Source organism: Arvicanthis niloticus, chromosome 8 (genome assembly GCF_011762505.2).
Source record: "Arvicanthis niloticus isolate mArvNil1 chromosome 8, mArvNil1.pat.X, whole genome shotgun sequence".
NCBI classification, from domain to species: domain Eukaryota; kingdom Metazoa; phylum Chordata; class Mammalia; order Rodentia; family Muridae; genus Arvicanthis; species Arvicanthis niloticus.
In genome coordinates this window covers 9,616,926-9,761,104 of record NC_047665.1, presented here as the reverse complement: position 1 = coordinate 9,761,104, position 144,179 = coordinate 9,616,926, and the positions used below count along the sequence as shown (strand labels likewise).

The window sequence follows — 144,179 nt, the reverse complement described above, 5'->3', positions numbered from 1 at the left end:
GGGAACAAAGAGGCCAGGTGGGAAAGCCCAGGGTTCCACTGCAGGAGCCAGCATCAGTCCTTGCTACAGCTTTGGACTCTCTGGTTCTTCACAGCCTCAGGGGACCTTTGAAGGATGGCAGCCTCAGGTGGGTTCAGGGGGTGAGTGGCTGCTAGGAGAGTGGCTCTCGGTAAAAGGCTGACAGTGGTCGCAAGGAGGAAACGGAGCTCTGAACACCTACTGGGAGCCAGGCCCTGTACCATCTCCTCGAGACAGAGCTGTTGCTCTGTTTTGAGAAGGAAGATGACCTGGACAGTGTCTAAGAGTCAGTGGGTACCAGAGCAGGGATTGCAGCCCTGGCCATCACACTCTGTATCTCTCAGGCCTTTCTCCTCAGCACTGTTAGGCTCCCAAAGAAGGCAAATACAGTGACCACACCTGCTTTACAGGAGAGAGAGAGATGGGCAGGAAACTCAGGCTGAAAGGCAGTGTCTCACTTCCCCCAGACCCGATGAGCCAGCTGCTTCTTGGAGCCAGGGGATCAAGGTTCCTGCCTTGTTCTACTCTAGAAGCCACGCCCAGCCTGGGTGTCCAGAGCCCTTCATAGCCAGTCGTGTCTCAGTCACCTATGTTGTGCAGGCAGCTGGGGCTGTGCTGGAGAGGAGGCTAGGTGGTCCTTCCGCATAGCTGCTCCCTGCGCATTGGTTGGTACTATGACCACCACTTACAGGTTTCCACCATGTGTGCTGTAGATTCCAGCAGTATAGCTTCCGGCGGCAACCCGGAGTCTCCGTTTCATATGCATAAAATGATGAATCTAGTGTCAGCCTTGAAAGACAGTTTGCAAATGAGCAAGTCCTCATTTGCCAAATAGTGCTCACTGTCCTCAGTCACCGACTGCAAGCCTCACAGCAGCACATCGGAGAAAGGTACCGCTGGTCCCATTTCACAGAATTCAAAACTGAGGCTAAGGAGCTTCAGGATCGTGCCCAAGGTCCAGGGCCAAACTTGATGGGGGCAAAAGCATCCTCAGCAGGACATGACATCAGGGGGTACCATCTTCACTTCCACTATGTCAGGGCTAAGGAGGAGGACACACACCAATGGACTCCAGGCCGGTGAAGGAAGATGGACACAAACACAGAATTACGACACCGGGTAACTGGAATTAGAATTGAGGGCCAACTAGAGGACTAGAGATGAACAGATGGGGTTTGGCTCTGGCTTAAACGTGCCCCGATCCCTGTCAACCACATGTTGGAAACCTAATCCCCAAATCCAAAATGTCAGTGTATTTGGAGATGAGTGCATTGAGAAGTGATAGGGGTGAAATAAGACCATGAGATCACGCCCACAAGATAGCCCTAGTGGCTCTTCAACGGAAAGAAGAGAGACCTGAGCTAGACACTCTTGCTTTCCCACTGAGCTCCCTCACCAGAGTTAGCTCCAAGCTCATTGGCACCATGGTTTCCTGGGACATTGTGTCAAATACCCTTATGTTCTTTGCAGATCACCCGTTTCTAGATACTTTGTTACAGCCACATAAAACAGACTGAGACAGCTTTGATTCAATCTAGAGTGCCAGGGGACAGCCTTCTAGCCATGCCATAAGGGACAAAGTGTATTCGAAAAGTAGCTGCCTGATTCCTGAAAGCAACCAGGACTGGGGGCTTGTAAGCTCAGTGCCAGTCTCTGCCCTTAGCCATGTGGTCCTGGAGGAGGTTTGCTTCTCAGAGTACCATTTTCCTCATCTAAACAGCACAGTGCTTAGTAAGATAACAGTGAGAACAGAAAGGGGCCCTGGTGAGATAAGATGCTTGTCTTCTCTATCCACACCTACTGGGTGCCCCTGCATGCCTCACCACCGGTGCAGAGTCAGTATCTCATTACATACCAAGATGCCTGGTTCCGAAGTGCAGACGAGACTTTGCCATATCCACTGAGCACTTTTCTATGTTCATCTCCTCATCAAACTCTCCAAACAATCTCCATGGACTTACCTACCTCACTTGCAGATGAGGAAATGAAGGGAACCTTTTCAGACCAAGTGGTAATGCCAGAGTCTTCGTGAGCAGCTGGAGGTCCAGAAGTCAAGACAAGATACTTTGTTCCAAAGGGCTTCTTGGCCAACGAGGTACCCAGGCTCTACTGTTCAAAACAAGCACTTGTGAGAAAAAGGTGTGTTATCTGCTAATTGAAAAGTTGGGGGGGGGGAGGGAGGGAGGTGGCTTTGTCACCCATACAGACATCACCCATCTTCTTTCTGGTCCTCTTACTTAGGAACAAAGTTTCCTGTGGATTCACTCTGGGATCTTCCTCGTACCCAAGGGACTGTCAGTGGAAATGAAGGCCCCAGCTCCGGGCACAGAGTTTAGCAAGTTGGTGAGAATGTCACATCCTGCCTCTGTGGGATTCGTGACCAAGTCCCAAAGCCTTGCTGTCTCCTTTTGTGGGACTACAAAGAGGATGAAGAGACTGAAGCAAAGGTCAGCTGTGTCCATCCCAAAGTAAAGACAGCACAGCGGGTGTGTGTGTGTGTGTGTGTGTGTGTGTGTGTGTGTGTGTGTGTGTGTGACCGGACAGGGCTGGAGACCAAAAGATCACGGCTATCCTTCAACTCTCTGCAGCAGCCTCAGGTTTGGCTAAAGCAACACCATAGAAGACTTAGAGAAGTAAGTAACTTTCCTCTTTTCCCTGAGCCAGTTTGAATCTGGGTTCTGATCCTCGATACAGCCTTGACAACTGCCTCACCCCCCCCCCCCAAAAAAAAAACGGAGCCAAACTATCACATGCCACAAAAATACTTGGAGACAGTTATTAGCATTTTAATGGTAGTAATTAAACAAACAGGAAAACAGTCCAATTAAATAAGAATGTTTTTCTTATCTTGAAGGCACTACTTAAAGAGGGAATTATTTACTTCAGGAAAACCAGTCAAACTTAAATGCAAAGAGTAGAAGGGTGGCTGCCAGGGGCTGGGGGAGAAGACACCCTGATCAATAGCTATGAAAGCAAGACGGATGAAGCTGAGGCGACTCTGAGGCAGAGCGGGCACTTGTCTGCTCTGCCTGAGGCCCTGCCTTCTACAGTTCAGCCTTCTGCAGTCCAGCACCATGGCTTTTAAACAGATCAGCAGGTTCTAGTGATTTGTTGTGCACCTCGGAGAGCACAGGTAACCACGTGGTATTTCACACTCAAAATCCTGTTCAGGCAGATAAAGTTTTTGCTGTGTTCTTACTGCAACAAAAGTTAAATATCTTTAAAGAAACTGAAAATAGCGGAATAGACTGTGCCAGAGGATAAGGAATCTTCTGAAATAGCTGAGTCCCGAGAGGTGGCACCCACTCTGAGTTAAGGGTTGACTGTGTGCAGGAAACACCCACTGTGAGTTGAGTGCTGACTATGTGCAAGATGCTGCCTACTGTGTATATGTTTGACCCTCAAACACCCCCACACACTCAGGAATGTGACCTGCAGTTACATAAGTGAGGATATTGCTGTTCAGACTTAGTAAAGTGCCCTCTCTCTCTCACACACATACACACATACACAATACACAAGAGAGAGAGAGAGAGAGACACCCAGGCCCTGTGGGGAGCCAACAGAAGGCGGCTATCATGTGTGCAGCCATCTTGAGCCATATACCCTGAGAAGAGACTTGATTACAATAGCCTACAACAGCTGAGCACACTCTGATAACATCTTGTTTTAGATACCCAGGATCTTCCCTTGGGTGTGTGAGACTTAAAGGTGTGATTTAGAGCCAAGACTGAAGGGCATGACTTAAGGTTTAATTTAGAGATAAGGCCTAAGGGCATAACTTAAAGGTGTGACTTAAAGGCGTGGCTTAGAAGTGAGACATATAAAAGGCAAGAGGCAGACAGAAGAAATTATTATTAGGTATTAGGCACTAGGCACTTGAAGGAAGAACTTGGAATTAGACATTAGGCACTTAGCACTTGGAAGAAGTAACTTGGAATTTGGAGGCACTAGGGACTAGGAACTAAGGACTAGGAACTAGAGACTAGAAACTCAAGACTTGGGACTTGGACTAGGAAGAGAGACTGAAGAATAAACCGAATTGAATCACACTCTGTCTGGTCTCCATTCTTTGTGTCCGTCCTCACTCTCTCTCTTACTGAACCCAGTCCCACAGACCAGAGCAGCCTGGGGGCAGTGCGGGCTCTAACAATTTAGCTCCGAAGGCTTTCGGCAGTTTGGGTCCCAACATTGACAGCTCGGGCTGCAACATTTTTGGCGCCCAAAGTGGGGCAGCTCGGGCGGCAACAAGGCCCCACGATCATCATAAAACAGCACAGGAGGTATCTCAAATGAGCAAGCAGCTCTGCAACTAAAGACAGCACCCGTGGAGACATCAAATGCCACGCCATTTTCAACCATTCTAGGGTGTTCAAGCCAAAGGTGAAAATCCAAGACTTGCCTGGCACAGACCCTGTTACTACCCTGGGGTCGGTGAAAGCTCTGTCTGCAGGCCTGAAATACTCTCCGCCATAGATCCATGTATTCTTTGTCTGCCTAGAAGGCCAGCACACCCTCTGTGCCCAAGGTCAATGTCAAACCCTCTGTGTACCAGCTCTAGGGCATCCTGTCTCTGCTCTTAAGTGTGAACAGTCTCTACCCCAACCTAGACAAACCAGCACTTCCAGCATCCTCAGGACCAGTATGCCCTCCATCCATAGGACACTACATACTCTGTCCTAGGACCACCATCATCCGTCACCAGGATCAGTCCACCCCTCATCACAAGCAGCACACCCTTCATCTGCAGGACAGCATATTCTTCTTCCTAGGATCAATGCACCCAGACCTGAAACCAGCACTCCCCTCACCTGATGCCAGCACTGCTCCTGCTCCTAGGGTTGACACCACCTCTGCTCTTACGACAAGCCCCAAGTGCTGCCTGAAAACCCTCCCACTCTTCCTTACTAAATAAGAAGAAACCCCTTTGCAGACACATATGCAGCCTCTTCCCACTGGTTTGGGTAAAACCAAATCCTTTGGAAACTATGATAGTGCCATCCAGATATCTGACTTTTGATTCTAAATGCCAAGAACTCAGAATCACATAGGGCCAACCAGATCCAGCTGACCTAGAGCAGAGTGTAGGGCAGCCACTGTGTATATATAAAGGTTGACTTCTACTCTTCTGGCCCTATGACAGTGCTAGTGCTGGCTTGCCTCCATCAAACCGATGAGAAAATGGTACCCAGTGAGAAGGACAAAAAAAAAAAAAAAAAAAAAAAAAAAAAAAAAAAAAAAAAGAGCAAAGAAGATATTTAACCCAGACTTCCCCAGCTCCAGAGGACTGACAGCTTCATCCCCACCCTTGCCAACACACTGAGGACCATACACAGGCAGGAGCAGAACTGAGCTCCATCCAGTTTTTTATTGATCCAAAAAATAAATAAATAATCTAACGCCTCTTCCCAGGATGCACAGAGAGGGTCAACAGGGGCTCTGAGGAACAAAGCTGCTCACACTCTGCCCTGGCATCCTCGGAATACATCACAGAGCTGTAGGAACAGGCTCCCTCAGTGCCATAAATAATGGAGAACCCGTGCGCTCCGTGGCTTTCTACTGAAGTCATCGCTCACCCACACACCCTGTGCTGCCTGCATAGCTAAAGACATTTCTTCATGATTTTTTTTTTTTTTTTTTTTTTTTTTTTTAGTAATGCAGCCTTTTATTGAAGCGAGTGTTTGAATTTAGCATCCACTGAGCATGTACTTTGGTGCCACAAACTGTTGTAGCAGTGGAGGCCTAGGGATGACCTGGTAGTTTCTTGCTCAGGAGAGAAGGGGGTAGGGAAAGAAGAAGGAGATGAAGAGAGAGGAGGGGATGAGCAGAGAAGGAGAGGGAGAGAGGATGAGTTAGAATTGCTACCCTGTAAATTATTCACCATCGTTACCATCAGGTGGGAGGAGGGAGGTACTGGGGGAAGGTGGTCCAGGAGTACAGACAGATCAGGCAAGTCTGGGCTTTGCAAGAGGAGGAGACCAAAGGAAGAAGAGAGAGGGGCATTCCCCCAAGACTGGGTCCAATGGGAGTTTCTGGATGGTCTTTAAATGGGTGAGGGACAGTGGGGAGGAGCCTAATGATGGAAAAGCCTGCTATAGCCCTGAGGTTCCTCAGTGTACATAGCACCCCGAGACAACAGACAATACACAGGGACTGAGCCTCCAGAGCAGGCAGCTCCAGGCCCTGTAGACATGGAGAAAGCCCTGAAAGCCAAGTGCACAGGCTCTGAACCTGAGAGGTTAGCCAAGTTCACCGATATCTTATGAAGGCGAGTGCCCCAACAGGCAAGTATGGTGTGGTAGAGTAGAGCCATGGAGAAAGGAGCCACTCACTGTGGGGTGGCATGTGGGATCTGTAAAGTAGGGTGATGCTAGAGGTGGGACCGAGAGATGGAGTGGACATTTCTACACAGAGAAGAAGGCATTTCAGACAATGGAACCCTCGAGAGTGGGGGCCATCTGTCCTCTTACTTCCCGGCTGCTGTTCCACAATATATTTGATAACCAGGCCGTGATTTGATGGGGGCGGGGGGAATCTCTACTCCCGGTCCTTATGGTTTAAGCAATGTGGATGCCCTCAAAATGAAAGGATCAATTCCACTTAGCCAATCAACATGCTCCACTTCCAACACCCATAGACACGTGACCTGAATCTGCTAATGACCCGCTGCCTTAGAAGTTTTGCCGGAAAACCTAGGAAACAGGCTAAGTTAGGGTTTCCATTGCTGTGAAGAGACACCATGACCAAGGCAACTCTTATAAGGACAACACTTAATTGGGGCTGGCTTACAGGTTCCAAGGTTCAATTCATTATCAAGGCAAGAAGCACAACAGTGTCCAGGAAGGCATGGTGCAGGAAGAGTTCTACAATTTGTTCTGAGGGCAGACAGAAAACTGTCTCTTCCAGGCAGCTAGGAGAAGCATCTCAAAGTCCACCCCACAGTGACACACTTCCTCCAACAAGGCCACACCCACTCCAACAAGGCCACACCCACTCCAACAAGGCCACACCTTCTTAGGCCAAGCATATTCAAACCACCACACAACCTTTCTCTCTTTTTCCTGCAGTTGCTTGTTATGTAAGGGAGTGTCCGACTGAGAAGGGAGCTGAAATGGAAAGACATTTCTTCAGCACCTTTCATGCTTAGCGCCGCCCTCTCTGCCTTTGGATATTTCATTACATAGGTCAGCAATCTCCCCTTTCTGCTCAGCAACATTTGAGCTGGTTTAATCATCACACTTACGACCTCTGGGACCATGAATGATGAGTGAATACCTGTGTGTGGATGATGGTGTGTGTGTGTGTGTGTGTGTGTGTGTGTGTGTGTGTGTGTGTGATGTTCAGAGTGAGTGGGATGTGGCAGGAAATGAAGATGCAAGGGCACCATGTGACCGGTACTCACAGGGCCAAAGGTAAGTACAGGTGCATTACTCTGCATCACTGTGACCAAAATGCCCCCATGGGAGCAGTAGGCAGAAGTAAAGGCTTTGGGGGTTTACAGATTCAGGGAGGTTTCTACCCATCATTAGCAGGGAGGCACAGAGGGGTTCACGGTGGAGGAAGTAAGTACTCGGGGCTCCTCACACGATGGCAATTTAGGAAACAGAGAAAGCAATCAGCCTCAAAGACGGCAATAATCTTCAATGGGTCTCTTCCCTCATAGTGACCTATGGCCTCCAGCTGGACCCCATGTCCCAACACCTCCAAAATAGTTCCTCAAACTTAGCCCTCACCAATCAGGACACTTCTGAATCACACCCACGCCAGGCATAGGCTGTCAGAGCCTGGCAAGGACTGCAAAGCAGAGGAAAGGCACCTTGTATTATATGTATGTGGAATCGCTCTGTTTATTCAAATGTGTTTAAAACCTAGAAAGAATTCCCAAGCGTGAGCCAGACGTCTTTCTTCTCAGGCGGTGCGGAACGAAGGTGCTATCCAAGGTACTGAGAGACCCAAGGGGCTGTTCCAAGAAAGGGAGCAGGCTGAGCCCAGTGGGTGGAGATTGGCATGCTGGCTGGCACATTGAAATGCCACCAAGCTCTACTCCCTTTGCCTCTACGCAAGTGTCACCCATCCTGTGCTGTGTCCCTACTCCCACAGAAGGTGCAGAAAGAGTTTTTGCTCCATCTTCCCTGAAACCAAAAATAGCATACCAGTAAATCTTTTTATAGCAATGACCAATGCACTTGTTTAGGGTCAGCTGGCAGGTAGCATTATTGGGCCCAGTATGAGTTCTTATATTCTTTGTGGTGTGATTGTAGAGTTCTGCTTATCAAGTGACTAGGGCAAGTCTAGCCTTCCCTTGATCTCAGTCACAGTCATGTGACTTGCTTTGGCTGACAGAATGTTCCTGGCCTAGACCTTTAGAGGATAGCTATTCAGTCTTGCCTCCTTAAGTTCCGCCATCACTGTGAAGATAGTGGCAGGGGGCATTATTACTGGAAGGTTGTTCCCCTGCCTCTACCCACCTTGTAAGCAAAGCTTAAAGGTGGTTATATAACTTGTAGGCTCTTCTGAAAAATTCTGGAAAACCTATAGCAGATCACTAAACCCAGTGAAGACCCTTCTTTATGCAGGGCCTGTGAAGCTGCTGGGGTTGAACACCCATAAAACCTACCGTGGTGGAGATATTGGGAGCTCTTGTCTTAATTGGGTCTCTAGCAAACACTGGTCCTAAAGTAAAGCCCTGATCACCACCTGGCTTTGGATAGATGACCATGGAGCTACCAGTGGTTTCTATTTTCAAATAGCTATAGCAAAAGAAGAGTGTTATTTGGTGACATTTCTTAATAATGTAAAATTTGAATTTTAGTGTTAAACTTTCTGGAAACCTGGTCATGCTTGGTCATTGATAGAGTCCCTTTTGGCAGCTGCAACAACCCCAAGACAACACTGCACTAGAGCAGCTGAGCTGAGCTGTCACGGCAACACCTATATAGCTTACATCTGAAATATTTACTTTCTGACAATGTACAGAAACGGCTGACTATACAGGAGTCACCAGGGAATCCCAGCTCGGGGCAGCAGTGCCAGCCAACACCAAGACGTCTTAGGCAGAGTGTTTATTAGAATGCTGAGCTCCTAAGGTCACATGGTACAGAACACACCAGGACCAGCCTCACCCAGAGCAGCCTAAGGTAATGGTTCACGAAGATCTGCATATAGCGGATCTCAAACGAGGGTGGCAGGGCTGCAAGGATGCTGAGTCACACCATGAGGAGCTAGCACACACATTGTCTTCAGTTCCTCTCTCTTTTCACCACGAGGGAAGCATCCTCGGTGCTAGCCAGCCTTCGACACTTTTATCCTTATTAATGATTCTCAAAAACCACCCTTGAACCCTTCATTCATTAAGATGAATTCTTTTAAAAATGCCCTTGGTACCTCTGTTGCGCAGGATGAGTGCATACTTTCATTGTTCTTGATGGGATTCACTTCCTATTTCTGGAAATGTTATAGCCCTTCTGCTTATGTTAATGCCTTAATGTCCTTTTAAGATGTAATTGTTTATGTAAAGTTTGTTTGTGGAAACTTAAATCTTATTCATTTATTTAGTATGTGTGTATATGTGTGTGATTATTTATTTAGTGTGTGTGTGTGTGTGTGTGTGTGTAAGTATGGAGGTCAAAGGACAACATCCAGGAGCCTGTTCTCTCCTTCCACCAGGAGAATCCTAGGGATCAAATACAGGTTGTCAGGGTTATTGACAGGAGCCATCTTGCCAGTGCCACAATATATTTACTTTAATAATAATATTGAGCTGATCACTGTGCAGATGCAAGAAAATTTTGAAAAAAATCACTGTGACAGTAAACAAGATGTGACACCTGACAAACACTGAATGGTGACATCTAAACCCTTCCCTTCTGTGACGGCAACACTAAGTACATTAACTGTGGGACAAAATGATTCTTCTTCCTCTGCCTGTTCCAGGCTGTGTGGCCCCAGTCAAGTCACCTGTCCTCTCTGGGCCTCAGTTTCTTTGCTGCAAACTGGAGATAACCTTTGTGTCCACAGCTATGACATGCAGTGTGGTCGGGCTGCCTGTACTCTCCTCTTTCTGGTCTCCACACGCCCTGGTTTCATTTGTGTCTACTTCTCCACGTGGAGCCCCAAGCTTCTCAGAAAAATGATCTAGAAGCTATTCATTGTCCAGGGGTGGAGGTGTGATCTAATACTGCCCAAAGGTATGAGAGACGTGGAGAAAATCACTTTGCACCTAAGAGCGGGTTACCGGTAATAACATTCTCTCTTTACTGCGGTATTGCTGTGTCTCTGTGTGGTTCCTGGGACCAAGTGACCATTCACCTTCAGTCTGAGGATGATGCCACACTGTGTCTGAGAGAGTAACAGGTTGGGAGCCTGGGCTAGGCAAGGCTGTGGCGCTTCAGTAAGCCAGCCTGACTCACCTTCCTAGAGACATCAAGTCTGAGGAACAGCTGCAGACAATATTCATCTGTTGGGTTCAGCAAGCATCCCTTATCAGGAATGCTTCAGACCATGAACATTTAGAATTGTGGATTTTTTTTTCCAGATTTGTGAATATGTTAATCTATGTAATGAGACACCTTGTGTAGGACCCAGGTCTAAACATGATTCGTTCCTATTTCATGTGTACCTTTCACCCAACCCATAATTTCATAGGGAATTTTTAACAATGTGTGTATTGAGTTTCATGGTGTGGAATTTTCCTCCTCTTGGAGCTTCTAGAGTTCTGGATTTTGGAATATTTTGTAGTTGGGATTTCCAGGGTAGGGGCTCTCGGCCAACATTTGCAGCTAAAAGAGTCCTGCAGATGCTGCACAGTGGCTGTGTCCCTCCCTGCACGTGTTGTGGTCCTTCTGCTGTTCTCCGTGGGATGATACAGCACAAAGCTGAAAATACCGACCTACAGAACTGTAGGACTAAACCTCCATTTTTGATAACCCACCCAGTCTTGGGCATTCCGTTACAGCAGCACCAAACAGTCTAACATGGTGTTTATCACTCACTTCCTTCTCTTTTTGTGTTCTCTGCATGTCTTCCTTCCAATTTCCCTGCCTCTTGTACTTCAGGGTGGCCGACACAGCCCTGAAGGGTGTTTTAAGATGTATCCTCTCAAGGACCAACGTAGGAGGCTGATTGGAAGTCTGCATGTAGGGTTTTGTCAGTTTCCAGTCCTGGCATGAAGGCAGCCAGCTTGCCCACAGCTGATGAATTTTAAAAGAAGCATAAAATAATTTTTAATAACCTTGAAGCTGGAAGAGTAATAAATGTTTCAAAGCTTGGCTCGTCTGAAGCCTCTCTCTGCAGCGGATTAGCTCATTCACCGATGACAGATTTGGCAGCAGGGAAGGGGAGGGTGAAAGATTGATTAGCAGATTCCAAAAGCCATGTTGGACATGAAAATGCTCCTGACCATTTAACTCTTAGAGACCCCATGTGAGGCAGGAACTGTTATCATACTCCCCAAAACCCAGACAGATCTAGGGTCTCAGACTCAAGCCTGACTCATCCTCTGGGCCCTGTCATGACCTCACCCCTGGTTCACTCCAAGACTCAATCCAATCCAGACTTAAACTCCCATGTGTGCTTGTCAAGTGTCCGCCCTCCCCTCCCCCAGCCTAGCCAACACACAGTGAGGTTTGTGAGGTAAAGGCATGCATTTCCTATCCATGCCAGTTCTCAGTAAGCTAGAGGAGAGGCAAACCTGGCACACCACTAGAATACACAAGGTACATTGTGACTCTGGGGACCCTAAGACTGTACAAGAGACCCCAGAGAAACCACAGGAAGACAAACTTAAAATCCATGGACCAGTCTCTTAACAGCTACCCAATTGGGCAAGAGTGAACTTTCTTTTCCTAGGGGTATACAAAGAGGCCAAACTGTCACCTCCTGGAATATGGTGTGGGGACCTTTTGCCTTGGTTGATAATGGGTTAGTGGGACTGGAATGGCATTTGCTCTTGAAGAATTTCTCTGATACAGCAGGTAGTGTTTTGTGCTCTAAGTGCTTGTTTTGACCAACCCTGCTTTTTCCCCACAGCTCTGAGATATGGAGTTACTAGTCTGATTTTATGGGTGCTCAGGGAAGGTATGTGGCTTCTTCAGGGTTACAAAGCTTTGCCCTGGGACCTCCTGTATCCCACACCAGTGTGCTTGTGGTCCCTCATGCTCCCGGCCGCCAGTGCCACCCAAAAAGCAAGCCCCTGTTGTCTTGTTCCTAATGGCTACATAGAGTTTCACCAGGCTCCTTCCAGCACGTCACTGTATTATATACTCTAATCCATTCAAATCGTTGTTCTCGCTAATGAAGGAGCTGATCTTCAAAGCCAATGTAGCTTGCCTAAGGCCACACAGCTAGTCTGGCAGAGCTAGCCTGGCACAGCCAGAGAGCTATGAGACTGACCCTATCTCTGAAAGGGCAAACTTGGCCAGAAGGCCCGGGAAACAAGGAGACAATGAGAAACTGAGTGGAACCGGAGTGATTGGAGCCTTAAAGAACTCAGGAGGATTATGGGAGGCTGAGGAAAGCCTTTTCGAGGAGCTCGGCTACAAAAACGGGGAGATCGGCGCCTGACCCAGTGGTTTGTGTGGGTGGCTCTGGTGGCTTGATCCCCTCCCTAAGCTTGAGATAACCCACGGTTTAAAGCAAAGCCTTAAGCCTAGCAGTACAAGAGGACACACAGTTTGGGAAACTAATCAGCAGAATCAGAAAAAACCCACAACTCCATGAAGCCAGAGCTGCCTGGTCTGCTCACTGGTTCCCAGCTGGGAGCATGGTCATTTACCCTCTCTGTCCCACGTGGGGATTTGCATTCCCAATATTTGCTAAGAATGAGGTCCCAACTCCTCAGAGAAGGACCTGAGGTGCCAGGACATGAGGGGTCCCTTCCTTTTCCGTGTCCCCATGGCTTTTGTCCTGTCTCTCTATCTTGCCCCATGAGCACCTTCAAGGCAGTTGATGTCCCAGGCCCCCTGATCCAAGTGTTGGCTTACCCTGCTCATGCTCTTCTGTGGAGCCCCATGCGCACACCCCGCCAGATCTCATTCATACATTTTGCCTTTCCCATCTAGATGGTTCAACTATGACGTTGGAGTTCCACAACTGTGGACGTTCCAGCTTCCAACTATGTGCAGTGACAGAAAGAGGCTGTACCGCCCATCGTAGCCTGAGACACTCCTTAGCTTCCAAGTGCCTCCACGCAGGTAAAGTTGGATGCTCGGCTTCTCCATGGGAAACAACCTCAAGGCATGCCAATCTGAAGCAGAGCTGGAGTTTATCGCTTTATTTTAATTTAACACAGATCTTAAACACTGGGAGATGCTCAGGAAGTGAGGGACAAACCCACCTGTAGATATGAGCTTCCCAAGGGAGAGTCACATTGAAGTGTCTGGGTGACAACTGTAAATGGGATTTGGTATGTTCTTGAAACCTCATCGTTTAATGGGTTTCTGAGGGGATAACCCCCCCCCCCCCCCGTCTATAATCCTCTCTTCAATGACTGAGTGCAGGATGGCTCTGGAGGTGTCTTAGACAGGATTACAACCAGATAACGTAAAGCCAGAAGCCACTAAGGTTGTTCAGGGGATTCAGAACATGTCCTGTGATGTTGGGATCCTTGACTGGCAAGAGGCTTCAGTCAGACTCTAGGATGGAGGTTCTTGTTCCTTCTCCTGTCACCATAACTTTCTTTACCTCATGACCACCTTCCAGGCAGTTGATGCCCCAGTCCCCTTTGTCCTGTGAGGTCACTCACCCCACCTGTAGTGTTTTGGGGAATACCATGTACTCATCTCCAAAACAGGCACTTCCAAGTCCATAACCCTTTCTGCTCTGGGTAGTCTATAAGTCTCTTGAACCTGGAGCAAGGGAGCAATTCAGTCATGGTCACACAGCTAGAAAGACACAGGGCAGTCCTCAAGCCTGAGTCCTTGATGTCACGCCGTGCCTGAGCCATGTGTGCCTGTGTGTCTGCAGGTCCTGGTTTCCAACCGTCCTGGCACCTGTCACAGTTTAGCAGGTTACCATGGTTTCGCTCCCCAGCACCGGGGCAGCAGGGACCACCATCTGTTTACACTGCTGTCAGAGGAATTGATGTCATATGAAACTGTCAGCTCGGCGGGAGGAAGGAGGAAGAGTGGGCGGCTAGAGAGGCTTCCAAGCCATCTAAACTCATCTCCATCAAGAGCCTCTGCTCCCTGAGAAAAATGGAGAAGGGGGGAGCCTAGAGAGCACTTCCCAGGGGGGAGGGGAGTGGCTATTGTATTATTCTTTCCATTTGATGTAGCCACAATCCACAAATACACATCTGCCCCCATAGCCCCAGGGTGGCCATCACTGCATCCTCTCTACAGATGTTCTAATGGATGAAGCTGGAAGATAAGAAGAGCCTCTGCAAGGGCAGAGGAGGTTGGGTCCACTAGGAATAACTCCCCAGTCCTCAGGCAGCAAGGCTGGGAGCTTGCTCTAGGCCAAGAGGGACTCTCAGGCTGGGCCCAGGGAAGCTGGGTCCAGGCAACTTAGTGTTGGCCACACATGTAGGAAATAGGAGAGAAAGGCCATCAGGAAGACAGGCCATGAGCCATGATGCTGGGTTCCACAGTTCAGCCATGACCAATGCTTCAGTAAGGAGAGAGCAGCTGCCCTGGACACCACTTCTAAGAGACTTTGGTCTGTTCTAGAAGTATAACCAGAGGGACAGTGAGACTTGTCACTTTCTTACTCAGCATCTATCCACTCCTCTCAGATATAGCCCCTATTCTTCTGTGGAAAACCAGACTCTGCTGGTCGAATCCACTGGGGTTTAGCCAGGCTGATAATCCAGATCCAACTGATATATCTCAGTCTCTGTCCCTGATAGCTGGCTCAGGCAGAGTTATGTGATCTGAAACAAAACAATAACAATCAGGAATCGGGAAAGGGAACTTCTCCTCTGCTGGACAGCTAGCAGGACAACCCACAGGCTAGGAGCATGCAGCCATCTTGGCAAAGTTAGCCTGAGGAGGCAACCAGCAGCATCATGAAAGCAAGGTCAGAAAGCAGAGGACAGAAGAGTTTTCTCTCTGGACCCAGTCAACCTGAAAGAATAGTCTTTTGTTTGTTTGTTTGTTTGTTTGTTTGTTTGTTTTTGAGACAGGGTTTCTCTGTGTAGTCCTGGCTGTCCTAGAACTCACTCTGTAGACCAGGCTGGCCTCGAACTCAGAAATCCGCCTGCCTCTGCCTCCCAAGTGCTGGGATTAAAGGCATGCGCCACCACTGCAGAGAAAGTATAGTCTTATCCTGAAGCAATGCAGCTGGGTTTGGGGCAGTTCCTCCTAAGGTGGTCTTGGTAGACTGACATCACTCATTTCAGGTACAGAGCCCTGTGGAGTTGAGAAGAGCTGGGGGAAAATCCTGGTGGGGCCAGGTTGCGAGCCCCAATAGCAAGTTCAGGACTGAGAGTGGACTCTGCCAAAGAGAGAGAAGAAGAGGAGGCCGGGTTAGTGGAGGCGGGGCTAGTTAAACAGGAAGAGACCAGAAGTAGTTGCTAGAGGAGGAGACCGGCTCAGGCTGCCTCTGGAATTCCCCCACCCCCACCCCCCTTCACCCTCATCAACCAGCACCAGCTTCACTTCTACAAACAAGTTCATCAGGTGTTCAGAAAAGGTTGCTCAGAAACTCTGGCCTGCCCAAGTGACCCTCTGGTCCCCAGCCAGCCCAAACACTTTGAGAAAATCCTTTGCTTTCCCTGGGCCCGTGTTGTCTCCTATAAAGTGGGAATGCTTTCTTGCATTGTGCTGGAGATGAAGAAAGCAGAGAAGACAGGCACATCCTCCAGGCCAGGAGGGGCTTAACATCCCGCATCTCTTGCTGGGATGCCAGTCTTTTGTCAAATAAGTAAAGATTGCAGGTAGAGAGCTCTTCCTTCACAAGCATGTCTGCCATTGGTTTTTAAAGCCACAGGTTGTCAGCCTTACGGGTCAGACCCGTCAGACGTCTGGAATTTGCTTCAACGTGATATGGAAGGGCAAAGCAGGGGAGGGGGACACAGAGGCCAAGGAAGCTGCAGCGAGAAGTCAGGAAGCTTCACTGCTGTCCACTCTAATAGTGTATCATTTGTAGTTTTAAAAATGAAATGTTGAAAAACAAATAAATAAAGGTTCTGCCAGATCCCAGGGTGGGCTACTGCAGTGCACTTCAGTGTAATACCAGCACCTATCTGTGCAAAGGAAAACAAAACAAAATAAACAAACAAACAAAACGGAGACCCGAATAACCATGGGGAAGACTACTTAGAGTCTAGAGTCTACACTTCCTGCAATGTCTCTTTCCTCTCTCTCAATCAAGATTCCTAACTTGTTCTTTCTGATTCCCAGGGAGCCTAAGGCAAGCAGGAACCAGCAGCCACTTGAGTCCTCACCGAAGCGAATGAAGAACAATATAGAACTTAACAAAAGACAAGAGTAGAGGTTTCCCCACAGCTGGGAAGGACCTCATCATAAGAAAGTTCCCTGGGTCCCAAGAACAGCACAGAAGCCACTGAACCACCAGCATTGCAGCATCCCAGAGTTATTGGCTTGAGACTGGAAACATCACCATGGCAACCAATGGGTACCACTGTCCAGAGACAAGGTGACTCTCTGGAGAGGATTTGATAAGGTCTAAGAATACAAAAGCCTGAGCCTTAAACCAGGGGTGAGATGTTCCCACAAGGACTGGCACTGACCTTCTGGTCTGTCAGATGTGATGAGTTTTAAATTGATGTAAAGAAAGTAAGAACTGTCAGCCAGTGACCATGTGGCAGGACAGGATGGTAATGCTGGTCACTGTGGCATCCAAAGAGGAGGATTAGAGCTGGAGAATGAGACCCTGGATATATCATTTGTATCCTCAATACACAGCTGCTTCATCTATAAAATAAAAATAACAGGACCTGGGCGGGAGGGGCCTGCTGGAAAAATGCCAGCAGCAGGGGGCCCTGCCTAGTAAGAGGCACAGGGCAATCCTCCCACCTCAAAAAAGGCACAGGGCAATCCTGGCTTTTTCCTTCTCCTCTTCCTCCTCCTCTTCCACACAGGGCAATCCTGGCTTTGACTCGTTCCTCCTCTGTTCTGCCTGCATCTAGGAAAAAGCCATGTAAATGGAACTGTAATTAATATGCAGTCAGCAAAGGCTAATTAAGAATTTATTTTTGCTCCTTGACTAATGACAGTTTGAAGTCTGTTCTCTCGTTTTCTTGGTTGGCTACACAGAGTCCCCTGAGTCCTCTGTGGAGAGTCGGGAGGCCCTCGTTAGATCAGCTAACAGGAATTAGTCATCACAAGAGGCAACTGCACATCTCCGGGTCATTTGTGTCCACCTGCAGCGAAGACAAACTCACCCAGGCAGCTCTCTGTTTGTTCCTTCTCTGGCCTACTCCATCTCGAGCACTAAAGCACCATTTTCCAGAACTAGGCGAATCACCTCCCCTGCACACACCTCCCCATCCCACCCTGAGCCAAGGCTGCAGGCTGCAGGCTGCTTCCTACTCTTACCATCTGCCCCTTCCAGCCGCATCCCCACCTTCTCCCAGTTTCAAGCTGCCATGTTCTCTTAGCCAGGGCCTCCATGCCCATCTCCTTGATCCATTCTCCCTACACACGACAGTGGGTTTTTCCAAATGTAAAGCAGAACACTTAAAATATTAATCAAAACCCTCTACTGTCTTCACATGGGGCTAAGAATAGTGACCCACTCCACCACCGGTGGCTAATCCAACCCCCCTCGTCTCATTAAACACTGCTCCATCTTTTGCCTGTATAGTGTCACGACTTCTGGACCTTCTGTTTCTCTATGAGACTTTTTCTCACTATTAAGTTCTTTAAATTTTCCCACAGTTGCCTCTGTCTTCCTCAGGTACCAGCTCTGGTGTCTCTTTCCTCCGGAGATCCGCTCCCTGACTGTAGCATCTGAAGCAAGCTTCTCTGTCCCATGGCTCTTTGTTGTATAAATGTGCCAAAGATAGTCCTGTGTATTGGTCCCAAGGTTATTTCTGCACAGTAGGCTGAGACTAGTTAAAAGCCCACAGCAGGGGAAAAAATCAAATTATTATACATAGAGTTTTAAGAATAGCTCAATAAAGCAAAGTTTTTACTTACTCTGGACCTGAAGATTTGCATACTCTATAAAACTATACCTTCCTCTGTTGGGTATTAATAAAAATAACTTATAAGTCTCAGGGTTCTGCTGCCTTTGGGGAAAACTGTCACAGAGTCCCTGATGTCATTCTGAGCAACATCACCTGGATATGTCAACAAAGTCTTCTGCCTCTCATACCACATTCGTGTGGTGGCTCCTTGAACAAAACTTCTTTAATCAACACCTGGGCATGCCCATCCCCACCCCACCTGATGCCCCCACCCCACCCTATGCCCCTTATCAGCTACACTGTACACTTCTCTTCATGATACTCTTACTTTCTGAGACTGCTCAGTTATTGTGTTTGCTTGCTCTTTGTCTCTCTCCCTCACTGAAATACAAAGTCCATATAAGCAACCAAGAAGTCTATGAAAAATAAATTTGTATATTGTCTAGTTACTTTCTCATTGCTGTGCAGAGACACTATGATAAAGGCAACTTATAGAAGAGTTTCAGATTGCTGCTGCACAAGGAGACTCTACCATGGTGGCATACTACACAGGGGCCGCTGAGGGACCTTCCACCATGGTGGTAGACGCAGGGCCCTATAAGGGACATTCCACCATGGTGGCATAATACACAGGGGCCTCTGAGGGACATTCCACCATAGTGGCATACACAGGGGCTTCTGAGGGACATTCCACCATAGTGGCATACACAGGGGCCTCTGAGGGAGACTCTACCATGATGGACCTACGATAAAACCGTTGCACTTCTTAGTCTCTACCCCAGAGATGCATCCCCAATCCTTCCAAGGAAGACTGTTTAAGATGTTCTGGGCATTTACAACCTTAACTTTGCCACTCAGGAGGCAGAGCCAGGTGTATTTCTGTGAGTTCAAGGCTAGTCTGGTCTACAAAGTGAGTTTCAGGACAGCCAAGGCTATGTAGAAAGACCTTGTCTCAAAAAGAAAAAAAAGTTGTTTAAAAACTTAAAATAAGGATTTGAACCACCAGGAAGACAGAGTAGACTTGACCTCCATCCCACCTGGCTATAAGCTTCCCACACCTCAAACTTAGATACCATCAACAATGGCTAAGTAAGGTGCAATAGTAAGCCTCTCTCACCTGAAGCATCAGGGAAGTCCACCTGAGGAAAGATTATCCCTTCCAACCAGGAGATATAAATGGAAATGTGTGGAACTGGATAAAACGGGTCCAGTTCCCTGAAAAATATAACTACTCTCATCTTTCCAAATAAGAAGTAGATCACTTGGGCAGCCCCATTAAGGACATCCAATTCATAATTTTAAACCTTCTAAAAAAAAAAATCTTCAGACCCAGATGGCCTCACTGAAGAATTCTACCAAATGTTTAAAGTAACACCAGTTCTGTAAATCTCTTCCCAGGGGACAGTAAACGGAACATGTCTAAGTGCTTCTTGTGAAGTTAGTACCGCTGCGATGACGCTAAAACCAGAGATAAACACAGGCTCCAAGAGGGGAAGAACCACAGGCCACAGACCAGTATTCTTCATGAATATAGACATGATTTTCCTCACAAAATGCTAGCAGACAGAATTTGTAATATTTCACCATGAACTGTAGTGGGTTGGCCTAATGCTACTTGTATTTGAATGCTAATATTGGGTCTCCAAGATTAGTTGCCCCAGAGACAAGAGAGTCCACACATAGGATGCTGAGTGACCCCGCCCCCAAGTTATTTCTGATTGGTGAATAAAGATGCCAACAGCCAATAGCTGGGCAGAAGAGACATAGGCGGGGTTTAGGTTTTCTCAGGCTTGGGGTGAGAGGAGAACACAAGGAGAAGAATAAGGTGTAGATGGAGGAAAGGCAAGCTGCCACGGGTTAGGAGCCAAGAGAGGGTGGCCCTGAGTGCTGTCCGATTGGAGTTAAGAGCAGCCCACATGAACATAGTAAGTAATAACTCAGTGTTATCGGTAGGAAAGTAGATTCTAAGAACACGGAGAGTAGATAGATGGCCAGTAATTGTACTGTTTAAGGCCTATTGTAAATATAAAGCTGTATTGTATGTGTCTTTCATCCGGGAACTTAAATAGTCTAAGGCAGGGTAGAAACCTCGGGCCAGGATTAAATAATTTCTACAACAATGAACTGCAATCAGTATCTAAAGCCCCATCAATGTAAACTTCCTTATTGACAAACTAAAGAAGAAAAATAATATGACATGTAACTGACGTCAAAAAATTCAACAACACACTCGTGATCAAAACCTGGAGGGAAAAATAGGCCTAGGAAGGACTTCTTTAACTTGAGCAAAATGTCTACACAAAATCTACAGCCAACACTATAGTTACCGTGAATGGTCACGGGTTGTTTGCTCCACAGATTCAGGAATGGCAAGCAGGTCAAATCTTTGTGCTCTTAGTCCTCACGGGTACTAGAAGCTGTGGCCACTGCTCTAGTAGAAAAAAAAAAAAAAAAAAAAGGAAGGAAGAAAGAAAGGAAGGAAGGGAAGAAGGAAGAAAAAGGAGAAAGAGAAAAGAAAATATTTTTAAAGGTAAAGAAATTTGGCTTGGAGTGATGGCTAAGGGATTAAGAGCACAGAATGCTCTTCCAGAGGACCTAGGTTCAATTCCCAGCACCTACAAGGCATCTCCCAACCATCTATAACTCCAGTTCCAAGGGATCCAACGCCCTCTTCTGGCCTTTACAGGCTCCAGGCACAAACATGGTACAGACATATGTGCAGGAAAAGACTTGTACATGTAAAATAACAAAATGATTTTTTTAAAAATTAAATGCAACAAAGGAAATTAAAGGCATGCAGACTAAGGCTGGGGAGGTGGCTTGGTGAGGACAGAAGTCCAGATCTCTAGACACCTTGTAATAGTCAGGTCTGAGTGGCCCACCTCTATCCCAGCACTCTGGGGTGAAACAGGATAGTATAGAGCAAGCTGGCTAGCCAATGGAGCCAAAACTGAGCCCCAGGTTCAACAAGAGACCCTGTGTGCACATGTGTGCACACACACACATTGCACATACATGTGCACATACATGCACACTCACACACACATGCACATGTACACTCACATGCATAGTCACACGCACACACTCACAGACACACTTTCACACACATATGCACACTGACACACACATGCAAACACGCGTACCCACACACATATGAACATAAATACATGTATGCACAGACACTGCTTTCACATCATACATGCATTCATATGCCAACCCCCAGAAGCATGCAGAACATACAGGAACAAATGAAAGTATCAGTATTTTCAGACATTATAATTACATATGCATAACAATCTAAGGAATTTAAAAATAAAACCAAAGCCTGGAACTGTGAGCGAATTTGGCCAGACTGAGGAGTAAGACAAGCATGCAAAAATCAAGTGTGCTTCTGGTTGCTAGTGTTGAGACACTGCCAGCTCCGATTCAATGCCACTTACAATCACTTGGAGAAGAGAGTGTTACGCATCAAACTGGACATGAGCAGGACTGATGTGCTACAAAGGCAGAGTGCTGGTGGAAGAGATTAAACCCTAAATCAAGTGATGCTAAGTCAGCCACGCTCATGGAGCAGAAGACTTGACGTAGCAAAAATGCCAATCCCCGCCCCTCCCCCCATCCAAGAAATGTTTCCATAGCTATAGAAAAGATTGTTCTAAAAATTCATGTAGGAGAAGAAAAGTAACTAGAATAGCTGACATAATTTTTAAAATCAAGCATGGTGTGAGAGTCCTCGGGCTACTTAACCTTAAAATTTAGGCTGTCCTCGCTGTATAGAAGCTCGCTGAGATTTACGGACTTTGTGTCCGGATGAGATTGGCGTATAATGTTTATTTTACTTGCAGTTTTCCATAATAAAGTTTATAAAATTAAAAGAAATAATATTTCAAGACTAAACAGTTGCAGGAACCCAGGCTATGAAGTTGGTGCATGGATAGACACACAGATTAATGGAACAGAATAGAATATCCAGAAGGAAACTCATATAAAAACACTCAAGAGATTTCTGACAGAGGTGCAGAAGCTGCTGAACAGACCCAGATGATCACTGCTAAAGCGCCTGGATGTTCACTGCCAAAAAGAAAGAAAAAAAAAACTCAAACTAAAGCTCAGATCTTATACAAAATTTAAAATGGATCATAGACTTACATAGAAAATGTTAAGCTATAAAACATTTTTTAAAAATAGAAGATCTTCAGGGTCCAGAGCTAGGCAAAGAATCTCTAGGCTCAACATCAGAACTCTAATTTGCAAAAGGAAAAATTGAAAATGGATCTCATTAAAATTTTAAAGTTCCTCCTCTGTGAACAATATCGTTGCGAGGATTAAAAGGTGAGCGGCTGACAGGGAGGAGGCCCAGGAAACGCTTACCAACAAAGAGCCGGTGTAGTGGGTTCAAGCAGCGATTCTAGACCTGAGCTTAATTATTAAATTATATCGAATAGTAAGTGATAGAAAGAGCATTTTAAATTCATCATATCAAGCCTGGCCTAGTAGCACCTTCCTGTAATCCCAGCTACTCAGGAGGCTGAAGCAAGAGGATGACAAATTCAAGGCCAGCCTGGGCTGCAAAATGAGTTTGAAGTAAGTCTCTGTCTCAAAATATAAAAAGGAAATAAAAGGTTCTGGGGACCTAGTTCCCAGTATGGGGAGCCCAGAGTTCAAATCCTAGAATCCCCAAAGCTACAAATGATGCCATTCCACTTATATTACATTATGTTCTTGTTAGTTTTATGACAACCTGACATGTTAGTCATAATTTCTCCATCAGAGTGATCTGTGGGCAAGCCTGTGCTACAGCTTCTTGATTGGTGACAGATATGGAAGGGTCCAGTCCATGGTGGGTGATACCATGTCTGGGCAGGTAATCCTGAATTATATAAGAAAGCAGGCTGAACCCCACAGGAAAACCAATAGTGTCAACTAACCTGGACCCCTGGGAGCTCCCAGAGACTGAGTTACCAACCAGAGGTGCTGGTCCAAGGCCCTTGGCACATACGTAGCAGTGGGCTGCCAAGTCTGGCCTCAATGGGAAAGGATAGACCTAATCCTACAGAGACTTGATGCATGGGGGGGGGGGTATGGGAGGTATTGCCCCCTCAGAGGTGAAGGAGAGGGGGCATGGGGGGAGTAGCATTGCAATGTAAATAAATAAATAAGTAAATAAATAATAAAGCAGAAAGAAAGGAAGAAAGAAAGAAGGGAGGGAGGGAGGACAGGACAGAGAGAGAGAGAGAGAGAGAGAGAGAGAGAGAGAGAGAGAGAGAGAGAGAGAGAGACTTATCAAGCCCGTGGGGAGCATATCAGTATGCAGTGTTTCTCCATGGTCTCTGTTTCAGTCCCTGCCCTGACTTTCCCTCAGTGATGAGGCATGACCTGAGATTTGTAAGATGAAATCAACTCTTTCCTTCCCAAGTTGCCTTAGGCCATGGTGTTTCATCACTATTGTAGAAACCCTAATTGAGACGAGCTGCTTTCTACAAAAGGTGAGACTATCAACTTGTAAGAAAGGACAGAAAGCAGATCTGTGTTGCTGGACATGGGGTTGACTAAAAAGAGGAGCGAGGGAATTCAGGAAGACGTGGTAGAGACACTTTATATATTCTTTAGGGTTATAGTTACATGGTTGTGTGCATTTATCAAAATTAATAGCGCCAGGTACTTAAAATACACCACCCGATCATGTATAAACTTTACAATAATACACAAAATTTCAAAGATAACTCTAAGGACTTAGCAGCAAAATGATAAAACAGCCCAACTAGAAAAGGAGCAAAGCTATGAAGACAGGCTTCAGCAAAGAGGGAACAGAACGGTGAGCAAGCACAAGAAACTGGTCGGCAGCACCAGTCAGCAACACTGGCCGTCAGGAAGTGAGTGTTGCTACACACCACAGGGATGGCTACAACAGCACTGAACAGGGATGAGGACTCAGAGTCTGTACCATCCCTCCGTGGCTGGTATAGGTGTGAAAAGGGAGCTGCTCTTGTAACCAGTTTAGTGGGTCCTTAAAAGAACAAAATACATACCTCCCAGACAGCTGATCATCAACCCCGCTCCTGGAACTTCCTGTGGAGGAGTTAAACTTACATTTACACAAATAACCCATGCAGAGATGTTTCAGGGACTCACAGAAACAAGGTTGGCATCTGACAAACCAACCTTGGCAATGGCTGAGGAAAAAAGGTCACCAAGTACAAAAAGCCAATGGGAAAGATGGCACATCAGATGACTCTATCTGCAGGGTTATTACAATGACAAAGCTTTGTGGTAGGCAGGGGTCAGGGGGAGAATATCTTAGTGACCTCCAAAAGTGAGTGGAGAGTGGAGTCCCTGAGAGACCCTGAGAGATCCTGGGCAGTGACTTGATATAGTCATGTCAACATCCTGATTTGTATATTTTCCTACAACTTTGCAAGAAACTGGCTAAAGGGATATAAGACTTTTCTATTCTGTACAACTACCTCAAAGTAAAAGGTTTAACTAAAGAATAGCAATACTTGGAGCTAGGGAGACAACTCCATAGCTGAGAGCGTGTGCTGCTCCTGCAGTAAACCTAAGTTCAGTTTCCAGCATCCATGCTAGGAAGCTCACAACCATCTGTAATTCCTGTTTCAGGGAACCCCGCGCCCTCTGCTGGCCTCCAGGGGTAACTGCACTTTTATATGCACATACTCAGCATAGACACACACCTACTACATACACAAAGGAAAAATAATAAAAATGAATTGTTTTTTAAAAATAATAATAATACAATTGTCGGTAGTGTTGCTTGTATTCAAGGGAGAAATTTTTGGAAACCACCTAAACGTCCTTCTGTAGAGAAATAGTCAACCACAACAGAATGTTGAACAGAGTATCTAAAGTAACATTTCTCTCTCTCTCTCTCTCTCTCTCTCTCTGTGTGTGTGTGTGTGTGTGTGTGTGTGTGTGTGTAAACCTAAGTTTTAATTCCTTAGTAGCAAATGTCCAGGAGGGTATTTGCCGCATTGAATGATAAATAGATAGATGATAAATAGCTAATAGATAGATGGTAGATACATAGATATAGATAGAGAAATGATAAAATATAGATAGATAGGTAGATAGATGATAAATATATAGATGATAGATAAATGATAGATGATAGACACATAGATATAGATAGATGATATATAGATGATAGATGATAGATAAATGACATATAGATAGATAGATAGATAGATAGATAGATAGATAGATAGATAAATAGACAGACCACTTCATACAACATGGTATATAAGAAAACATGTACATACAAGCACAGGCTCGCACATACAGTATGGTTCCTGTGTAAATACATATGCCTTGGATTCTTGGTAATTGATTGCCTCCTAAGGGGTCAATGGCTACTAACTGGGAACCTAAAACACTCTTGCCATTCTTGTGTCTAATGCAGATCTAAACAGACCTTATCTACAGTATTAAAACACTTCATGGAGGGAGGTAGGAAAGACTGGAGAAGTGTCTAAAAAGCATCTGGAGAGCAGGAACACAAAGAAAGACTAACTGCCCCCACCACCCCTACCACCACCCCTGCCTGGATCAGCGCCGGTGGCCTCAGCTCTGCTGGCATTTACTGGTTGTAATTTTGTGTGACCTGGCCGTTGTGTTTGCTTCAACAGCTTCTGCTCTCTTAGACACCAGAAACACCACCCCTGCCTGACACCCCCACACCCCCAGATATAAAGACAAAAATGCCCTCCTGACATTGTCATGAGCCCCAGAGGGGGATGAGAAGAGAGGTGAAAACTGCTAAGGCCAGGAGTCACAGAGCAACCCCAGCAATGGAGCGGGCTTGCATGGGGGAGGGGCACCCACAGTGATGGATCCCTTCACTTTCATTTCTGACAGGGAGAATATATGCAGGTCTGACTAAGGTCATTAAAAATTAATTTTTCAAAAGCAGCCTTGACTGGGAAAGATGGTCCTGGAGTGGGGAAGAGGCCTGGCAGCCCCGAGACTGATAGCTTGGCCAGCCCTCTCCTCACTGAGTCTGCAGGGGGACCTAAGCAAGAGCTACAGCTGATTTACATCCCCTGAACCTGCCCCTTAACCCTGAACACAGCCCTATAAACACCATGTCCACCTTCTCCCTCAGTCTCCACGCTCAGGCCAGTGTGAGGAAGACTGTCTGCTCGTCCTCACTACTAACCTATCCCTTCGTTCCCATAAGCCACCCCTTGGAAAGGTCGCTATCAACCTTCCAAGAGTTAAACATCATGGGGCTGTGATGCCCCAGGATCTCACTGCCCTGCACATCCCATGCTACACCTCTGCATTGTTCACTAAGCATGCCGGACATCACCATCATCAATGGCCCCTCTCCTGTACCTAGGACATCACCATCAACGGCCCCTCTCCTGTACCTATCCATCTGTCTAGGCCCCAGCTCTGTTCTCTGGATTCCTCTTGGCTCAAGGAACACTGGCACCAGGGAAAGATGGCAGAGAAGTAGGCAATTAGTTTCCACATCCTTCCCTCCAGATCACCCTTTGGAAGTGCCAGGCTCTCCCTGGAGGCTTTCCCCCCTCAGCCTGAGCTTCCAGCATGCCAGTAATCACCCTTCCTTCTCGAGCTTTGAAACTGGCTTCCCTGTGGACATTATCTTCTGAATCCACGATGTGGAAATAAATACTTCCTTTACTGGACCATTTGTCTCTTTACCCTGGTCAGTTACACACATCCCCACTCACAAGCCCCTGGAACAAGAGCAACAAGTGTGCACTCCAGAGCTGTGCCCTGTCTCATTCTCAGAAATCCCACGAGTTGGGGCTGAAGAGATGGCTCTGCAGAAAGGGAACCAGCTTTGGTTCCCTGTGACGCGCCGAGCTCCCGACCAGCGGGAAGAAAGACACGCACAACAGTTCCTTCCAACAGCAATTTACTCAGGCCTTGAAAGAAATGGGTGAGCCCCGGGGCGATCTGATGGCTCCCTCCTCCTAGGGTAAGCCTTATATCCCTGAAATGACGTCCCAGCACGCCACATCATGCCACTGCAAGCCATAGGCTCTGGCCTAGCAACGTCAGGTCAGGCGATTGCTAAGTCCTCCCATCTCTCCACCCAGCCAGGAGTTGTACTGCTCTGGCGCATCCGACAGGCGCCATCTTTAGGGCGTGCGGTGTCTGTGTGGCTCTCCACAGTTCCCAGCATCCAACGGGGCAGCTCACAGCCACCTGTAAGTGCAGCTCCAGATCATCACATGACTTCTTTTGTCCTCCATGGACACCAGGAACACATGTGGTCCACATACATACATGAAGGCAAAACATTCATATGCATAAAATTAAATATTTAAACAAAAGAGGCTGCAATGGTGTGGTGGTTTGAATATGCTTGCCCCAAGGAGTAGCACTATTAGGAGGTGTGGCCATGTTGGAGTAGGTGTGGCCTTGTTGGAGGAAGTGTGTCACTGTGGGCATGGGATTTGAAACCCTCATCCTAGCCGCCTAGAATATAGTAGTCTTCTCCTGTTTGCCTTTGGAACAAGATGTAGAACTCTCAGCTCCTCCAGCGCCATGCCTGCCTAGACTCTGCCATGCTTCCTGCCATGACGATAATGGACTGAACCTCAGAACATGTAAGCCAGCCCCAATTATAAAGGTTGTCCTTTATAAGGGTTGCCTTGGTCATGGTGTCTCTTCACAGCAATGGAAACACTAAGACAAATGGTGCATGCCTTTCATCTCAGCACTCTAATGGCAGAGGCAGAAACAGAGTCAGGGAGATCCCTGTGAGTTCAGACCAGCCTGGTCTACAGAGAAGAGTACCACATCAGTCAGAGCTACATAGTGGGGCCCTGTCAAGAAAGAAAAACAGAATGGAAGGGAGGAAGAAACAAAGATCCCACAGGCTGCCTCTGGTAGGTCCTAAGTAATGGGCATGGTTTCATAATGGCTGGATATATAAGTAAGTAAACAGCAACTGATAGCCAGACATATGGATGGACAAAATGGCAGGTAGACACAGGCCTGGATGGGTAAATGGGCTGTGGACATCCAGACCTCCTTTTCACAGACATCAGTCACAGCCGGGACCCCTTGGGTCCTCACCACTCACCAGGTACCATGTGGGATCCTGTATGCTCTGTAAACAAAAGAAGACCTTCCCTTCCACCCACTCACACCCAGGGCAGTAATACTCCACCCTGTGGTCTGACTCTCCAAAGTTTCAGTTGCCTATAATCAACCATAGTCTTCAATGTGAAATGGAAAATTCCAGAAATACATGCATGGTCTGTGAGTTTTGATTTGTGCACCATTCTGACTTCCACAGTTCCTTGATCTTGCCGGGCTGTGAGTCATCCTGTGGCCAACATTTCCAGACTGGATGTGCTACCAGCTGTGCGGTCACAGTAGGGCTGTCAGATCCACCACCGCAGTAACTCCGCATTTGTGTTCAAGTAATTCCCCATTTTGCTTATTTATAGCCCAAAGCGCAAGAGCGGTGATGTTAGTAACTCGGATGTGCCCAAGGGAAGCCAAGAAGTGTTTGAAGTGAAAATGTGTATCATGGATGCATACTGTACATATAAGAATGTTCTAGTTAGCTTCAGTTCTCAGTTTAACAAGCCCAGAGTATCGGAGACAATCCCAGTTGGGGATAACCTCCATCAGATTGGCCTCTGGGCATGTCTGAGGGCATTTTCTTATTCTTGATTATTGACTGATAGGAGAGGGCTCGGCCTACTGCGGGCAGTGCCACCTGGGCAGGCGCTCCTGGGTTGTATGACAAAGCTGTCTGAGCAAGAGCTAGGTAAGCAAGCCCATCAGCAGTACGTCTTTGCGGTCTCTGCTTCAAGATCCTCTCATGAGCTCCTGCCTTGGATGTCCCGGGTGATGGACTAAGCTGTAAGATAAATAAACCCTTTCTTCCCCAAAGCTGCCTTTGGTCATGGTATTCATCAAAGCAACAGGAAAGCAGCTAGGACAAGGAAAGACACAGTGTGCATGGTTCAGAACTACCTGAGCTTTCTGGCATCCCCGGGGTATTGGAACACATTCCTTGGCCACCTGATAGAGAGGACACCTCACCATATGCACCAAGACACAGAGCACGCTGCCTCTGGTCACTGAAATGCTTATGAGTCTCCACACTAATGGGCAGCTCTCCAGCCAACACTATCTGGGTCCTATGACTTAATCCATCTTGCCATGGTCTGCCTGGATTTACACATTCTGTGTGGTGAGGCCTTTTATCAGAAAGATCTCCCAACATCTGAGATGCATATCAAAGTCACAGCATGACATCTATGCCTCTGACTTGCAGCGATGTGAACCAGGGTTCCCATTTCCCCTCCTGAGGATCCAGGTGTCTGCTAGAGCATCTCCCACAACTTAGGGCCCCCTACCCATTTGTTATTGAAGAATTGATTAAGGTTACAGATAAAGAGAGGCATGGAAAATCTGCAAGGAGTGGGTTATGCAAGAAAAATGGGAGGCTCCTAGGCTCATCACCTTCTCATTCTGCCACTTGTTCAGGAAGGAGCGGGTGGCTCCCTGGAGCTCGCCTTCTGAGGCATTTACGGAAGTATCCTCACATAGGCACAGCTGATAAAAAATCACTGGCCCCTCTGGAGATCAGGCAGCTTTACCGCTGGTCTCCCTGGCAACTGGTTCCCACCTGGATTCTCTTCAGGAGCCCCCTAAGTATGCCTCAGGAGAACAAAAGGTGTTTCCATCACTTTCAGAAATTGGGGGAGGTCTTAGGTACTTACTCTTGTGTGAGGAACCAGGGCCAAAGACTATTAAAAGGCACAGTTCTCCTAGTACCCCGTCTACAGTGGCCTCGAGAGCACTGTCAGGAATGGAGGGATGCAGAGACCAATGTCTTTGGCTTCACAGTGCCTCACAATAGCATAATTATCCAATGCCCAGAACAGAACTGGAAAGAAGCAGAAGCAGCAGGTCCTTTGCTCAAGGTCACAGGTGTGGCAAGGGAAAGACTGACTCAATGTGCACAAGTTCAGTCTTCTGGCCTTGCAATCCTGATGGTGTGGGAGGACTCTAGGACCCCAAGGTGTATGGCAGGGACTCACCTGGGCCCTTTCTTGACTCCCAACAGCCCTCACTCCCAGCCCCTTCCTGGATCCTGTTCTTTCAGTCCCTGCCTGGCTCCCACACACTGTGTGCTGCCTTCCATTCGGGTTTCTGAGGATGTCTGGGCTGTGCGAGAGGCTCAGGGCAGCAGGAAGTCCACCCACGCCTGCCTGAGAACCCTGTTTACCTCTCCAGCCTGCAGGAGCTTTGTAAATCTGAAGATTTCTGTTCAAAAGAAAACTGCTAGCTTGTGAGGAACCGCCTCAGGCAACAGCTCTCCTTGACTTGCCACCACCGGCTTAGGAGATAGGGAGCATGGCCACCCCACTCCACTGGACATTATTCCCTGATCCTCAGACGTGGCTGGTATCTTAGGGCTTCCCTGTCACAAGACAGAGCTGAATCAATGAACTATCGCTGGGGAACACATACCTTACTGAGACCCTCCCCACTCCCCACCCCCGACCCACGACCCACGACCCACGACCTTTAGCTTCTCTTGCTCTCCTGACCTTTCTGCATTGTCTGGTTTGGCTGTGAGGACTAATGACCAGGGTTTCCTCCTGTTTGGCTACCGGAAAACTAAGGCTTGCAAGCTTACGAGCTGGCGAGAAGCCACGCCCACCTCCCAGGACAAGCAAAGCTGGATCCCACTACAAGGTGCGAGGTTTGGAGCAGCTCAGCTCAGCCTGGCAGCTTCCCCATGGAAGCAGCAGACGTCATTTATTTCCTTCATTATTTATGCACAGCACGTTGGAACAGGGCCCTTGGTGATTAAAGCGCCTCGGGACAGAAATGCGGGCTGAAACATTAGCGACAATACAGAGAGGGAAACAAAACAACAGCATCAACGGGGACAACTCAAGACCAAAGCGAGGAGTACAGCTAAGGACATCACCTCACCACTTCGCACTTGGGAGATGACCCTTTACCAGGGGCCCTGCCATATTCTAGATCTCAGTCACGCCAAAGCTGGTCATCATTATCATTATTAACTAGGACCATCATCCCTGAGTCACATCCTACCTCCGTCAGTTCTGGCTGTGTGGCCTAGGATAGGTAATTAACCTCTCTGAGTCACAGTGTACTGGGCCATTTACTCCTTGGGGAGTATATGGAATGCATAAGAACTTATGAATTGAAGGCCTGGCATATTACAAACTTCTGTTTTTTTGCATGTTAAACTGCTTTTTACATACAATTGTGGGTAGGAGCTCAAGCAGAATCAGGCAAAGTTTTATTGAAAGTACAGCCTGGCTTCAGCTCGGACTCTGCTTGGAAAGACATGTCTGTGATGCACACTTTTTGATAGGTCAACAGCACACACACATACACACATGGGCCCCAATCCCTTCCTTCTGTCTTGGAGGGAAGCTCCCTAAGACTCAGAAAGTTCTAAAGGAAGGCTTGTAAAGACCCCAGAAGCAAACAACTCACAAGTCTCAGAAATCCCTGAAATCGACCATATCCACAAGGCCCCTCCTTCCCCCAAGTGCTGACTGCTAAGGAGACTCAGTCCAACCAATCTGCTTGGAGAAGACTCTGACTTCTTAAACCACCTGAAAGTGATACAGAGAGCTCACACCCCCACACTGGGCCGGGCTTTCAATTGTCCTTTGAATGGCCTGAAATGTGCCTGCTCCTCTAAGTAACCTCCCAGCCAAACTCCCAACAGTAACTACAGTAAACTCATTGGTCAACCAAGCTGGTCTTGAGTGTTACAATTTGAACTGTGGTCAGTCCCCATCTGGGGTCAGTAGATATATGTGTCATATGTTCCCAGGGAAAGTGCCATGTAGGTCCCCTGCCTCCTAGAGTTGAGTCCTGCCTTACATGGAATAATACAAGCAAGGGGTTCATCCATGTACCTGTCCCAAAGGCTCTGTCAGATGGACGGAATGTATCCCTCCTGATGTGCAGGCCTTGCCAATGGGATGAGACGTGATCCAGTAAGGGGCAGATTCTTTCCTTGAGAACAGGACCAGCGGCCACCCTCGGGAAGAGAGCCTACAGAGGGAGTCTCCCTTGTTTTCCTCTTCACGTTCTACCACATGAGGGCATGGCATTTTTGCCCTCCCAGAAACACAGCACTGAGACACCATGGTGGAAGCAGAGCAGTCTCATCAAACAACACAAACCATTTCTGTTCTTTCTGCACCACCCTAGTCCTGGATATTAAGTTACATCGGCACAAAAGCCTCTGATAGCTCTTGCACCTCAAGCCGGTACTTTTACAAGGGGACTCCCAAGGCGGCCATTCAGCACAGTGTGTATCCTTCCAACAGAACAGGCTGGGAATCCAATACCTGTGGAACAGGCCACAGCGTCAGACTGAGCGGGTTCAAAGCCTCCTCTTAGGTTTGTGGCGTCGGGTAGAACACTTAGCCTCTCTTGGCTTCAATTTCTCATCTCTGATTCATGAGTGGTAACTGGGCTTCCTCCAGGTCAGTGTGAGGAAGAATGGTGGATGGGCATTAAAGTGCCCAGCACCCTGCGCTAAACAACAAGGACTTGAGAATCACTACCTCCTTCCTGTCAGGATATCTGCTGTCACTTCCCTGAGGCGTCTCCAACCAGTTAAGTTCCCAACCAAGGAAGGACATAAGTGACCTACCCAATTGACATCCAGTTGACAGAGCGGCTTTGCCTCCCTCAGGCCCCTGCAGCCTCCCAGGCTCCAGCCCCTATGCTCCAGTCCTGCTTTCTTCTCTGTTTTTTTTTTTTTTCTTCTACAGCACTCCCCTCCCAACCCTGATGCCTCCCTCTTTCCTCTCGTACCTGTTGAGGAAGCATTACCATGTCTGAAAGAAACAAGATGACTGACTTCATTTAGACTCGAAGCATCCTGATCAAGAAGCCCCGACAGGATGTTAGAATAAGACATCGTCCTTCTTTGGGGACTCTCCAGTAAAACAACCATGCAGCCACAGAGGTGCAAACAGTAGGGCAAAGACCCTCCATCGGATGTGAGAAATGGGAAGGAAAAGGCCTCTGCTAAGGACAAGCTTCTGTCTTATCCAATGGGCCACGCCCACTGAGATGGGGAAAGGCCACGCCCACTGAGGGGGGAAGGGCCATGCACACCCACTGAGATGAGGAAGGAGAAAGTAGGAGCCTTGGGATGGAGATAAGGGCTTCTGTACTGGCCACACCCTTTGAAGCATCTATCGGAGACATTCCATGGAACCAAAGACGCCCATGCCCACTGGGAAGATACCTTATTAACAGAACTGTCATCGCTTTAATTGAGTAAGACCTCTCTGCGATTTCTGACCGCTCCTCCTCCATAATGAGCATCTGGACAGGCAGAGTGGAGGGAGAGGCCATGGTCTCGAGGCTGTCTGATCTGCCTGGAAATGTCTTACTATGCTGGCCTGCTTTCTGTGTGGCTTTGGGTATGTGAGTTCATTCATTCTTCTGTACCTATGTTCCTTCATGTACAAGGGAGGAATGAGGCAGCAATACATTCTTCTTGGACCAAATGAACAGCCAAGAAGCTCACAGATAGAAAGCCACTGCCTGTCAAAGAGTAGGACCCATCAGACGCCAACTAGTAGTGAGAGATATTTTATCTGTAATCTGTAAGAGCCATCTATAGTTTTATTAATGCCACATCAAAGAGATATATCTTGAAAGTCTAATGATTTGAAGAGATTTGAGAAGATGTTTGTTTTCCTAGTTTAACAAGTCTTTACTCTGACACACACACACACACACACATCCAAGTAACAATCATAACCACTAAAGTGGAGTGGGGTTCTTGTCAGCTGTGCACCAGTTCTCAAGAGCTCCATGCTGGGTCCCAGCACACAAAGAGAAGTTACACCAAACCTGGACTCCCAGGGCTGAGAGCTCAGTGCCCCAGGGAATCGGTGAATCCTGAATGAGCCTTTTCACAGGAACTAGTGCCCGCCCCCGCCTCAGGCTCCCTGCCCACGCCCAAGGCTGCCAACCCATCTGTGTCCTTGAGAGCATGCTGGGCTCCTGACCCAGGCAGCAGCTGGTCCACTACCTGCTGCCCCTGATCTGGCACCTGGCCAATGCTGAGACAGCAAGGACAGAGAGAGGGAGAGCAAATCTGAGGGCTGGGAAAGAACAGGGAAGGTGCTCAGAATGCGGGGCGTGCAACTCCTTGAGCCTGGAGTGAAGAGAGACCTAGATTTTGACAAACTTGGCCCTATACCAGCTGAGGTGGCCATTTTTAAATCTTAGACTGAGGTTCCTTATCTGTGAAACAAGGGTAGCAAGTGTCCACAGTGGGGATATTCTATGGATTGATGCTGCCAGGATTCCTGATTGGGATGACAGTCACCACCAAAACTGAACGAGGAGTGACTAATGTTTTTAAAGTGTTGCTGAAAAGTTAAACCGGATTCTAACTTTAGAAAGCTGGCACACGAACAGCAACATACATCACCTCCCCCTCTGTTCTAATGTCCTCCACACTGGCTACGGTTTCCTTCTAAGTGACAAGCTGGCCACCGGTGCCTCTATGTTCCCTTTCCACCAGCGGAGAGAGAGGAGAAAGAGAGTGTTTCTTTCCCAGCAGTCTTAAGGCTGGCCCTCATCATCTCTGATTAGACCACTTCCTGTTTCCCGGTTTACTCCCTCAAGCAACCATTGCACCTGGGGAGATGCCATATTTCCATCGGCCATCCCTGGGTGACAGACATGACCCTACCCAGAGTCCTGGATTCCAGACCAACTCGACTCTAACCGGGTAACAGTGGAGAAACACGTAAACAAGTGTGGCAAGGAGTGTTGGGACCTGGAAGGCCAAAAGAAGAGACGTTAATAAACATATGCACAGACCATTTCAGCAAATGCTGCAATCTTCATCATCATCATCACCACCACCACCACCATCAGCAGCAGCAGCAGCCACACATATTACACTGTGTCTTCCAGTGACTTGGTGCTTCTCCTTAATACCACTCTCTTCATAGAAGTCTTTTGTCACTGGAGTGGATGTTTCTAAGCACCTACGCTCTCCTGCTTGCCTGCTCCCTAAAATCGTCCAGCCTTAAGGTCACTCCTCTTGTGTTCCAAGGTGACCTCGTACAGCGTGGTCTCTGCCCTCTCCAGCATCAGGCCTGTATCAGTCACTTTTCTGCGGCTGTGATAAAACATCCTGACTGAAGGTGACTTACGGAAGAGAGAGTTGATTTTAGCTTGTGGTTTCAGAGGGACTTCGAGTCATCACGGTTGGGCAGGACATGACATCAGAGCAAGAAGCTGAGAGTTCACATGTTCAACCATGAGGTCAAAGAGAGAATGAACTTGAAGTGGCTTGCAGGGCCTTTCATCTCAAAGCCCAGCCCCAGTGAAGCACACCCTCCACCAACACCGCACACTTCCTCTCTCCTGACAGCACCAAGTATTCAACTACAGGAGCAAATGAGGGACATTCTTGTTCAGACCACCACAGGCCACAGTGTTTACTTTGTTCATCTCCCACTTGGGGCCTCTTGACCTCTGCTCTTTACAGACCTAGCTATGTGCCAGTTTGGGACAGATGCAGGGAGTTTCAAGAATACCATCCATGTTCTCTAAGGCTCACCACACATGGTGCCATACTTCTGGCTTCAGCTTTAGGACTTTTTCCATCCGTCAGCTTTATCCTCGACCCCTAACAACCACCATCATGGAATAAGTATATTAGAAAGCTTGTTGCTCGAACCAGCTTCTGGAAGACAAAAGGAGTTTGCTGGTTGATGAACATTAAAAAAAAAATAAAAATAAAATCAAAAGTGGTCTAGGCTTCACAGCCCTGAACCAGCAGCTCCCCCAGAGAACCTTGTCTTCTCCAATCTGATTTGTCTCAAATTGTGTCCTTGGGATTCTTAAAATAATTTCAAGTAGATCCAGGAGTGCATGCTTCCAATTGTCCATCAGACAAGCACAAATCATATCACCAGAATTCCTGGCTTAATTCTTACAAAACTCCTGCTGGTTGAGCCCATTTAGGTCCCATCTTGTTGTGTTTAAGAGAACCATAGTGCGGTCAGTCCCAAGCAAGTCGCCTGTCAGAGAGAGAGAGAGAGAGAGAGAGAGAGAGAGAGAGAGAGAGAGAGAGATATGCAATGATTTCCCAGGGGAAATATGGGACCCTGTTACCATTAAGGAGAAGCCCCTGACATGCAGACAAAAGATGCCCATTATCAGTCATTTTTAAGTGTGCCTAGACGCAGGTCTGAGGCTTGCCTGTGTCCCCCAGGGAACCCTGTCTTTTTTCCCTCCACTTAAGATCTAGTTTGGAATTAGAAAGTAATTTGTTAAAACTCTACTTCTTGGATGAGGAATACATACGAGGGTTTGTTTTTGGGTTTGTTTGTTTGGTTCCCCCCCCCCCCCACTGGTCTTTTTTTTTCTTTCTGTGAGCTTGAAATTATTTCCAAATAAGAAGTTTAAAGTAATCGTAGCAAATGATGCCCATTAATTGGTGAATGATGCCCACCCGTTGGCACCATTAGCAGGATTCCTGTATCCTTATATACTTTTCTTATTCTTGCACAGAGATGGCGGAAAGGATAGAAACTTGGCTGAACAAACATTAGGCAGAGCTAGGGAACCCTGTAGAGGAGGAGGAAGGATTGTAAGAGCCAGAGGGGTTGACGATGTCAGGAGAACACAGGCTCACAAGGACTCACAAAGACTGAACTGGCAATCACAGAGCCTGCATGGGTCTGCATATATGTTATGGTTGTGTAGCTTAGGGGTCTTGTGGGACTCCTACAGCAGGAGTGGGGGCTGTCTCTGACTCTTTCACTCACTCTTGAGACCCCTTTCCTCCTACTGGATTGTCTCATCTCGCCTTGATATGAGGGCTTGTGACTAGTCTTAATGAGTCTTGTTAGGCCCAGCTGATGTCACTGGAGGGGGGGGGGGCTGCTCTTTTCTGAAGGGAAACAGAGGAGCTGTGGATCTGGAGGGGAGAAGGGAAGAAGGAATGAATTGAATGGGGTGGAGGGAGGGGAAACTGGGGTCACCAGTTGGGATGTATTGTATGAGAGATAAAGACAAAAAACAAAAGAAAAAATTTGGCTGAGATATCAGGAATGGTGGCCTGGAAAAAAAAAATTTTTTTTTTTGAGGTTTGACCGGTTAGATGTACCAGCATACCAACCCTTCCAAACACATAGTAAGATCAATGCCCAAACTTGGGACAGGTCTTCTGTTGTCAGGATCATAGCTCCACTTTCAACGGCTCTACTGTTCAATACAAGCTATGAGTTTTCAGGGGCTGACCCGGAAGTGTTTCCAACAGCGCAGTTACCCTGGATCATGTAAGTGTTCAGGACACTGGTCTTCAGACCCAAGGGAATAACACTCAAAGAATTATACCCACGGCACCGCACCCACCAAGCCCTGTTAGAAGCTAAGATGCTAGATCATGAGCCCACTCCACAGGTGACAGAGAGGTGAGCTCTGGGGAAGTATTACAAAGAGTCTGTTTTGCACATGAGATAAATAAAAATGACCCCATGGGTCCCTCAGCTCAGAAGTCAGACTTTAGCGCTTTTAGAAGATGGTCCTGAAACTAAAATAATCCCTCCATGTCAGGGTAACTGTGATCATCGTTGTTGGCACTGGTTAGTTTTTGTCAACTTGACATGAATCCGGGGTTGTATAAAAAGGCACTGAGGGAAAGCCAGTAGGCAGCACTCCACTGTGGTTCGTTAAGTTCATGCCGTCGCGTTCCTGCCTTGCCTTCTCTTCACGATGAACTGTAAGGTGTAAACTGTCATACATCCTTCCCGCCCCGCCAGGCTTTTGGTCATGATGTTTATCACAGCAAACAGGAACATCTCTCTTTTAGTTCAAATGTAGTGATTAGTCAGTCCGTATGGCAAGAGTTAGTTTGGGCTCTTAAGGCTAAATTATACACGGTCTGTAGTTCCAGCCTGGTCCTCTGAAGACGCTTATTCGTGAGATTCAGACCAGAAGAAGAAGCTGTGGAGACCTTCCCACAGAGAAGTCTAAGCAGGCAGGGTAGGGGCACCCTCTGTTCTCAGCCCCAAACAAACTCCACTAACCGTGAGCAGGAGCGTGCCCTCCCTGCGAGCGAGCGGCCTTGTGGGTTTTCCGGTCAAGCCTCGTCATATACGGCAGAGACCAGCTTTTCTGCCAGCTCCACCCAGACCACATGTTTGTGAGTGAAGGCAGTGATGGTTTTCTCAAGGCACAGACTCTTTGGAGAGGCATATCCTGAAGCTACCTGATGCACAGGCTCGTGGGTGGAAAAGCACTGGAGCAGAAACCACTCTGATCGTGGAAGACTAAGGAGATCGATTCCATAGAGGAAAATGTTCGAGACCAGGAAAACTTAGTGCGGAAACGGTCTTCTGATTAGGCATACTTCAAACATCAACTGAGAAGAGATGGCAACAATAATAACTTATCCAACAAATTTACTGGGAAAAAAATTACATCTTCAAAAAAATTCTCTTTTAGAATGGTTTCTCTCTAGTTTGTGTATGTGAGTGTTTTCCCTACATGTATGTATGTATACCATAGGCATGTCTGGTGTCCATGAAGACAAAGAGAGGACATCAGAGCCCTGGGAACTGGAATTACAGGCAGTTGTGGGCCACCAAGGGAATCGAGCCCAAGTCCTCTGTAGGAGCACCAGGTTCTTAACCACTGAGCCATCTCCCTGGCACCCCCTTGTAACTGGTTGGCCTTTTATGTCCACTGGGGTTTCCAAATAAATTCACAGAAGCTTATTTGTTTGTTTGTTTGTTTATGAATAAGTGCCTAGGCCTTCTAGCTAGGCTTTCTCCCCAGCTAGCTTATAACTCAACTAACCTGTTTACACTAGTCTATGTCTGCCATGGGGCTACATCTCGGTGGAATCCTCCACACCTGACTCTTTCCCAGAGTTTCTCTCTCTCTCTTTCTCTTTTTCTCCCAGATGTCCCACCTTCTTCTAACCCTGCCTCAGCTTGTTGGCCATCAGGTATTTATTGGCAGGAGGTATTTATATATCCCTATATCCCTCTTCCAATAATTCTTATTTATCCTTAAAATCAGACATTATTTCACTTTTTAATCCATGTCCCACGTTTTTGCTAAATGTAAGACATTTAATTTTATCTCATTTCAAACTCTTGACAGTCCAAGTTAAATCTTCTAACTTGCCTGCACGTCAAACTTTTTACTCCTATTTGAATAATTCACATTGAGTAGAATTCTTTTCCTAGTCCCTGGTTATTTATAGAAAATTCTACCAAGCTTCTGCAGAAAAGCTCTTATCTGTATGTTTGTATGTCTCTGTATGTATATGTGTGTATGTGCACATCTGTGTATATATTCACATATATATGTGTGTATATGTATATATATACGTGTGTGTATATATATATATGAAAGTGTATATACATATACAGGCCCTGTTTCTCAGCAATGTATATATGAAAAGATTTATTATAAGGAATTGGCTCACACCATTCTGGAGGCTGAGAAACCCCACAGTCAGCTACTGTTAGCAAGCTGGAAACCTAGGAAAACCAGCAGTGTGGTTTGAAAGCATGAGAGCCCAAAAGCTGACAAAAAAGATCCAGTCTGCATCTAAAAGTCTGTGAACCTAAGGTCCAGGCTGGAGAGAAGACGTCAGGCCTTGGCCAGCACAGAGAATGTGCCCTTCTTCAACCCCCTTATTCTGCTGGGGCCCTCAGTGAACTTTGTGATGCCCGCTCACACTGGGAGGGCCATGTACATTACAGGCTCCATAATTCCAAGGCTAAGCTCTTCCAGAAACTCCTTCACAGACACACTCAAATATTCAAACATCTGTCTGGGCATCCCCATCCCAAGGCCCAGCATAATGGACATAAATGTAAAGAAACCAGCAACCACTGTGTACCTGGACCATACTGCTGCATCTTTTGGGTCCAAGGCTCTGTCTGTTACTCCTCTTTTTCCTTAGCATCAAGAGAAGAGGATTACCCATGCCCTAACCTCTCAGTACCACCTTCACCCAGAGCCTACACATCATAAATGCATGTCCCTTCTTTGCACCCACTCAGGAAGATCTCAGACAGCCAAGAGTCTCATCATGTTCTGCCCTACCACACTTTTACAGCTGTACCACGCCCTTGGTGCGGCATTATTGTTCATCCCAGTGCCCTGTGCTGACCTTAGCGTGCCTCTGCCCTCCTTGTGGGTGCTTGCATATGCATCTCTGAATGCACCCAAGTCTGGATTCTTGGTTATGCATGAGTATCCCAGACAGATGCTTGGGTGTGAACTCTCATTGCATATGCATGCTTCGTTCCATATGTGCCAGTCTCCTTCTTAGAGGAACCCAAACCCAACCCCAAATACCAGATAGCGATGCAGACATTTATGTATATTGGTCTCCAGCAAGTGTCAATGCCATGCTCATGAAAATCTTTGGAATGGGCCTTGAAGCAGGAAGTCACACAGGAAACAAAATCTAACCTTTTTCTCTCTCTCACACACATACTTATCAAGCTTTGGAAGCTTGAAATCCACTATATATCAGCTAGAATTCTCTGCATTGAAAATATAAGAAAAATCTATTTAAATTGGTTTGAGCAATAAAAGGAATGTGTTGTCTGGTAAGACAGAAAAGGATGGTAGCAGACCTGGCTTCAGGTAAGGCTTGATCCAGACATCAGGTGATTTGTGGGAGAACTCTGTTCCCTTCTCTTTGGGTGAGTCTCTTCCTTCTGCGACAGTGTACTCATCTCGAGGCTTCATCACAAGGCTGGCCCTTTGCTTGACCAGTAGACATTTTTCAGTACCTCCATGGGTTACCCATTCATACCCCAACAGCTCAATGCAAGGTCCATCACTGAAGCTGTTTGGTTCTAGTTGGGTGTCTTGAACTTTGTGTCACTAACTGATCTTCATACAAAGTCTTAGTCAGGGTTTCTATTCCTGCACAAAACATCATGACCAAGAAGCAAGATGGGGAGGAAAGGGTTTATTCACTTCCACATTGCTGTTCATCACCAAAGGAAGTCAGGACTGGAACTCACAGGCAGGAACTTGGAGGCAGGAGCTGATGCAGAGGCCCTGAAGGGGTGCTGCTTACTGGCTTGCTTCCCTTGGTTTGTTCAGCCTGATTTCTTATAGAACCCAGGACCACCAGCCCAGGGATGGCACCACCCACAATGGTCCCTCCCCCTTGATCACTAGTTGAGAAAATACCTTACAGCTGAATCTCATGGAGGCATTTCCTCAAGGGAGGCTCCTTTCTCTGAGATTACTCTCAGCTTGTGTCAAGTTGACACACAAAACTAGCCAGTACATGCAACCTTTGTGGTCCAGAGGATGTGACACACTGGTTAGCCTAAACAAATGAGTTAACCCCCTGGAGACTCAACCCATATGAGAAACACAATACACTTAGGAAAAGAGAAATTGGACATTTAAAAGCTAGACTCTAGCCTGTAAGTTCCACTCGCCTCCTGGATGGAGGACATGTTGCCCATCCCAGAGATGGTTTACTGGTGTGTGTTTACCAGCTTTCCCAAAATAGCCTTTCCTCTAGAGCGGTTTTGTGTTCACAGCAGAACTCAGCAGGAGGAATCTGGGTTTCCCTTCACCTCCCCTCCCCCAGAGTGCGTGCACAGTCACCAACAGGAGTAACATGTTAGTTACATCTGACAGACTACAGTGACACATAATAACCATGTAAAGTCCATAGTTTTCTTTGAGTTCTCATGTAGAGACAATTCCCAGGGTGGGCCTGGGAATATTCAGTGACATGTACCCGTCACTGAGGTGCTGTTTGAAACGCTTCACAAAACCCATTGAGCTATTTTGCCTGTCTCCATACTTTTGACTCCTCTAGAACGCTATAGAGTTGGAGAGATGTGCTAAGTAGCCTGTGTGGTGGCCCGCCTTCTTCCACTCAGTCACAAGCATTTAAATTCTCTCTGTGCCTATTCAAGTCTTGATAGTGCTTTTCCTTGGAACACTGAAAATGCTCCATTATCTTCTGTCCCGTGTTTGTCTATTCACCAACTGAAGGGCATCTCTGGCTGCTTGCAGGTTTTGCAAAGCTAATGTTTAAAGACACAGTAAACATCTGTGTCTAAGATTTTTGTAGACATAAGCTTTCACAATGTGTGTGTGTGTGTCTGTGTGTGTCTATGTATGTGTATCTTTGAGTATGTGTATGTATGTGTGTATATGTGTGTATGTGTGCCTGTGTGTGTGTCTATTCCAGTGTCTGTGTGTGTGTCTATGTGTGTGTGTCTTTGTGTATGTATGTGTGTGTCTATGTGTCTGTGTATATGTGTGTGTGTGTGTGCCTGTGTGTGTCTATGTGTTGTGACCCGTACTCTTGGGGGCCAAAATGTTGGGGCCTGCTCTGCCTCAACGCTTTGGGGCTAAATGCTCTGATCAAGAGAGAGAGTGGGGCTGCAGGGGAAGAGACGTGAAGAATGGAGACAAGACAGAGGTTCTGTCAGTCCACTGGTTCTCCAGCGCAGGGTGTCTTCCACTGTATCCCGCTTACTGGAGTTCAAACATTGAGGCTCTGTCAGTCTACTGGTTCTCCAGCACAGGGTGTCTTCCACTGTATCCCGCTTATTCGAGCCCCACGTTGGGTGCCACAATGTTGTGAACCTGCACTGTGCCTCAATGCTTTGGGGGCTAAGTGCTCTGGTCAAGAGAGAGAGTGGGGCTCTTGGGGCAGGAGACACAAAGAATGGAGACAAGACAGAGGTTTGATCAAGTCTCAAGTCTCTAGTCTCTTTTATTAAAGGGAATTCTGAGGTATTTATATGCTTTTGCCACATGCCTGGTATCCACGTGCCTTGTAGGTGTTGATATGACATAAGCCTTACAGGCGTCTATAGCGTGGATAGCACATGCACTGTGTGCCTTGCAGGCTTGGATAGCACGTGCGCCTTACACGCATACATGGCTTGGATAGCATGCCTTGCAGGCATGGCTACCACATGCGCCTTGCAGCTGGGGGCAATAAACAGCAACACAAAATATGTGGGATATCAGAGTGTGCTTCAGCTGTTGTAGGCTATTGAAAACCAAATCTCTTATCAGGGTATATGGTTCCAGATGGCTGCAAAGATAATCTAGCCGCTTTCTGCTAAAAGTTGGCTCCCAACATCTACGCTAGTGTCTCTGTGTGTGTCTATGTGTGTGTGTCTTTGTGTACATATGTGTGTATGCCTGTGTATGTATGTCAGTATCCCTGTGTGTGTCTATGTGTGTGTGTGTCTTTGTGTATGTATGTGTGTGTCTATGTGTCTGTGTATGTGTGTGTGTGTCTGTCTATGCTAGTGTCTCTGTGTGTGTCTATGTGTGTGTGTCTTTGTGTACATATGTGTGTGTATGTCAGTATCCCTGTGTGTGTCTATGTGTGTGTGTGTTGTGTATATATATATATGTGTGTATGTGTGTATGTATCTGTGTGTCTGTGCCTGTGTGTGTCTGTGTGTGTCTTTGTGTATGTATGTGTGTGTCTATGTGTCTGTGTATATGTGTGTGTCTGTGCCTGTGTGTGTCTATGCCAGTGTCTGTGTGTGTGTCTTTGTGTACATATGTGTGTGTGCCTACGTGTGTATGTGTCTATGCCAGTGTCCCTGAGTGTCTGTGTGTGTGTATCTTTGTGTATGTATGTGTGTGTCTATTTTGTTTGTACAAAAGCACATTTATGTGAGGTACAGGCACATGTGTGAGCACATGACTGAGGAAATCAGAAGACAACTGTGAGTATCATTCCTTGGGCATTGGCCACCTTGCTCTTTCGAGACAGTATCTCTCCCTCTGGGGAACTCCGAATTCAAGCTAGACTCCCATGAGTCTGGCACACAGTCAGGTCCTGACAGCACCTTCATGACCCGTTAGACAGATGCTCTGGGTCTACACAAACTGGCTCCAACTAGCTAGCCCTCTCCACCTTCCTCTCTTCCTGCCTTTCATCATCCAGTGTTTGTTTTACGCCTGCCAGACCCTGTGTCCTCACCCTGCTATTGAAGCCTCTCATGATGAGTCCTCTGGCCTCCGCTCAGTCACCTTCCCCTCCTTCACACCACTCCACCCAACTGCCTCTTCACAGTCACTCAGATAAGGCGAGCGGCTGCCCCATGCCTTCTGCAGTCTCTGCTCTCTGCCAGCGTGACACTCCCTGAAGTTTCTGTACAACAACCACCCTGTATGTGAGGTCTTCACTGACCCTTAAGCAAGCAAGTACACACCCTCAGTTCAGCTGGACCCCCTCAATTTCCGTTTTCCCATAACAGTTACTGTAAAGAAACACCTCACACAGTGACATGTTTATTGTCTCCCCTCCATCCCAGGGGACAGTGAACACCATTGAATACGGAGCCCTTCGCCCTATTTTGTTGGATAATCAATTTTTAAGTATCTGGAATTATACATGGCGCATAGTAGGAACTGGCACACAGTAGGGGTCAAATGAATCTTTGTTGAACACAGTCATGCTAGTTCATGCTTGTAATCCAAGCACCCAGGAAGCTGAGGTATAAGGATTGCTGACTTCAGGGCAAGCCGGGACCCAGTCTCCCACCAGTGAAACCCTTAAAAGAAAAACACAGAATGCACGTGTACATATTACTGAGATAATGAAATAATGTAGTCAGCCAGTTGCCTCTTCCCGTTCACTTTGATTTGATTTGGTTTTGGTTTGAGATAAGGTCTCACTATGTAGGTAGTTCTGGCTGTCCTGAAACTCACTATATAGACCAGGTTGGCCTTGAACTTAGAGATCCACCTGCTTCTGCCTCCCAGGTCCTGGGATGAAAGGAGTGCACCCACCACCTCTATTTTATATCTATTAAAACTCTTATTTGTAGAGCTTTGCAGACATGATGAAAACAGTTTAAGCGTCCTCAAAGCCAGCAGATCCAGATGAGCCTCTGGGGATCACCCCACTCAGGAGGTGCTCAGAGGGCACTCTGCTCTGTTTCTCATGGCAGCAGTAGGTGGGGTATCACCTGCAAAAAAAAAAAAAAAAAAAAAAAAAAAAAAAAAAAAAAAAAAAAATCCTTCTCTTCTCTCTTTAACATCAAGCCAGATGAACTTGTCTCAAAATCCACGAATGTGCCTTTTGAGAGTAGGCTGGCCCCACACTTTGCCTGAGAGTGCTCAGTATCTAAACTTCCCACAGGCTGCTGTGAACAGCTGGCAGGGAGACAGAAACAGCTCAGGACCACAGCCCTGCACACAACATCTCAGGGGGTTTCAAGGGCTCTGCATCACATAGGCACTTGTTTCTATTTTACAGATAGGGAAACTGAGGCTCAGAGAGCTCTGCATCTCAGGAAACATTCCACAGCTCTTGTGTCTCTGCTCCCCAGAGGGCATTGAGGAATGCTGTTCCCAGCTCTGGAGACACCGTCCTGGACGATGAGTCAGGGTGGCTGGCTGCTGTCCTCACTGTGGGCTCAACCTCCCAAGAGTCATTAGAGATGCCCTGCTTGTAGGCAGCCAGAGCTGAGAGAAGCTGCAAGCCCTGCTGGCTGGGCCTCTTGTCCACCTTGCACTAAGCAGCTTTATGGGGAGATAAATGGGTGTGATTATTGGCTCAAATGAGGGTTAGAGATTATCTGTGGATTTCTCTCTCCCCTTGCAGCAGACACAACAGAGAGGGGATTAGTTGTAATGTCAGAGCCCAGGGGAGGGGACCAAGTACTTTGACAATGCACATTTTTCTAAAGCTTCAGAGTCAGATGTGTTGAGGCTTGAAGTCAAGTTCTGCCCTTGACCAAGTCCCTTCGCCCTGGGCCTGTTACTTTCTTCTATACAAGAAACTGACAGAATAAATTTTATATATATATATATATATATATATGCTATTTACTAGACCTGCTTATGAAGTGTGATTCAGGTAGTCTAAGAATGGCTGTCTCATGTCTAAAAGGCCAAGAATCTGGTAGTTGTTCAGTCCTTGAAACCAGATCATATTAGCAGTCCCAACCTAGTGCTGGAATTCCTGGCCATCAGTCTACTTTGGGAATCCTGAAAAGGTTGGATTTAATACTGGCTGCAGCCACAGGATAGGTGAACTACAGACTAGAGTGAAGGCAAGCAGATAGAAAGCATAGCTTCTGTCTTCCATATCCTTCTATCTGGATTGCCATCAGAAGGTGAGGCCCAGACTTAGGGTGGGTGTTCCTGCTTCAAATCATCTGATTAAGAAAAATCCCTCGAAGGAGTGCCCAGCATCCTGGGTTCTAGATGATTCCTGATGTAGTCGACTTGACAACCAAGGCTGATCATCACACAAGCTCAGATGTGCTTGTTCTTTCCCTCAGAAAAGAATCATTGCCCAAGGTCCTGCTTTGAAGACATTGACATACAACCATAAAGCACTACACTGATTAACTCATCAAATACACATCTTACCGCATTGTGTCTCTCCTCCAAGGTCTTGAAATAGCGAAGTGAATGTTACCAGTCTCTTCCTATGTGAGCACTTCACAGGCATGTTACCATTTGTCCTTCTCCACAAATAATCCTAAGAAATAAAGTCTATATTACTCTTGCTAGGCATATAAGGAAACTTAGCTTCATGTGGCTTACCCAACGTCAGAAGTCAGTGAGAGGTAAGACCTACCTAGAACACAAGTCAAGGCTCCTCGAGGCAGTATTTAATTCTTCGCTAAATTGCATGTCACAATTGCATATGGCATTCTGACCTGGATTTGCACAAGCATCACCAGCTATCTTTATGCAATCCGAATGAATAGTCACCATATTGGTTCCTGAGTCTGCTTCTTCATCTGTGAACTAAGCCTGAAAGTTCTGCCTTCAAATTCCCATTTCAGAATTTAAATGAGATATACTATACATGTTAAAGAATTACATTTCTGTGTTTCTTTCTCAAAAATGAGTATCTGTTGAGTCAATACAACAATGGCAACAGTAAAGGCCAGAAAGGTGGCTCAGTCATTAGAAGCACTTGCTGCTCTTCCAGAGGGCCTGAATTCAGCTCCCAGAACCCACATGGGGCAGCTCATGACTGCATGTAACCCCAGAGGCTCTGATACCTACCTCTAGCCTCCAGCACCCATACACATATTGCCCACACAACCACATATACATGAATAAAATATAAAATACTTGTTAAAAAAAAACATGTCAAGAGTGAAATGGATAAAGGTGAAAAGTCTGTCACTTAGGACTGGTATGTCCCGTGCTGGACTTTCTGAGGTGCCGTGCATTGCTCTGATGGTGACGACCTAATGGGAAGTTGCCAAGGGCAGGGCTCGTCCTACCTGACCCAGTACTACAGTGGCTGCTAGCTACAGGTGTCCCCTGAAACTCCAGTGCAGCAGTACTGGGAAGTGGTACCTTGCAGCAGGGCAGTGTTCTGGATGGATTCACACTGGCTAGGCCAGGGCTCGTGGGATAAGTTCATAGTCTTAGTTCCTCCTATGGGGACATGGTGTTTGTCCCTACGTGTGCTAGCTTCACTGATCTCAGACTCGCCAGCCTCCAGAATTCAGAAAATCAATTTCTACACGTTTATGAATTCCCCAGTCAAGGGAACCATAGCAACATAAAGCAGACTGAAAGAACAAGTCCAGGGGTAGCACAGCAGACTCGGTTCCCGTGGAGATGGGATTCGGTGAAAGGAAGAGATGATGAATAAGTGACCAGACATTTCAAAGAGCAGAAACTGTCATCAGAAATAAAATGAACGGTAATTGTACTATGTATCGGGGGTGAGGAGAAACCACCTCAGAGAATGCGGGCAGGTCTGCCTTCTCGTAGGAGACATCTTACCACCGTCTGCACACTGAGGGACGATCTTCCTCTATGACCCCACACTGAGAATGAGAGACATGCAAGGCAAGACACTGAACAGCAGCTCTGCTGCAGAGTGAACAGAACTGAGCCCAGCCAGCCTTGCAAGTCAGCCATTCCCAAAGCGCAGAACACTTCCCAGAGGGGTGGAGGGAGAGAAGGCAGATCTCTGAACCTGAGCCAAGAGTGCCATTAGCACAGCAGTCACCGTCTCAGAACATAAACTCCAAGGATGACATATGATGCGATTGCCACACAGCAGAGAACACCACCAATACTAAAATCCAGGAGCCAAAGGATATAACACAGCAGAGAAGCCCAGGCCTGGTTGGGTACTGGGAGCCTGGTGCCCATGATGTTCAGAAGCCATTTTGGAAAGCTGAATCCTAACCTCCCCCCAGTGGCTTGGAGGTAGGAAGCAGTAGCTTCTTGCTTTCTAAAGCATATATTCTAAAGACCTGTGTGTTCTTTCCCATTTATCTGCCACTTGAAGCAGTTGCCTCTAGACTAGATTCCTTGCCTGTAGTTCTTCATTCTCGGCCAATGCTTACTGGGCACCTGCACAGGTCCGGGTCTGCTCCCAACTTTTGCTGACCATTCAGAACCACAGGCACGCATGGCACCCTCATGGAGGTTCAGATCTGTATCACTGCAGAGTGATGTGTGGCACCTCTGGAAAGCTCTTTGAAAATTGGAGAGGACAACGCAGTTCCTGTGGGTTAACCGAGGCTATCACAGGCCCTTGTTAAACGTGGAGTCCTCACCCATCAATGGAACTCGCTGCTTGGGACATGAAATCATGATATCTGAGTCCAAGCCTGTTTCAGGGTGACGTCCCATCCTACAGCCTCTTCATGAGCAAGCAACATGAAACATATAACTCTGTGCCCACAAACATATAATGATACCTCCATTCTTACATCTCAAGGCCCTAGGATATGTGGTCTCTATCTGAAGCACTCTCTTTTTGTCTGCTTGTTCTTAAAAGTTCAATTTGAGCCTCTGTAACCTTTAGCATTACTTTGCATCCCTTCCACTGTGTGGCAGCCCTTCCTACAGGACGGTTTCCCAGCAGGAGCAAAGGCATCCAGACACCCCATGCACAGGCTTTATAGGGTCTAATCGCCCAGTGCAGACCTTGAGCCATTCCTGATCACCAGAAATTCAGATTCAGTGGGTCAGAATTAAGGTCTCAAGCTTTGAGCCAAATAAATACAGGTTAAGCCTCATCCTGCAGTCCACCAGCTTCGTGACTTCAGTTTGCTTTGTAAAACAGGGAAGGATAAGCCAGAATGATTACTAGCTAAGACACAGCATATAAAACTCTTACCATAGTATTTCATATCTGGATAGTGCTCCACCATTTGCAATTGGTATTCAAGTTCCATGGTATCCTGATTTGAGTGTCTGTCCGTTTATGCTGCTCACCCCTCTCCCCGTTGAAAGTAACTCTTGGGCTACAGTATACTGTTTATTTAGTCTGTGTCTCGTAGTGATATGAACTCCTAGATGCAAAGAGTTGTGCCCTAGCTCTAGATCCTAGCATGCATCATGGTATAGTATCACGGTTTACAAGCTGTTAGATTTGGTCAAGTCAATCTGTTTCTGTTGCCCTCGATCGTTAGAGATATAAAATGGGCAGAATAATACCCACTGGATAAGGCTGTCACATACTGTACCCAAGTGAGAGTGTTAGTGAGAACTGGCCTGGGTGGGGAGGGGAAGGCCTTTGTTAGTCTAATTTTATTGCCCAGGATAGGAAAGGGCCATCTTGAAGCCGTGACTCAGTCACATACCTGTGAGTTCTCCATGACTGACCACGTCTCTCAAAGTTCATGTCTTAGAAGCAGTTCTTAAGACACTGAAGTAGGCAATATCTTATGGAAGGCATGAGCTCAGGTTGGCTCTATAACTCATAAGGGATAAATGTCCACTGTAAAAGAGCTTGACATTAGAAGTTTCTCTCTTTTTCCCTGTCTCTCTTTCCTTCTCTCTCCTTCCTTCTCCCTCCCCCTCCTTTCCTCTTTCATTCTTTCTCTCAATAACATAGTCAAAATGCCTTTGCCGACTCCTCTGTGTTGGACTTTCCAGCCACACAAACTGTGACCCTGTTCATGATGAGTTGCCTAGCCTGTGGTATGTCCCATTATTGCCTGACAAAGTGGCCTAAGTGCCTCTCGAGGCTATGTTTTCCCTCCTGAGGAGCTCTATGTGCCCCTCTTCTTGAGCCTTCTCTGGTGACTTTTGAAATGACTTCACAGTCACCCACACAGCAGCCCCGGCCTCCCCGAAGATGAGTCTGTGGTGTGCAGATTAAGAGAAATTCTGCTCAGAATGCTCACAGCTGATCACACCGCAGTCCTCTAAAGACGGCTGGAGGCATAGAAGAAGGCCGGGCACGGTGGCACATACCTGCCATCCCAACACTTAGAAGGTGGAGGCAGGAGGAGAGACCAGCTGTGCTACATGAGACCCTGCCTCCAAAAGAAAGCATAAGGGAAGACGGGGCAGGCCTTATGCAAAGTCAATGCATTTTTAAGGGAGAAATCTGAGCATCTTCAGGGTTTTGTATCAAGTTCCTAGAACCAGTCCCCCATGGATAACAAGAGATGGCTGTCAATTTATTCCAGACAGTCATAACTACTGAAGAACTGAAATTCGATCGCCTGTACAGCGAAGGAAAATTGTAAAGTAAATTGTATTGTGATGTGATGCTATCATCTACAAATATGTTGAACACACTTTGCTTAAACACATGGTCAGAGATGGCCTCCTTGAAGAGTGGTATTTGAGCATTTGAGCTAAATCCAAATGAAAGATTCATCCCTGTGAGAGACGACGATGAGGGTGATGAGCAAAGAAAATAGCAACTTAGGGTTTTTTGTTTTTTTTTGTTTTTTTTGTTTTTTTTTGTTTTTTGCCACTCAGGGTGGAAATTGAGGTCACTGGAAGGGAAGTCGGTGACTCAGAGGACAAGTGTTGGTGTTAAAGCTGCCAAATGGGGCCTTGGAGGCTGCGAGGGAAATATGGAAATCAAATGAGCAGTCCCACGAAGAAAAGGGAGTTCCCTGGTTTTAACAGTTACAAGTGAACAGCTATTGTGTGCTAGGTGGTAGAGACCCGAGAAAAATATGGATTCAGCTTTAACAAGACCCGTAGCTGGGGTGGAAATAAATAAATATAGTATACGACCAAACAAACATCTAGTAAAGGGACTTACAGGCTGACCCCGCAGCACGGGAGATATCACTGACACTAAGGTCACTTCACTTTGTGGATTAAACCTAAGTAGTAAGGTTGCTACCAAAAGGTAAGGGACACGGGTCGGGATGAGTCTACTCAGAACGTGTCATGTCGCACCTTGAGAACCAGGGAAGAGATTCGGCCTTTTGCTAGTGAATGACCTTAAATAGCCTGTCTTCAGAAAGATCCCACTGGGGGGACAGTTAATGACATATTCGAGATACCAAAAACAGAGCTGAATGAAATCTACAGTTGAACAGGTAGGTGTACTGGCCACAGATATGGAGAGAGCGGTGTGGGGGCGGGGGAGGAGATTTTCAAGTTGGGATGTTCTAGCAACAGACACCCCCATCCCGTGTCCCCAAACTTCAAGGCAGAGCTATGAGTCTAGGGAACTCCCCCGTCTCCCTCTTGCCTTCCCAGCCTTTTCTTCTGCCTCTCGCTGTTGTCCCAGCAGCCAGCCCCCGCCTCCCTTCTCAGGAAGCTCGGGTCTCCCTGGGAGCCCGGCTGCCCTTGGGGGAGGCCTCTGAGCTGTGTGTGCCCTGCAACTCCGCCAGCTTTCGGGGCGACAGTAGAGGGGCCCTGCGCCCCCCGCGTGGTTCGCACTAAGCCCGGCAGGAGGGAGCGTCTCAGCGGAGGAGTGAGGAGGACGGGAGGGAGAGGCACGCTAGAGCCTCGGTCCCGGGCGCCCTTGTCGGCCGCGGAGGAACTGCAGCTTCCAACAGGTTCGTAAACCGCGCTCCCTTCGCATCGCCAGCCGAGTAGCCCGGGGAGACCCTGGCCGAGGGCCGGCGCTGCCCGGAGCCCTGCGCGCCGCCGCTCCGGCCTCTGCCTCTCCAGCGCTTTCCCTCGCTCCCTTCCACAGCGCCCCGGGGACAGCTCCAGGTTCCGGGGAAGCTCGGCGCACAGCGGGTCCGAGCCGCCCCCGGGGCTCTGCGCGCTCGCACCCGGACTCGCCGGGACTCGACATCCCGGCCGCGACCCACGGAGCGCAGCGCCAGGGCCTGAGCGCTCCCGGGGCGGAAGGCTGCCCTATCGGGGACTCCTGATCCTCCCCGAGCGGTGGCGCGGGCGCGCTGGACCCAGGCCTAGTCACCGCCGCGGCCCCAGCCTGGGTCTGCAGTCCCCGAGGCCTGGCGGAGCAATGGCGGGGCTCAGCTAGGAGTCGGAGAGAGGGTGCAGGGGACCGGCACAGGAGGGTTCCCGGCTCCAGCGGGGCGAGCTGGGCCTAGTCTGCACTGGGAGGACGGAGTGCGCCGCCCCCACTTTCCTGCAAACGTCCACCCCACCTCCGGGTGGCGGACTTGGGAGAGACCAACCCAGAAGCCTGCGGCTGCTGGCTGCAACCGCTGGCTCCGGCTGTGCTCGGAACATCCCTAGAAAGTGTGAGGCTGAGTTTCCGTCGGGGTAGAGGGAGGGAGAAGGGGCTGAGAAACAACAGGGAAGCCGCTGGAAGGAGCCGGGCCGCGGCAGGCTCCCCTCCTTCTTGATCAGGGCTCCACCCCCACCTAAAGAAAAATCCGAGCTTGCCAGGGAGGGAGGAAACAGAAGCGACCCGGGCAGCAGGTTGCAAAGGCGGTTTTGCTCTGAGAGAGACTACAATTAACGAGAAAAGAGGCTGAGCATGAGATGCTGGGAGGTTCCCAGGCAGGGAAGCCAGCTCCTGGGCAGAAAACCAACCCGAGAAGAAAAATCTCCTCTCGGGAGTTGAAGCTGGGAGGGCCCTCATACCACGTGACCCTCTAGTTCTCTCAAAGACTCTCGCAGGCAGACAGGGCCTAGGGAGCAGAGGTGTCCCCTAAAATCACTCAGCAATTTGTTAGTAGAATTGAGCTGAGGACCCAGGCTCCTCCACTCCTGCAACCATACGGACCCATACCAGGAAGAACAGGTGAGCTCTATTCTGAACCCAGCCTCAGCTTTAGCACCTGGTAGCACACAGCGACAGGTAAATAACCTCCTGAAACCTCCTTGACTATTCGGGAGGGCACCTTGACTAGCATTAACAGTACACACTGGGTTAAGGTTTAATGTCATCGCTATGCAGTGAGTTTAGTGCGGTGCCTTGGCACATCAATACTGAGAATGTATAAATAAGTGAGTTAGCTGTCATCGTGAATTGTTCTTTCTGAAAACATGTTCGGGGACACATTTTGGGAGGATAAAGAAGTGCTCCAAGGATGCCACAGGCCAGCAGAGGAAACAAAAAGTAAAATTAAAATATGATGTGTTAAGTACTCAGGCTATTAAACAAGGCTGTGAGATTTCCGAAGCAGGAGTATTGGATTGTGGGAGAAAAGAGATGGCAGACAGATGGAGCTGTGTATAAAGGCCTGGAGGTGTGAAATCACAGCCGATGGGGTGATGTCACCATGCCAGAAGGTCCCCAGGATGGAAGGCTGAGGCCAGTCCCCAGAGTGCCTTTCAGGATGAAAGGTTTCAAGTATATTTATACTAGAGGGGGACAATAGGGGTTAGGGTTGTGGCTCAATCTTTAGGGCAGCAGCCCAGCATGTGCCAAGCCCTGGGTTTGATCCCCAGCACCACATAAACCTGGCAAAGTAACACACAACTGTAATCCCAGATGGGGCCAGGAAGATCAGGAGTTCAAGGCCAGTCTGTACTTCAGGAGACCCTGGAGAGGGAGGAGTAGGGTAGGGAGATAAGACCATCCAGCTTTGGTGGTTGACCAGTTTAACTTCCCCTATACCCATATTCACTTTCATCTCACACACACAGAGACACACAGACACATCACATACACCACACACATACACACATACCACATCACACCACATATACACCACATACATATACACATCATACACACACACCACATATATACTCACATACCACATACATATACCACACCACATATAGACACCATACTTACACATGACATATATACATACCACACCTGCACCAGGTACACACACACACACACACGCATGTGCACACACCACATACACACATATACACACCATACACACACATACCACATATACACTCACATACCACATACATACACTATACCACATATAGACACCATACTCACACACGACATATACACATACCACACATACACCAGGTACACACACACACGCACACATACAGGTGCACACACACCATATACACACACCATACACACACACAGCACACACACCCCCACATACACATACCATACGCACACACACAACACCCACCACACCATACACACCACACACACATCACCATCACCACCGTATATACCACATACACACACAACATACACACACATCACACGCATACACACCAACACACACAGAAAGAAACATACACCACATACACACACACATACACACACACTGACTTATTTTTTTAAAAAGCCTAAGACATCATTTAAGACTTCATATCATAGTGTGTAGAGATACTGTCAGCATCAGTAACCCCTCTGTCACCCAGATGCTGTGCCTCCTTAGATGTCATTAAATCTTGACCTCCCTGTTTCCTCCGGTTCTCTCCCATTCTCAGCAGGAAGTTTCGAGGAATAAGCCATATTGTGCTGACACATACATTAGAAGAAGCTACTTTGGGAAGAGTAGGGAGACGACAAATGTTACGCAGCCAGAATTGTACGATGATAAAATCAAAACACAAATCGAGTCCTGTAAGAAAAAACTTGAGTTTCCCCTCCAAGTGACCTTCATCATGAATTCATACAATGGAGGCATGATGATCAATAAGTCACATTTTACTGAAAGATGGGCGTCCCCAGTACTGAGAGCAGAGCCAGGCTCTTTGAATGGATCATACATACAGCTTTTCAGTTCACTATTTGCTTAGAAGATTTGGCCTTTGGGTTTCCTGGTACATGCAGCAATATGCTATTTCCTTCCTAGAAGTAGGGCAGGGAATGTTTGTTTACCTGGTCTCCAGGATGAAGGTCATTCATGTGTGGCAGCTAGTCTTTGGGACCTGACAAGCTTCCTTTATAGGCTTTAGAAGTGACTTGAAGGTAGGTTAGTGGCACCAAGCCTCTGGCCACTGTGCTTACTTCCCAGGTGGCTCCCTGGCTCTTGTTAGAAAAGGGCTCTGAAGTTAGACACCCATACTTCATCTCTGTGGAGTTCTGCTCAGTTTCTTTTAGCCCTGATAGGATTACCCTGATGAACATGAAGGGTTTTTCTCCATTTGCTCTGAATTTGGCCACACCTCCCTCTGGGCTACAGACTGCAGCTCCTTTGATGGAGTCAGTGAGTAGTGTTTGGCCCAGGCTCTGGCAGAACTCGGAATTCTGTGTCTCTTTATAGCATAAAGTCTCTCCAGTGACTACTGCAACGTGACAGCCATGTTGAGAGGCTGTGTCTTGATTGAGCTCTGGTGTTCTGACTCAGAAGTTAGTATTTTCCCTTTTCAGGGGAGCTGCTGGCCTGTGCAATACTGTGAATGATAATATCTCATAAGTTACCCTAAGTTAAAGGAAGACAAATGAGGCAACAGGCAAGGTGCTCTTAACATCCCCAATGAAGGGAAATCAGCAGAAAGTAGCCAATGAACTTGCCTCATGCCTGGGCTTAAGACTGTGGCAGGCGAAGCTAGCGTCAGACAGTTAGCGTGAGCCTATGAAGTTAGCCTGAACTACCAGATCCAGATGTGCTAACAGAGCCAGATTTGTCATGCAAAGCGCCCCAGAGGGACTCTACTCTTCCTTTAAGACACGTAGTCACTGACCAGGTCTTCCACATCAAGCACTGCAGGTGCTGGTGACACCTGCTTTCCTGGGGCTCACACACTCAAAGTAGACACCGTCATTGAAAACAATATGGAAATGGTGACATTGAACTGGTGTCCAAATAACAGAGTCACAACTGCAGAGAAGCACACTACGCACACTCTGAAAACAGCACAGGGCTAAATATAAGCTTGGACTGTTTGGAGACAGGTAGAAAGCCAGTATGTCTGCAATAGAGTGAGTGTGCAGAGAACCAGCCATTGATGAGGTCATGGTAGGGCAGGCCAGGCCAGGCCAGGGCAGGCCAGGCCAAGCCAGGCCAGGCCAGGGCTAAACAGAGCAGAACCTTCTTTCTGAGCCATGGTCACAAGGTAAAGTTTTATTCAAAATACATTAAAAAATGATAAAAATGGGTTTGCTTTTCAAATAAGTCTCTGTTGGCCGTACAGAAAGTGGATGGCCCAGGATGCTGAGTTAGGAGCACAGAAGGGGGGGGGGGATGAGGTACTGACTTCCTGCTTTGAGGTGCTCAGCACACAGTCAAACAGACAAGGGAAGCATCACCCCCATAGCGAGGGCCAGCATGAGCTGTATCACTGAGGCAAAGGGCCTGCTCAAAGGGGCCTCTGGGAGGCAGACTAAGGTTTCTTGGTCTTTTCCCACTCTTTGACTAAGCAATTGCCTTCCTAGCCAGGAGTTTTCTAGGCTTGGAGTATATGTCCCATGTTGGGCGCCATATATTGAAATAATTTTATGGGGGAAGGGGTTCTGCCCCACTCATTCCTGTTTAGCTCCCAAGTAAGCAACACAAAAACATCAGAATGTATTCACATGCTACAAACCTAAACTGAGCAGGTTCTGAGACTATTATAAGCTGGCTTGGCTATTAATAACCAGATAAATGCCTCATTACTTGCCAAGTGACACTTGCTCTGTTTCAATATGAGCTTCTCTTGGTCATATGCTCATGGTCCATCCTCATGGTCCATCCTCATGGTCCATCCTCATGGTCCATCCTCATAGTCCATCCTCATGGTCCATCCTACCTCACAGCTACCTTCTTCCACTATCTTTTTCCTTCTCCTCCTGGTTCCTACCTGAGACCCCCCCCTACTGGATCTCAAGTTCCACCTGCCTCTCTTTCCTGCTCAGTCACGGGCTCCAGCCTTTTATTGTCCAATCAGAGATTGGGGAGCATTCCTTACAGTGCATGGTCAATACAATGTCCATGTCCAGACTGCAACGTGATCTTGGAATACAGAATTCAGCATCTCAATATTCAGTGTATAAAACCAACTCCAACACAGGCAGTGGGTATCAGTTTGTCTTGGGGAAGGAGAGGAGCAGAGCTGATGGACAGGCAGAGGCGACAGTGGCAGTGAAGGATGCATGGCCTGAGACCTAGACAGCCTAACATAGATCCCAGCCCTCCACAGAAGGCTCCACCTCCTCGTTCTTATGAATCCAAGTCCCTCCTTCAAGGGGGTTCTGTAAGGTTTAAACAATGAGACATTCTGGGAGCCCTGGCACTCAGAGAGTAAATTTGAGGGCTGGGGGATGGTTCATTCACAAGGCGCTTGCTGTGCAAGTGTGCACACCTGAGGTAGAGACACGAAGTTTCCTGGGGCTTTCTGGCCAGATAATCTTCCCAAATCAGTGAGGGGCTCTGTCTCAAAAAAAAAAAAAAAAAGTAGAAAAACAAGTGAGGAAGACACCTGACATTGATCTCTGATGATCGTGCACGTGCGCACACGTACATAAACATACACACCCAACACACACATCTGACACATACCCCTGACACACACACCTGATACATACACACCTGACACACACCCCTAACACAAATATACACACACACCTGATACATACACACCTGACACACACCCATCACACAAATATATACACACCCCTGACACACACATACCACACACACATACACACACACACATGAGAGAGAGAGAGAGAGAGGTACATATGCACAAACACAATCATATGCACCATACATGCAGAATAAATAAAAACAAAAAAGAAAGAGCAGTGTGGCTACTGCTAAATAAAAAGGGGGCAAAAGAGATCAGGCTAGCCTAGCAAAAAGCACAGTGCCGAGTGACAGCAGCTGGAGCCCAGCTCTGAGGATCTACAGACAGGGCTGCAGATGGCTATCATGTTCTATAGTAAGTGAGGGCTATCAGAAGGTTTCAAGAGGGAGCCAGTAATGAAGAGCAAGAAAACCCTAAGGCCCAGAGAGGGAAGGGAATTTGCCCACACTCACACAGCCAGTTACCAGCAGAACTCTGCCATCTGTCTCCCCATGTCTGTAGGATGCCCTGGCAACGGCAGGTTATATTTTGTTCCTCCATGACATCCTCAGAGCCTATAAGAATTCCTAGTATATTCTCAGTAAATATTTATATAATACATTGCTGAGTCAGAGACCAAATGGACAGGAAACATCAGGAACCTCGAATCCATGAGACGATTAATGAGTTTAAGGCAATGAGCAAACACCCTCCGTAAAAATAGATCAAACAGCTAGAAAGGTTTGTCCTGAGCCCCTCCAAACCCCAGGTTCTCTCTTATGATAAAAGACACTGATGTATGCACGTCCCTTGCTGCCCCCTCAGTCCGCAACAAGCAACACTTCATAGTGTTCAGAAGTTAATATTGGTAATGTGCCTACAAGATGAAAATGGTTGCCTAGACTTCAGTGTGGTAATTGCCAATGCAGAGAAAATGCATTTCTCCATTTGCAAGAGGCAGGCCTTTGTGTTTCGTTAAAAAAAAAAAAAAAAAAAAAAAAAAAAAAAAAAACCCACCATTAGAATTCCTGTGGCTGACTGATTGGGCAACTGTGACAGCCAGGCAAGCAAGTAGGGTCTTTCAGTTCAAGCAGCAGATGGCTAGAGAAGTCCAGAGCCAGCTCTCCATGCTGAACGCCTACTCAGAGCAGGGTACAGGGCCAGGCACCTTTCCAACAGCAGAGAAGCCCATCCCTCCACCCTTAGCTGGTTCATGTGACCTGTCCCATCCTTCTCTGAACTTCAACGGCATAATCTATAAAGAGGAGAAAGGCTGGTGGGGTCTCTGGTGTCATTTTGATTTTGGCAGGCCATGTATGAAGAATGTCTTTTCATGCTGTCAGTAACAGTGTATAGTAAATGTATCCTCCTGTTTTCCAATTGTGTAAACACAAAGCCAGAAGTGCCTTCCTAAGCCATCCTTATTGACCCAGGGCAAGGGCCTGGCCTTCAAAGAGCTCAGGTCTAATAAGGAGAAAGAAAACAAACACATAAAATTATTTTCTAGGTTCTATACATTCTAAAAGAATTTAAAAAGTGGGTATGTAGCATAGAGTGGGTCTGTATAACAAAAACATCTGGGGAAGAATCCAAGAAGAGGTAGTGAAGCTAGCATCTCAAGTGTGTGTGTGTGTGTGTGTGTGTGTGTGTGTGTGTGTGTGTGTGTGTGTGTGTGTGTGTGTAAAGCTGGCCATGGGACAAGCATGCAGCACCAGGCAGAAGAAACAGAAAGGGTGTGAGAAACCCAGCAAGGTGGCAGGATGAGAATGAGTGAGCAGTGAGAGCAGGGGTGGTGGCAGCCCTTAAAAGCTGGTGTTGCCGAGGTCAGCACTGTGAGATTGCCACCGGGGAACAGTCTAGCAGCTGCTGAGGCTGGGACAGGAGCTGGGCTGAGTCCCTTCTCCCCAACCCCATACCTCTTCAAGCACAGAGCCTGCTTCTGCTCCTCCCATCTCCATACTCCAAGTGTCTGCCTCTCATTGCCCATAACCTGGCAAGACTACGCCAAGCTCCCACCTTCCCCTGCACTCAAATCCCATCCCCACTACCCAGAGGCACACCTCTGAGGCCCCTCAATGGTTCTCTCCATGGCTGCTCTAAGGCTCCTTACCAGTGGGTCCTGAGTTCTCTGCCTCAAGGCAAGCCACATGCTTCCACATTCCCCTACTGGACCACACTCTCTCCATGACTTTGCAGATGATGGTCCCTCTATCTGGCAAACCCTTTCCATTCCTGTCTTCTTGGTCTTTCTAAGTTTCAGCCCGCAGCTCATTTTCTCAGAGAAGCCCCTGCCCCTCCTGGAGAGGGCTAGCTTTGGCAAGCCTGCAGTAGAGTGGGACTCAAGCTGTATTTCAGTTGGCTGCTTTCTTGGCAGCTCTTCACATCTCACTTCTAGAGAAGGCCAGGGGGACCTGTGAGACAGGTCCTTATTGAGCCTCTTTGTCATCCTCTGCAGAAAGAAGCTATGCCACTGGACGGGTCAGATCGTGAGATGGTCAAGAGAGTTCTGAAACAGACCCTCCCCTGTGCAGTTAGGGTAGCTATCCTGTGAAAGGAGCTAGTCAGAGAGTTGACCTACTCTCTGCCTACTCTCCCATTCATTCAATAGTTGACTAAGTACCTACTATGTACCAGCACCTACTATGCGCTAGCACCTAACTTACTAGCTGTTTGGGACTCAGTAGGAGGTTGAAACCAAGCCGCTAACTCTACCACCCATTTCTTCTTTGTTGACTTCTCAAAGGTCAGGAACTTGACCCTGTACCCAGGTGGTCCAGCCCAAAGACACACAAGTCATCATTTGCACTTAGATCCAGTTCCTGGAAAGAATGTAGTCCCTTCATCCCTCTGTCACCCCCAAACACACACACAGCCCCCACTCTCCACCCCAGCCAATCAGAAAACTTGGCCATGGATCTAGTCCAGTGGCCGATTTTCCGCTAAGAGTAGGAATCACAACCATCCCTTTTACTGCTGTATCTCAGCCTTAGAACATAGCCTGGTATGTGACAGGTTGCGTTGGGAGGATCTGGGTAAGCAGATGTTACAGGCCCCTCAAGAGCCTACATCTGGTGCTCAGCCAGGAAGAAGCCCCCAGGCCCTGAGTTCAGCAGTCGGACAGACAGATGGAGGACTGTGGGTTGGGATCCCAGCTCCATGCAGACTTCCATGTGAACTGGACCATCACATTAACTGCCTTCCCACTTCTGCTCTCAGTTAAATTGGACCTCTCTAATCCTCAGTGTGTAAAGACAGGTCTACCAGACCATGGGAGCAGGCTCAGTCAACAAACACTGGCTGGATGCTAACATTGCCAGACCTTGGGAAAGGCCTGGAAACAGACACAGATGGGCCAATGCTGGCATTTTACTGCAAGATTGGCACCACCAGGACTAAAGTGAGGAAAGTAATTAGGATTTGAGGGGCTCTAATCTATGTGCCTTTGCAGGCAGGATCCAGCTGGCACACAGGAGGTAGGTATTGTTAAAGCCCCATTATACAGAAGAGGAAGCAGACTCAGGGAGATGCAGTAGATATCCCCAAAGCCAGAACTGGAAATCAGACATGACTGACAACAGAATGTATCCGTTGACACCAGATACCCTGATGCCACCATCTGAGCCTTTCCTGAGCCAGTAAACAAGATGAACAACTGCTAGCAGGTTAAGTAGAGAAGGAGCCAGGAGTTTAATCTGATGCCAGACAGAGGCCCATCCTACTCAGCCCTTTGCTAGAACCAAAAAAAAAAAAAAAAAAAAAAAAAAAAAAAGCAGTGATAGCCTTGTCTGGAGACCACAGTGACTGAGGACACTGGATGTCATGTTCACTTAGGAAGCCCAGCCCCTGGCTGTATTCTCAGCTCCAAATCCTCTCTCCTTCTCTAGGAAGCATCTCTGACATGCTATCTACCCTGCTTGGTGTCTGAGGCTCCTGCATCCCAGCTCACCCAGGAAGCACAGGTAAGGGCACTGCCCAAGGTCATAACCATGGGTAGCATCCAGGGAGCCTCTTGCCCAGGCCTAAGATGAAATGGGTTATTCTTCCTCTCCTAAGTCGGAGTGAGATGATTGGGTGGGAACGGTGCGATGGTTCAGGCTTCATCTTTGGTGCATTATCTTATCAAATGCTTCCTCTCAAAGCTCAAGGTGGGCGTTCTCCTCCCTGGTTCCAGATGAGAAAACTGAAGCTCAGAGAGTAGTCCAGTGCACAGGACTGGCAGGTGGCTAAGGCTGAGTTCCAGTCTACTCTTCTTGTCTGTGGTTCAGGAGCCCGTGCACATGGGGACTTGGTCAGTTTTTAACTGATGAATGAGGCAATTAATGAATCCTGTGTGGTAAAATGAGGGTGGGGCTGGGTCACGACGGGCTTTTTGCTCTTTCTGCTGAATCACAGCACCCTCCTCCTCTCCCTCCTCTTCTGCCTCCTCCTCTCTGTCCCCATGGCCACATCTCAGTAGTGGTGTCCATTACCCACTTCTGCAAAGACAGAAGAACCATGGATGGAGCAGCCAACCTCAGCTCTCCTGCAGGTTAGCAGGCCAAGCTTAATCAGCCCCACCCCCAGCATCCTTCCATCCCCAGTGTCTCTTCCCCACCACCCACCGCCCACCACCAGTAATCCAATGTGCATAGTTGTAAACTTGTTTCTTTAAATAAACAGCCTTGAGTTTCATAGCAAATAGTCTTTTAAGAGGAGGAGCGTCTCCAGGCCACCTCATATTTAGCATACAGTGATCCACATATTTGCACAGAAAGAGTGTGTGCTTACAGGGATCGCTTGAACGCTATAGATACCATGGCTCATCCAGATGGGAGTTATTTATGACACTGAGTCATTCACAGACAACTGAGGAATCCCAGGCTGGGCTCTGAGCCCCAGCACCACAGCCTCGTGGCTCTCTGCCTCATGGTTGGGGGAGGGGCAAGGAGTAGAAATCCCATCGCAGAACAGAGACAGAGGGGGCATTTCGGTTATGAGAAACGGGAACTTTTCCTTTGGTGTTTCTTGTTTCAAGCCAGTGTTCTCTATCCAGAGCATTCCACCTTCCCAGACCATGTCATTGTACAAACAAACAAACAAACCAACAAACAAACAAACCGAGACGGAGGAGGGTTAGAGATGTGCCCAGTGTTCCTCAGAGAGTCTGACTGAACTGATACTATCTCCAACCTGCTGACCACAGCCTGGAGGTCTTTCCCTCCCTAGCCACCTTCTGTGGCTCCCCAGAGCAGCATCCTGTCCCTGCAACGTGAGGGCCTCTCAGCACTGCCTTCCTTGGAGCCTCTAAGTACTAAGCAGAGTCTCCCTTACTTGAGCTGCCCTGTGTTTGGATCAGGGCTCACACACACTGTGTGTGCTCGATGCCTGTGGACTGAGCTATAGTCAAACCTAACTCAATAGCAATTCCTGGAGCACCCTGGTTCCCCGTTATCTCCACGCTCCTTCTTGTCTCTACGCCAGCTCTCTATCCATATAAAAATAGGCTCCCTCCTACTTGCCACCCACTTCTGCCCAATTCTATAATGAATCAATTTTATTAATAGGCTTTGGGATGGAAACTTAACAAAGGCTTTTTGTGAAAGTCACCATTTATCTCCCTATATAGCACTTCTCAAAGAATTCTAATAAACTAGTCAGGTAGGATTCAGCCCTCCCATAAAACACCATTAATCCTCCTCTCTTTCCTTCCATATACAATGTGTCTCTTTAAGCACTGGGGACCGCAATGTATCCAGTTGTTCTAATGGACACCAGACAGAGACACAAAGAGCACGGTTTGGTTACATTCTAGCTGGCCACTTAAATGTCTCTAGATTTATGTTGATTACCCAGAGACCTAGACAATATAATTGTCACGGGAGATTAAATGAAATAATGTCTGTATAGTACCAAGCAGGTCTGCTGGGTGCTTCACGAAGGCTTGTGGGTACATAAACAATTGTTGGAGGCTGAGGGACTCAAGACCCTAAAGGGGAAGGGGCTGGTTGGCTCTGCCTCCAAGGTGCTCAGTCATATAGGCGGCTGAGAAGCATAATAGTCACTACAATAGAACCCCTGCCAGCCACTTCAGGAGGGGCAGATTATTTTGGCTCCTGGTCTTAGAGATTCCAGTCCCCCATGATATGAAAGGTGCTGTGGTAGGAGCTGCCCTGTCTTCAGAAGCAGGCTTCTGAGATAACAGCTATGCACCGGGTAAGGGCTGGGAGTTGGAGGGGGACCCATGACACACACAGGGACCTTCCATCAGGCAGGCCCCACCTCCTAAAGACTCTACAGCTTGTCACCAGCATTCAGACCTCTGCAGCAAACCTTAGGAAGAAGGTCAGAAGCGTAGAATCCCCTCTCCAGCCCTTCACGTGTGGGAAGAGTTGCACTCGGGATGTTGTGACTGGAATCTTGATGCAAAGCAAAAACACTCCTGGCGAGTCGCGAACACATCCTGTTCACTGCTGGACTCTCTCTTTCTTAATAACAGTCTGGCTTAGTACAAATAAGCAGAGGTACACAGCAAGTGTCCCCCAGCTAGAGACGGATGGCTTGCTTTGATTTGAGCAGAGTTATGTAATCGACTTGGCATCCATTGACGTGTAGTTTTAAACTTAATGATGTGCATGGGCCTACCAAGACAAACCTTTCTAGAACTTGGGCTGAGCTGAGATCTGGCCTCATAGCATGAGAAAGACAACCCCCACCCCGCCCCAAAGACGATGTTCTAAGGTATTTCAGGGTATCTCAGAGAGGACCAGGACCATACTAAGACTAAGAGAAGTGTATAGTAGTATTGTATGGTTGAGCGTTCAGTGAGGTAGACTACCAATAGAAATATTTATAACTTATTGAAATTCTGTCCAGATCTTCCCTTGTTTTTGAGCCAACAGGCTCCTCTCTTGCTGGGCCAAGTTCCCTTTAGGAGCTCCCACTTCATAGGGATCAGGACCTCTAAGTTAGGGGATCCAGCAAGCTCAGCAATGAGAGAGAAAGCAGGCCGAGGTCAGGAGCCAGGCAATCGCTGGGATATTTATCAACAGCCCATGTGGGGATTACGATGTGGGCTTTGAGTGAGCAGTGACTCTGACTCCAGAGTACATGAGACACTGCTGAAAGGAACAGTGTCTCAGGACCACGGGAGGGATGGGCTAAGACTTCTGGCATCAGAGTGATGATAGCAGCCAGCATCCTAGAGGCACATTAACTGACTCAGTCACTACCCAGAATGCAACCACGCCCTGAGAAAGACAGACATCTGGGTAATAAATGAATGTTGGGTGAGCAGGGGACTCCCATTGCATTCTGGGCATGTCTGTGTCTGTCTCCCACACCAGTGAAACCCCAAGACAGGAATGATCTTCTATTTTTCCCTGTCCCCTTTGTGCCCTCTCAGACACTGGGCAGTTATATCAGTGGCTGATGGATGAGCGATGAGGTCAGAGCAAAGCTTAGAAAGCCAGCAGGATATTTCAAGATGGCAAGACGAAACATTTCAAAATACCAAGGTGGCCAAAGTCCAGAAGCAGAGAGGCCCACCCAGGAAGAACAGCACCAATCCTCAGGAGAAAGCTGAACTAAATAGGACCAAGGGACAGCAACAGACTGGGGTTTGTTGATGTCCCTATGAGTCACAGACTTCTGGAAAAGTCTCATAAAACATTAATAGGACAACGTTGGTGGAAGGAAAGCCCCCCCCCCCCCCCCCAAAAAAAAAACAGCCCAGGATTCCCAGCCCCCTTTTAATCACAAATCTCTGCTTTCATTGTTTTATATACTGGACTCTCATCCAGAGTTTTATTTTTAAAGGAGTCTTTGGACTTAAAAAGATATATATTTGAAAAGCACTGGAGTTGAAAAGCCTTAAACACCCAGAGGTAGACATCCCTCGCCCACCCTACCCCTGGGGCTTCAGGAAGGAAACTTTGGAGCCTCCTTATTCTCTCTGCAGAGCATCCTCCCAAGAGTGTGTGCTGCCTTAGCTGAGATGCAGCTTCCCAAAGGCTGGCGTGCACAGGATTGATGCTGTGCCAGACGATTTTGGGTGGTATACAGATGCATGTTTGTTGTTATATCAGTTCACAATCGATGCATATTGGAAATATGGAAGCCATATATCAAACTCCGATTTTTGGAGATAAAATTTTATCTTTGAGGATAAAATTGTGCATTTTTTTAAAAAGGCAAATCAGTGTAAAGAGAACTGCCAAGGAAATGAATAGCACTCATAGGGCAGAAACCATTGAGGTAGGGAATGAATAAAGCCGGGGCAGGGGAGGAGGGGATAGTCTAAGTAAAACACCAATCGTGGTCAAAACTTTGAGTTCCTATTTCTTTCTCTTCACTCTAACTTTTTCATGTATGTGGACCTGGAGCTAAGCTCACTTGCTGAGAAAAAGCAAGTGCCCAGGCCTAGGCTAAAGAAAAAAAGACATTAAAAAAAAAAATAGCTAATTGGGGTGACACGCACCAGTAGAACATGGTAATAGAGCAGGGGCCAGAGGAACATGAATTTGAGGTCAGCCTAGGCTACATCTTTAGGGCCAGGGAGCTGGCTCAGTGAGAGACGAGGCATGCTCCATGCCTGAGTTTAGTCTCCAAAACCTATGTGGTAGGAAGAGAGAACCAACTCCTAAAGGTGTCCCTATGACCTCTACGCAAGCACACGAACAAACAAATAAGAAAATGAATGAATGAATGAATGAATGAATAAATAAATAAATAAATAAATAAATAAATAAATGCAATTCTTTAAAATGTGGACAGTATCTAAGGAGCCACACTAAAGTTGTCCTCTGGCACACACACACACACAAGAACACGCACATGCATACATACAAGAACACACACATGTACACACACAAAATAATACTTGGGATCTTGAACTGTGATCTTTTTCTGGGCTATCAATATGCTGTGTGAGCCTGTCTCCAGCAATGCCCAACAGTGGCAGAAAGCCCAGGTCCCAGTCAGCCACCCAGTTATAAAGAGAAACACAATACCCTACCATGATCTGCAGTGCTAAGCTGGGGCATTCCATCAAGAAGGTGTTTATATGTGATTCTACTTCCAATATTCTCAATTTATAATAAATTTATCAGGATATGACCCCATCATAAATCAAGAAGGGATTGTACTGTACTGTTGCTTAAAATGAATCTCATGTTCCTTTTTTAAAAGCATCTATATTAAAGATGATATGGTGAGACAAATCTTCTTGATAGGCACAGATTGCAGAGCAAATATATACAAATATATTGCAAAGCAAAATATACAGGAGTCAGAAAAATCAAGATAGTCTTGACTAAGGAAGCACTGATGGAGCAGAAACACTGTAGGGGTCCCTTAGCTTAGAGCCCAGGCTAGTCCATAGGCAGGGATGTCTCTCACTACCACACTGTCATCCTTTCAGGACATCTCCTGGAGGGAGTCACGGAGGCTCTGAGAAGGAGGGATATTGCTGGGAAAGTAAGCTCCTGGGGTTTCCTAATTGAGCCAGAGGTCCAAAGACCAAGACAGCAGCTTGGCTAAAAGTCAGTAGGGCCTGGATCATGGCTAGAAGTTAGGGCTGGAACAGATCTCAGGTCGCTGGTATCTAGCAAGGCTGATCTTAAAATGAATGACTAGGAGGTTCCCCTAGGAGGGAGCTGGGGGTCAGGAAGAGGTTGCCTGAGCCAGCTTAGCATTCTGAAGGATGAGGTATGACCCCCAAACTGTTCACATCAGCCCTCAAAGGGTCTTGTATAAACTCAGCTATGTTGATACTAAGCATCAGACGCAAGGGGTACTGGTGTCTGTAAAGGGGGTTCCCGGATGTTGTTAGATGTCCACAGCCCCAGGGAAGACCAGCTGCCAGGTGCAGCAAGATTAGAAGTCAAAGAAACAGCAGTGCTCTGGAAGAGGAGCGGAGGTGGCAACTTTGAGGCCTCCTGTGGGATACATCAGTCACAGCTGAGCTTGGGGGTCACAGTCTCAGGAGAGCCCAGGAGGCCTGGCTATGTAGAAAGCATGAAAGCTAGACCAGACAACATGCAAGCACTTCACACCAAGAAAGAGCTGAGACCAGAGGAAGGAAGGGGACAGACGCTCTAGAAAACCCGAGCTTTCTGAGGAGCCCTTCTGAGGAACCCAGGGAGCCCCAACAATGAGAATCTCTCAGCCTGACTCTCAGGGACAGTCCCTGGGGTCTCGTTTCACTCACTTTGGATTGGACCATGGTCACCACCCCAATCAGGGGCCAGTGCATAAGCTTCTGACACCCTCAGGCTTCCAGAATCTTCTAGATTGGAGCTCTAGGGAAGAGAAGGAAGTTGAACCAGTGGCTCTTGACCTCCCTGCTGAAGGTCTAAGATGCACATAACTGAGGGAATCCAAATGGCGTAGCCAGTCTTTTGACGTTGTCATATTCAAAGATGACACTTGAGAACCAGGGAATCAAGTTTTGTTTTGGCTTGGTCTTACTCGTCTTGTTATATTCATTTTTAAAGCAAAATGTCAAACCCAGACTTCTACAAGAAACTCATTCTTAAATATTATAAATTAGCAAAAAATATTAATATTGTGCTGACTGAACAATAGATACCAGCTGGTTGCTGCTAAATTCACTTGTTTGTCCACTATAACTCACCTGACATATCACTTCCTGCAGAAAGTCTTCTATGATCTCCCACTCCCTCTCTCTTATCATTCTTTTTTGGACATCCACAGGTCCCTTTCCCCCTCCTGTCACAATACTGACCCGCTCTGTTCTAAACACTCATTGGTTCTAGTCTGCTTCCCTTGGAGTCACTGCTGGCTTACAGAGAAACTAGCAAGCTATGTTTGACATGGTATTCTGGCAGTGACAGAGGAGGGGCTTCTTGTGAATGATGGCTAGGTCCCATTGTGGTGACCAGTAAAGGCCAGCTGTGTCGCTCATACTTCTCCTCTAGGACGGGTGCCCCCCATCCTGCCCAGTCCAGCGTCAGGGCTCACTCATCTCTAAGTAGTGACATTAGCATCCTTTTGCCTTTATAGCAGACAGCCAGCCCCTAGCGGCTTTCCTCTCTGCCGGAGAGCAGGTGTCCCGGGGGTTGGGTTTGCATCCCTCCCTCAGGACCTCCCTGTCTCTGGTCTCCCGGCAGCTGCTGTGCTTCAGCTCACAGCACACAATTAGCCCCAGAAGGAAGGGCCTTTCTCTTCTCAAGGGTTCTCGTCTCACAGCTCGGATCCCTTTATTTTTGGAGCCCTGCTTGGTGAAATGCTTCAACTCCACCTCCCAGCACAGACCATTCCCGCCCCACCCATCCACCCGTACTCCCATTCACTAATCCGCCCAAGCATTCTATGAGCGTCTCCAGGTGCCGGGCTACACACCCGAGAGACCCACAGAGTCCCTGCCATCGAGTCTCTCACAGTGGGAGAGACAGACAATAAACAAGCAGATGGACAGAATAAATAGGGTTACTTTGGACGGTGCTCAGGACCATAGAGGACAAAGACAAAAGCTGGGGTAGACAGTGATTGTCGGTCAGCCATCTGGTTCCAGAGCAGAGGGGGAGAATTCGCAGACCGGCAGCCTGTGATGGTGGGTCCTTTCCGGGGTTAGAATCCAAACTCAGTTACTGAAGGATAGGGTCACACACACACCACAGACTCTCTCGTTAAGTCCCAGGATGCAGCGGTGCCAAGGAACCTGCTCGTGGCTGGGGCCCTTTCCCACCTTGGGTGATTGCATCATCCTTCACCTGTCTTGCGTCTCATGCCCCCAGTGGCAAGGATAGGAACTGCAGAACTCTTGTTGCACTGGCTTCTCCCCGACCTATCCTATAGGATTATTTTTCTCAATTCTATGAGACTCTAGGCATCCTTTCCAGATGGTTCTACCACAAAATAGGATGAAGCATTTTCCAAGACCCAAGGCCAGATGAACCCCAGAAGTCCAGTGGACTCTAAGCTTGCCCCTCGGCCGCACTCTAGGTCTCTCCTCAGCCCTCTCTTCCGGGTCCACATTCCTGGCTGACTTGGTCTCTGTCTGTGTCGCTTGCTTTCCTGCCTCTATCTTCTGTCAGACTCATATCCTGACTTTATGCCTTATCTGGAATTCATTTCCTTCAAATAAACCATTTTTTAAAAATATACATTCAGCCCTGACTGGGTGCCAGACATGGGGTTAGGAGCTTGGGTCTAATGAGAGTCAAGCAAGACGTAGACTTCCTCAGGAGTGGATGAGTCGTACTGTGTGAACCAAAGAGACCAATGTGACCCATATTACAAAGGAGACACTGGAGGACTGGGGAGTCTCCAGAAAGGAGACTGGGCTCAAGGGATGCTTCCTGGAGGAGGTCAGATCTTGATGTGGTCAAGCAACAAAATACAGGCTGACTGTGGGGAGTAAGGCCCTCCTGGATACCAGTTGCTCGGATGTCAACTCATTTAGCTAGAATGTAGCAAACCTCCATGTCGCTACCTCCCCTCGGGTGTATAGTTCTCACTGACTCACTCCCTCACAAACCCACCTTCTTCTTCTCAGTTCTTGGTTCTTTCAAAGACTGGTACTTTGGTACTTCAGCGCCGTCTTCAGTTCTCTTCCACCCATCCTTTCCTCTCAAACCTAAGAACTTCTTTGGCATCCCTTCTGCTTCTCCTCAGCAATCACAGTCAGGGCTGTAAGGAGTAGGACTTACAGGCCCGGGTGGGTCTAGGTTGGCTGACTGGATGTCTAAGCCTTTATCTCAGCACCTGTAAACAGCCTCCTGAGGCTGTTCTGAAATCAAATAAGACAAAGGACAGGGAAATGTGTCCTGCTGCTGCTGAAGACCTTGGCTTGTTAATGAGGGCTCTTTTGACTGCAAATGTAGGAATTGTACTACAAAAGGCTTAAAGGGAAGGAAGTCTGGCATTGCTGGGAGCAGACAGGTCTGGCGAAGATTTTAGGACTGCCCTCCTGTCTCCATCTGGTCTCTACTGTGCTCCTCACTCTTTGGCCAGCGGTCTAACCGCCTTAGTACCAGCCAGGAACCTCAGTGGACATGGGCACTGTGCTCCCCATGGCACCAGCAGTATTCTGGATGGAATGTCAGCAGACTAAGCCCTGACCCCATTGCCACAGCCAAGCCCAGGGCACTCTGTCACCCAAGGCTGGTGACAATGTGACCTTCCTACCCAGGCCAAAAAAGACCATGAGGAAGAAAGGAAGGAAGGGAAAGTGTTCCAGATGAACCCCAGAAGTCCAATGGACTCCGAGCTTGCCCCTCAGCCGCACTCTGGGTCTTTCCTCAGCCCTCTATCTTCCCTGTCCACATTCCTCGCTGACTTGGTCTCTGTCTGTGTCGCTTGTTTTCCTGCCTCTATCCTTTGTCAGACTCATATCCTGACTTTATGCCCTATCTGGAATAAAAAGAGAGATGTTGTCACAGGAGGTAGAGCCAAGGGACCCTGGGGAGAGAAGCAGGTGCCCTCCTTCACTGTCAGAGTTCTGCTTAGGTATCATCACATCAAATATAGTGTTTGAGCAGGGCTGTTGGTGGCACACACCTATAATCCCAGCACTCCGGAGGCAGAAGCAAGTGGATTTCTGAGTTCCAAGCCAGCCTGGTCTACAGAGTGAGTTCCAGGACAGCCAGGGCTATGCAGAGAAACCCTGTCTCAAAACAAGTGTTTATCCACCAAGACTCCCAAGTGCCAGAGTGCCTCTCCTCTGCTTCTGCAGTGCCTCACCCCCCCCTCCTGTTGAGTCCAACAGTCTACTCACCTGCATGCTGTCTTCATAAGATTTTAAGTACAGAGAGGACAGATCCAGCATCTGTGTTGTCTGTCACTGTGCTCTCAACATTGACAAATGCTAGACTCTTAGTGAGTAGTGAGTGGATAGAAGGACAGATAGAAGATAGCTGGATGGATGGATGGATGGATACAGAGGTGGATAAGGGAATGCAGTAAGAATGATGGATGGCTGAGTGGCTCAGTAGTGAGTGAATGTGTAGCTGATGGCTTCCTGAGTGACAGGATGGGAAAAGACAGAGCCAGGACGAATGCAAGGAGTGATGCCTCAGGAGAGAGCCGGTAAGGGCAGTTTGGAGTTTACTGAACTTGAACTGCCTACCAGCCGAGCCAGTCAACAGCTGCCACACAAGCAGGTTGTAGATGGACCTGCAGGTGGGGACATGTCCTGTACTGCACAGACAAAGGTGGCACCATTTACAGGGCTACTAGGATGGGAGCCATTCAGTCACCAGTCACTCAAGATCACAGGAGGGGGACAAAGTGGTACACCAAGGTCACTCAAAACTCTTGAGGCTGGGGCTGTGGGGGTCAAGATCTGCTGTCAGCCCTCACTACAAGACATCTTGGCTGAGACCTGAGGTGGCAGCATAGAGTTAATAGCTCTTCTCTCCCCTCCCTCCCCTCCTCAAACCACTCAGCCAGAAGGGAGCAGCTGCCTAGGAGGACAGAGAGACAGATTATGTAAACTGTGATTGCCACCCACAGGAGGAGGGGGAGAATAGGTATTGAAATGTGCTTTCAATAATGCATGTCCTCCTCCGCACAGGCCTGGGGCTCCAGATAGGGAGAGGAGCCTTAAAGGGACCAAGCCTCCTGTCCAAGCAGTGGCACCCGGGCTGCTTTCTGTTGCACGGGTCCTCTGTCCACAACCAGACACACCATGGACCTCTACTCCAGGTCCCACCCTCTCACCCTAAAGGACACAGTGTTTCCCCTCCTGGCCCTAGCAGATTTGGCTTTTTTTAAAGAGTGTGTTCCCCAAACACGCCAAATTGAAGTCATGATTAATTCATTTCTCCCATTTTTTATTAATCAAAGGCACTTAACTGCCAGTCAGGGCTTTGATCAGCAAGAGGTAAGCCACAAGGTGAAATTACTCTAACTCAAAGTGAAGAAATAAGACAAAATCGGTAGTCAGCTTGCCTGGCTACCACATACCCTCCATTACTATCCTACCCTGGGAAGAAATTCCGAAATAGGCGAGTCATAGCTTGGGGAAGAGGACACTGCACAGCACTCTCATTCCCAGACTATACAATTGAGACCCAGAAACAAGAATGGCAGGATGAGGGAGATTTTAAGGCAGGGGCCTGGCCCCTCCAGGCTTAACTGACCTAGAACTTGGCAATGAGAACAGCCACTCAGGAGACCTTAGCTGTGGAGAGTGAGGAGCGGAAGTGGCATAATAGCCAGCACCGGCATTGTGTACACACACACACACACACCCCAGACTCAACAGAGTCCCCTAGAGGCAAGTTCACTCACTCCTGGTATACAGAGAGAACTGAGCAGTCAAGGGGCTCTGTAGCATACAAAAGCCACCCAACTGGGAAGTGAGGGACTGGGAGTCCCCATAAGCTCACCCCAATTGCCTGGGAAATTTTCTTCCCTGAGATACCATCTGATCCCCAAATACAGGCAACATCTATCCCCAAAACTAGAAGAGATGACTAGCCAGTGCTCCACACTCATCTCAGCACACTGCTTGGGACCAATAGCCTCTTCTTCCTTTCTTCCCCCACGGAGCTGGCAGGGCCAGCATGTGCCATCTTGATTGCTTCTGTCTTCGAGAATGTATTGGGTTGTGGAACAAGAGACCATTGCTGTTCTCTGTTGTCAATTAACTGGGCTGTTTCCTCTGGCCTCATACTTCTAAGATGATTTGAAGATGGGACAAGAGGACCTCCCCAGCTCCATGGCTCTCCCAGCTATGGCTAGCTGCTTCTGTGTCTGTTTTTGTTGATGCTGGGTTGGAGATAGTTTGAAATTTTCCACACATCCCTGGAAAACCTGTCTACTTCCAAAGGTTGCCTGATGAAGAGGGAGTAAACTTTCAGCTCCTAAAAACTAAAAAGAGGTAGCTGCCCCCTTTCCTTCTCTTTCTTGGACAAGGCAGAAATTGAGCAATTGACAGGTCTCTCCTTGGAAGTTGTTTTGAGTGAAGAAATTTAACACAAACACACACACACACACACACACACACACACACACACGGCCCTTGGTAACTTAGTGTCTGAGCAGTGAGCAATTCCTCAGGCAGAATTCAATTTACAGCCATGCCTTATGTTTATAGGGGATATGTCCCAAAGCCCAAACTCACTCTATTCTTGTGATGTTGGATGATGCTATACCTACAGGATGGGAGAAGTAAAAAGAACGTGCCATGAGATGCTCTAATGGCTGAAATGGTTGCTAAGTGGTAACAAAGTGGTCCTGATGTTGTAGCATTGGTACTCTGAACAAAAGGAGGACTCACATCTGTGGAGAGAAGACATGGGATGGTCTAAGATTTTATCCCACCACTCAGAAGGGCATACAGTTTAGAACTTGTGAAATATTTAGTTCTGGAATTTTCTGCTTAATGTTTTTAAACCCCGAGTGATGAGAGGAATTTAAATGATTAAAAGAGATGCCTGGATAAAGGAGACCACTGAGCAAAAGGCTTTGGAAACACTTCCCTGTGCCAGTTTGGATAGGGCTCTGAGGACTCCGAGACAGAAGGGGCCTGGTCCTGTCCTCAGGAAGCACTCAGCCTTGAGGGAGAAACTACAGGAGGAGAGTGAGAACCATAGGCCACATGGGGCTTCAGTAAAGCTCTGTGCAAGAGAATGACACTGACTGCCAAACCATGTCCCTCTAGTAAAGCCCCAGACTGGGCCTCAGCACACCCAAAGCATGCAAAAAGAGACTAGGGTGAAACTATTCCCCAGGAGTAAGTGGAGATGCCCTTGCTAACCAAAAAGGGGACAGAGGCATGGACTGCAAGACAAGCAACTCATTCCGTACTCCCAGAGCAACCTGGGCTGCCCAGGGTGGCTCAGAATTTTCAGTCATTGACACTCACACCATGATATTATGACAGGTTCCCTCAAGACACGTGTGAAGTCCAAAGGCTAAATGGACAGAGAGATGTATTTGACCTTGTGCACACTAAAATAGCAACCATCCAGAACTACCCTTGTGTCTGTGCCTTTGCTCCAGTGTATACGGCCAGCTCTGGCAGGTATGGGATTAGAAAGACCCTGACTGTGACCTGTGGGATTTACAATGAGGATAGGCCATCTTAGCTCTAATAATCTGACAGTTTGACATAAACAGACTCACCTTCCCATACCTGCACGGTACTGCATCTTTCCCCTGGCCCTTGGATGCTTTTATCCGCTCGACAACTTAACTGGCTTCCATGAAAGTCAGGAATGGAAAATGCTTTTAAAATCCTCCTTTTATTTCCAAGTCAATTTTGTTTCCACTGATAAAAATACCTAATTGTTATTACATTTATTCAACAGTTGCTGCAAGGCAGCCTCTGGGAGCCTCATGGTTTACTCTCTTTAAGTCTGGCCCTGCATTCTGAGAAAGTGTGGTCTTCAGTGGCTGGCAGGGGAGGGTCTGAAAGCCTCTGTATCACGAGGGGACCACTGAGTTACAATACAGTCAAACAAGGGCTCAGCACATACACGCTCTACTGTAGAGGGTCAGCATAAGGAACCATGCTTGTTGATCTTATGGGTAGCAGGTTTAGTGACTGGGAGTAGTTGTTTAGCCCCATGTAACAGCTAGGCTGTTATAAAATGCACAGACTGTCATAGAAGGCAGGGAGCTCCTTGCTCCTAGATGCGTGTATGAAAGACTTTGGGGTGAGAAGTTGGACCAAATGACCTTCGCTTTTCCCAGCGATGTGGTCTCTGAACCACTGTTCATACTTCTAGCTTAGCTACCATTCTTGCTGTGTGGCTGGGGATGAAACATACCCCTCTCTGAGCCTTTGTGACCTAGATAACCTCTATGGCCTCTTCCTCTTCGGAGTAATTTGTCTTCTCTTGTGTCACACCTGCCTTGCTGCACATTTCAAAGCTCCCAGTATCTGGTGTCTATAACCAGGCTGCAGATGTGAGGCAGCTTCTGTCTGGCCTTCTGTCTAGACATCCTGGGATTTACCACCCCTATGACAGGCAGAGAGTGACGTCTGGGCCAGGGTCACCTCCCACTCCGACAAACATGCTGACCTGGACCTGCCCCTCCCTGATGTGCCTAGGCCCCATGACAGACTAGGCTACCAAGGTCAGATATGTGTCAGTTCTAGAGACAGAGGCAGGTCTGCTTCAGAGATGAAAAGTGCATCCCTCATGGTCCTTCTGCAAACGATCCAGGCTCCTCTCATCTCAGCCTCACTTTGATGGCCCTGCAAAGGGGGTTTTGCCTTCTCCAACTGGTGTAGACTGAGGCCCAGAGGTGCCAGCAACTGTTTGTGACCAGTTAGCAAGTGGTACTGAGAGTGTTGGAGTCACATTCCCTCCTAAGGATAAATGAGGGCCTGCCCACCCCTCCTAGGAGACACTTCTGAGCTGGAACAGTAAGCCAGAGTCAGACCTGAGCTACACACCTCTCTGTACTCCGAAGGATGGGGTGGGGATTAGAAGGGCCCAGAGCTTCACTGCCCTCAGACATCACTGCTTCACCTTCTGAACTTACTGAGACTTTTAAAGTCACTTGTTTGCTCTCTCTGAACCTCCAGTCTCGTCAACACTGTTCCTAGAACTAGTTCCTCACCCCAGATCCCAGTCTGGCCACACCTATAGTTTTCCTGATATAACCCTATAATATAGACAGTATGGGGCCCAGAATACAGAGGAAGAAACCAAGAGGATACCTCTCATGCCCAAGACCACAGGAGGCAGAAGTCAGGGCAGAGGAGCAGACCCTTTTACTATCTATCTTAGTCAGGGTCTGTATTCCTGCACAAAACATCATGACCAAGAAGCAAGCTGGGGAGGAAAGGGTTTATTCAGCTTACACTTCCACACTGCTGTTCATCACCAAAGGAAGTCAGGATTGGAACTCAAGCAGGTCAGGAAGCAGGAGCTGATGCAGAGGCCATGGAGGGATGCGCTTACTGGCTTGCTTCCCCTGGCTTGCTCAGCTTGCTTTCTGATAGAACTCAGGACCACCAGCCCAGGGATGGCACCACCCACAATGGGCTGGGCCCTCCTCCCTTGATCACTAGTTGAGAAAATACCTTATAGCTAGATCTCATGGAGGCATTTCCTCAAGGGAGGCTCCTTTCTCTGTGCTAACTCCAGCTTGTGTCAAGTTGACACACAAAACCAGGCAGTACACTGTCATATAGTGCCTGCCTAGGGCTCTCTCAAGGGCAAGCTGAGACCCTCACCACCATGACAGTGTCTGCCGGAGTTCTCACAAAGATAGGCTCAGACCCTTTCCATTGTGACAGTGTCTCCTCGGGGTTCTTGAAGAGACTGAATCTGAAGCCAGGAGATTCAGAGTGATGTGAGAAAAATCAGGCAACGTGGGGGCTAGAACCCTGGTCCTGCCCGCAGCCGGTTCTTGTTTCCCAGGGCCTCACCAAAGCCCAGTTTCTGCTCCATCAAAATGTCAGTGTTCTTTGCCTTTAATGGGATCTGGTCACTGCCTGGTGTCCCCCTCACCCACCCGATTGCCTGATGTTCCTCTGGGCTCTCTGAGATTCTAGAGATGAAAGGAGGCAGTGCCTAGTTATTCAGGAGAAAGACAAGGTGAGTCGGAAGGGCAAACGACAGGCAATGTACAAAGGAGGCTTGGGAGGACAATAAGGAAGAAAGCAACACTGTATCAGGCCCGGGATGTCATGTGACTCTGCAGGTAGGTAGGGCCGGTCCAGCAGAAGAGATGGGTGGGCCTATCTCCGGATTTCACTCTCACAGTCAAGATGAAGGGAGACATGACTCCATCCACTTTCCTGCTAACACTGACGCTCACGAAGCAAAGCCAGCCAGGTACAAGTCACCAAGGTGTGCCGCTATCCCTCTAGATGTGTCTTAGGTCGTGTGTGTGTGTGTGTGGAGGCCTTCCTCCAGGAAGGCAGGCTCCATGTGCATCAGCCCAGCCCTCAGCCCAGCCCTCGCCCTACCTGCAGCCCTTCATTTCTTCCTCTGCCACAGGCTGCAGGGCAGCCACAGGGACTCTGGTGGTCTCCCGAGGAGTCCTTTACACGGGCTCCTCAGGCAGGAATGGAAACGGGCAAATCTGGTCTTTGGAATCCTCACTCCCCAGAGCTTTCCTGCAAACAGCAGGAAGTTATTTTTAAAAAGCAGCATTCCTCAGCAGTAACCTGGGAGATAAGCTTATCTCCATCTTCTCCATGTGGACCACCCTGCTCGGAGCTCAGCAGCTGCATTCCCTTCACCTGCCCAAAAGCTGTGGGAGAGGCTGAGGGCAACCACCTGCCAGAGGAGGGGGCTGGGGCTGCTTTAACGACCTCCTGTTCACTAGTGTGGGGGGGTGAGGGGGCTTGGATTCCCAAGGAGAATGATCATGTGGCCTGGGGTCCACATTTGGCTTCAGTGAGACTCCGTGAGTTCAGCCTTCCAAGTCCCCCCTGGGAATCTGTGGCAGCCTGGGGGTGTCTCTACATCTTATGCAAATGTATTATTCAGGCTCAGTCATTCACTCTGCAAGTCTGAAAGCCAGTGCAGAGCGATGTGACTCTACTGCATTTGCGCATTCTATACCTCGGTACACGTGTGCGTAGGTGTGTAGGTGTGCGTATGCATGAGTCTGTGTGTGTCCGGCAGTCTCCAAGAATCCCAGGAAATAAACACACTGACTTCTAGAAGTAGGAGGGACATCGGCTTTCTCTGCAGATCAGCTCTCTCCCTCCCACTGCTCCAGTCACACAGGAGAAACTGAAGCTTAGAGACAAAGAGGGACTTACTCCAGGGGCAGTTAGCTGCAGAGACTGCTGGAACCCAGATGTGCTTCTTAGCTTGAGAAGCTTGGCAGCCCTTGCAAGCTGTGTCTCCAGAGTCCCACTGCTTCTCCCCTGCTACCTTTCATGGATGAAACTGACTGGACCACCCACCCACTGAGCTCCAAGGGGGTGGGAGGGGAACAGGAACATCTAAGGCATGTGACATGGACTCTGACTAGAACACTGGCTAGCCCGCCAGGCCTTGCTCTGAGGGGAAAAAATTAACTCAACCTGTTAGCCATCTGGTTCTGAGACCATGGAGATCCCAAGAGGTGGGACATGGCCTCTGCCTTCAAAAACTCAGAGTATAACAGGAGACCATGTAGGTAAACTGAAAACCATGGCACAGGGCTAAAAGGGCCTATGATGATGTAGACACGGAGGCCCAGAAAAGACATGGAGAGAAAAGCTATTGACTGTCCAGAGGCTAAACAAAGCTAATCAGGAGGTGACATTTGGGTCAGAATTTAACAAATTAACAAGTCTGACATCAAATGAGAAAGGGGATTCCAAGCTGGGGGCACAGTTTATGCACCAGCATCTTACCCCCACCCCCTACTGCTTGTTCTAGAGAGGTTTGCCCCATCTCCCTGGTCTGCTTGTTCTGCCCGCCATGTCTCTTATGCAAACTCTAGTTGTCCTCACCATCTGAAATCCATTCAGTCATTCCCATCATCTGAAATTCATTCATTCATTCTGCAAATGTCTCCTGACAGCAGGAGGAGCAGAGAAAGCCTGGCCAGAGGTGGGGGCTCTCTGTGGTGTGCCAGACATGGGTCCTTGCAACAGGAAATTAAATGCTGAGAGCCGTGTTTCTGAAAGGAAGCTGAGGGCTGAGACAGGAGAACTAACTGAGCTTGCCCAGAGCTCTCCACACCAGAGTAGGTTCATGTGGTGCTGAACCTGGGTTCCCTCTGTGAGCTGCGCTGTGTGTGCAGGTTAAAGTCTGGGCTTTGCTAACATCGAAGGAGCTGTTCGTCAGCCTATACTTATCTTGCTGGACTCCTGAGATGTCAGTCAGGTGCTTCTGGAAAAGCCTTCAGTGATGGGGGATGCAAGGCAGGAGGGAGGCTATCAGCCCTCAGACTTAAAGAGACCTCCTCTCTAGAGGAACCAATGTGAATCCGCCAGAGTTGGGGTGATGGGGGTGTGGTATGTGGAAAACTAAGGGGACCTGATTGGTTCCCCAGGGTTCCATACCATCAGGAAAGTCCCTCTACCCAGAACTTTTCATGGCCCAAATTAAAAGAACACCTTAGCAGGCCACGAGCAGGAAGCAATTGGCACTTGCTTTTCAACTTTAGCCCAGAAAAACCTGTTTCCTCCACATTGATGTCACCTCTAGAGTCTGGAGGGCTTTTAGAACCTTGTGCATTGCTGAGTCTCTAGTGTGTGGACTCTGATGAGGAACTGCTTGCTACCCTCACTTTGCAAAGGAAAACCACTGGCTGTCACGATGGAGAAACTGAAGAAGCCCAGGACCTAACCTCCAAGAACCTGTGGCCAGAAATCACAAGCACAAAGTGTGTGGTGGGGCATGCTTTTAGTCTTAGCATGAGAGAGAGAGAGAAAGAGAGAGAGAGAGAGACCACACCACACAGAGGCAGATGGAGCTCCTTGAGTTTAAGGGCAGCCTGATCTACATAACGAGTTCCAGGACAGCTAGGAGTATGTAGAGAAACTCTGTCTCAGAAAAAAAGAGAGGGAAAGAGGAAGAAGAGGAAAAGAAGGAAGAGGAAGTGGAGGAGAAGAGAGAGAAGGAGGAAAAGGGAAAGGGGGAGGAGAAAGAGGAGGGGAAGGAAGAGGAGAAAAGAAAGAGGAGAAGAAGGAGCAGGAGCAGGAGGAGAGCAAATGTCCAGAACAACACATTTGAATTAAAGATAGGCAGGAGGGTATACTAGAAACTCCCTTCCCAACATGGAGAATCTGAAAGGCTTCCTAGAGATGGGACACCCAAGCTGAGCCCAAAGGTGATCTAGGCAGACATGAGAAAGAACAGTCTGCGATAGATCAAACACTCGGGCAACTCCAGATGCCAGCCAGTACATCGTGTAAGAGCTCTGTTTTTGCTGTTTGTGGTCTGGAAGCTGTGGTCTGGAAGTTTGGCAACAAAGATCTGGGCTGGACTTGAGAGACTGGTCAGAGAGTAGCTGATCCTATCCACAAAGTCACAAGTTCCCAGACTGGAGGAGACTCTCCAGCTACAACAGCCAGGCCATTAGGAAGCAAGGATGAAGATGATGATACTGCTGCTGCTTCTGCTGCTGCTCCTGCTGCTGCTGCTCACTGCTGTCCCATATCCCCTTTCCTGCTAACTAGGGAGCCCATTTTACATGAAAGTGAAACTTCTACAGGCACATGGTTTAACCCACCAATGGAGAAATAGCCGTCTGTCGTCCTCCCCAGAGCACCCTCTCTGGCTTCGTTTGTAAGAGTCTACTTACACATGACCCCTAAGACATCCTCATCCTCATCCTCATCCTTGCTTCCTAAGGGCCTGGCTGTTATAGCTGGAGAGTCTCCTCCAGTCTGGGAACTTGCTGACTTTTGCAGAGCTTGGTGAGTCCCTCTGTCCCTCTGAGTCTCAGGGTCCACAAACACAAACTGAGATGTCATCACCAAGTACCTGAAACACAGCCTGAGCCACTCGGAGATGTAAATGCAGCTGTATCCTCGCCATGGATAGCAATGAACTTCACTCAGCAAAAATTTTACCAGAGTCCCTGAGACAGATCTGCCCCCTCTGACACCCATCTCTTGTTTCCCATGTCTTCAGGTGACATAGGGGCCAGTCAAACAACTGCTGTGCCCCACTCAGTTTTCTGTACATACTCTGTGACATTCCCACAATGTCTCATTTCTCAGAATATGTCTGCATTGTTAAGTGATTGATGACTCTAATGTGATTGGTGCCCGAGTAGATGAAACACAGGGACAGAGTTGCCAAGGAGGTCACCCAGGCCAGCCTGGGAACTGTAGAAAAGTCTTACAGAAGCGTCATCCCAATGGAGCAAATCAGACCAGGTTCTGGGGAAGGTATTTGAGAGAAAGACAGCAGTACAGGCAGAAGCCAGGAGGCAGGAGCAGAGGAGGCCAGAGGAACAGCAGAGGAAGCTGCCCGTGCCAGCATAGGATCAAAGTGAACCTTACTCCTTTTCACTTCTTTTAAACAGAGTGTAAGCAATTTGTTGTATCTTTTGAAAAGTAAAGACTGAAAAAATTACAACACGTAAATTTAGATCACATTACATTTACTGGAGCCTGGTACAGCCCCAAACAAGAATCCAGAGGAAATGTTGGGAAACAAAACGCTGGAAAATAGTTCAATCAACACATAAGACAGAAATAGTGGGCCAAACAGCTCCTTTTTTTTTCTAAAAGTAATTTATAGCATCAAAAATCTGAATCGTGATTCACCAGTAAATCCAATCAAATGTTTAAGGAAGAAATAATACAAATTCTGCTCAGAATCTTTCAGAAAACAGCAGAGACTCTTCCGAAGTCATTTTGGGAGACCAGCACAGGGAACAGAGTTGTCAATGGTTCACCTAGCCCAGCCTGGGAGGTGTAGAAAAGTCATACAGAAGTTTCATGGCTTGGTCCTCAAGCCAGACAAGGACATTATAAGAAAACCATAGCCAGTGCCACTCAGGGACACAGACACATAAATTGCACAAAGTACTAGCACAGATATCCCAGCCATCCATGCGGTCTTCACAACAGCTCATATCTGAGAAGTTATCCCCATAGTTGGAATCAAAGGTCTTGTTAACAGTCATTTACTGTAGGTGGTAGGTGACTCAGTCAGAAAAGCTCCAACTGCAAGTTGTATTTTAAAACGAATGAATGAAAGTAAAGCATTGTATCATGTAGAAATTCAGGTGTCACCTGCACCCACTGTTAGGATCCAGGAAGCCAGCTTTCTCCAGCCTCACTAAACCTCTTCTGGCTTGTCTCAGTGTCTCAGGCAACCTCTGCCCCAGAGGTGGCAAGATGGTGCCTTTAACACCAGGTGTTTGTCCACCTAACTGCAAGTCATCCTGGGAGGAAACCTGGGTGGATTATTTGTGGTTTGCCCACACTTCCACCTCCAGCCACATCTCCTGTGCAGCCTATAGACAGCAGCTTTTGGTGAGGACAGGAAGGAAACAGGAATCATTGTCCCTATAGCTGTGGCCTTTTCATGTGACACAGCCATTGCCTCATCTGGTCTCCCTCCCCGAGCAAGGCAGGCAGAGTTAATGCTACTGTCACAGACACAAGGTCCAAAGTGGAAGAAATCACATGGATAGCTAGAACCAAAGCTTGAGTTCAGATCCATCTACAAGACTCTGTACCTCAAGTGCTCTCTAGTCTTGGGAACCTCTCCTGGGGAAACCAGCCCCTGGCTTGAGTCTCCTAAATGACGGAGGAAGAGGAGGAAGAGCTGAGGCCGCTTGAGCCTCCTGGAAGTGGTTTCATTTCCTCCCCTTTAAGGCAGCGTTGCCAGCTGGAGATCTGAGAGGCACATGCCCTGCTCAAGGTCATGTGTCTAGGAGGCCACGAAGTTTCACTGCCATCTTGGCTAGGCTGCGGCTGGAGAGGCCTCCCACCACCCACGCCTCCACGGAGTTAATTGGAAACCCGAGCCTTGCTAACTTCCCACTTGGTCCCGCCCTCCTTCTCTCCACCTGAAGCCAGGACCATCTGTTCCCTCTTGTGAGGATGCAGGGAGATGAAACTAAATTTAAATACTGATAATACTTAACATTTGTCTGGAAAGGGTTCTGCGCACTAATTACTGATTAATCCTCCGGCCCCAGGGAGACTTCCCTGTCTTTGTGTCCTGTTCTGCAGACAGGCTGGTGGCTTTTAGATCCAAAGAAGCAAGAACCTGACATCCGAAAGAGAGGTTAGGGTTTAATAAATCCATCTATTCATGCCATTGTTGCTCCACGGCTAACAGAGTTGAGAGCTGGGTCCATATGAGGCCTTAGCTCTCCAGCAGTGGCTTGACCAGGGGAGCGTGGCAACCTCTCTCGGCCCTTGGTTCTCTTATCTGCAAAAGTAAGATAATGTTCCCTGTTGGCCTGCCTGGTCCTTCAATAATGTTTGACTTTTATTTACTCATCTCCGAGCCAGGGTTTCATTGTCTTGGCCAAGCTGACCTTAAACTCCAGATCACCCTGCCTGACCCTCCGAAGCTCTCAGAGTATAGTCATTCAGACATCTTAAGCAGTCACCATGGACTAGCCACTAGGCCAGGGACTGGGCTGCTACACTGAACAGGCGAGGGGCTTACTCACCATGTAGCTCGCAATTTACTTGGAGAGATGAAAAAAAACAAGAAAATAAGTAATTAAGCAAGATTACAACTCATCGTCATGAGGCTATTCCAAAAAAAAAAAAAAAAGTCTTGTATTTACTTATTTTTAAAACTTTGTATAGCTCAAAAACTATTCCAGATGGTGGAGTTCTATGCTTCTTGCCATGTTTATCAAGAAATCTCTGATGTGTTCCCTAAGAAACATAACAGTAACATGACAGTAAACATAATTGTGGACCTGTGAGTTTTGTTGCGACGGTCAGGGAGCATCCTAGAGAGTCCCCTGTCCTGAGGGATGCACAGAACCAGCAGCATTTGTCCCTCCCTTTGCAAGGGCACCGTAGTTAGTGTTCTTATTCACATATCTTTCCTCTTTTGTCCCTTACCTGGACTGTCCAGGCCTCAGTTCTGGGTTTTCCCTGTGGAGTTGATCACCTGCGGCCATCTGAGTTTCCAGCTGTGTTCTTTGAAGTCCCAAGATCCCACAGCAGGTCTCACTGGCCACCTCAGAGTATGAGAACAGATTCAGGGGTCTCTAAGGCCACCACCACCTCAGCTAGTGTGAGTCACCCCTTCAATTTCCATACCAAGTCACCTGAGCCATGGCTGCCATTATCTTAAGGGCTTCAACTTGGGAGTCAGACTGGCAAGATTTGAACTCTGGCTCTAACTCCTGAGCGCGGCCCTGAGCAAGCTGAGTACACTGCCTGTGAGAAATGGGATTGTCACTTGACAGCAGAAGGCACAAGTCACATGAGCAACAAGCCCAGTGTAATGCCTTAGTGTGGTGGGAGCCCCCGGGAAACATTTCGAATCTTCACCTTCTCCTTGTTTTACCAGGGAAAATAAGACAAGGGTGGAGTATCCAACTTGTCCACCAGGTGGACCTGCTGGAGAAGCCAATTAGCATCTGAGTTTCTAGAGCCTACAATCGCTTCAAAGACTCTGTGTTTCCTGATCATCTTAAATAGAAAATGTCTCTCTCGTCTGAAAGCTAAATGGCCAGCCGTCCTTGAAGGTGACATATCTGGGTAGAGGCAAAGTAAGGAAAGCCTGCTAAGCCATGCTTTCCCATGCAGAAGCATGAGGTCCTCAGCAGGTTCATGAGGGTCTTGTCTGTTCTGTATTAGGGAGAGCATGACTAGGATGTCCTGAGACCACCTTGTAAGAATGCCAGGCACCACTCCTGCTTACACAGACGTGGAAAGCAAGCATCCTTGCATCCTTGCATCCTTGCATCCTTGCATCCTTGCATCCTTGCATCCTTGCATCCTTGCATCCTTGCATCCTTGCATCCTTGCATCCTTGCATCCTTGCACAGAGCTTAACAAGGTTTCTTTCTATAGCACACTTGGACCAGAGATTTTCCTCAGGCACATGGGTGCCACCTCCCAAACACACACAGTCTGACTGTCCCGTCTCACAGGATGTCAGCACCTGGGAGTGTGGAAAAGCAAGTAGCCTCCAGCACAGCAAATGCTGACATTTGACATTCGCTCCGAGAGCTCTGGGGAGCCATAGAAGGACTGTTTGAAGGTGCAGGCAAGGGGAGCGCTGGCCCTCTGTGCTCTAATTCCTGAAGCAAAGATCTCAAGGGGAGGGTGAATGTAAGGCTGCCCAAGGCTTCAATGACCATATGCTCTCAGAAGATTTGTCAGCTTCCCCTATCCCAGCTCCCTCACAGGTGCACACATGCCCCAAGTCTACAGGCTCAGACATGGGTACAGACACTGTGACACATGCACAGAAGGTACCTGGATTCTCCCCATAGGCCCACACCTGGCTTACCTGCATCCTCACAGGAAGGGAACAGCACTCAAAGGTCCACCCATGGAGCAACCCACCTAGGAGAGAACACAGGAGAGGCCACTCCAAGAAGCTGATGCTGCAACTTTCAGAGGTACCTGCAGCTCTGAGCGTTCTACACTGCAAACACCCAGTATCCACACTCGCACTGCCAGAAGAACTCTGTCTCCGATCTAGAGACTCTAGAAACCCTGACACCTCCTCCACGTGGCAGGCTCAGGAGGATCAAACCCCTTGGCAGCAGAGACACAAAAAATATCTGCCCTGTACAAGGCTTTGGAAGGAGCCCTCAGATGCATGGGGAAGCCATGGGACTCCAGGCATGGGGGCTGAGACAGGTGGTGTGTTCTGTGCTTTAGACCAAACTGTCATAGCAGTTAAAAGCCTAGACAGGTGAGAGCCCAAGCTCCCCTACTGCCCAGCTGTGAGACCTCACGCACACCCTTTTTCTCCCTGACCCTCTCACTGTGTTTTCCCCAAATTCAGTGCTGTTATAGTTTGGATCTGGAGTGTTCTCAAAAATGCAAATTTGCATCATCACCAGAGCACTTCCCAAGCAGGATCTGATGGAACCCTTAGGAGCAGTAGCCTACCCCGAGAGGGCCCCATCTTACAAAAGTTACCCACCTCCTGGGGGTTGCTCATCTAGAGGGACACCTCTCCCCTTCTTTTCCCATAGGGCCTCACAGTGGCTTATTTTCTTCAGAGCATATCTGTCTGTCCAAAGTGATCTTGCCTTTTTTTTGCCTAGGTATTATCTGTCATTGGTGCCAGTCCTAAGGCTAGCACTCTGCCAGGCACAGAATAAGAGGAGGGGATTTGCAAGGTAGCTGGGAGAACAAGGTGCCTGTGCGGGCATAGCTGTCAGCTAACAGTAGCCAAGCCCACTCTCAGCCTCTGCCACCTAAGGCCAGAGTCTCCTTCCAGAGCTCGGAAGGGCACCCCTGCTTCCAGCCCCTCTGGCTTCACCTCCAGATTCCTAAGTGAAAGGAGCGAAGGTCCACTCACCCAGCCTTGCCCACTGGGGGACCAAAACTTAGGGAGTGGCCGATCCCTTGCCACACAGTTCCCATGGACTTCCCTCGTTTAAGGCTTGTCTTAAATCTGTCCACTTCTGCACAGACACACTGCCCTCCCTGCAACACCCGACCACATCCTCTCCAGAGAAGGCAAGGACCAGACATCGGCCATTCTCATGCAATCAGCAGCCACACGGGACAAGCAGGGCACATCGGCCCTGCATTCACTGTGCCTTCTCGAGGTGCTGGGACACACATGCTCAGCTCTGCTGGATGAAGAGTCAGGAGGAATGGCCTCAAGTGACTTGCTTCCCTCCTCTGAGGTCTGAGTTCCTCATTTGCAAAATGAAAACAGGGAGAATTGATGCTCTCAGGGGAGTTTTTCAGTCCCATTGAGAGAGGAAGTTGGGGTTGTTGGGTTTTTTTTTTTTTTTTTTTTTTTTTTTTTAATATATGGTGCATTTAGTAGACTCCTGTTGTATACTGTTGTCATCTTTTATTCTAACAACAGACCGAAGACTACAAACCCAGACACGGAGAACAGAAACCTGCCCACATCCTCACAGCTAGTGTAGCAGAGCTCAGACTAGGCCTAGGCCTGCTTCACTCCTTTATACCAACTTCTGGAAGAGCCTTCATGGCTCAGGCCCCCTCGATGCCCACACCCCATGCCTGTAGGGTGACCTTTCCGCTCTAGTAGCCTTGGCTCTGTATCTGGTGTCTGGAGACCCTCAAAGCAGCAAGGCTAACCACCTTGCAGGCCTGGGCACTCAGATCCACCACCACCACCACCCCCCCCAGGTCTGTGGAAGCAGCTAGAATCCAGCTGGATGGCCTTGGGTGTCAAGCAGCCTCCTCTTCCTCACCTATAATACAAACAGGCTTTAGCTTATACTTGACGATGCTGCTGAGACACACAGAGGCTGAGTATGGAGACTTAGGATACAAAGGAAAAGTGAAGAATGGCAGTGGGATCCTGGTGATGTGGGCTCACAGGGGATGTGAGGCCACCACAGAAAGTCTGAGCAGGAAGTGACAGTCAGTGAGATGTGCACAGTATTTCAGGAAGGTTCTTCTGGCAACAGAATGCGTTTTGAGTGAGGAGCTGTGTGGGGGAGTAGGAGCAGTGTTCATGCCTGGAAAATACTTGCAAATGGGCCCCCACTCCAAGCCCTCTAGTGTCTAATGTGAGAAATGCCCCCCATCCCAGATTGCACCCAAGACTCCAGGACTGTCAGCATGCCCCAGGACGTGGAACCAGGCTCTCCTGAGCTGAACCAGCCCCTTTACCATAAAGTACCTTTGCTACAGACACCATGCTCAGAGCAGCCCCCAGAGCTGAGGGACTGTGATTTGAGCCAACGTGTACAGGACACCATATGTAGGACTGCTCTATGCTGGTGTGACAGACATACCAGAGGAACAAAGTTGTTCCATAGGAAACCTGAGGAAGCTTCCGATGGGCTTCCAAGTCCTGCTGGGATTTAAGAGAACAGGAGGCCCTGTGCAGCCCATGGCCCCACCACCCAGGGAGGGCTGTGAGCCCATGGAGCACAAAAAAGACCCCATTTCTTGGGATCAATACTTCAGTACTTTCCCCAGACCACACTAGCAAAGCAGCGACCACAAAAGGGAGGGTCTTGGTTACTCCACCTGCACCTCAGCCCTCTCCTCCAGTCCCTGGTTAAGGAAACACTGACACCACCACTCCATATACATAGCTTCTACTTAGCAAACAGTGCCCTGTTGCCATTCATTCAGAAAACCCGTGTGGTGCCTGCTCTGTGCTAGGCCCTGAGCCTGATTTTGAGGCTAGCTGAACATCCAGACAGTCCTGTCCTCAAACAACCCTGAGACTGGCAGTGGACATCATTATGATAACGGGTGATGGAAAAACAGGGGACCCCAGGAGACAGAGGTGCTAGCATGTTCCAAGAGGATCCCCTAAGGTGGGACAGGGTACCCAAGAACAGGGAAGGAGGAAGGAAAACAGGGTAGAGAAGGAAGGATCTATTCAGGGATACAATGAGAGACCCAGATGGCTACTCATATTGCCATGTGTAAAACAGGCTCAGGAGGTGCAGTGAACCGAGTGACTGGGGGCACAGGGTAGGGGCAGGAGCAACATGGAGTCCAGAGAACAGGGGGCAGCTAGAGCATCAAGTGTGCCACCATGTCTGAGACTTATGAAAACTGAAGACGTAGACAATGGAGAGTGAGGGTAAGCCAGCACATGGTAGCACCAACAGTGGATGCTTCCGAGGGTGGAGGACTGGGTAGGGCCTGAGTCTCCTCTCCTCATGGAAATGCAAACAAACATATTTAAACAAAGACAAAAATCACTTGAGACAGCAGTGGTGCTGCAAAAACAGAGCACGGTGATTGGAAGTGACACAGCGCTTCCCAGTAGAGAGAAGAGTGCAGTGAGCACACTGTTAAAGATCGCTGAAGCCAGGCACCGAGGGACCAGCCAAGCAAAGACGTACAAAAGTAGAGCCTCCTGCAAAGCAGCAGCAAATGCAAAGGTCCTGGGGCAGGAACAACCCTGGCAGTTCAACACAGACAACAGACAAGGATCCTGAGTCCCTGGAGTGGAGTATGTGAGAGCAGAGACTAGGGGACTCAGGTCACGTGGGGCGTCAGAGAGTAGGCCTTGCATCTACCTGTGGTAGTTTTATGATGACAGAGACCTTCAGGCAGAGGCCTACAGCTAAGAGAAAAGACTGTTGGTGCATGTGACAAGGGCACGCACATGTCAGGAGTATAGACAGAAATCCATTGCTTGCTCATTGGGTACTGCTAATGTGTCCACTGCCATCAGTTATCTCCTCGATGGACTCAAAGTAATGTCCTCTGTGTGGTGACTAGCATGCTAGCCACCCTCCAGCCACGACGGGAGAGTGGGCTCATCAGGCCTGATGGTGAGTCTCATGATAGGACCTCAGGGACTGTCTTCCAAAGGATAAGAATCCTCCTTAGGTCAAGAAATATTGGTCCCTTGACTCTTGCGTACAAACTCCGGTGTGAACGTGCCCCCAGGACTCTGTTGAACTGGAGGGGCATCAGAATGAAGGAGACGTGTGCACAGATCAGATTCCAGAGCCTAGGGTACTGCACCTGAAGGAGCCTCAAGGGAAGAGATGACAGGTTGTTGGGTGTATGATGAGTCCTTGCATGAAGAGAGCCAGGAGGATGGTGTTGCCCAAAGGAGGCCTCTTGGTGTGGCTGTTTTCCAGCTCGGTATCTCAAACAGGTCCTCAACCCTCCAAGGCTCTGTCCTTGGCCCTAAGCAACACGATGAGCTCTCTGTTACCAGTCCCTCCTAGACTGTCTGTAGAAGAAGCGTCTCTGCAGGGGGTGACCACATGTCTGAAAGTGCAGGAAGCATGCGTTTCTCTTGCGGTCTTTCTTCGCGCCATCTGTTTACTACTGAATGGACTGGGGGTGGGCAGTGCACCAAATGGGCCACGTGCAAGTAACCGTACAGCCCTACACAGGGTCCTGCCACTCATCGGGACTCAGCAGTGATGTAATATCGCAGGCATTTGCTGGCAGGGCTGATTAAAATACTGAGGTTCACAAACTATTCCCCCCACCCCCCAAATTAGACTATATCCAAAGATTCCTTTGCAATCCATCAGACCTGGTGTGACTTAACACTGGGCCAAACTTAGGGCCCTAGGGCAAGAGGAAAGCAAGGATCTTCCTCCTTGTTTACCCGCCTCCTTTACTCTGTCGCTGCTAGAGGGTTCATAGCAGGGCCAGGCATGCTGGCATTTGTGTTGTGAAGATTAGAACACTGAGACAAGTGGACCTGGCAGGTGAGTGGACCACAGGCAGGCAGGCAGGCAGGCAGGCAGGCAGGCAGGCAGGCAGGCAGGCAGGCAGGCAGGTTGGCAGGCAGGCAGGCAGGCAGGCAGGCAGGCAGGCAGGCAGGCAGGTTGGCAGGCAGGCAGGCAGGCAGGCAGGCAGGCAGGCAGGCAGGCAGGCAGGCAGGAAGCAGGAGGCCCGGAGAGCATACACAAGGGTGTGGCTTTGATTTGTTTTGGCTTGCTCTTCCTTTTCATCTATCTTTTTTTTTTTTTTTTTTTTTTTTTTTTTTTAACTTTCCTGGAATTTTTGGCTATCAGATGTTTGGCCAAAGCAACTACTGATTGAATACGTAGATGACAGTCACCCAGGGAAGGTCCTCAGCCACCAAAGGCAGGAGTTTCAGGACGACCAAGATAACAGCATTTCCTAAGACTGCTCCTCATGTTCTGCATCGGAAACACTGTGAGCAAGCAAGCTCTGGAAATACCACACCGTGTGCTCTCTCTGAAAATCACAGCCCACAATGGCATACTCATGGCCCTGAAAGGTCTATAATCCCAGCAACCTGTCCCCGCCTTGTCCACAGGCCATCAACTGCACAGACACTCCCATCCCCACCTAACTCCCTGGACAGGTCAGGTTGGGAAGTGCCACCTAGAAAGGGGCAAGTTGCTGACAGGACTTTTAAAAGCGGAATCAGAGCTGAGCTTGCAGAGGTGGCTTAAGTAGCAGACAAAAATCAGGCATGAAAGCAAGAGACCAGGGAGCCAGGCAGAGGCTGGAAGACACAGCTAGGGGGCTCTAGGGTAATACATGGAGCTTGGGGTGGGGGCGGGGGGGGGAGCAGGGAGGGGTGAATGAGAAATGGGAAAAGGAAGAGAAATGGATGAGGCCACACAAAATCAGGAATCCAAAGGTGACATCCCTGGGAGCTGGGGGAGCCCAGAGCACCTCCCTGGTGGGGCGCATGTGGCAGGTGGCTGTCCCATTCTTTTCTGTCACCCTGAAAGTGAGAAGCCCCCTCCAAGGGTTTGAGTGGCAGTGCCCTCGCTGAAGCACACACGAGTGTCGCTCATCATTATTGGTTAACATCCACTCGGCCCTGCATCTCTGAGTTGGGGGAGCAAGCTGGAGAAAAATGATGGTCTTGGTGAATTTGCATTAGGTAGTAGTCCTGCTCAGGGCAACTGTGTGGGCCCTTGGGAAGCAATCACAAGGGGAAAGGCTTGGAGGGAGAGGGCTGATGTGGCCTCAGGATGCACAGGGGCTGAGAAGGAAGCGCCCAGCTGGCGGGAGACTCCATTATAGCAAATCAGCCCTCCCTGGGCCCCAGCTTACCCTCCTGGGGAACAGGTGTCTATTCCTCTACTAAGGCCCCTCTGTAGGGCTACAGAGAAGTGGCTTAGACACCCTAGCTGTCTTAAGTCAGGGTTTCTATTCCTGCACAACAAAAGCAAGTTGGGGAGGAACGGGTTTATTCAGCTTACACTGAATTACTTACATTGCTGTTCATCACCAAAGGAAGTCAGGACTGGAACTCAAGCAGGTCAGGAAGCAGGAGCTGATGCAGAGGCCATGGAGGAATGTTACTTACTGGCTTGCTTCCCCTGGCTTGCTCAGCCTGCTTTCTTTTAGAACCCAGGACTAACAGCCCAGGGATGGCATCACCTGCAATGGGCCCTCCTTGATCACTAATTGAGAAAATGCCTTAGAGCTGGATCTCATGGAGGCATTTCCTCAAGGGAGGCTCCTTTCTCTGTGCTAACTCCAGCTTGTGTCAAGCTGACACACAAAATCAGCCAGTACAGCAGCCGTGGAGCCACACGAGTGAGCACACCTCTCCGTATGGAGATGGGCTCCTTCATGCCTCCCAAGGCTCTGAAGGTGATTGCCACTGAGACCAAAGCTGGTTGTCCTCAGCTCCCAAGAGTCAAGTTCCAGATGTGAGCCTCTGGCAGCCACACTGTGGTCCTGGCTGCGTCTCAGGATCCGCAGGCCGCGTCAGAAGAGGCAGATGTATTTTGACAAGGCTGCCACAGCTTCAGCAGCATCCCAAGTCAAAATAAGCCCTTGTCTCAAGCAGCCCCTGGGATGGGCTATTTCTGCAGCGTGTTCCTTCTTTCCAGGGGAGGGGGCTGAGGCGTGACTCCAGCTAAAAACAGAAGCTTCCTTGGCTGGAAACTGCAGTGTCGCCCTTGATGGCAATCACTTCCTCTGTCAGGAACCCAGGCCCTTCTCTGTGGGCTTATATTTCCCGGGAGGTATAATGGCTGATCCAGGGGCACGCTGAATCTGTCCACTGCCACGGGATTGCAGAGAGTAGAAATGGGCCTTCACATGTGGGTAAAGCTTGACCAACACAAGTGTTGGTTCTACAGAGACCTGGATGGTGGCTGCCACTGCTCTGTTTTAGAAAATGAGCAAACTGAGGTGTTGAGAGGCGCCCTGACCCTGAAGGACTGTAAGGAACAGGGCTTGATCAGTGGCTGTCAGGTTCTCTGGGTGGGAAGAGAGCCTGCAAAGAGCTTTCTCAACCTGACCAGGATCAAGGGGCAGCACCACAGGTTCCCTTCTTGGTGCCAGGCTGCCGGCTGTCACTTCTACACACATCACCTGATTCTAATCCTTTGGGAATGGGAATGGCACCTAAAATTTCCAATTGCTAGGACTTGAGGAAACATCGTTGAGTTTAGATATGAGATAAGATCCACAGAGGGAGCCTTTCTGACGCTCTGGCTCTCTCCGTGCATGCATCTCATTTGCATGAGAGGACCCAACATACCTTTAATATTCCTCTCGTATTTCACCGCCTGTAGGGCAAGCCTCAGCCTCGAGGCCCATCCTGAGATGGCCCTCAGCAGCTCAAAGCTCACTCAGTGTTCCCATGGCATCTTTCTCATTGCTTTTGTGGAGATTGTTCATCCTGTGCACAGAAGGAACGCAGGCTTGCCGGTTTAAAGTGGCCCTCTGAGGGTTCTTTGAAAAATAAATGCAGTGAAGGGCTTTATTTTTGTAAGTGAGTGCATTAGAGAGAAATGTTAAGTCAACAGCATAGGTGCCACGCAGACATGGCAAAACGCATGGAGGTGTTACTCCAGTGAGCGATGCCAGGGACATTGTGCTCCTCACCCCTGTGCCAGGCCCTGGCACCTGCCGCCATTCCCTGGGGTTGTCATGATGGTCACCCGAGCACATAGAGGTGGAAAATCTTCACCATCCCTGGCCTGCAGTCTGCACTCAGTACAGTGCCTAGGACTTGGCATAGATCATCTCTGGTGTTATTATAATGCTGGTATCCACTCTGCAAAGTGTACTCAGAGAAGAGAAGTGACTAGCCTCACAGGAAGTGGGCCTAAGGCACACAGGATGCGCTGAGACCCAGATAAGAACCCTTGAAAGCCTGTTTCCTTTCTCCAGCGTCCCTGAGCCCTTGACCTGAGGATCTCCCGACTCACAGGTCCCTGTTCCTTCCATTGGTCCCACAATGGCCTCTTCTCAACAGAGGACAGCCAGGTCCACCAGCAGAGTCAACCTTGCATTTCCACTACCAACCCAGCAGAAAACAAGGACCCTTGACCCCACGAGAAGGAACCCGACTCAGACTGATGACACAAAGGTGCCAGACTGCCCTGTCTGAATCTGGGCTTTCCCTGGGGTACAGTGGGTCGTGGAAGTGCACAGGACAGTTGCCATGGGATCATTTGAAGTGATGGCGCAGTCTCAGAGCCCAGCCTGCCACGCAGTATGTAACACAGCTGGGATAGTCTTTGTGCTGCTGTTATTATCAATATTGCCAGGGAAAGAGTCTCAGAAACACTGGCTGCTCTCCATAGTGTCCAGCCTACACATACAGAGGCAAAGACGAGAGATGCTGTGGCCAAGGAGCCGCAGCACACACAAGCAGGAAGGAATTTCTGTAGTTATGTATATGTATTTACTTATTTAGTGTGTATGTGTGTGCTCTGGGGGTGGGGGTGTGTACACGAGTGCACACATGTGTGTGATGCATATGGTGTATGTGTCTATGGTGTGTATGTGTGTGGTGTGTGTATGTGTGTGTGGTGTGTGTGGTGTGTTTGTGTGTGTGTATAGTGTGTGTGTGTGCTTGTGTGGCATATAATGTGTAGGTGTGTGTGGTGTGTTTGTATGTGGTGTGTGTTTATGGTATATGGTGTGTGGGTATCTGTGTGTGGTATGTGTGGGTGTGGTATACGTGTATATGTATGGTGTGTGTGTATGATGTATGTGTGTGGTGTGTATATGTGTGGAGTATGTATGTGTGTGTGGTGTGTTTGTGTGTATGTGGTATATGGTGTGCATGTGTGTATGTGGTATGTGTGTATGGTGTGTATGTGCTATACAGTGTACATGTATGTATATATGTTGTGTATGTGTGTGTGTGTATGTGTGTGATGGGAAGACCCATGTGCCAAGGCATGCATATATACACTCAAAGAACAACTTGCTGGAACTGGCTCCTTCCTTTTACATGCGCTCTAGGGGTTACGCTCAGGCTGCCAGGCTTCTGGGGTAAGTCCCTTTACCTGCTCTGCCGATTTCAACTGAGCAGGAAGGAACTCTGCAGAGTCAAAATAATCCAGCACACTTTTGGACAGGTCTGTGACACAGTGCTGAGGGCAAGGTGCAAACAGCCACTACAGGCCAGGCACTGGGCCAGAGCCTTGAGGCTGCAGTGAGGGCTAGACCCAGGCCATCACTGACCGCTGCATGCCCACACAGTGCAGCGATGAACCTAGACCAGACAATTACTGAGGTTTAGTCAAGCTAAGAAAAGTGTTCAAGACCCAGCAATGGTGACACACATCTTTAATCCCAGCACCCAGGAAGCAGAGGCAAGTGGATCTCTGAGTTCAAGGCCAGCCTGGTCTACAGAGCTAGTTCCAGGACAGCAGACATTAAAAAAATAAAACATGCAAAAAAAAAAAAAAAAAAAAAAAAAAAAACCACACACACAAAGTAAATAAATAAAAATAATAACAATAACAACAACAACAAATAGGCCATAATAACACCTGCTAGGGGACAGTTTGGTCTGAAAGTGTGGCCTGCAAAGGCTTCTTCCCTAAGGAAGTAGGGACGGGAGTTGGGGAGTGGGGTGGATGGGAGCTGGACAGTAGACAGCACACAGCCAGACAGTAGTTTCATCCTCAGTCCCAAGCAGGGGTGAGGAAGGCAGCCTGCTGCCTTGTATTAAATGGGAGGTCATTCTCAGTATTCAGTGGGGGTCGGCAGGCCAATAAGATGTATGGGGTCAGAACGCCTGGGTCCTAATCCCGGCTTTCCCATGCACCTTAGCTGATGTGACCCATGTCCCTCAGCCCTGCTCCCTTTTCTGCCTAGCAGACACATTAGCTGCCTCATTGGCTTAAGTAAAACAGCAAACAAAGGCGCAGAAAGCACGGTGCCAAACAGTTCTAATTTAGACGCCATCGGTAGGGAAAGGACCTGAAATGGCTTCAAAGGAACGCAGTGATATTGGTTCAAGTGATAAATAAATCTAAGGACTGACTGGACTTCAGAAAGCCTTGCCCTAGCAGCTTGCCCGTGGCCCTAGGTCCGCTCCCTGCCAGCTCTGCCCACCTCTAGCCTGGCCTTCCTCTTGAGCATGCTTTCCCCGACACCATGAGTCTGCTGCTCTGTCTCACTCTCTCCTGGCTCAGCAATACCAAGTAAAAGAACGTTTCAAATATTCCTGAGCAAGTCCGAGGATGGCCCCATTCGGTCACATGCCCAGCCCTAAATCTAATTGAAATTAAGTGCCTGACCCATGGCAACGCCTAAAACTTAAAGGAGAGAGGGATTTGACCCCGTCTAGACAGCATGAAGAGAGGGGTGGGGACAGCTTCCCAAAGCAACAGTTAATACACTAAAGGGAAGAAACTCTACAGGGTCAAAGGAGACAGCCCAGTGCCCACTGCAGCAATTTACCTTAGCCCATTGTTTCTGTTGGATAAGTGAATACCTTGGAGGGCGTGGTTTGTAAATAAGGAGGGTTGCTCTGGAGGAGACACCCTGGAGTGTGGTACTAAGATCTGTTTATCTCTGGCCACTTCTGCTCAAAGCTGAGGGTGCAGGGGCCAGTGAGCCCAAGAGAAAGAGACAAAACTGTGGAACAATGTTGTCCCAGTGACTAATCAGGTCTGACAGAGAGGGACTCTCTCACAGGAGGAAGGCATTCACTCAGCTTGAGGGCTCCACCCACGACTTCAGCGACTAAAGAGCCTCCCAAACAGACTGCAGTGAGGAATTAGGTTTCCTTTTCAGGAACTTTGGCCAAGCATTCTTAAACCATAGATCAGCCACAGAGACTAGGTAATATAGGCTCGCCTGGGCAGTCTCCTGGGACATCTTGTGCACAACCATGGAGAGAACCCTCTCCACTGAAAAGGACAGAAGGCCCTGATGCAAATCTTTCTTGCACCTACCAGCAGTGTGCCCTTGGCCTGTTTCCTGCTCTCTCTCTACCCTTTTCTTCATCTGAAGCATTATCCCACAAGGTTGCTACTCATGACAGTGTACATGAAGCTTGTTCTCAGTGAGACCTACTGTGTGCCTCACACTCAGCCAAGCACTGAGTATGACCATCTCCATTTAATCTTCACCAAAGACATTAGCTATTATGTCCCTGCCTTTTAAGCTGGGAAACTGAGGCTCAGAAAGAAACAGTGCCATGACAAGGGCCAGGCAGCTGATAGCCACCCAAACAAGTCCCTAGCTCTAAGCCCGATGATGCAGCCAAAGCTCCTGCCTCCTGCCGTGCTCTGCACAGAACAGAGCAGGGAAATCTGACAACCCAAGTCCAAAGACAGAACAGGTTTCCAAGGAGAAAAGGGAGAGGTGTTGGGAACATGCAGTTATTTACAGGATGCTGTGTGGGCTGCTGCATGCAGGAGGGAGGGGCTGTCCTGAGGTGAGCGGCGGCAATGGGGAGACGCCTGGTCCTCGGTTTCATTATTTACAAAAGGAGACAACAGTTCCAGAGAAAGGATATGATGATGATGTCAGACCTGCTCCTCCCAGAGTCCAGCCGAGGGGAGGGGAGCTGGGTTGTAATCTTCATCAATGTGGCCAGAATATGACCCCAACAGCTGTGAGCCTTCCTTTCCTCAGAAGTGGTAAAGTCTGTGTAGGATCTTAGTGGAAGGCTTTAGGTCTCAAAAAACAAACAAACAAACAAACAAAAAACCAGCCACTTGCTAAAGAAACTGACCAGATGAAAAAAAATCAGAGACGTTGGATCTGAGGACAAGCTAATTGAGCTGTGTATTCATGGTGAACATGTAGAAAGAACAACCACTCAGCGGGTATTGTAAATTTCAGCCAAGGGACACTGTAACCTCACACTCTTCCTTGCCTTCTGACAATACTTTTTTGATAAAACCCACATACAAGGGGCCACCTGGGCCAGCCTCCTTGGCTCAAAGCAGAGTGAGGAAGAGGAATTGGAAGGACACAGGGGAAGTGGCCTGCAAGTCATTGCTTGGCATGGAAACCTTGGTGACATCATGACTCCCTCCCCTTACCACAAGGCCCTTGAAAGCCACATACTAAGATGGTGGCTTCATGAGCCACTGGGACCATCATGAGTCCCCTGAGCAGCCCCCCTTTTCCCACCTGTCTGAACATGACGTAATGAAACAAAGCAACAACCCAGGAGCGATGACTCAGAGATAACAGAAAATGAACTGCACCTCTGGGGAATGGTTTTAAAAACCTTGGAACCAAGAGACTCACCTGGAGCAGAGAGACCTCAAAACAACACAGCCCCCCCAAAATATTCTAAATATCACCTTGGAAAAGACAATACAGCCAAGAATAAGAATTCTTTCAAATATACCAAATACAAACGGAGGTCAAAGTCTCCACAAGATACTTGAAGAGACAGCTCTCTGGGGTAGAGTTGAGAGCTGAAGTGATCCCAGATCTGAGAAAGCCTCACTGCCACTGGGGAATACTGCAAGGAAAATTCCTGCTTCCTTCTGTAGCCCCTCCCTCTACACAGCTATCAGGGGCAAAAGCTTAGCTGTGATTGACAAACTCAACTCAGTCTCCAGAAGCAAGGGCACCCACTCAACAGTGCTGAAGCACTCCGGTTGATGGAGGTGGGTGGGCCACACACACAACTCTGCGACTGTTCCCAGCACATCCTGTGTATTCAGATATGGCCATACAAAATGGGATCTGTGGATACAAAGTTGGGATTTGGATACAGCTTTGAACTGGATCTCCAATGACCTTGAGTTCCGTTGCGTGTAGGGCCATGTTATCATATACCAGCTTGTGCCTGGCTCCTCCTTTAAGTGTAAATGTATTACATAGTAGCCTGTTCAAAAGGTAGAGTCTAGAAGGTCTCCAGTGGGCACAAACTGCCACAATTCTGAAGTGTAAGTAGAAAGGTAGTGTTTAGTGGTTGTCATCCCTGACCATAGGAGCAGAGGAGCTGAAGAGATGTGGGTTCTCCCAGTGTCATCAGGGATCTGCCTTTGCCATTCTCAAAGCTCTGGGCTTCTCTGTGTTGCCACTGGCCTCAGGTGGGCTCTTCCGAAAGTTGGCAAAAGTACCTAGAGCCTTAGGACTGCCAACCCCACAGCAACACCCAAGCTGGTTGTTATCGGCTTAGTGCCAGTTGCCCTGCAGGGGCAGTCCCTGAGGCCAGTGGGCATCTAGTGCTCTAATTAAGCTGGTTCTGAGTCAGATGCCCACCCACAGAAGTGAGCCATGACATCAGCTTCACCCAGAAGCTGTGTTAAAACTGTGTTGTCCCCACAGCAAATGACTCCCCAAACATCCCAAGGATAGAACACCACTGTGGACTCAAGCATGGAAGGAGTCCAGAGAGAATGTGTATGTGGCTTCCAGTTGGACCAGTGTAGGATGACAACAGGGTCCCAGAACTTCTTATTCACCCAGCGCCTGGGTCTACAAGTCCCATCCCTGAGATGGAAATGTCACAGGCTACAAGAAACCAAAGCAACCCCAAGAGAGTGATATGAAACCATTCCTGTGCTCTATACTTCCTGGAAATGGCCACTGACCATCAGCCAAAAGAGGCTTGGGTTTCACACTGAAGACTTACACATTCTGTGTCCTACAGTTTCTTACATCCCATGGAATAAACAAGAGGATTAGCAAGTTAAGAAAGAGAGCAAACAGCCTAGAAAGTAGTGTTTCGGAGCAGAGCCGTGGCGTACAGGCTGGGAGAGGGAGGGCTGAAGTCTATCCAGGGCTGGTGGATTTGGACTCCATGCTGCAGGCAAGAGTGAGTCAGAGGCGTCTTCTGAGCACAGGAGTGACAGGAGCCAGGGGAAGCTTTGCCATCCTAATGGAGCCAGATGAGGCACAGTGGAAAGTCACAGAGCTGATCAAAGGGCTGACAACAGGCCTGTGGAGGGAGTGGGAGAGTGAAGACTGAAAAACCAAGACAGGGGGAGTCTTGATCAAAGTCACCCAGGGCAGCAGGCTGTCCCACCGCTGGGCTGAGGCAGGAATGAGCAGCACTGGGGAATCAGAGGACATTGCTTTGTTCGGCTCCCATCAGAAGAGGTGAACCACACACAAAAGATGTCACTTACATAACTGTGACCCCACCCCCACCCCAAGAGGAGATGTAGTCTGAAAATGGAGACTAAATCACCAACAGAGAGTTCTGGAAAGACTGAGGGCCATTGCTGGGTGTCTGGGGTGATCCCTATTCATCTTCCAAGAAAACTCTTTCTGGAGCACTGAAGAGAAGTCTCTGGGCCCAAAGACACGAAGCAGGCAGCTGCCTCTTGTCTCAGCCCACCATAGCCCTGTCTCCTTCAGGAATCACCCTGACTCTGTGCCAAATTCTCCTACTAAGGAGGCAGAAATTGGCAGGTTTCGACAGGTGTTCCCCATACCCAGAAAAGACTCTGGCCTTTAGCACATGCTCATGGAGTCATCCCTTGGTATCCACAGGTGACTGACTACAGGATCCCTCAAAGACAAGGAGGCCACAGATGTGGATCATCTGTAAGCTGGCATGAAGGTGCCCAGCACTCCTGAAGAGGAGAGAGGGAAACAGAATCCTAGGTGGTCTTTGGCTATATAGTCAGTTCCAGGCCATCCTGGGCTACATGAGACCCTGTCTTCAACTGTCTTAGTCAGGGTCTATATTCCTGCACAAACATCATGACCAAGAAACAAGTTGGGGAGGAAAGGGTTTATTCAGCTTACACTTCCACACTGCTGTTCATCACCAAAGGAAGTCAGGACTGGAACTCAAGCAGGTCAGGAAGCAGAAGCTGATGCAGAGGCCATGGAGGGATGTTACTTACTGGCTTGCTTCCCCTGGCTTGCTCAGCTTGCTTTCTTATAGAACCCAGGACCACCAGCCCAGGGATGGCACCACCCACAATGGGCTGGGCCCTCCCTCCTTGACCACTAATTAAGAAAATGCCGTACAGCTGGATCTCATGGAGGCATTTCCTTTCTCTGTGCTAACTCCAGCTTGTGTCAAGCTGACACACAAAACCAGTCAGTACACAAACGAACAAACAAAAAAACAGAAAACATCTCTAGATTATTTACAATGCCTAAGACGGTATAAATGCTTTGCAACCCATTGTCCTGTATCGCTCGTGGTGTACTATAAAAGAAAAGGCCATATATCCTCAGTACAAAGGCAATATTTTCCAAAGACTTTGGATTATAGCTCAGTTGAGCCCAAGTAGATATGGAAGGCCTTCATGTTTCATCTGGATTGCACAGCCTGAGCCAACAAATCACACATGGTCATCTGGGCTGCAAAGAACGTGCCAGGTTATATAAATAGGACACTGTTTTATACAAGAGACTCGAGCATCCAAGACTGTTGGCATCCACAGGGGTCCTGGAAGTGACTCCCCCTTGGATACTGAGGGACCACTACACAGATGGCTTCTTCGGAGCTGATGGCTCGTGAGGAAGGAGCGGGTGCCGGGTGGTAGAAGAAGCTGTGGCCACCATGTGCTTTAAGGGGTGCCATCAGATGTATATTCTTCAAGCACCATCTCCCACAGATCCGGAAGCCAGTTAGAAAGAAAAAATTAGCAGGCAAGAGGTTAAAGGCTGAGTGGAGGAGAGTAGAAGCCTGCTTGGAGGAATGGGGGATCATTAAGCCTCAGGGTCGCATTCTGCACTTGACCTACAGCTTCTGTCTCTTGACCAACTTCAAACCTGAAATATTCAGCCCCCTAAGGAACAGTCCATGATGGGGTCCCCAGAATGTCCCCTCAGAGTCACCCAAATACTAAGAGCAGTTGCCCTGCAGCTGTACACTCAGCATGGCCTTCCAGAAAACTACCTGTCTCCTCTCTATAGATGAGGCCAACTGTAGTCACATACTAACTTCAGATGCGGATACTGATGTTTCTTAGCTGTGTCAGCCTGAACGCAGCGGCCATTAACCTCTCTGCACCTGGATGTTGCTAACTGAAAATGGAGGGCAGGTAATGGCATTTACGGTAACAAAGTGGAGCACTGAGGAGCAAGTGGGAATCTCCTACCCCAAAAGACAGAATCCCCTCTGCTGGAGTACCTTTGAGCTTCGTTTCTGGCTATGTCTTCAGAAGATCTTTCGCTGCCAAATAAAAGAGGCCACTTGTTTTATTTTGTTTTCTCACCAGAGAGAAACAGCTGGAGGTTGAGGAAAACCAGAAACAGCCATTTCTAAATGTGTATGTGTGGAAATTTTCTCCTGTTGTTGAGCCTGATTTCTGAGCCCCACTGGACTTCCTTCAGGTGGCTCCCCCTAGGGAGTACTTCGCCCCAGTCTCCTATGTTTGGAAAAGAAGCCAGCGAAGGAGAAGAAGAAGGACAAAGGTCACTCTACTTACCTTAGCATTCTGTTCTGTTCTTTCTCATCACAACATAAACTCTAAAGATATTTAAAGGCAGAATTCTTAGCCAAGGAGGTCCTAAAAGGAAGCTGTGTCCAATGGCCACACTGTCCCAAACTCTTGCCAGAGAGCTGGGAGAAGCTGATATTTAGGGGCTAAGCTGTCATTTTTCAAAGCAGAGCCCCATCCAAGCCTTCTGACTACGCCGGGAGGTAGAGATGGCTTTGCCATTGTTAGTAATGAGAAAACTGAGCCCCAATACTCATCACATACACAGGAAGGCCAGAGGGCAACTGAGACTCCATCTATACCTCTCCATGGCAGAACCATGTTGTCTCCTCATGGGAGAAGTGTCTGCGATTATTCAAATACTCTAAAACCTTTGAAGTCAGGAGCCTCAGAGCCCCTGTCTCTTCCCTGCTAGGAGCTTCCATCTGGCTAGCAAGCTGTGTGTGAGAGACTCCACCCCCCCCCCAGCTCCCCCCAGCTCCCTCTTTGCTAGGACAGCACTTCGAATGTTGAAATAGCATGGAATGTTTGTGAGTATCTCTCCTCCGCTCTCGTCATAGAGTCTGGGAGCCAACAGGACCTTAAAAGTGTGACTCAAGAGTATGTGTGTATCTCCTGGTGTGAAGCAGAGGGTGGGGATCCGTTCAGGGAGTACCTGGCGGGCCATAGGCTCTCCATCCATCCTTGATAAATGAACGCATGCATGAGAAACACCTACCCCAAAGGGCAGTTGTGAGGCTTGAAGAGCTGGTACCGGTAATGTCCCTAAAATAGCATCTGGTAGGAAGGGAGTCCTTAAGAAAAGGTGTGGCCGGGCGCTGCTGGCTTACACCTACAAGGGACAGTTGCCTAGGAATTAGGAGGTTCATGAACTTGCTGCATGACTTTGGCCCCATTTTCCCGAGCTAGTACAGAAAACTGTTCAGTTTTATCACTGATGCTTTTGACCTTTATATGTGGGTCTCCTGATTGAAGCCGCGTGTGCACTGGGTGAGTATCCTGCCACTGCATGCTTTTAACTTTTGATGCCTTTGGGCGCTGCTGGCTTACACCTACAAGGGACAGTTGCCTAGGAATTAGGAGGTTCATGAACTTGCTGCATGACTTTGGCCCCATTTTCCCGAGCTAGTACAGAAAACTGTTCAGTTTTATCACTGATGCTTTTGACCTTTATATGTGGGTCTCCTGATTGAAGCCACGTGTGCACTGGGTGAGTATCCTGCCACTGCATGCTTTTAACTTTTGATGCCTTTTCACGGCCTCCTGTCCTCCCTGTCTCCCACTCACACAGACTCCTCCTACCCACGACCTCAAAAACCAGCATCCTGAGGCTCTTTGAAACGATCTTTTATCTCCTGACCAGAGGCCCAGGAGTTTATTATCATCTGTCCGTGTTCCTCAATATCTCTTGCTTTAATAAAACAGCAATAATATCCTCCCCGTTCCTTTATCAACAAGCAAGATCTATCTGTGGACCAGCGCATGCGGGTCCTAACTGGACGCAGACATGACTTTCTCCTCACCCACTCTGTGCACAAAGCCCTGCCAGTTACCTTCGCACCAACAGGGAGAATATGGGTCCTCACATGCACAAGTGACTTGTGACAACGGTCCTTCAAGGGAGGGGTGGGGGAGGAGCTTTCAAAAGAAAATAGAGCAAGGAACCTAGAAAGCAAGCGTTCTTCCCAGATGGAGAGGCTCCCAACTCCAAGCTCTAGACACAGATTTGCAGAACTGAAGATTGTGACATTGAGTGAGTGTGTGGACCCTCTGTTAATCCTAAAACAGTCTGTGACTCCATGATTCAGGTTTTTTGCATAAGACTGGGTATGAAATCACAACACTCTCAGATTCTACAGGCTCAAGACCAGGGTTTTCCAGCCAGTGCATGGGTTGGAAACTCCTGGAGAGCCAATAAAAGATGCAAGTCCCGTGCCACAGACTGCTTTGCTCCATGTGGAATAAGGCCTGCAAATCTGCAGAGTGTTTAAAGACACATCCCCCTGCTCCATCTCTTCTGAGTAAGAGTGGGACCCTGTGACATATAATGTCTAAGAGACCCCATTCTGAGATTTAAAGTGAGATTCTCGCTTGGACTTCTGCTTTCCATGTGCTGAAAGGAAGGCTTCTATGGTGTAAGAACTGTCTTTGATCAGGTTTTTGGCAGGGAGAGGAGGAGACCAAGAGTCTACAAGGTGTGAGGACCATTGAGAATGGGGTCCTCTGAAGGTCCAGGTAACAGAATCTAATACTGCACCCACTATGCAAGAGCAAGGCATGGGTCAGATCTTAGAAATCAGAGCCTGAAAGACCATGGCATCGGAGGTCATCAGAGACAGGGACATCTGGCCATGTCCAGAAGAATTGGAAGGGCTCAGGTAGATGAAAGGGGACAGAAGTCACAACAGGACACTTGGGGAAAAAAAAAAAAAAAAAAAAAAAACCCAGACACGACAAGGGGAATCACATCCAAACAACCTCCTTTTGGTAGATAGTGAGACTGGAAAACAGACAGGAAAATGCAAGGTTTCGGGGAAGCTCAGATGAGAGGGAGCGACTGGGTAGGGATGCCCCAGAGTACACTGTGTGGGCCGGAACCCGGCTGCTTTGACATGCTAATGGGTGCCTGGATGGGGAGATGGGCATGGATAAAGGGCATGCAGGACCCACGAGGAACTGGTAGGCGGATGCTAGTGGGGAGACAAACTGGAGACGAGGCTCTGGGGACCAGAACGGATCCCTAGAGAATTTCCACAGACACACTCATGTGTTACCAGTGAGTCAGGGTGCAGATGTGAAATCTCAGAACCTTCTGGAAAACTACAGGGTTCTAGGGGTCTTTCTCCTTCCCAATTGGGCAGGAGCTGGTGTGCTGGTTTACAGCCCTTATGGTGGAGAGAAAGTGGAAGGAGACTCGTCACCCCCAGTAGCATATTTTGCATGTTTGCACAGTGGTCAGGACAAATTTCTGGCTGGTCATGGAGCTACGTGCTTGTGCTGCCCCACACAATGACCCCTTGTGGCACGTATTTATACCTGCTCATAGCAACCCAGGACCACCATCCTAACACTTGGGTCATCTCTAGTTGATAGCAACATTGGTAACCAGAAACAGTGGCATACCCTTAGAACCTCTGACTCTAGCACAATCCATCTAAATTGGGCCCCATGGCACACAGCCATTTGGTATACACAATATTGTACATGTGTACCCTTGCCTTACAGAGGAATCCTCTGTAACATCATTGAAATATTCTGTTGTAAAATGAAGTTAGCTGCATACGTACTATCACATTGGCTCTTAACAGGAGGGACTCAGCAGCAAACAGTGAGAGTCGGTGGCAGCAGACCCAGGCATATAATAAATACAACAGTAATGGCCCCCACGTCCTCCATGGATGCTGCCCACTCCCACACTGGCCATGTGCACAGGTACACCATTGCACAGTGATGAGTTTGCCTTCATACTGTGCCATTCCTTGTTGACAAAGGTAGACTGGGAGATTCTCACCGTCCCCTAGCCATTGTTGGTGACAAGAAGGAAGATAGTCACCAGCAGAGCAATATAACGGGAACCTTTCTCTACGCTCCAACCCCCACCGTTCTTTCTTCTTCTGGCACCAGGCCACCCTCCCAAACCAAGGCCAATGCTGCCCCTCCAGGCTCAAACTAGAACCACAGGATGTGGGCAGCTCAGGCCTCCCTGAACCCAGTCCCTACCAGCTGAGGTATGCTGCAGCTGGCAAAGCTCCAGTCAGACCAGAGCTGTCATTTCCTTTTTTTTCCCCATGGCATCCAGAGTGCTCCCTGGGGTGAGGGAGGTGACGGGGGGGGGGGGGGTGTTATGGAGGGGGGAGCTGACCTTTAGACAGGCACTCTCTGGAAGCTGTTCTCACTGACATGCACATTTGCAGCCTGTGACAGCTGTCATTCCTCACGCACTGTTCCTCGGTGCTGTTGAAGTCCTAGCACTGGATTTCCTAATTGGCTTCCTAGTGAACATCCGAGGCAGAGCCACACCATTTCGTGAATCTTTCCAAACCTGGCTCCCTCTTCCTGCTCTCAACGCTGCTCTGTGAAGACCAGAGGCTGCCTGCTTGCACCTCCCATGCCCACGCTCCCTTACAGTGAGCTGGATTAGAGAGGCAGGAGGGGGAAGAAATACCGCAGTCTGCATGACAGCACCCTGAACTGAGTGTAAATATATGGTGTGCATGTGTACGTGTGTGAGCAAGTACACGTGCTTACCAGCTTACATGCATGTGTGTGTGTGTTAGAAACCAGAAAACGGGATATATATATATGTGGATATAGATATAGATATAGATATAGATATAGATATAGATATAGATATAGATTGCAAGCATTCCACTTGCATAGGTTACAGAAAGTTGGAACATGCCAAAAGAGAAACAGTCCAGAATGTGAGAAGGCCCATAAGTCCCAGTGCCCTGTCAGCTGAAATCCTGGCTTTGTTCAAGACTCACTCCCCCCCCCCCGGGCTTCAATGTCTGCATCTTGAAAATAATGGTTTGTAGAAATTAAATGAAAAAGTATAATTTATATAAAAAACCCCAAAGTTGGCACCTCAGGCCTGTTGGGAGCGTAGTTCATTGCTGAGGTTAGTGGCATTATCATTGTTAGGGGATATTTGGAACAGTCAGCTACTTTTCTTAAATAATAACAGAGAATTTGGGAACCATGTCCGGGCAGAACGGACTCCTCTCTCCACCTCTATTTGGCTGTGAAATCGTTCTGCTGTGAGCTATCCCTAATTGATCAACAGGACGAAGCCTCAAACTTGACCAAACTGAACTTCTGCTCATCAGTAAGATTTCTGTGACTAGGCTCAGTTCATGTCAAATAATGAGGATTTTTTTAAAAAAAATAATAAGATAAAGAGAGATTCACAAAAGGCTTGGATTCAAATGTAACTGCCGCCTGGATGGTCCTCTTATCCAACTGCAGCTAATGGCCTTGAGCAGACGCACAGGCAGGGCTGGATAGCACCAACTGAGATCTGGGTCTTCCTCTTAGAGCTACAGCCTGCCTCTCTTTACCCATTGCTCTAAGGCCATCTCCAGCAATGGGGGAGGGGCAGGGAGAACCTTGTAGTCTGGTCTTCCACCGTATTGGTTATTGGTCCGATCAGCAAGCATGCCCTTAGCATCTACTTTGCCAACTACTAAACTGAGTCAATTTCAATTAAGCAAGACTCATCGGCCCTTCCAGGACTAACACCCCCTCAGTTCTGTCCTGAGAGTAGGAAGCCGCTCGCTCTCGGGCCCTTCAACATCACCAGCCCTAGCCAGCAGTTTCTCGAGAGCATTGCACAGCAGTTTCTCGGGAGCCGGATGGATCCCGGTGCTCGGTCTTTTTCTGAAGTGTAAGTTGGATTTCAATCCTAGCGTGATCAATGTCCATGTCAAAGGCAAATCCCCAGTTGCAGCCAGAGTGCAGCTGGCACAGGCTCCACTCACAGGGCTTGTTTGCTGAAGAACTTGTAGAAAAGAGGAGGGGGAGGGAGGAGCGGGTGGGGGCTGCAGGTCTGGAAATGTCAGATCTCTTGGTTTAGAACTCCCCTCGAGCATTAGTGGCCAGTCTAAGTCACTCTAATGAAACAAGAGCATCACACACACACACACACACACACCCCTTAAGTCACCTCAGGAAATGACAGGGAAATAATGAGCATGCTGAGACCCCAACCATCCTAAACAGAGGGGCCCTGCCATTATACAAATGGTCTCCTTCCTGGTCTGAAGGAGAGCAGGGTGTATACACCAATATCTTCCGACTTGTCCGGCTCCCCCACGTTGAGGCATCTACTATGAACCCCTCCTTCCTCTCCCCAGATCCTGCCCTACTGCAGCTTTTGCTCCTGGGAGAGAAGCCATCCCTCTCATCTCAGAAGCAGAAGTCATCTCCACTCTGACATAGCTCTGATGGATGCATGAACTCCTGCACAGCTTCCAAAGGCCAGGTGCAAGGCCCTCCTCCCTGGAGCCATTTTCCTGCACCTCTGGCTAGTTGAAAGGAAAGGGTGGGGAGCCAATAGATGACAGGCAGAAAGGAAAGGCTCATTAGGAGAGGAGTATGAGCGGGGTGGGGAGGGGGCTGAACAAGGAACAGGGGTCCCCCTGCGTCGGACTCCCTTCTCTTCCCTGGGCTTAGGAGAGAAAGCGGTGCCTTCTAAAATAACAGTACCAGAGAACTATGCCTTCTTCAGAGGATAACAGATTGACAGAGGACAAGGAGTGGCTCGCCTGGGGTTCCCCCTGCAATTTTGCAGCAGTCTTTCGCTTCTGGGTCCAGAGCAGGGAGTTCTGGGGTGAGTGCGTAGCTGGACACGATAGTTATAAACTGCACAAATGATGTGACCGTGGACTGCCTAGTTCAGAAGCTGCTCACAGGCAAGACTCAGTGGGCACAGAAGGGGGTAATTGAAACTGGGGTTCCTTTAAGGAAGTGGGCACCCCAACAGGAGTATGCCTGTGCCCAGAGTAACCAAAAAGAACTTTCCTGAAGAGGCGACTCCTTTGGTTTCTGCTTTTAAAACCCCTTCTTCCACTCCTGCCCCCATAGCCTCTCCAAACCTTTGAGCTTGTGGTTCTTGGAGCTTGGACACAAGAGTTGGGAAAGGAAGGCCAGCTGAAGGCAGATTGGTAGGGCTTAATGCAGGGAGAATGAAAGAGGAGAAAGGAGGAAAGGAAGAAGGGAGAATGGGGGAGGAAACAGTGAGAGGGAAAGGAGGATGAGGAGAGGGCAAACGGAAAGGAGAGGGGGAGAAAAGGAAGGGAGGGCAGGAGGGAGAGGGAGGGAAAGGGAGGGAGAGAAGAAGGAAAGGGAGGAAGAGAGGAAGAGAGGGAGAGAGGGAGAGAGGGAGAGAGGGAGAGAGGGAGAGAGAGAGAGAGAGAGAGAGAGAGAGAGAGAGAGAGAGAGAGAGAGAGAGAGGTTTTGAATTTCCCTTCTGGAAGAGAAGCTGTACGGCGTCAGGGCCTGGCTGAGGGGCGTGATTGGAGGGCGCCTTCAGCATCCGCCCGCCCGCGGCAGCAGCCTCGGCCCCAGCTCGCCTGGCGGAGTTACACCAGGCAGCGGCGCGAGCTGGCTGAGCACACCGCACCGCCTGCTGGAGTCAGCCGGAGCCCTGCAGTGGCTTAGACGGTTGCTGGGACCACCAGGTCGGTGCTGGCCGTGGGCCGGGGAGGCGGAGCCGGGCTGGGGGCAGTAGGGGATCGCTCTGGCTCCGGAACAGGGGGGAAGCCGGGCAGTGCGGCTTTGAGGGGCTCCCCAAGACCGTGGGGCGCTGCACTGGGGACTGCGGCCCCTGGCCGCTTGGTGTGGTGCTGAAGGGACAGCTCCCCGCGGAGGCCAGGGGGACGGCTGGTGCCGCAGACTCGGGGCAGGCAGATGTGGACAGATGCGCATCTAGAGCAGGGACAGTGGGGCTTGGGGAGCTCGGACCGCCCCGAGTGCGGAGACTCAAGTGTGAACCTAGAGAACAACTTCGAGCCCGCAAGACTAGGGTGGGGGACGTGGTCCTCGGCTACTTGGGGTGTGGCTACCCCTGAAGCCCTCCCGGGCTCTCTGCTACAGGAGCAGAGAGTCACCCCGAGGGGTAGAGTTCGGTTCCCAAGGGAATCCGAGGGTGGCAGAGGCCAGGTGGAGAGAGGAGAACCCACGTCGGTGGGGGGCAGGGGGGCTATTTGTCCTCTTCCCCCAGAAGCGCTGTTGGAGTACCACGAGCCTGTGCAGGGGTTACAGGCTGCTCCTCAGTCTCAGACCGTCCCCTCCCTGGCAAAGTTTAAGAGCAGGCTAGGGTTCAGAATTGAGAGACGTGTGTTGGGGGGAGGGGGACACGCATTGACCAACTGAGAGCCCCAGGACAGAGCTGTTGCCAGTGCTGGTCTCCGTGAGGGCCCGGGGAGCGGCGCCTGGAAGCCTGCCCTCTCTTCTGTAGGGGAAAGCCTCCCCACTTTCGTGACCCAGACGAGTGATCCTTTTACTCTGGCCCAACCTCTCCCCGCAACCCGACCCGCCACCTCCAAGGCTTGCTTCTAGGGGTGTGGGATGGGGAAGTAGGGGAGATGTCCTCTGTCTTGGCCACCGCCATTAGCGTGGAGTCCCTTGCAAAACAAAACAAAACAAAACAAAAAAACAACAATAACAAAAAACCAACCAAGTGTTGAATTGAGTTGTGATTGTAGCCTGTACTTGAATCATAGAAAAACAGCCGCAAAAACAAACACTGCAGGTGCTCATGTGTGCTTGTTAGAAAGAGGGGCCCGGTTCCTGGGACTCGACGGAACTGGAGCAGGTGCCTTGGCTGGGACTGACAGCAGGGGTATAGGGGTGGGGTGGGGTCTGGGGGGAAGATGAGGGCCTGCCTGGGTCTCCCGTGACTCGCAGCATGAAAACATTTGCATCAACCTACCTACACCCCCTCCCCCTTTCCCCCAGTCCAACACCCTACCAGTACAGCAGTAGCAGCCTCCACCCCCACCAGCTCCCTTCCCGCGCGGAGACAGACGGCAGCTTTCCGCAGCACCGCTGAGGAGCGCCTCCTGGCGGTGAGGCCCAGATCCTCAACTGCACACAATCGGCAGGCCTCTCTGGCAGCCCGGTTGGTAGCTACAGGCGCACAAGCAAGCAAGCAAGCAAGCAAGCAAGCGCACACACACACACACCAGTGTCTAAGAGGTTTAGAATCAGACATGCAGGCTCATGCTTTGAGCCCGTGCACACAACATTAAATACCACTGAGCAAACACTCTGAGGCGGACATCCTCTGAGGATCCTCCAGATAGGTGAAATGGGTAAGACAGGCAACAGAGAAGCTCCTGCGCTAACAAAGGAAAGATACTCAGACAGCTAGAGCATGAATAGAAAGTGCCTTAGATCTCACAAAAGCAAGAACCCACCCTATCATGTCAAGCAGAACAGGATCTGCACAGAGGGAAGCACTGTTGGCAGAGGGTCTTAGAAAGTTAACGCAGCCACTGTAGTAGATGCCTATGACAACAACGAGGACACTTACTGGCTTAGACACTTGATTTGCATAATCTCGGTGCTCACAGCAGGCCTTGCACGCGGCGTTGACTGTCTCCATTTTACACATGAGAAAACATTAAGTTAAGTACTCAAGATCATTTAATAAGTAGTAGTGCCAAGATCTGAGCCAGCAGGGATGAGGTCAACCGGTCCTGTGGGAATAGTATGCCCAAATCACCCTGCCTCGGGTGGAGGTGGAAATGACATTGGGGCAGGGGGTTGCTGGTTAATACACACAATGGACAAGAGATGAGAAATGAGGGGTAAAGAAAGATGTCCGGTTCCAGACTGCAGGGCTTGAAGGTTACCAGACTGTGGTAGGTTTAACAAGGCCATGGGAAGCCAGTTGCCGGGTCAGAAGTTTGCGTGAACAAATGTGCCTTTGAGGAAGATGAATCTGAGGTCATGTGGAAGATAGGTTAAGAGCTGGAGAAGAGACAGAGTTATGAACCAAGGCAGTAAAGCAGGAGGAGGTGGGGTGAGCAGTGTCTAGAATTCTTCACTGTGCCCCTATCCCAATCATACCCAACTATGTGTGTTCTGCTGTGCAGTTAACTCTCTCCCCAGTTAACTAATGGCTGGGAGGACCAGTGTTGGAGAATGCCCTTGTTCTCTTCCACGGTGCCTGGTAGACAGGAGGTACTCAGAAGTGCAGGGTGCATGAGTGAGTGGGTGAGTGTGTGTGTGTGTGTAGTGACTGGAGGTTTCGGTTGAGGCCATTGTAGCAAAGCATGCCGGAGAACAAGATGGGAGCCCTGCAAGGCCGGGAACGCTCTTCCAGAGACTGAATTGGAAACGGCAAACAGCAGAGGGTTAAAAACGTGCAGGCATGGGAGAGAAAGCCACCGTGCATATGCGTGGCTAACTAAATCAGTAGGCACAGATGGGAGGTTTCCATGGGAGGAACAGAGGAAAGAGAAGGAAGAGTTTGCCTAGAGTGGGAACCAACAGAGAGGAGGAAAAAAAGACCTGTTTGAGGAGACCCAGGAGCCAAAGGGTGCTGTGTCATGGAATTCAGATCTGAGGCGGCTGAAGTTGGGGGAGGGGTAATGATCTGCATCAAATGCTATAAAAAGAGAACGAGACGGAGGACTGTGGGCACTGCTGGTCAGGCATGGATCTCCTGGCCGTGCTGGTGAGGGTGGCTCCTGGGTCCTGTGCTAAGACGGCAGGTCTCGGGAGCAGTAAGGAGATGAGAAGATGAGGGGAAGACTCTCTGGTACACTCCAGGGCAGAGAGTCAAAGAAGGCCATAGTTCAAGGAAAGGCTTCGGGAAGGGAGAAGATTCAAGAGACTGAGAAAGGACAGTAAAGATGTGGAGAAGTGCGGGATGGATCATAGAGGAAGAGGTACAGACAGAAAAATCTAGATCAGCGTCATCTAGGAGGAGGGAGATCCCTGGAGCTAGGAGAGGGAGGTTGCAGGTGTGCGAAATAGCCTTCATTAATCACGTTAATAATAGCCTCCATTTGCTGAGCACCTGTCACGTGACAAACGCAGCCCACAGATGATTTCTAACCTTCACACTGGCCGTGTAGCCCTTCTTTTATAGAGAAGATCCAGTTTCAAAGAGCTGCCTCATTGGAAGAAAGGGCCCCTTCTGCAGCCAGCCTGACCTGAGGGAAGTCTCCTGGTATGAGGGGGTTACACAGCCAAGCATTAGGTGGAACTCAGAGAACCCTGCAGACGAGGAAGAAGAAGGACACCACAAGAAAATGGCCCACAGAATCAACTAGCAGAGCTCATAGGGGTCCACAGAGACTGAACCGACAATCAGGGAGCCGCCATGGGTCTGACCCGGGTCCTCTGCAGATACGTTTATGGCTAAGTTGTTGTGTTCTTGTGGGACTTTTAACAGTGGAAGCAGGGACTGTCTCTGACTCTTGCTTGCTTGCTTGGGGGACCCTTTTCCTCCTGCTGGGTTGCCTCGTGCAGCCTTAATGTGGGATGTGCCGACTGTTATGCCGAGATGATATGCCACGTTTGGTTGATATCCCTTGGGAGGCCTGCCCTTTTTCTGAAGGAAAATGGAGGGGGAGAGGGGAAGTGGGGGGGAGAGATCAGGAGGAGAGGAGGGAGGAGACACTGCAGTTAAGATGTAATATGTGAATGATAAATAAAAATAATTTATTAAAAAAAGTTAAAACTAGAAGGAGGAGTAGAGGAAGTAAGAATGAAAAAGCAGAATTTGGTCCTCAGAAGTCACTTAGGATTCTCGCAAGCAGATGGGCAAAGAGGCTGCCTCACAGCTAAGAGGGCCACACTAAGGTTAGGCAACAGGACTTTAGACCCAAGCAGCCAAGCTAAGTTATGCCTCAGAATTACTTGGGGAGGAAGGGGGAAGGGGAGGGGGCTGGATTCGAGAAGAGGAGAGAACTGAGTTTTAAGATAAAGAAGGGAGGGGTTGAGGGTACAGCACCTAGGTCATGGAGACTTCTGCAGAGGCACTGGGGAGGGGTGTGGGAGAGCATCTGCCCAGGAGAGGTGTGCTGGAGTCGTGCAGCAAGTCAGGGACAGAGCTGAGCCCCTGCCCAGGTGCTCTGCTTTCCAACTGGAATCCTCTCAAATTAGACAACAGGCTGCACCTTCCACCACCACCTGGTAATTCTCTGAGCTCTGTGTAAACACCACGCAGAAACTCAAGAGTTCCTGAAATCACTCCGTTTGCTCACTGTTCATTTCCTGTTCTTAGAAATTAAGTCTTCTCCTGAGGTCTGAAATCAATAGGAACCAGCTCCACAGAGCTGAGCAACCTTCAAACTCAGATTTCTGGGTCGGGGTGGGTTCGCTTGCCTTTACCGAAAAACCTGTGTTCCTTTTGGGCTTAATGTGGTCCCGTAAATATGTAGTCAGCCTTGGCTGTCTTTTGTGTAAGTTTCCTTTACGCCTCCAGACACTTGACCTGCTATTTTTTTTTCCTTTAAATATCAGTACAAATATCACTTTAGCAATGCCCCATTTGGAACAAGCTGAATTGTTCCCAGAGACTCAGACCCAGTCTGGAATCTTTAACCAGTCTGGTACCAAAGCCCTTAGGAGCTTTTTCATCTGGTACATTATGATTTTTCTATACCAAAAATGGTATAGATCCCAGAAAATGATCTAACCCCGTAGACACATTCTTGGGTCCCTCATTATGAGAAACTCAGTCTCCTAATGATTTCTTGTTTTGAAAGAAATGAAGAGAATCCATCAACGAACAGCCTGTGACCTTGAACTTGACTTGGCTGCAATAACCAGCCTGGCAGAATTCTCTGTCATCATTTTCCCAGAGTCCTTTTTTCTTCCTAGAAAGTAATAGAGACTTAAAGTCTGTATGTGATAAAAGGCCCTAGAGGTGGGGAAGGCCTAGACCCAGTTAACCTCCACCCCACATCAAATTCCAGACAGTTACTGATGCAGCCACATGGGCAGCAGCCTTGTCTGTTAAAGAATCAGCATAGCCAGGCAGTGGTGGCGCACGCCTTTAATCCCAGCACTTGGGAGGCAGAGGCAGGACGATTTCTGAATTTGAAATCCTGGTCTACAGAGTGAGTTCCAGGACAGCCAGGGCTACACAGAGAAAAGGAGAAGGAGAATCAGTATAACTCAGGGACAGGAGAGATAGCTCAGGGGTTAAGAGCTGCTCTTGAGGACCCAGGTTCAATTGCAACCACGTGATGGCTCCCAACAATGTGTAACTCCAGTGCTTTGACACATTCTTCTGAACCACACACCTGTGGTACACTGACAAAAAAATATATGTATAAGTCGAAATAAACATTTAAAGACATTCTTCAGGAATCAGTACAACTCAACAATTAAAATAGGAGACTCTCAATTAGAGTGTCGGGGCCTATTTTCAGAGGTGTGGGGCCTCCAGCAGGATCCCAGTGCTCTGGTCTGCAGGCCCTCCACTATGGCTAGCCCCCCTCCACCACCATTGCTAGCCCCCACCTGCTCATCTTCTCCACACTGCATTCCAATTATGACTTTATTTGGAGAAAATCTTCTGAGAAAAAAAAACAATAAAAACATATAATAAAAATGGAAAACCAGTAATTTAGGGAGGAGGTTAGTAAACCAAGATTAGCAGAACACCTCCAAGGACCTCCCTCTGTAAAGGCCATAAGCTCTGAGGGGACAATATCCCCAATGCCCTCATGTGTAATTCAAAATAAAAAAATCAACATTAAGCTAGTAAACACAAAACTTACACACATGCTACAATGAAAAATACGTTATTTTCTATTTGTCTAATTTCCAAAGTCTGGACAGGTTCCCATTCATGCTAGCTATGCCTTTTTCTTTTTCATGCACTTCTGATTTTCTGGGGCCACAGGCACATGCTCATTTGCTTGGTGAGTTGAGCCAATGGCCCAGCCTGCTTCCTTTCTGCTCTCCACAGTAGCCCTGGCCCTGCCACTTCTGTTTCAGGGAAGAGGAAACTGAGACCATAAGGAAGGGGGTGTCACTTGCTGAAGGTCGTGTGACAGATAGCAAATGAGGGGACATTAAAACACAACTCTCCAAAATCCAATCTCATGTCTCCCCTCCTCGTTTTAATCAAATTAGAAAAAAAAAATGTGTTCAAACTGAAGGTTATAAAACAGGAACCAAGGCTGGAGAGATGCTCGAGGTTAAAAGTGTATAGTGTGGCAGCTTACAACCGTCTGTAACTTCAGTTCCAGGAGACCTGACGCCCTCTTCTGGCCTCCACAGGCACTGCACACACTTGGATGCACATCTACATGCAGGCAAAACACTCATATACATAAAATAAAAATAAATAAATAAATCCCCTTTAAAACATAATACAGAATAGAAACGAGAAGCTGCTTAATAGTAGATCCGCGCCTGGCCCTTAATACACACTCAATAGATACCTCTCCTCTTTCTTCCTAGCAAGGCATCGAGCCTTACTCTCAATCAGTGATCCCTTGTCAGAACAAGAATAAGGCTGCCCTGGCTCAGTCTCTAACACCTACCTGGGAAGAGAGCTCTCCGTCTGATCCTCCCTCCCCTTCTGCAGGTGGGCTCATTTCCCAAAGGCAGACCAGCCAGGAGTGCTGAATGCGAAATCAGACACGGGCTAGGGAGCACTAACCAAAGCCTGCAGGATGGACTTCGTCATGAAGCAAGCCCTCGGAGGTGAGTTCCCTCCCACGCACCCTCGACCCACCTGCCTTCCCTGTCCCTGACCACGTATTTTTCCTCCCTGACCACTCCACACCCCTGTAGGGGCCACCAAGGACATGGGGAAGATGCTGGGGGGAGAGGAGGAGAAGGACCCAGACGCACAGAAGAAGGAAGAGGAGCGGCAGGAGGCCCTGAGACAGCAGGAGGAAGAGCGCAAGGCCAAACACGCCCGCATGGAAGCGGAGCGCGAGAAAGTCCGGCAGCAGATCCGAGACAAGGTGAGCAGCCCTTGCAAGCCCCACCTCTGACTCCCCTGAACCCCCAGATCTCATCTTAGATCCGATTCTCCCCGAGCCTCACTCTCATCAGGAAAACGAGTGTCTTGGGAACATGCCCTCGAAGATTATACGTAACTAAGCACATAGAAAACGCAGCACTAGCTATGGCGAACCATCCTGTGTCGTCCATTTAGTGTCTAGTAGCATCACGCTGTAAATCACAGGTAGCCTTCCGTCAGCCAGCCAGCCAGTCGTGTCACAGAAATATGCCTCAGAACGTAGGAAGGCATTCAACATTCAGAACTTTGAGGATTTCAAACGGATAAAGGGGTATTATTGGTAAGTGCGAATTTTAAAAGAAACCGCGTCGTGGTCTTTTATATATCAGTCACCTGCTAAGGACTGGGCTTAGTTCTCCGGGGAAGGCAGCTTTCCCCGGGAGCTTAAAAGTGTTGATGCGACACATCAGCCAACCTTCTTCTCTCCCTGACTTGACTTCGTGCTTCTCTCTGTCCCTCTTCTCCCCAGTACGGGCTGAAGAAGAAAGAAGAGAAAGAGGCAGAGGAGAAGGCAGCCCTGGAACAACCCTGTGAGGGAAGCCTGACCCGACCCAAGAAGGCCATCCCTGCAGGCTGTGGGGACGAGGAGGAGGAGGAAGAGGAGAGCATCCTGGACACAGTGCTCAAATATCTGCCGGGGCCACTGCAGGACATGTTCAAGAAGTAACCCGTCCTCCTCCAGCCCCTTCCATGTTATGACTTTTTTTTTTTTTTTTTTTTTTTTTTTTTTGGTGTTTAGTCTTTTTTTTTTTTTTTTTTTTTAGTCTTTTTTTTTTCTCTCTCTCTCTCTCTTTTTATTCAGTTAAGTCTCAGTTCCAAAGGAGAAAACCTCAGTTGGCCTCTGCCCCCTTTCCCTAGTCAGGGACTCCTCCCCTCTGCAATCCTTTACAAACCCTTCATCCTAGGGTTTCTAGTCCTGTTTCACTCCCAAGTAGCTTGAAAAAAAAAAAAAGAAGAAGAAGAAGACAGCTTTACTCCAGCAGGGGGGGGGCATCGAACCCAGAGCCAAAGGCACTGGGTGTCCCTCCAGAAGCCCATGGTCTATGTTAGTGTGGTAAACTCCCCCCCATACATTCCTTCATGCTCCCCACTGCCAGGAGGACCACTGTCCCCAGCCAGCCAAAGTAATGACACATTCCAGCCCTGCCCAGCATGCTGACCTTTGGCCTCTGAACCCCCAGTGGGAGTCCAGGTCAGGGCAGAGGCCCCAGTGGTCTGGCTCCACGAAGGCTATTCAGAGTAAGCCTGTCCTGGAGAGCCTAGCTCTGAGAGGCTCTAGCTGGGTCTGGCCAGGTTAGAACCTGGGCAGGAGGCTTGGGATGCCCTCTTTCCTCTTCCTGATGCCGCTGGCCAGGAGCACACCTCTCCCCAACCCAACCTAAAGAAGCATGGCCCCTGCCAAGCTGCCCCCTCCAAATGGATCCTCTTTGGACTTTAGCACATCTATGGAGGAGCCCAGGGCTGGGCAACCCCTTATTCTCTCTCATCCGACTTAGGCCTGGGACCCCCACTGCCAGGCTAGGCCCCAGTTTGCCCAGCCAAGGGGCTACCCAGGCCCCCAGAAAATACTTGGAGCCATCGGGCAGTGATGGTCTGTGCCATGAGGCTCCTCATTGGTACAGCCAAACTGCCCCCATTCCTGTCCACCCTTCTTCCCTCCATGTTCTGTCCATGTGCTTCCAAGTCCCCATTGCCCCCAGGAGGACCTGTCTTGGCCAAAGCCCCAAACAGCTGGGGAGAAGCCAATTGCCACTTGACAAAAGACTGTCCATTCATCCCACTGGCCAAGAGTCAGCGCTCCTCTGGGATGTATAGGACTGGTACGTGTCCTCACGTACCACATTGTCAAAGCTTCCTGCTCTGTGACTTGTGTAGAAATGGAGAGATGGGGGGAGTCCTCACACACTAGATAATGTATGGGAGACCCATCAGACATCTAGGTGCCGTGTGTCTTGAGATCGCATGTGTATGTGTTTGCTCTGTGTTACAGGCTGTTTATCTGATGTACCTCGTGTCTGTGTTTGTGGGACATAGTATACCTGAGTTTCAGTTATGTTCTCAGTATGTGCTAGCCATCTCACGTGTTTAAAGATTGCATGTGTTAGCTTGTATATGCATGTACTTTCAAAATGGCATGTGTGTCAAGAGTGACAGGTTACATGTTAGCCGCAGACATGTGTGTTTGAGAGAACTGTCATGTGGGCTAAGACTGGTGTTCATGTGTGTGGGTCTAAAGCAAGCAGTTGTATGCATAAGTACAAGTTCTTGCTTGGAGAGCAAGAACCAGACTAAGATGCTTCCTCCCAACCCTGAGACTGTTAGTCACAGATGGCCACCTCTGACAGGAGACCTTACCTTGGCCTAGAGTCCTCCCACCCTTGGGGGTTTCCTACCTGAGGTCCTCAGAATGCTACTGGGACAGACCCAGGCAGTACCCCAGGAAGCCATGCTGGGCCCCTACCAGGGCCTATCCCAAAAGCAGGGGCCCAGGAGGGGGCGACTTGCCCACCCCTGAAGCCTTTGTCCCACTGGCCCCAGTTTGCATTCTGCAGGTTTTCCATTTTAGTGGACTTATGTTTTTATTTCGGAGAAGACAGACGTCTTCCCTGTCCGTTTCCAATAGTTAAAGCCATATCAGTTAGACCGCAATACTTTAAAGATGAGACAAAACAATCCGTATGTGTAGGGAACCAGAAAAGTCCCCTGGTCTCTCCCTCTCTAAGGAGCAGGGCCTCGGCAGCTCCAGCTCCCGGGACTTACCCTCCCCCCCACCCTACCCTCTTGGGCCCCTGTGTCATCCCACAGGGGGCCAGTGTTTGTGTCTATGTCTGTGGTGGGGAGCCATCTTGCACCCCTATTGTCTGCTTGTTTCTGTTTTTTTATCCTGAGCAGGATGGTCATTCTCAAGAGCCTTGGGGTCCTGGGCCAGAGACAGGCAGGGACCAGTCCAGGGGCCCCGGGCCTCCCTAGACCCTGAGTGTGACACCCACCTACCCCCTCACTTGAAGGTAGGGAAGGACACTAGTGTTAAGAAAGAACTAACCTTTAACAGGGGCTCTTAGACCTCAAAGGTAATGGCACAGTACAGAGCACCAGATAGGGTAGTGGAGAACAAGACTCGGGGGGCTGCAAATAGGCAAGGAAGCCCAGCCATGCAAGAACCCACATGGACCCAAGAGACTCCAGACCCTTCAACTGAAGTCCTTGGCAGTTTCCATGGCTCCTCTGCGCCCACAGTGGGATCAGGGCTTTTCAGCCCCACTCAGTGCCCTTCAGGCTAGGCTGGCTTAGTCTAGATTTATGACTCCTTTCTGTCCCCCAGCAACAGATCCTGAGGTCCTTTGAAGGTGGCGGCAAGAGAATTTCTACTCGGTACATACCTGGTTCCACCCACACAAAGCCCAGGGAGATATAATGATTGATATTTCTGGCACAGCCTGGGCTATAGGGAGAAAACAATTGGCCACCCTGGAAGGATGCTATGTACCACACATTCATAGGAGGACAGAACTTGGGTGCTTGAGCATTGGAAAGGATGTTCAATCGATGTGCCTAGAGTAGGAGGGGTGTGTGTTCCACAGAATGGGCAGACGAATAGATCATGCAGAAGTGCAGTGTGCAAACGGCATGCTGAAAAGAGGAGACATGTGACACACATATGCATACACATATACATGCATACACATACATACACATGCACACATACACATGCATACACATACATACACATGCATACACATGCATACTCATACACACATACATACACATACACACATACATATACATACATACATGCATGCATACACACACATACACACACAGCATGGATGATGGCTGGAGATGGAATGAGGCACATCACTGACAGACATGTGCACTCTTTAGAAAGGTCATCAGACTCCTGCACCTGGAAATCACCACTAGCAAGAAGAAAGGGGGCTTCTCTGGGCCTCTATGGAGATGACACGGGATATCCAGAGTACATGTCCTCCATTTGAGCTCCAAAGCACCAGAAAATGAGTCCTTAGTGGCGAAACTTCACGGTGCTTCCTGTGGAAGTAAGAGCGCCCTCTATAGGCCATCCCAGGTAAATGAGAGTAGAAGAGACAAGCTCAGAAACCCCTCACACACGGCACAGCTGGTGAGCATCCTAAAGGCTTGTGTCTAGGCTAAGCGTGGCATGGGGTTTCCATGAAGCTAGCAGAGTTGCCCACCCACAGCTCGGCCTCCATCTTCCTATGGTTTGGCTAGCTTGACCTCACTGGGAGGCCTGGGGCTCAGACTGGCTCCCATGGGGGGTGTCTCCCAGCAAATGTCCCCTGCTCTAGTCCCCATTCCTGTTATCCTGCCCTTCTCACCAGGGAGAGACCCGAGGTGCTCCTGCTGGCCCCCGGGATGGAGGTGGGAAGTCCCACTGAGACCCAGGTGAGATGGACCATCCTATTCATGTAGGGGAACCTCTTTCCCACAACTGTGCTGTGTCCTTGTTGCTCTGCTTCCTTTAAATGTGTCAGTCTCTGGGGGAAGGGAGGGCCACGCCCCCCACACCCCCCTTGAACCTGACCAAAAGCCATGGCCGTGCTCCCCACTTTGTATGACGCAAATGCTAAGATGATGTACAAAACCAACCAAGATGACAAAGAAAAAGACCTTGTACAGCAGCTGTCCATCTGTCTGCCTTCTTCTGTCTGTTAGCACTGCGGGTGATGGGAGACAACCAACAGCTCCAGATACCCCAAACACCCTCGGCCATACCCCCAGCTTCCAGCCAAGACACTATAGAAATTACCTCAGAGATTAATGGAGGCCAGACTTATGGCTGGCCCAAGTACCAGGACTGATCTACCTCCCAAGGCCAACTCCACAATCTCAGGGATTGGCAGGGCAGGGGCCTGTGTTGTACAGGCTGACCCTCACTCTCATTCCATCTCAGACTGCCCCTCTCCACTCCTCGGGGGTGTGGCATCCTAAGAACACCATGAACATAACAGATGGGCAAATGTCTATCAGTTGTTCATTCTGCAAACACGGATGGACATCTCCCTGCTGAGCCTGGGAGGCTTACAGGAAGGAGGCTGAGGGCACACAGATAGGACACAGACTCACCTCGTTGAGGGCTCAGGGTAAGACCCCTTTCATTTCCTTGCCTCTGGGCAGATTGGTCAGATCAAATACCCAGCCCAAAGTGAGGCCCCATTTCTCCTGGCTTCTCAGCACTTCCCATTGTAATGCATGGGTCTTTCCTCAGATTGGTGTACCTCTTTCCCAGCATTCGCTAGGGGGTCTAAAACACAAACATAAATATGTCACTCCCTGCCCAGCACCTTCAGCCTGCCTATAGGACAGTATCTTACCCCACCCCCGGTGGGGACAGCCTCCAGATGGTCAAAATGTGACCTGTGTGATTGACTCCTGTGATCCCAACCTGCTACGTCAGAGCCACACCCCCTCCAGTGCTCCAGGAGCACTCAGACCCACCCCCTATTCAATGCCATACCACATTTGCATAAATCCCCCTCTGCCCAGAATGAATGGTTGCCCTTGCCCTTCCTTGTACCCTCTACAAATTCATCTAGCTCAGATGTCACTCCTCTCCGCAAAGCCGATGGAGATGGCTGCCTGCCTCTTAACTGGAGCAGTCTGCCACCAAGCACACAGAGCACAAAGCACTGTAGCTTTGTGTTGCAATTAAAGCCCAGAGCGTACAGACAGGCACTGCCATCCAGCAGAGCGTTCTTGAGGGAGACACTTCACCCCTCTGAGCATCTGCTCACGAGGGAAAAGGGATGATAATAATTATTCTAACCTCCGCCGTTGTGGAGAGTTAAGTGGTGTTTTGCACACACGCCCTTATCGTGGAGTACCAAGCATATATCAGCTAGGACTATAAACTCTATTTAAGGTATGTGACTGCACACATCACCCCCACAACTGCAATCTCCATAAGGGCAGAACATTTGTTACCTCCCGGTGTCTGTGAGTCAGGAGTCTGGGCACAAGATTAGCTGGATTCTGTGCTTTCAGAAGGATGCATAAGAATGCAAGCGAAGTGCAAGCCAGGGCTGGGGTCCTCATCAGGAGGCTCAGGCAGCTAAGCCAGGATCACTACTAAGCTCACACAGTTGCTGGAAAGATGCAGTTGCTGGATGTTGGCTGGAGACTATCCTCCATCCCTTGCCCTGTGGCCCCCTCCACTGAGGCAGCTCACAACATAAAGCTTGTTCTACCCAAGTATGCAAGCCAAGACAACTCCAGGTGAGTCTGCAAGCAAAATGGAAGTCACAATTTTACATCATCTAACTGCAGAAAGGTGCACCATGTGCTATTGGCTAGAAGAAATCACAAGTTCTTCCTACACTGACAGGGAGAAAACTGCACCAAAGCCAGATTACCAGGACTAAGCCCAAAGCCTCCCTTCCTCAGAAAGTGCCAGAGTCTCATACCTTCGCAGGCTAGGCCGAGTCCCAGGAGATAGAGGAGATCCCACCACCACCACCACTTCCAGAAGCAAGGGCAGGGGGTGAGTTCCCTGGGGAGTTCTGCAAGGCAAGTTCAGTCTCAGAACCATGTGAATGAAAAAGAATGTGGACCTCAGAATTCCCTGGGAGTCCACCACACAGTGGACTCTTGTCAGTCAAACAAGATACTGCCCCTCTAGGCCCAGATGGGCTTCGTGATAGCTCAGCCCAGATTCTCCATGCTTCTTGCCTCTCCTCTCCTCCTCTCCTTTCCTCTCCTCTCCTCTCCTCCCCTCCCCTCCCTTTCCCTCCCCTCCCCTCCTCTCTTCTCTCTCCTTCCAACAGACAGGCAGCGCACCTGTGCCCTGGCTGATAAACGCCACCACCCCCCTGCTTTTAATTCTAAAGTTTTTCTCCTAGGCACCTTAATCTCTTAATTAAATCAAAACTTCTGCCATGTACTTAGCACTGTTCTAGGCACCAAGAATGCCGGCCACACAGCCCAATCTAACCAGGACACCACTTGTAAAGGTAGAGCTGGATCAATGGCACACCACAGCATATCCCGTCATTCAAGGAAACTTAGGCCTTTGGTGAAGGCTTCCTGGAGGAAGGCAACAATTAAAATGAGCCTGAAATGGGGAAGAGACTGCTTGGTGGAGAAGGGGGGCACCCTGGGTAACCAGAGCAAAGCCAGTGGGAGAAGTAGGGACCACAGCAGTCCAATCCAGGAAGTAAGAAGAGCAAGAAAGGGCGAGAGAGATGTCTGCAGGAGCTGGCTGAGCTGTTGTTGAGAGGGTGAGTCTGAACACCACAAATGAGGTGCCCAGCAATAACGGGTTCTAGCTGCAGGCCACCAGGAGCCTTTTTTTTAAAAGATTTTATTTATTTTACGTATGCGAGTACACTGTAGCTGTCTTCAGACACACACCAGAAGAGGGCATCAGATCTCCATTGCAGATGGTTGTGAGCCACCATGTGGTTACTGGGAATTGAACTCAGGACCTCTCGCAGAGCAGTCAGCGCTCTTAACTGCTGAGCCGTCTCTCCAGCCCAACCACCAGGAGCCTTTTTAAGCAGAGTGGTTTTAAGCAGAGATACAGAGGAATGGCTTTTGGGGTTGGGATTAAGAGGCTGGAAACCCAGAACCCAGGAAAGAGAGTGCAATATCAAGATAGGAGATGGTCTGGCCTGACCTTTGCCGTTGAGGGAAGAGTGTGATGAAGAAGGCAGGATGAAGGGATGCATCAGAATCAAGTAGAAAGAACCACGTGTGCAGAGCATACAGGAGGGAGCCATCTAGACCAGGGTCTGTGTCTCTGTCTTGATGGTAGAACTCTCTCTCCAGGATAAGGAACACAGGACCGGGCATGGTCAAGTTGGAGGAAGGTCATGGGCTTGCTTGGGTATTCTGGGCTTGAGGTACCTGGGTGAAGTCTAGTGGGTGGTCTGTGTTTCACACTGGCTCACTCACAGAGAGCACAAATGGCATTTTGCAAGGTCTAGTACCCCAGCTGGAAAGGATTTGACCAATGACTTCACCACAAGACCAGAAGTTCTTGAAGTCAAGAAGTCTAGAGCGGGCAGGCGTATTAATGTCAAACCTATTCTCCTGGGCATTCAGGAACCCCTCTGTGCCACCCTTGGTTGGGGGTACTCTGATGTCTGCACTGCCCACAATGCCCTGGAGCATCTCCAGTTTGAAAGCTCCCCTTCTTTTCCTAAACTAAAAACTGCCAGGAGGCAGAGGGTTAATAAAACCTCCTTCGATATCTCACTAATTGACTGCAAAGCCCAGCTTCTAGACCATTCACATAGCACTTGTAATTAATTGGGGTTTCTTGCCTGATCTGAGAGATGATTTGATACTGCCTGAAGACAGTTTTTCTCAGCTAGGTTCCTCCAGCGGGAGACATCTCTCACACCCAGCCTCTGCATGCATGCTGACCTGGGTATAAACGCAGACTCCAGTCCTTCCTCTTTGTGTGAGCTCAGGCAGAGCATCCTCAGCCCCAAGCATAGAGCAGACAAAAATTTTAGGCCCACGAGAGCTGGCACAGCCATCTTAAGTCTCCAGACCGAAAGCATCCATCCACCCTTCATCCATCTTGAGGCAGACCCAGGCAAGGCTCTTCAGCTCTTGGTTACATCAGCTCCCTGCACACTCACTGGGAGACAAACTTGGCATGACCCTGTCTGTGTTAATACAATAAACTAGGGAAGAAAAGGGAGCACCCCTCCCCCACTCATTAAACCCTTGCCATCCACGAGAGCTGATTGCTTTCAGCACAGGACCTATCTTGAAAGCAATCTATGAGATCATCACTGCTTCCACGTTATACATGAGAAAGAGAAGCTTAGAAGTTGTGTGGCTTTTCCTGGGGACACAGGAACAAATGTCTATTTACCCCCAATAGGGCACCAGCAGCAAACCAAAAAAAAAAAAAAAATGATTCCATTATTCCACCCATGTCCAACTTGGTGACCAATGACTTTATTGGGATTATTTACAGGAGTGTGGGCAACCCCTGGGCTGTTGCATTAGCAAAAAGCCACACCTCTGCAGGAAAGACAACACACAAAAGCTGCATTCCATCTCTGAAAAATATTCCCCTCTCCCAGAAATCGTTTGTCACTTGTCGCTTGTGTCTCCTAGGGGAAGGGCTCTGTAGGTCTTGTAGGTTTCGTGGCCTTCCTGGGACTTTTTTGGTGAGGAAATGGCTGTACAACAGAAATAGATGTCTTGCCTGGAACTCAGACATGTAAGTGTATAATGTCTAACCAAGGTCATGGGAGGGATTGGATAAAAGAATGCCTGTAAGTCTATCGCTGTAATGGGGCATATTTTAAAAGTAACAGTCATGGTTACTAAATGTTACCATTATTACTATATCAACACTGCTGGTGGGGGAAAAAAAGAGAATGAAGAAACATAAACCCATCAGGAGACTCTATCTCCAGCCAGCTGAATAACAAATTGGAAAGCTGAATAAGAAACCAAATCGGCTCTGTGTCTTTTCATCGTAACAACACAAAGTGAGCAGAGAGGATAGTAATAATAATACCTGTCTCCTTCAAGACTCCCTCTTGGATTTCAAAATGATAGCAATGGATAATAGTTACTTATCTGCAGCCACATAACAAACCACCCCCAAGTTGGTGGCTTCCAGCAGGAAATATTAGCTTTCCTTTGGGGCCATTTAGAGCGCGTGCCTTAGTATCCACATGGGAATCTGCCATTAAGTGTCCATCAAGGTAGCAGCCTGGATCATGGGTGTGGTGGTGCATGTCATTAACCCCAGCACTTGGGAGGCAGAGGCAGGAGGAGCTCTGAGTTCGAGGCCAGCCTGTACTACATATTGAGTTTGAGGTCCACCAGGGATACATAAAACTTGTTGAAAAAAAAAAAAACAGCAAACATGTCGATCTGGGCTATAACCTTATCTGAAGGCTCAACTGACCAGATGTGTCTAGATGACAAACCTCTGCAACAGCTAAGTCCCAGCATTGACAATTCTGGCTGTCTGCAGGTCTCCTCTTTGTAGCCCCTCTTGGATGCCCTCCCAACATGACCACTTGTCTCCTCAGGAAAGAATCATCCAAGAGAACCAGGTAGAAGCTGAAATGTCTTTAAGGCGTAGCTTCTGAAGCCTCACACCTCACACCACTGCTTATATAGTATTTTGTTGGTTTCCGACACCAGCTCTGATCCAATGTGGGAGACTCTGCAGAGCATGAATCCCAGAAGGGATGATGGCTAGGGAGCCAGACATGTGGGGACTACCCACTTCACAATCTGTGCCTCAACCTACCTTACAGATCTTTCTTCAAGGCTTAGTTAGTAAACTTTCCTTCACCGATCCATTCCTACAGTAAACGTCTCATCAATTCCTACTGCCTTCAGCAAACCCTTCCCGGGAGCCCTTCCTGTTAGGTCTACTCTTAGACCTACATCTGCCCAACTCATGGGAGCTCACAGTCTCTGTGTGTAAAACAACACACAGTCAAGCACCAGGAGAAAACATTTGGATTTTTTTTCCCCAGGAAGCTTTGTTTGGAACTTGGGAGCCATTCAACACTGGATATAGAATTTCACTTCTTACAAATTGTATTACAAAGGGATAGGACCTCTAACGCCCAATTAGCCACGAAATATACTAGAATGCCTGGCCCAGGGATATCAGCTTCTCAATAAATGATACCTAAGACTATGGATACTATAGATCTTCATCAGCCATGGTGGCTCGTGTTTACAATCTTAGCATTCAGGAACGTGAATCAGGAAGACTGTGAGTCAAGGCTAGGTTAGGCTACATAGTGATTTCCCAGGCCAGCATGGGCTACATAGCAAAACCCTTCCCCAAACAAATACACATGCATAAAGACTATTAATACTGCAAATTATAAGCAAATTGAGATTATAAACCCCCAAGCCTTGGGAGACAACACTGGGTTCTTGGATCCAACACTAGCCTTCAGCTCACGCTGCTACCTCCTCCTGCACACTAGCTGAGCCCTGACTTGGCTCAGACAGCCTCAGGCTCCCTGGCTGCCAGCCCTAATCAACAGCTCCAGCCAAGACCTCAAATTGATTTGCCGTCGTTTAGCTGGGAAACAAGGGCTTTTCTTGACTCGCAGACAAATTCTGTTCTGCGATAGCAGAGTAGTCACCTCCATAGTGGGTGTCCAGAGAAGAGTGATAGAGATCTGGAACAAAATGTGTCCCCCACACACACACACACACACAGCCACCCAGAAGCTGGGGCCAACTGCAGCTCCATCTCCAGCCCCACTCCTGCCTTCTGCGTGGGTATGGGCAGCCTGCCACATGTGTCCTCCCAAGGAAGTGTATGCCTACCTGTACCCGGCCAGATACACTGGCTCTCAGACTTCATAGTACAGTGGAATGGACCTGGGAAAAAAATCTTCTAAAAACTATAGTGATGCCTGGCTTCAGGCTCCCATCATTCTGGCTCAATTCGTCTGATGTGCAGATGGGGCACCCGGTTTTGAGGAGCCCCACAGATGGTTCTACCAGCAGCAGAGCTGCAGAACTGCACTCCACTGTAGACAGTTCTTGCTGCCCCCAGGCTGCAGGCCCCCCTCCATTATTCAGTCACTCCAACATGAATAAAGAGAACAAGGTCATCGAATAACATGGAATTGATATTCTAGTCCACAGGCCTGACAGGGAGCAATAAACTTTGTAGCATGTCAATGATGTAAGTGTCCGAGATGTCTCATGAGGCCAGAGCCCTTTCAACAGGACATCTGAGTTGCCCACGGATCTGCCCTGTGTACTGTTGACAAATGTCTGGCCTGTGCCCACCCCAGATCCAGACTGAGTCATTAATTAAGTCAGACATTTCATAATCATTCCCGCGCTGACTCAGAGGCACTCCCGGCCCTGACCATTAAGCCTTGACATCAAGTACAGGGTAAAGCTGAAGTTCCATGGCAAGCCAGAACCCTGGATCATGTTTGCCCCTGACTGTTGGCTCAGCCAGAAAACTCTCCAGGAACTCAATACTTACTTCCCCACAGTACTCCCTAGCCATTTTGAACATTCTTGTATTCCATGTGCATGTATAAATGTCTATACACTACACGTGTGCAGTGCCAACAGAGGCCAAAAAATAAAAGGCATCGAGTCTCCTGGAATTGGAGTTGCAGATGATTGTTAGCCACAGTGTGGTTGCTGGGAACTGAACCCAGGTCCTCTGCTAGAGCAGCAGGTGCTCTTAGCTGCTGAGCCATCTTGCCAGCCCCCTCTCTAACTCCTCATTAAACACAAGCCCTCGTTGAAGCCCACGGAGCCCTGCTTCAGACTAAACGTCACTCTTTCTCAGCCTTCTCTATGGAACGCATACTATGTTTTCTAAGGACAGTTACTACTAGTGTCTGCAAGCACAAGAAAGCAGATGGAGTAGACAGATGGGGAAAGCCTCTGAGTAAAAAGGTTGTGGGAGCTGGAAGGTCCTTAAAGAGCATCCAGTCCCACCCCTCCTTCTACAGAAAGGCCTGCATACATCATTCCATTGCTCACTATCATACAGCAAAGAAACACTACATACAGAGTAAGAAACACTGTCCACGGTCCCTAGAACAGAGTGGGGACTGTCACTTATCTAGTGCATAGCAACCAGCATTTTCTTTCTGAGTCTGCCTTCCCAGTGTCTACCTATGATTTGAATTAAGCATAGTCTACTGAGCCTGTGGTAGGGATGGGGGGGGAGGGGGGAAAGGAGGGCAGGTGAGGGGCAAGGCTCAGTGCGGTTTGATCCTATATAGAATCATATAGAGATGATAAACTTCAACATATAAATTAAGCACAGTAAGGGATAAACAACATTAATAATAAAATAAAATTATTACAATACTACACTGTAATACAATTGCCAACATTACTACTCCTGTGCATGGGGCATTGCTAAGAAGCAGGAGTGGCTGCTGAGGAGTGACCACCTGAGATGGCCAGCCTGAGCTAAAGACTTCTACCTGGGAGTTAGAAGTGTAGCTACCATATGGTCCCTGCACCTCTGTCAAGCCACGCCTCCGCCAAGCCACGCCTCCGCCAAGCCACGCCTGAAGAAATGGCCAATCAATTCCTTGAACAAGGTCTACCTTTGTCTTCAGGGACTACATTCCAAGACTCCAGTGAGGATCGGAAACCTTAGGTAGTAACTTTGTTTAGTGATTGAGTAAACCGAGGCTTACTTGAACACAAGCCTGTGCTACTGCCACAGTCAGTCGGATGAGAAGTGGACCGCGTGCCTTGTAGGTGGATGGTAAGCACAGCCTTGGGTGCATAGAACAGAGAATGCTACTCGGGAGTGTGCAACTTAGAACCTTCAAGTTGTTCCTTCCTGTTCGGTGTTTCAGACTTTAGCTCACATGAGTAAGCTGAAACCCAGAGTGTGAAAAGACAGACAACAGGGAAATCTCTTCCTCAAGCCACTTTGGACTATCTTTTCACCCCTGTAAGCTTATTACCATGATGGGAAGGCTCTCTGGCTCCTCCTCCAGCAGACACGTTATCTATCTACGTTAAGCCTGCTTTCTAAGCCTGGAGGGGTGGCTCAGCGGTTAAGACTCTTGCAAAGGCCTGGAGTTCGGTTCCCAGCACCCACTTAGTGGGTCATAACTGTCTATAACATCTGTAACTCCAGTTCCAGGGGCTCCATGGTCCCAGGTACACATATGTTTCACATGTATATATGCAGGCAAACAGTTATACACATAAAATAAATAAATCTTTAAAAAAAAAAAAAAAAAAAAAAAAAAAAAACTTCTTTCTCAACTCCACTGTCCTTTGACCTGATTTCTCTATTTTGGGGGAATTTTGGAGAATATCATCCTGTTACATATGGTCACTACCTTCCACACTGTGGTGAGCAAAAAAAAAAACCGACATCTCAGTCCCTGAGGATAGCGACATCTTAATCCTGAGGCCGAGTGACTTCAGTGTTGTCATACCTGCCAATAGAAATTAAGATGAAATGTAAGTCACTGAGAGTCTGACCTTAACATAGGGAGGTTACCCTCGATCACCCAACTGGGTTCAGTGCAAACACCAATCCTGTTGAAGTCGAAGACAGGGTTAGAGGAGGGATGCTGTGAGTGAGTATTCAGCCCAGCAGCTCTGAAGTTAAAAGGTCACAGGCAGAGGAAGGTGGGAAGTGGGCGGAGCTCTTGGAGCTGATATACATCATCAGGGGCGGGTCTTTCCGTCGTCAGTGTCCAGAGAGAGACAGACCGTCTTGTCCACACTGAGATTTCCACGCAGTGAGAGTGAGCCCGCCTGATTGCTTACCTTGAGAACTAGTAGAGAACGGATTTGTGTTGTTTCAAGTCGCTAAGTTTGTGGCCACTTGATAGAATAGCAATAGGAATCTAAGGAGTACATCACAAGGCCCTGTTGTAGGCCTTGGAGAGACTGATTGACAGGTATCCCATTCCTTCCTGTAGCCTCTGTTAAGCGTAGGTACTTGCCTGGGAACCTCCTGAATGAACACCACTGGCCCTCCGGGCTCTCACAGTCAGCCGGAAGACAAAGATAAATGTATAAATATGGAATATGAGGGATGTTAGCAGAGCCCAGAGGTGAGGTACACAAAGGGGGCACACTCGGGATGTTTCATAGAGGAGTCAAAAACTTCACTCACTCAGTGATGAGCTGAGATGAAAACTGGAAGCAGGGCTACTGCATCTCAGTGATGGCCCCCAGCTCTATCTGAGGCTCTGGCTTCAGTTCCAACCTAGTCAGAGAGCACTGTGTGAGCGAAAGCTAGGAAGCGTGTGGGACTCTGGTCACACGTAGACACTGGAGTGTGCAAAAGATTGAGGATGGACACAGGAGTGGCAGTGGCAAGCCACAATCTCCGGGAAATGGGGTGCCAGGGAAATGGGGTGCCAGGGAAATGGGGTGTGGATATTTGACAAAGATCCAGCCACTGGAAATTTTAGGCAGAAGAGGGGGGCGTTGCAGGGGTCGGGAAGGCAGGAAGTGTGATCAGACTGACGCTATGGAGGGACAGGAATGAAGGGAAGCCGTGTGAGCGAGAACCTGGCTTCTGGAGCTCTTATAATCAAATGGGAGGTTGAGAAAATCCGGCAGCACACTCAACAACCAAAGACTAATTCAAAACCAAACATGCAGTGAGATCCAGGTGGTCTAGGCAGTGCTCACCCATACTGTGCTGCGTTGTATGGCAGCCTTGGCTTTGAACACACACAACTGTGCATGCCGAGGCTCCAAGCAACACCAGGAAACACTGCCTGAAACATCAGCTCTGATTCTAGACTACTGTGTGCTATGACCCGCAGTGGTTTTACTGTATGTGCAAAGCTTCCTGCTCTTGTAGGTAGAACCCTGGGAAACAAAGTTTTTAATATTTCTTACCACTGTTTCTAGGTACGGAAGTATCAAGTTGCTCTGTATTTGGTTCGGGTTGTATCTGAGTGTCTATTTTTAAAAACTGCTGTTGAGGTTCATATAAAACAATTAAGTGAGTTTTGACTTTGGGGTTAGGATAGAATTTTCAACAACTTCTGAAGTGGCGTTAAACATACTTCCGCCGTTTTGGACTGTGTGTTTATGATTTATTGTCAGCAAGGGCTTGATTTGAATTCCTATCTTATATATCTATGTTCTTAGGGTCATGCAAAAGTTTCTCTGTTACAAATGGGTCATGAATGGATACTGTCTAGGGAGCCCATGATCAGAGCATGGTAATGGGATGAGAGCTAAAGATGACAGTAGACACCAAGAAAGAAGCTCAAAGCGCTGACAGGGGCATCTTAGGGTGGGTCGAGGAAGGAACAGAATGGAGGCTTTCTTACCTGAGCTGGGAGAGCCCCTTGTGGAGGTGAGGTACTACAGAGGATGAGCCAGTTGGAGGGGATGTCTCAATAGAGACACCCAGGAGACACCCAGTAGACAGCTGCTTTACCAGAAGCTTCAGGTTGGAAGCAGGAAGTTCAGTGCACCTGATGACCCGCAGACAGGTAGCTAAAGAGATCTGGGAACCAGCTCACTTCATGGGGGAAATAATGTGGTCCTGTGACAGAGAACAAGAAGATGCCCAAGACTGCATCCTAATTTGAAAGATTCCCAGAGATAAACCAGACAGGGACACAGTGATTACCACAGCCTTCAGCCCGGCTAAAGCCCTTGGTGGAAACCAAAGACCCCCCACCCACCCAGGATGTGTTGGAAACAATTTCAAGGCTCCTCATCTGTATCCAAAGGTGACCATGAGGACTCCTGCTCACAGAGTGGATCCTACTAGTGACAGCAAGAGGTCCGGAAGAACCGGGCTTCAGTCCTGCCTCTGTGAAATGACAAGGTGTTTCCCAGTCCAGGCACAGCCAACTTCCTCTTACACAGCACTTGGGAGTTGAATTTTCTTCCCTCAACCACCAAGATCACCATATTAGGGAGCATTTAACAACAGGCTGCCAACTCCCCTTGGGACAGGATAATGGGGCAGCTCCAACCCCCTCCTTTGAAGCCTTGGCTCCTGGCCCCATGCCCTTCTGCTTAATTCCAGCTCTCCTGAACTCCTCACCATTCTCAGAAGCAATGGGACCTTAAGGAGCCCAGATCTGGGCCTGAAATGAGAAAGAAAAGACCAAGTCTGGGAGGGGCTGTAAGAACTCTGACAAGGGAGCCTGGGATGGCGTCTCTGTCTGGCCTCAACTGAGTGTTGTCAGAACACTTGTCCCGTGGCTATGGATGAAAGCAGCACACACAAGCACACACATGCACATGCCACTTCTGGAACATCTGTCAAGTGGCTATAGACACAAGCAGAGCACACCAACACACATGTACACATACACATGCCACTTCCAGAGGGCACATGGGGTTTCCACTGGGTCTGTGACCTATCTATGTCCAAAAGGCTGTAGCTTGGAAAAATTCCTTCTTGGACCGCAAACAAATTTAGAAGGGTCTAGCCTTCATTTCTTTCCAGTGGTCTTGTTGGAAGGTAACCCCAGCTTTCTGTAAAATGGGGACCATAGTCTTTTGTGATGGTTCATTTTCTCTCTCTCTCTGTCTCTCTCTCTCTGTCTCTCTCTCTCTCTCTCTCTCTCTCTCTCTCTCTTTCTCTCTCTCAATACAAGGTCTCACTATATAGATACATCTGCTCTCAAACTTACAGACTTCCACCTGCCTCTACCCCCCAAGTGCTAGCACTAAAGGCACACACCACCACACTTAGTATAATGGTCGATCTTGACAACTTGACAAGACTCAGTCGTCGAGTTTGATGATTGAGTAATGAGCTCTACGTGTCTGTGTTGGCTTTTCAAGAGGTTAGACTGAGGAGGGGAGACCCATCCAGAGTGTGAGCGGCATCAGTCTGTGAACTGAAGTCCCAGACTGAAAAAAAGGAGAAGACAACAGGACCAGTGACAGCCCTCTTTCTGTTTCATGACTAAAGACACACAGAGCTAGGCGCCCTATACCCCTGCCACTATGCATTCCTCTCCCACGAGGATGGACTACACCCTCAAACTGTGAGCCACAGATGTACCCTTCCTTCCCCCCACCTTCAGTAGTTTGAGCCAGGTATTCTGTCCCAGCAACAAGGAAACCAAGGACCACAGCCCTTGTGCAGAAAGGATAAAAGAAGATCATCTCTGCAAGCCACCCGACACAGTGCTTCATGCATAGACGGTTCAAAATAAATTATACACCAGAAGGTTTCAAGTTGCACTCCCTGGCAAGGTGAGGTGTCCAATCAGGATATAGCAGTTGCCCTGGAAACCCAGGATTCTCTGCACAGTGGGGCAGCGGATGCCATGGGGACTGGGCTCACCTCCCTGCCTTCCCTTAGGCTGATTTTGTCCCTTCAGGGGTTGGAACTAATTCATAAAACCCTCTTCCTGCTTAGTTACTGCAAATCCCCTGAGAACCTCCTAGGATGGATCTGTGACTTGGGCCCATGAGTCAGGGGACCCTGACTCTTCTGTTTACTTCCGCACTCCAAATTGCAATCAGGATGATCTGGAGAGAAGATAGAAACGTGCTCCCCCATACCCAAGGAGCTGGGCCTGCCCAAGCCCGCAGCCAGCTCCACCCTCCCACTGTCAGGGTGATTACACACCACGTGAGCTGGTCCTTCAGGCCAGACGTCCTTTTATGTCTACACAATGATTTTTCCTAACCATTGGGTTCAGCTGGCCTATAGCTCTCTTATCCCGAGGCCAAAGCAAAGTATTGATCACAGACCGGGACTACGGGTCCTCTGGGCTTTTGTGGGGAAGAGCGATTGAGTTTACTAGCCATCTGCTTTCCCTTCTAGATCCAGGACTCCAACATCACAGGGTGAGGGGCTACCTCTCCTGCATACCTAATCCATGTCGTTTTGACTCGCTCTGGCTCCCTGGACGATTGTGTGAGCCAGATCCAACCCAAAGAGAGCCGTATTTCCTTAGCCTTAGTGACTGGTTCAGGCTTGATCACATGATCCAGGTGTGGCCAATGAAACCTCTCCCTAGGACTTTAGCTGAAACCTTGTTCTTTCTGATTGCTGAGGCAGCCAACCAAATGCGTGTCTGGAGAACCTTTGTGAAAGAAAGCTCATGTACAGAAAGCAGAGCTGAGCACAGGTTGCCTGTCTGGGCCTTGGGCAGATAGTGCCTTCATTCAGAGGACACTGTTCTCATGTTCTACAGCTACCAAGCTCAGAAACACCAGGCCGCCACAGGAATACCTCCTGAGACTGATGGCACTCACTTGGAGCACTGACCTCTGGACTCAGAGTGGAGCACAAAACGCAGCTGCACTCCAGCATGCTTGACTCTGGGCATATCCAATCTAAATGAGATTCCCCCTCCTTTAAAATAAGGTGAAGGGCCGGGAGATGGCTCAGCAAGTTAAGGTACTTGTCACCAAGTCTGACAACCTGAGTTCAATCCCCAGGAACTCAAAACATAGAAGGGGAGAGTCAACTTGTGCGTGACAACATACATACATGCAAAATCAATAATGTAATAAAATAGGGTTGTACCTACAGAAAAGAGAGGAGACCCTGGACCTTCCTCGTTGGGCTGTGCTATTCTGCTTCTCCATCCTGTGAGCTTAAAAAACTCAACTTGGTACTTCCTCCCTGCAATCCTCCCTGTGTCCTTGTCCCCGAGGTGAGAGCATAAATCCCCTTCTCCACTTACAATGGAGTTATGTCCTAAAATAATGCATCATATGTTGAAAATATCTAAGGTTTGGGGGCCAGCAATATGATTCAGCAACTAAAGGCATTTGCCACCAAACCTGAAGGCCTGAGTTCGATCCAGACTCCCACAGATTGTCCTCTGGCTTCCACACACACACTAAACAAACAAATGGATTTAAAAAAAAAAAAAAAAAAGATTTTAAAAAAAATAGCAAAGACCAAGAGTGTATTGATGAACTCTGCTTCCTGTATAGGTGAAAATGATATAAATAAATAAATAAATAAATAAATAAATAAATAAATAAATAAAATTGTATCCATGCACTTAACCTACCTGGTATCAGAAGTCACCGTCACGTCAGCTACAGAGAGAGAGCAAGCCTTTACCATGACCATCCGGGAAAGGGGTTGGACCTGCAGCTCATGGCTGCTGCCCAGCTTCATAAGGGAGCTCCGTCCAGCACAGCATCAGCCTGGAAAGCTTACTCTGAGAATGGTTCCGACTCAGGATGTGATGCCCTCATACTGCCATTTAAAAAGCAGAATATTCTACATATGTGAGCATTTACTCGGTGCCAGGCTTTTGTGGTGCTGTATTTAATCTGCACAGTAACTCTGAAAGGGAGAGGCCAGACCATCGCTCTCCTGCAAGCCAAGAAGAAGCAGCGTAAATAGTTGATGAACCTACCCTGCACCATCCTCCACCCTTACAACTGACCATTACATGTCATCTTTCTGTCTCCCCTGCAACCGACAGAAGGGAGAGATCATTCAGACTGACAGTTTGAGGCTGTGGTCCAGCCTGGTATGGGTCACGTGACAACCTGGACACACTGCATTCGCTGAAGAGATGAATCCTAGTACTGTTCTGGCTTCCTCCCTTTAAAATATTATCTATTTATTTTGTGTCTATGGGTGTTTTGTCTGCATGTGTGTCTGGGTACCATGCATGGGCCCGGTGTCCACAGAGGCTAGAAGAAGGCTTCAGATTTCCTGGAACTGGAGTACCGACAGTGGTGAGCTGCCATGTGGATGCTGGGAACTGAACCAAAGTCCTCTGAAAGAGCAGCCGGTGCTCTTAAGAGCTGAACCCTCTCCCCAGTGTCCTCCCCGGTTCCTATTTAAGTCACTGTCATGTCCCGCCCCTTGGGATGGTGTCACTCAGACTCAGGGTGAGTTTCCTTCCTCATCCAAACCTCTCTGGAAACTCTCTCAAACACATCCAAAGATAAGCCTCTTGGGTAGGTCTAGTCTAGTTCCTGTCAGGGTGACAGTCGAGATTACCCATCTTACTCCCACCAGGCTGTGAACTCAAGGCTAGAGAAATGGCTCAGCAGTTAACAGTGCTTGATGCTCCCAGCACCTCTGTTGGACAGCTCACAAACCACCTGTCACTCCAGCTCCAGGGGATCCAACAGAAGGGGATCCTCTTCTGATCTGTGTGCTATCTGTACACATCCTTACCCACACATATACATAAATAAAAACAAATCTTTTAAAATGATTACCAAGTCTCTGGATCTTGTTCATCTTGGCATCCTGATCCATCCACTCAGTCAACCATCTTTAAAACACACTAAAGTGTCCTCGTACATTCGGAACCCAAGAGAAGGCCCCAGACACATCCTTCTGTTGATCCCAGCCTCTCTACCAGACAGCTCGGCTGCACCTGTAGATCCTGGCAGAGCCTTGTGGGCTGAATTCTAATCTCCCCAGAGCCCAAGGATAAAAAGAGAAAGTGTTGATAAGAGCTGGGGGTGGGGGGAGAGTCAGTGGTCCCGGTGAGGAGCCAGCCTCGGTCTGCAGCTTTGGAAGTAGCTGAAAGACACATCATTAAGTGATCAAAGCAGAGACAAAACCTGTTATAAATGAGAGAGAGATGAAAGGGAAGCCAGTCCTATCTGTTTGCATCTGCATCTGGAAAGACACAAGCTGAGAGAAGGGTTTGTTTGAGGGGGTGGGGTGAGAACAGAGCAGACAGTGGCAGACTGTAGGGTCAGATTTTTATTCTGTACCATTTTGTATTGTTTTGATGGTTGAACCCTAAAAGTGTTAATGTTTACTTACAACAAAGAAATCAAATGTTTAAATAGCTGAGGGGAGAGCCCCACTGCTTTCCTGCTGGGGTCCCACAAAGATGGGGAGCCTGAGTCCTGGGAATCTGCAGTTAAGGAGAAGCCAGAGAGCAGAGATTTAATGTGAAATAGCTGAACTTGTTACATGCCCTGTAACACATGCAGCATGAAGTCACCCCTCATCCCAGGTGTGCAGTTTCCCAGCAGTCACACTGGTACGGTGCCAGCCAGCCATCACCATTGTCCTCCCCAGCCCCTGGCCCCCACCACTCTACTTTCTGTCTGTGTAAAAGCCTTTCTCATAGCCATTTCATGCAAGTAGAACCCCTTGATGACTAGGTTTATCTCAGCAAACGTATTGTCCTCAAGTTTTGCCCATGTAGCAGACTGTGTCAAATTTTCTTTTTTAAAGACTGAATAATATTTTACCATAAGTGAGATCCACACATCCGTCAGTGGGCACTTAAAAGGATCCCATGTTTTAACTGCAATGAATAACGCTACCATGAACATTGTACAAGCCTCTCTTCATCCCTCTGTTTTAAAATTGGGGGGAAGGGGCAAAAGTAGGTTGCTTCATCATATGCTAATTCTATTGTTAATGTTTTAAGGATTCGGTTTCCCCAGTTAGATGTTGGGGACCATTGAGCTACATCATCAGAAAATAATCAGTATTTTCCGACGGGGCGGGGGCAGGGGAGCTAGGCTACAGCTGTGGCGTATTAGAGTGTATTAGCTTTTTCTTAGTGTTATATAAAGTAATGCTCTGCAATTAGTCTCATAGCAGACATGATCAAATGTGAATGCATGCTTTCAAATCCTGGTGGCCAAGGGAGATGCCTGAAGGCCAGACAGGTTGCTGGCTCAGACTCTCCCAGATCTCTCTGTCAATAATTTTTCCATTGTTATAATGAAATGCCCGAGGCTAGGTATTGTGTAAAGGGACAGTTTATTTAGCTCCGGATCTGGAGGTGGGAAGTCTAACATTGGGCAGCTTCATCAATTCACCCTCTAATGAGGGCCTTCTTGGCTGAGTCGCCTCAGGAGAGTGGAAACACATGCATAATTGTCACAGGGAAGGACAAGGAGCAGGAGGGCGCCAGAAATGCTCTCCCTGTGGACCACAGCTCCTCCCAACGCTTCCTCTGTGGTCCTGATCTACATGAACCGAACACACTATCTGTCAGTCGAGTACTCAGTGTGGCCTAGTCCTTAGCCTCCCTGTTCACTCACAGGAAATTAACTCGCCATGAAGAAATCCAAAAGACATGGTTACCAGAACTGATCCAGAGGCTGGCACAAATAGATGCTAAGAGTTCTGTACTAAGTGGATACGAGACCAACAGAGGGAATGAATGACTTAAAAACTGGAGTCTGCGCTGGCCTCCCAGTTCACGGTCTTCAACTTACAGCTCGGACAGTGCCATCTTCTGAGGGTTACTGAGCAAAAGACCTGTTATCTGATTTTTTTTATTTTAGTTTAAGTTTTTAGAAACTGGGGTCCGAATTCACAGGTCAAAAGGTGGGCCTCTGGGAAACCGGCAGCTGATGCCACAACCGGAAAGGCTCTTCCTCTGGTCAAAACCCTCTGGTTTCTGCCCCAGGTAAAGGCAAAAAGACAAACCCAGACCTTGGGGGTGCCTGACCTTTTTGTGCAGAGAAACCTGTGTTTCCAGGGCAACCACCACCTCCTAATCAGACTCTCTGATTGTCCAAAAAGAGCAGCTTAAAATATTCTCGTGTTAATACCCGAGTAAACGGTGTACCGGGCTTCCGGCCAGGCGCTCTTTACAGCATGCCCTCCACTTAATTCTCCCGGCCAGAATCTGCTCTGCGCTTTCAGGTAAACATGCTTCAGAATGCTGGTGCTCAGTGGCGGCAGCAGACTCAGTCCCAAGGTCACACAAAATCTGTCCACAACCCCCAATACATTTTTCGTCCATTTATATGGAAGCTGGCGCCCCTTGTAAATATACCCCGGAAATGTGGCTGGAACACTGTGCTGGGTGTTTCCTAGAAGCCACACAAACGTATTCCAAAGGTATACATGTGGGCATGTGAGCCACAGTCCTGAACTTAGCACTCAGGCTGTGAGATCATATTGTGGGGAGACCGACCAGAACAGAAGCAGGGTGTCAGTGAAGGGCAGCAGTCTCTCCCCACCACTGGAGACTGTGCTTCCATCCGAGGTGCAGGGGTTTGAGAGCTTCAGAGAGCCAAAAATGGAACTTTTGGGATGGAAAATTCCATCTGCGGATCTATTTTTCTGCATTCCCAAGGTCGTGAATTCTAATGGAGGTTTTTACCAGTATGTTGACTTTTGATCCCCTAACTGCCTGTAGATGCTATCAGCCAGTCAAGTTGCCTGTCAGGAGTTTCTCTGCTTTTCTGAGGCTCTTAGGTCAATAACCCTTCACTGGCAGAACAACCTGATTCCCCCCACCCCCAGCCCCAACCCTCTGGAAGGGTGGCAGAGTCACCCCACTGATGGTCTCTCTTTTCTCCCCCCCCACTCCGTGTGTGTGTGTGTGTGTGTGTGTGTGTGTGTGTGTGTGTGTGTGTGTGATCTCAGTCTCGGGAAATCTCTTGAGCTTCCTATCAAGAGGAGCTGCAGTCTAGGGAAGGCCTATGTCCCAGGTCTGGCTCAGTGAGTGTCTTCCAATGTGATTTAGTCTGGGGCTGCTAACCAGTTTTGATTGGTTGGTTGTTCCTGCTTCAGTCTTGTTAATACCCTATTCTGCTAGTGTTACCCTGCTGGCAGGACCTGAGTTCACAAGGAAGAAGACTCCCTGAAATTAGGCCAACTCAGAAGACTTAGAGACAAGAGATAGGGGTGGGGAACAGGGGGATCTTCAGGACAAGTTGGTGATCTGAGTTACAGGGAAAATCGAAGTCATTTCCTGGATCCATCCATTCCTGAAGATATTTTCCTGAGGACATGAACAAATGACTTTCTCTCGTTGCCTAAATTATTTTGAGTTAAAGTTTCAAAAAATATTTGTCTTAATCCTTTGAGAATTTCATACAATGTCTTATAGTCATATTGACCCCACCACTCTTCCCCCTAACTCCTTCCAGACTCATTCCCAGCTTCTTATGCCCCCACTGACTCCAGTCTTGGCCACCCATATACTCCTTTTTTCCTTTTCCTTTTCCTTTTCTTTTTCTTTTTCTTTTTCTTTTTTTCTTTTTCTATTTCTCTTTCTCTTTCTCTTTCTCTTTCTCTTTCTCTTTCTCTTTCTCTTTCTTTTTCTTTTATTGCTTGAGGACTAAGTATATCCTCTCCCACTGAGGCCCTACAAGGCCCAGCTAGGGGAAAGGGATCCAAAGCCAGACAACAGAGTCAGAGGCAGCCCCTCTCCAGTTGTTAGGAGCCCCACATGAAGAGCAAGCTGTAGATCTACTACAAACGTGGGGGGGGGGGTGCCTAGGGTCAGTCCATTCATGATTTTCCGTTGGTTCGGGTTCTGTGAACCCCCATGGGTCCAGGTTAGTTGACGCTGTAGCTCTTGTGGGGTCTTTGACCTCTCTGGCTCTCTTGGTCCGTTTCCTCACTCTTCCACAAGACTCTCCAAGCTCTGCCTAATGTTTGGCTATGGTCTCTGCATGTGTTTCCATCAGCCGCTGGATAAAGCCTTTAAGAGGATACTTATGCTAGACTCCTCTCTGTAAGCAGAGCAGAGTGTCATTAATAGAGTCAGGGGTTGGCTTTCTCCCATGAGATGGGTCTAAAGTTGGGCCATTGCCTCAGTCTCTGCTCTATCTTTGTTCCTGCACCTCTTGCTGCATATTGCCTTTACTGTGTTTATGTATGTGCCTCATATCCCTGATCTCTCCAAGACTTTTAACATGAAGGGAAGTCAGATTCTGTCAAAGGCTATTTCAGCATCTAATAAGATGATCATGTGGTTTGTTGTTGTTGTTTTTTTTTCTTTGTTTCTGATTGATTTCAGAACTGAGTTTGATTATTTCCCACCTTCTACTCCTCTTAGGTGTGTTTGCGTCTTTCTGTTCTAGAGTTTTTCAAAGAGAAAAATAAAAAGAATCAACAAAACCATGAGCTGGTTCTTTGAGAAAATCAACAAGATAGACAAATTAAACTAAAAGGTGGAGAGACAGTATCCAGATTAACAAAATCAGAAATAAAAAGGGGAACATAGCAACAGAAACTGAGGAAATCCAAAAAAAATCATTAGATCTTACTTCAAAAGCCTGTATTCCACAAAATTGAAAAATCTAAATGAAATGGAAAATTTTCTTACCAAAGTTAAATCAAAATCAGCTAAACAATTTAAATAGTTCTATAATCCCTAAGGAAATAGAAGCAGTCATTAAAATCTCCCCCCACCCCAAAAAAATGCCCAGGGCCAGGTAGTTTTAGCAAAGAATTCTACCAGACTTTCAAAGAAGAGCTAATACCAATACTCCTTAAATTATTCCACAAATAGAAAGAGAAGGAACCCAACCTAACTCATTCTATGAGGTCACAGTCATCCTGATACCTAAACCACACAATCTAAAATGAGAGAATTTTAGACCAATTTCCCTTATGAACATTGATGCAAGTATTTTGTTGAGCTCTTCTTTGAAGGTAGACCCTGGCACGGGGGATGAAGGAGCCAGACTTGTGAAATGGAACTCTTAACTGGTACACTACACTTGAAAAACATGAGCAAAGACCATTCAACTGGCTGGCTACTGTTAAACACAGAAGGGCTGGAAAATGCTTTCTTAAAGGTAAGCATAACTAACCAGCAATAACAAGCCAAATAGAAAATCAGAAGCCCCCCCCCCCCCCCACTGTCCCTAGGGGATCTCATCTCAGAAGCACGAGGCATCTCGGGCAATATCTGGAATGAAGATTTGGCAGATATTTCCTCTCCAGATCTTTCTAACCTTAGGAAACCACATAAATGGGCCTCCTTCCCTGCTGAAGGTTAACTCTCCTGCCATGTCTCCTGCTTTGAATTTTCATTTCTCTTCCTGGCCACCGGCCAAAGCGATGGTTCAAATATGGCCGTTTTGTTGTTGTTGTTGTTGTTGTTTCAAAACATGAGATAAAACTGGATTCCACCATGGCGGCACTGGCAGGTGGGGCCTGAAGAGAGATGAAGAGTTCTATTAGACACCACCCCATGGATGGATGACTGCTGTCTCTCGGGAGAGAGACAGCTCACATTCACAGAATTGAATGTTTCCTCCTGAGCACATGGATTCAGCACAAGCACAATTCCTCCTTTTCACCTCCTCTCTCCCCCATGAGACAGTCACCTTGCGAGAGTCTAAGGCCATGCTCCTGAACCTCCCCGTATCTAGAAGCAGGAGCCAACCTCACTTCTTCTTACATTCCCAGTCTTGGGTATCCCAACATAGCAACAGAAAACAGACTAAGCCAATGGCAAGGAAATAAAATCACCATATGCTACAGATGTGTTGGGCTTGATAGGAAAGAGGGTACTGCACCTCCAAGGAGCTACAAGACATGGTTGACGCATGCCATGAGGAACATGGGACTGGGTTTTGAGGATATTGTTAGCATTCTGTCTAAACTCCACCCCCACAGTTACCTGGCAACAGCCATGTAGGCCTGGCCCACTATAAAACGGGCTGCTTGCCCCCTCCTCACTCTCTTGTACTCTTGCTCTCTTGCCTTCTTGTTCCCGTTCTGTCCCCTCGCCCCTTCCCCCTCTCTCCATATGCTCATGGCTGGCCTCTACTTTCTCTTTCTCTCTTTCTCTCTCTCTCTCTCTCTCTCTCTCTCTCTCTCTCTGTCTCTGTCTCTCTCTCTCTGCCTCTACAATCCTCTTAACTCCCCTCCCCATGCCCTGAATAAACTCTATTCTATACTATAACATCATGTGGCTGGTCCCTCAGGGGAAGGGATGCCGAGGCATGGGCCCACTGAGTCATCCCCTTCCCCCATACCTCACCACACCCCCCCATAGAACATATTCTATATCTCTCTATCTTTTTATAAACACATCAGATATGGCCCGGGAGATATCAGATATGTACTACACACGACCAGACTCCCACTCCCCACACATACTCGCACGCCAGCAGCCAGCATCACGTATGGGATTCAAACAGCATGCACTCTCCAAGGCTTTCAGCTTTCAGGAGAACATGCACCAAAGCAGGCAGAATGCACTGCTGTTATGGAACTATCCCACAGAAGCAGGGAAGAAAGGAAGGCCTGAAAGTACAGATGACGTCAATCATTCAGAATTCTGTAAC

General features: G+C 48.5%; 1 protein-coding gene and 1 long non-coding RNA gene across 5 annotated transcripts; one reads left to right on the top strand and one right to left on the bottom strand.

Annotated features, from left to right (window-relative positions):
• Positions 1-26,994: 26,994 nt before the first annotated feature.
• On the bottom strand, positions 26,995-30,820 carry LOC143443249 (uncharacterized). 2 transcript variants are annotated; one of them, XR_013112048.1, is made up of 3 exons: positions 30,679-30,820; positions 29,845-30,548; positions 26,995-28,976 (listed from the first exon to the last, which is right to left on the bottom strand). It is a non-coding gene; the product is annotated as an uncharacterized LOC143443249 (long non-coding RNA). The 2 variants fall into 2 exon arrangements; XR_013112047.1 differs by having other exon boundaries at positions 26,995-30,548.
• A 20,788-nt stretch (positions 30,821-51,608) lies between these two features.
• On the top strand, positions 51,609-121,387 carry Cplx2 (complexin 2). Of its 3 annotated transcripts, XM_034510317.2 has the most exons (5): positions 51,610-51,906; positions 61,579-61,653; positions 116,286-116,404; positions 116,495-116,670; positions 117,199-121,387. In XM_034510317.2, the coding sequence occupies exons 3-5, from the start codon at positions 116,374-116,376 to the stop codon at positions 117,394-117,396; spliced, it is 405 nt and encodes a 134-aa protein (XP_034366208.1). In that variant the 5' UTR covers positions 51,610-51,906; positions 61,579-61,653; positions 116,286-116,373; the 3' UTR covers positions 117,397-121,387. The 3 variants fall into 3 exon arrangements, with proteins under 3 accessions (XP_034366210.1, XP_034366208.1, XP_076795121.1); XM_034510319.2 differs by lacking the exon at positions 61,579-61,653 and having other exon boundaries at positions 51,609-51,906; XM_076939006.1 differs by lacking the exons at positions 51,610-51,906; positions 61,579-61,653 and adding an exon at positions 109,172-109,404.
• The last annotated feature ends 22,792 nt before the right edge of the window (positions 121,388-144,179 follow it).

Bases quoted from the DNA above. Each gene is read 5' to 3' on its own strand.
- Cplx2 (XM_034510319.2), top strand. From the start codon at position 116,374: ATGGACTTCGTCATGAAGCAAGCCCTCGGAG. The intron at 116,405-116,494 runs GTGAGTTCCCTC...ACACCCCTGTAG, and splicing joins CATGAAGCAAGCCCTCGGAG to GGGCCACCAAGGACATGGGG. The intron at 116,671-117,198 runs GTGAGCAGCCCT...TCTTCTCCCCAG, and splicing joins GGCAGCAGATCCGAGACAAG to TACGGGCTGAAGAAGAAAGA.